A 124,107-nucleotide genomic window follows, 5' to 3' on the forward strand; every position below is an offset into this window, starting at 1 on the left:
CTCACTATGAAGGATCTAGGCATATAAAATTACAAAACAATTGTTTTTCACACCTACACATTAACAAAAATAAAAATATCCCCAAATCTTAGGCTAGTTAACCCAAACATAATTATGTTCCAAATCTCAGCACTTAGTATCGTCAAAAGTCATAGTAGAAACTCAAAAGTATCTGAAAAATATTTTTGAACTTTACTAGTCAACCAATGTTGCTTGTCTGAGGCCCATGATCATGACCCCCAAAACCAGTTAGCATTGCTGAAGAATGTCCATAGCAGCGCACCTGGTAGCTGTTTGTTGGGTGACTGCGTTCAACTCAGGTCATAATCCTAGAACCCCAGGATTGAGTCTCGCATCAGGCTCACTGCTCGGTGAGAAGTCTGCTTCTCCCGCTGACCTCCTTCCTTTCAGGCTCTCTCTCTCTCTCTCTCTCTCTCATTCTTTCTTTCTCTCAAATAAATAAATGAAATCTTCGAAAAAAAAGTTCATAACATTATGCATAACAGCCAAAAAAATAAATAAATAAAACAATCCCTCTCTTCTCTGCCTGTGCTCTCACTATCTCTCTCACTCTTTCAAATAAATAAACTCTTAAAAAAAATCTTTCAGTGACGTCCTATCATACTTAAAACACAGATTTTTAAAGATAGTCTACAAAGCACCCTGTATGATCTAGTTTACACTTGCATCTTCTATTATATAATCATATATTTGATTTTTTTTTTCTATTTCTTTGTTACCTCAGATCTTTGCACTTTCCCCTTTTACTTTTGTGCTACAACTGAAGACTTCTTAAATAAGTCTTAAGATTCTTTTGATCAAACCAATATTTTAGATAGCCTATCGGAGTTGTTTTCAAACCTTCATAAAAGTATGGCCAATTAAGGATGTATCCAAATTCTTTGGCCCAGATAATAAGCCATGTCTTCCATTGGGAGCTGTAGGGACTTCCTGGAACATGCAGCCTATAGAAATGTTTCATTTAGCCTCCTAAGATTCTGGGATTACTGCTTCAACCATCTAATGACAACATGAACATTGGTTCCCCCCAAATCCAAAATTGTTAACCCTAGATCCCCTGATAAATTTTAGGGACTCTGCAAGCCTCCAGGCTTGCTGCAATGGACAAATTCAAACTCTTAGTGTTTAGGCTGTTTACACAGTCTAAATAGTGCAAATATGGAAGGATCTCTACATAGTGCAGCTTAATGTGGCCTAACATTCCCCCTGCAGATTCAGTGTGGCCACTGCTGCCTTTCACTGACCAACCTTCAGAGCAGGAGTCCCCTGTTGCTTATTTCTTCCAATGTGTTTGCCAAGGTCTCCACTTTAGTAGGATCTCCAGCAGACTTTCCCATGCTGTGAGTCTTGTACTGTACTCTTAATGGGTCAACATGACTCAAACAGATGCTCTGTAGGGGCCTCTCCTGCTCTTCTGAGATGGTCTGGTGATGAGAGTAGCTGACTTTGATGGACAGCAATGGCACTGATGACTCCCCAGACTGTGGTATGGCCTTCTAGAGCTTGATAAAGAAAATAATAAAAATGTTATAGCTTTTAAATCCAAAATTAATTCTAAGGGTAACAGTGATGACAAGTAAATAATATAAATTTTTAATGACTGTCAATATAAGGAACTGTGCTGACCCGGGATCAATAAAACATGGTTCTTGACTTCTCCCTGCTTTACTATCTTGCACAATGATTCACAAATTTTGGAGTGCATTTAAAAATATGGGAAAGGTGGGAGTGACATCACCAAAATAATGATGTAGGAGACCTCCATCCCTTCACAAAGATCAATAATCAGAAAGCTATCCATGAACAAAAATGGCTCTGGAAGAGCTTAGGAGTCCTCTTAAGAAATCTTAGCAACACACAAACAAAAAAACTTGAGAATAATTGCACAAGAAAAGAAGAACTTTTCATTTTGCCTACATCATCTCACCCCTCAAGTGGGCACTACTCAGTGCCAAGAGTCCCCAGCCAGAAAGAGTTCCACTTACCAGAAGAGGAAAAGCAGAGTGAGGGACCAGCTTCTCCAGGCTTTCAGGATACTGCACAAAGGTTCCAATTCAGTTTTACTCCATCCAGAGACCAACAAAAGTGAGATATGCAGAGATGGCTAGGAACAACAAGAAACACAATAGCTACTAATAGCAGCCACAGAGCAGGACCCACTGCAGTGAAGAACAGGTTTTGTCAGTGAAGAAATCAATTGCCAACTTAGCCTCCATGGAAATAAGTTTCACTAAATTTCACTAAGGTGAAAACCTGCAGTTTTCATCAGCTTTCAGGTATTGGCATTTGCTGAGACCTATTGTCGGGGTCTCTTCCCTCTAATTCCCCTCTCTGGCTGCAAAAAGAGCCTGGAAACTGCACCAGCAGCCAGCCCAGGCCTCTGTTGTTGCACAAGTGTAAGATGCCAGTCCAGACCCTGAAGCTGACCCCACCACCATGTGTGGGGCTAGCCCAACTACCTGTGCACTTGCACGCTGCAAGCCTGGCAAGCCTGACAATTGTCACTGGCCTCTGCTAAAGTGTGTAGGCCTTGGAGTAAGATTGTGGAGGCATAGGGGAGCACACCAACAGCCAGGGATTCTGTAATTGCTTGTGGGCCTGGATTAGGCCCTGTATTCTGTCACTAGCCCCACCAGCTGTGCACCCACACATCCCAGGTTTGAATCCTATCAACAGTCTACTCTACTGTGCACCCATGGCAATACCCAACAGCCACAGTAGTGCATGCCAGTAAGCCTGTAGCTGGGCCTGTCCTTTGCTGCCTTCCATGACCCCACCACTGCATGATGTGCCCAACTGACACATGACATGACACAGGCAACTGAAGCTAGACTCTGCATCCAAGTATGCCACCACGAGCTCTGGCCACCACCACTACATGCCTGGTCCCTAGCCATTGTACCTGGAAGTGTCACTGAGGACCCCAACTACCCTTGAAGCCACTATGGACCCCTTGATGCTTACCAAGGACAACAGTGTTGTCCATGCTATGGACCCTAGTCGCCTTAGCCAAAGAGAACCATGCCACCCACACTCCACACTTGGTGCCCTGCATCAGCATGCCCCCACTCTGAGGTCAAAGTCTTATATTACCCAAGTCAGGCCATAAAGTTCAGGTGACTACTTCAAATGCACAGACCTACAAAAGGCTATTGGAATTACAAAGAATTAGGAAAACATGACTCCACCAAGGGAATAGAGTAAACCTCCAGTAACTGGCCCTAAAGAAATGGAGATCCAAGAATTGCTCAACAAATAATTCAAAACAGTGGTTCTAAAGATGTCCAGGAAACTATTAAAAAAACACATATAAACAACAAAGTCAGGAAGACAATACAGGAGAAAAATGAAAAGTTCAACCAAGAGAAAACATTTTTTAAAAACACCAAAGAGAGGAGTAGGAGTCAAGATGGCGGAGAAGTAGCAGCTGAGACTACTTCAGGTAGCAGGAGATAAGCTAAATAGCTTATCTAAATATTGCAAACACCTACAAATCCAACGGGAGATTGAAGAGAAGAAGAACAGCATTTCTAGAAACAGAAAATCAACCACTTTCTGAAAGGTAGTCTGGCGGAGAAGTGAATCCAAAGCGACTGGAAGATAGACCGGGGGGAGGGGCCGGCTCCCGGTGAGCGGCGGAGCAACAGAGCACAAAATCAGGACTTTTAAAAGCCTGTTCCGCTGAGGGACATCGCTCCAGAGGCTTAACTGGGGTGAAGCCCAGGCGGGGTCAGCGTGGCCTCAGGTCCCGCAGGGTCACAGAAGGATCGGGGGTGTCTGAGTGTCGCAGAGCTTACCGGTATTAGAACAGGGAAGCCAGCTACAGAGACAGAGCCAAGGAGTGACTCTCAGCTCGGGGTTACCTTGAACCGGTCGCAGGCTCGGTCAGCTCGGAGCGCGGCCGGAGGCCAGGGTGACGGGAGTCATTGGGCGCTGTTCTCTGAGGGCGCACTGAGAAGTGGGGCCCCGGGCTCTCGGCTCCTCCGGGCCGGAGACCGGAGGCCGCCATCTTCATTCCCACCCTCCGGAACTCTACGGAAAGCGCTCAGGGAACAAAAGCTCCCGAAAGCGAACCCGAGCGGATTACTCAGCCTGGCCCCGGGTAAGGGCGGTGCAACTCCGCCTGGGGCAAAGACACTTGAGAATCACTACAACAGGCCCCTCCCCCAGAAGATCAACGAGAAACCCAGCCAGGACCAAGTTCACCTACCAAGGAGTGCAGTTTCAATACCAAGGAGAGGGGCGGAATTCCAGAGGAGAAGAAAGCAAATCACGGAACTCATGGCTTTCTCCCTATGATTCTTTAGCCTTGCACTTAATTTAATTTTTTTTTCTTTTTCAATTTTTTTTCTCTTCTTCTGCTAAATTTTTTTAATTTTTACCGTTTTCTTTTTTAACGTTTTTTAAATAGTTTATCTAATATATATATATTTTTTTCCTTTTTATATTTTTTCTTTATCGGCTTTCTTTTTTTAATAGTTTCTTTTTTTTTTTTTTCTTTCTGAACCCCTTTTATCCCCTTTCTCCCCCCTCACGATTTGGGATCTCCTCTGATTTGACTAAAGCATATTTTCCTGGGGTTGTTGCCACCCTTTTAGTATTTTACTTGCTCCTTCATATACTCTTATCTGGACAAAATGACAAGGCAGAAAAATTCATAACAAAAAAAAGAACAAGAGGCAGTACCAAAGGCTAGGGACCTAATCAATACAGACATTGGTAATATGTCAGATCTAGAGTTCAGAATGACGATTCTCAAGGTTCTAGCCGGGCTTGAAAAAGGCATGGAAGATATTAAAGCAACCCTCTCGGGAGATATAAAAGCCCTTTCTGGAGAAATAAAAGAAACTAAAATCTAACCAATTTAAAATCAAAAAAGCTATTAATGAGGTGCAATCAAAAATGGAGGCTCTCACTGCTAGGATAAATGAGGCAGAAGAAAGAATTAGCAATATAGAAGACCAAATGGCAGAGAATAAAGAAGATGAGCGAAAGAGGGACAAACAGCTACTGGACCACGAGGGGAGAATTCGAGAGATAAGTGACACCATAAGACGAAACAACATTAGAATAATTGGGATTCCAGAAGAAGAAGACACAGAGAGGGGAGCAGAAGGTATATTGGAGAGAATTATTGGAGAGAATTTCCCCAATATGGCAAAGGGAAATAGCATCAAAATCCAGGAGGTTCAGAGAACCCCCCTCAAAATCAATGAGAATAGGTCCACACCCCGTCACCTAATAGTAAAATTGACAAGTCTTAGTGACAAAGAGAAGATCCTGAAAGCAGCCCGGGAAAAGAAGTCTGTAACGTACAATGGTAAAAATATTAGATTGGCAGCAGACTTATCCACAGAGACCTACAGGCCAGAAAGAGCTGGCATGATATATTCAGAGTACTAAACGAGAAAAACATGCAGCCAAGAATACTATATCCAGCTAGGCTATCATTGAAAATAGGAGGAGAGATTAAAAGCTTCCAGGACAAACAAAAACTGAAAGAATTTGCAAATACCAAAACAGCTCTACAGGAAATATTGAAAGGGGTCCTCTAAGCAAAGAGAGACCTTAAAAGTAGTAGATCAGAAAGAAACAGAGACAATATACAATAACAGTCACCTTACAGGCAATACAATGGCACTAAATTCATATCTCTCAATACTTACCCTGAATGTTAATGGGCTAAATGCCCCAATCAAAAGACACAGGGTATCAGAATGGATAAAAAAACAAAACCCATCTATATGTTGCCTACAAGAAACTCATCTTAAACCCAAAGACACCTCCAGATTTAAAGTGAGGGGGTGGAAAAGAATTTACCATGCTAATGGACATCAGAAGAAAGCAGGAGTGGCAATCCTTATATCAGATCAATTAGATTTTAAGCCAAAGACTATAATAAGAGATGAGGAAGGACACTATATCATACTCAAAGGAACTGTCCAACAAGAAGATCTAACAATTTTAAATATCTATGCCCCTAACGTGGGAGCAGCCAACTATATAAACCAATTAATAACAAAATCAAAGAAACACATCGACAAGAATACAATAATAGTAGGGGACTTTAACACTCCCCTCACTGAAATGGACAGATCATCCAAGCAAAAGATCAACAAGGAAATAAAGGCCTTAAATGACACACTGGACCAGATGGACATCACAGATATATTCAGAACATTTCATCCCAAAGCAACAGAATACACATTCTTCTCTAGTGCACATGGAACATTCTCCAGAATAGATCACATCCTCGGTCCTAAATCAGGTCTCAACCGGTATCAAAAGATTGGGATCATTCCCTGCATATTTTCAGACCACAATGCTCTGAAGCTAGAACTCAATCACAAGAGGAAATTTGGAAAGAACCCAAATACATGGAGACTAAACAGCATCCTTCTAAAGAATGAATGGGTCAACCAGGAAATTAAAGAAGAATTGAAAATATTTATGGAAACAAATGATAATGAAAACACAACAGTTCAGAATCTGTGGGACACAACAAAGGCAGTCCTGAGAGGAAAATATATAGCGGTACAGGCCTTTCTCAAAAAACAAGAAAGGTCTCAGTTACACAACCTAACCCTACACCTAAAGGAGCTGGAGAAAGAACAAGAAAGAAACCCTAAACCCAGCAGGAGAAGAGAAATCATAAATCAGAGCAGAAATCAATGAAATAGAAACCAAAAAAACAGTAGAACAAATCAACGAAACTAGGAGCTGGTTCTTTGAAAGAATTAATAAGATTGATAAACCCCTGGCCAGACTTATCAAAAAGAAAAGAGAAAGGACCCAAATAAAAAAAATAATGAGTGAAAGAGGAGAGATCACAATGAACACCAAAGAAATACAGACAATTATAAGAACATACTATGATCAACTATACGCCAACAAATTTGACAATCTGGAAGAAATGGATGCATTCCTAGAGACATATAAACTACCACAACTGAACCAGGAAGAAATAGAAAGCCTCAACAGACCATAAGCAGTAAGGAGATTGAAACAGTCATCAAAAATCTCCAAACAAACAAAAGCCCAGGGCCAGATGGCTTCCCGGGGGAATTCTACCAAACATTTAAAGAAGAACTCATTCCTATTCTCCTGAAACTGTTCCAAAAAATAGAAATGGAAGGAAAACTTCCAAACTCATTCTATGAGGCCAGCATCACCTTGATCCCAAAACCAGACAAAGATCCCATCAAAAAAGAGAACTACAGACCAATATCCTTGATGAACACAGATGCAAAAATTCTCGCCAAAATACTAGCCAATAGGATTCAACAGTACATTAAAAGGATTGTTCACCACGACCAAGTGGGATTTATTCCAGGGCTGCAACGTTGGTTCAACATCTGCAAATCAATCAATGTGACACAACACATTAATAAAAGAAAGAACAAGAACCATATGATACTCTCCATAGATGCTGAAAAAGCATTTGACAAAGTACAGCATCCCTTCCTGAAAAAACTCTTCAAAGTGTAGGGATAGACGGCACATACCTCAATATTATCAAAGCCATCTATGAAAAACCCACCGCAAATATCATTCTCAATGGAGAAAAACTCAAAGCTTTTCCGCTAAGGGCAGGAACACAGCAGGGATGTCCGTTATCACCACTGCTATTCAACATAGTACTAGAAATCCTAGCCTCAGCAATCAGACAACAAAAGGAAATTAAAGGCATCCAAATCAGCAAAGAAGAAGTCAAACTATCACTCTTCGCAGATGATATGATACTATATGTGGAAAACCCAAAAAACTCCACTGCAAAACTGCTAGAACTTGTACAGGAATTCAGTAAAGTGTCAGGATATAAAATCAATGCACAGAAATCAGTTGCATTTCTCTATACCAACAACAAGACAGAAGAAAGAGAAATTAAGGAGTCCATCCCATTTACAATTGCACCCAAAACTATAAGATACCTAGGTATAAACCTAACCAAAGAGACTAAGAATCTATACACAGAAAACTATAAGGTACTCATGAAAGAAATTGAGGAAGACACAAAGAAATGGAAAAATGTTCCATGCTCCTGGATTGGAAGAATAAATATTGTGAAAATGTCTATGCTACCTAAAGCAATCTACACATTTAATGCAATTCCTATCAAAGTACCATCCATTTTTTTCAAAGAAATGAAACAAATAATCCTAAAATTTATATGGAACCAGAAAAGACCTCGAATAGCCAAAGGAATATTGAAAAAGAAAGCCAAAGTTGGTGGCATCACAATTCCGGACTTCAAGCTCTATTACAAAGCTGTCATCATTAAGACAGCATGGTACTGGCACAAAAACAGACACATAGATCAATGGAACAGAATAGAGCGCCCAGAATTGGACCCTCAACTCTATGGTCAACTCATCTTCGACAAAGCAGGAAAGAATGTCCAATGGAAAAAAGACAGCCTCTTCAATAAATGGTGTTGGGAAAATTGGACAGCCACATGCAAAAAATGAAATTGGATCATTTCCTTACACCACACACGAAAATAAACTCAAAATGGATGAAGGATCTCAATGTGAGAAAGGAATCCATCAAAATCCTTGAGGAGAACACAGGGAGCAACCTCTTCGACCTCAGCCGCAGCAACATCTTCCTAGGAACATTGCCAAAGGCCAGGGAAGCAAGGGCAAAAATGAACTATTGGGATTTTATCAAGATCAAAAGCTTTTGCACAGCAAAGGAAACAGTTCACAAAACCAAAAGACGACTGACAGTATGGGAGAAGATATTTGCAAACGACATATCAGATAAAGGGCTAGTGTCCAAAATCTATAAAGAACTTAGCAAACTCAACACCCAAAGGACAAGTAATCCAATCAAGAAATGGGCAGAAGACATGAACAGACATTTCTGCAAAGAAGACATCCAGATGGCCAACAGACACATGAAAAAGTGCTCCATATCACTCAGCATCAGGGAAATACAAATCAAAACCACAATGAGATATCACCTCACACCAGTCAGAATGGCTAAAATTAACAAGTCAGGAAATGACAGATGCTGGCGAGGATGCGGAGGAAAGGGGAACCCTCCTACACTGTTGGTGGGAATGCAAGCTGGTGCAACCACTCTGGAAAACAGCATGGAGGTTCCTCAAAATGTTGAAAATAGAACTACCCTATGACCCAGCAATTGCACTGCTGGGTATTTACCCTAAAGATACAAACGTAGTGATCCGAAGGGGCACGTGCACCCGAATGTTTATAGCAGCAATGTCTACAATAGCCAAACTATGGAAAGAACCTAGATGTCCATCAACAGACGAATGGATAAAGAAGATGTGGTATATATACACAATGGAATACTATGCAGCCATCAAAAGAAATGAAATCTTGCCATTTGCGATGACGTGGATGGAAGTAGAGGGTATCATGCTTAGCGAAATAAGTCAATCGGAGAAAGACAACTATCATATGATCTCCCTGATATGAGGGAGAGGAGATGCAACATGGGGGGTTGAGGGGGTAGGAGAAGAGTAAATGAAGCAAGATGGGATTGGGGGGGAGACAAACCATAATTGACTCTTAATCTCACAAAACAAATTGAGGGTTGATGGGGGGAGGGGGTTTGGGAGGGGGGGTGGGGTTATGGACATTGGGGAGGGTATGTGCTATGGTGAGTGCTGTGAAGTGTGTAAACCTGGCGATTCACAGATCTGTACCCCTGGGGATAAAAATATATGTTTTAAAAAATAAAATTAATTAAAAAAATGTGATATGGCTCCCATCTGACTTTCTTCTTCTAGGAAGCCTAACCCTTAGATTCCAGCTATTGTGGGAAAGCCCAGGCTACCTAGTGAGTCTTCATGCAAATATGCCAGCTGAGACTGTCCTAGCTAACATCCTAGCCGAAAGCCAGCCTCAACAGCCAAACATGTGCATGAACAAGGTTTTAGATGATTCTAGTTCCCAGCTTCCAGTCATCCCAGGTGATGCCAAATGAAGAAGAAATGAGTTGGCCTTACTCAGCCCTGTCCAAAGATATGTGAACAAGATAAATGCTGTTTTGAGCCACTAGGTTTTGAGATGGTTTATTATACAGCAGTAAATAACTGGCACAGATACTGATATTAAAATGCGGTGCTGCCATTAGAAAAGAAAACCAAAAAACTAAAACTAAACCTTCTTTGAACCAGGAGGTGGGTGGAACCTGAAAGAAGAGTGAGAAGTAGAGAAGAGTAAGAATGAAAACCAAAAGGGCTTCCAAGAGACTGTTAGTGGAAACCTGATGGCCCTTGAAGAGGCTTACAGCAAAGGTTTCTAGACGAGTGAAGAAAATGACACTAGAGGGAAAAGGAACTCGTGCCACAAACCACATAAACCAAGTAAAACTGGTAGGAGAGATAAGCTAAAGAAAGACTATTCAATATGAAGGAACCAGGACTTACTGGGTTCATCTCTCTGTTCCTCATTTACAGCCTCTCTACATGCTGTATTGTCAAATAACGCTAAAATAAAGAAATGGCTTCTGGGTTAAAAGCAAATCCAGGAAGACATGGCCTATGGATGAAGCCAAAACTATAAACCCTTTATTAAGACTTGAGAAGGACTTAATGTGTGCTTCAAATTTCTTTAAGGATCTTAAGAGTGTGAGAATTTGAAAGGCATTGTCAAATGAGAGCTGCACAGGAAACCGAGGTGAAATCTTATCTCAAAAAGACCCAGGAGAATGGCTTTTCTAATGGCATGAAATCCAATCGTTTTCACGGGAAACTCAAAAAACTAAGAGAATTATAGTAGCAAAAACAGTTTGTGAGCTTCGACTAAAAGAGACCAAGATAGTACAAACTAAAAATAGGCCTTTGAGTCTTAGAAGTCCCACCAGGAGGAAGCAGGCTGAAAAAGCAGCTACAAACACAGGTCATTCCTTATGAAAAGGACAGAACCAAGAGCTCAAAGAGTAAAGCAAACAGCCATGGAGAAGCATTCCCATGGTTAGGACTAAGTCCTCACTGAAGAACTGACAGCATGCTTCAGAGTGTATTTCAAAACTGCTATGGACTAGTGTGCCTCCCATCTTCTTTCAATGGGAGAGTCCTTAGCAGGTTACCAGAGTGTTCCATTTTGAGTGGTAGAGAACTGTCTTCCTTCATTCCCAAGTGTTCAGATGGAGAGGACTTGCACTCAAAGGACCACACTTCAGGCACCTTATCCCTGCTGTACCTGATTAAGAAGGTAAGATCTTGGACTAAGCCCAAACCCAATGCCAGGAGAACTGAGATTTGTGGGAGGTATGGGGGGGAGGTGAGTGTATTTTTCATGTGGGAGGAATACAAAAAATTGTGGCCGGTGGGTAAATCATGCTGCTTTTTAAATGTGTCCATAGGTTTTTAAATATTCATTCCATTAAAAAAAAAAAAAAAGACCATGGGCCTACCTTCGTGACTTTCTCCTAACAGAAAATGGTGAATGTGATGCTCTGCGTATTCCAAGGCCAGGTTACAAAAGACAACAGAGCTTCTGCCTTGCTCTGCAGCTCAGGCAGCTTTTTTGGATTGGAATTTAGCCCCCCATCTTGTAAGAAAGTTCAGGCCACAAGGAGTCTAGTGTGCCAGTGTCAGTGTTTCGCTGCCTGCCCCAGCTATAGTCCTAGGCAATAGCCACATCAACACCACCAGATGTGAGTGAACAAATCTTCAAGCAGTTCCAGCCCCAAGCCTTTCAGCTGCCCCACCTGAAGCTAAGGGAAGAGAACAAGCTGTCCTGGCCAAACTTTTCCTAACAGTAGATTTGTGAACAAAATAAATGTTATTTATTTAAGCCACTAAGCTTTGGGGAGTTTGTTAAGAAAAAACAAACAGACAGAAAAATGGATGACAAAAAGAGTTAATAAGATACATAATTTATATAGTAGAAATTGGTCTCCATTAAAGTGGGAAGTAAAAAAGGTTAAGATTAATTTTTTTTAATTTTTAAAAATTTATTCATTTGGGAGAGATACAGGGAGACAGAGCACAAGCAGGCGGAGAGGCAGAGGAGAGGGAGAAGCAGACTCCCTGGTGAGCTGGGAGCCTGACATGGGACTCAAACCCAGGACCTGGAGATCATGACCTGAGCCGAAGGCAGACACTTAACAATCTGAGCCACCCAGGTGCCCCTAAGATTAATTTAATAATGACAAACAGTGCTAATGAGAAAGAAGCCCATAACTAGAAGCAAGACCTAAGAAGTTTTTCTTTATGTTTTCCCCCATTTAGGACGTCATTACCTGTGCATTTTTTATATATGACCTTTATTATGTTGAAGTATAGTCCTTCTAAACCTACTTTTTGAGGATTTTTATCATGAATGGATTTTTTACTCTTTTATCATGAATGGATGTTGCACTTTGTCAAATGCTTTTTTTTAAAAGATTTTATTTATTTATTTGACAGAGATCACAAGTAGACAGAGAGGCAGGCAGAGAGAGAGAGGGAGAAGCAGGCTCCCCGCCGAGCAGGAAGCTTGATGCAGGGCTAGATCCCAGGACGCCAGAATCATGACCTGAGCCGAAGGCAGAGGATTTAACCCACTGAGCCACCCAGATGCCCCTCAAATGCTTTTTCTACATCTTTTGAAATGATCAGATTCTTCTCCTTTTATTAATTTGGTGTATCACAATGATTGATTTGCAGATATTAAAACACCCCCATAACCTAGGAATAAATCCCATTTGATCGTGCTGATGATTTTTTTAATGTATTGTTGGATTCAGTTTGCGAGTATTTTGTGGAGGATTTTTGCATCCATGTTCACCAAAAATACTGGCTTAGAGTTCTTTTTGTGGCATCTTTGTCTCGTTTTGGTATCAGGGTAATACTGGCCTCATAGAATGAATTTGGAGTTTTTCCTTCCTTTTCTGTTTTTTGGAACAGTTTGAGAATAGGTACTAACTCTTCCTTTAAATGCTCAGTAGAATTTGCCTCTGGTCCTGGACTTGTGTTTGTTCATAGTTTTTGGATTAATGATTCCATTTCTTTGCTGGTTTTCAGTCTGTTCAAATTTTCTATTCTTGTTTCAGTTCTGGTAATTTATATGTTTCTAGGAATTTATCCATTTCTTCTACATCGTCCAAATTGTTGGCATATAGTTGTTCATAATATTCTTTTATAATTGTCTGCATTTCTGTGGTGTTGATTGTTACTTCTCCTCTCTCATCTATGATTTTATTTGGGTTCTTTTTCTCTTCTTTCTCATAACTCTGGCTAAAGCCTTATCGGTTTTATTAATTTTTTCAAAGAACCAGCTCCTGGTTTCATTGATCTCTCCTATTTTTGTCTTTTTAAAGTTTCTACAGTGTTTACTTCTGCTCTAATTTTTTAAAAAAACTTGAGAGAGAGAGAAAGTGGGGAGAGGGTCAAATGGAGAGGGAGTGAGAGAATCCTCAAGTAGACTCCCCGCTGAGCACAGAGCCAGAAGCAGGGCTCAATCCCAGGACTCTGAGATGACCTGAGCTGAAATCAAGAGTCTGCTGCTTAACCAACTGAGCTACCTACTACTACTACTGCTCTAATTTTTATTATCTCCTTCCTTCTGCTGACTTTAGGCTTCATTTGTTGTTCTTTTTCTAGCTTCTTTAGGTGAAGATTAGGTTGTTGTAGATTCTTCTTATTTCTTGAGGTAGGCCTGTATTGCTATATACTTCCCTCTTAGAACCATATTTACTGTATCTCAAAAGTTTGGGCAATTGTGTTTTCATTTTCATTTGCTTCCATGTATTTTTTTAAATTTATTCTTTTATTTCCTCATTGGTCCATTCATTGTTTAGTAGAATGTTACTTAACTAACATGTATTTGTGGTCTTTCAGATTGCTTCCTGTGGCTGACTTCTAATTTAATAGTATTGTGATCAGAAAAGGTGCATGGTATGACTTCAACTTTCTTGTATTTATGAAGACCGGTTCTGTGGGTATTATGGAGGGCACGTATTGCATGGAGCACTGGGTGTGGTGCATAAACAATGAATTTGGGAACACTGAAAAAAAATTAAATTAAATTTAAAAAAAAAGACTTGTTTTGTGGCCTAATATGTGATCTATTCTACAGAATGTTCCAGAATGTGTATTCTGTTAAGGATGGAATATTTTGAATATATCTCCTTAATCCATCTAGTCCAGTGCATCATATAAAGCCACTGTTTCTTTTTTGACTTTCTGATCTGTCCATTGATGTAAGTGGTGTGTTAAATTACCCAACCATTGATTATTTCTGTTCCTAAAATATCCGAATTGTACATTGTCTTCATGGATACTTTTGCAATTAGGCATAAAAGAAATTAATTTCATTTAAAACATATATAATAAAATTAAAGGACCCTAGTATTATTGTATTATTATCAATTAGTTCTTTTATGTTAGTCATTAATTGTTTTATGTACTTGGGTGATCCCATGTTGGGTGCATAAATATTTACAATAGATAGTTCTTCTTCCTGTCAGACTGTCTTCTTCATTATGATATAGTGCTCTCGTCTCTTACTACAGTCATTCTTTTAGACTCTAATTTGTCCAATATGAGTATTACTATTCTGGCTTTCTTTTTATATCCATTTGCAGGATACATGTTTTTTCCATCCCCTGACTTCCAATCTGCAGGTGTCCTTATGACAAAAATAAAACTCTTGCAAGTAGCTTATACATGGGTCTTGTTTTTTCTTCTTCTTTTTTTAAATCCACTCTGACATCCTATGTCTTTTGATTGGAGCACTTACCCCATTTACATCCAAAGTAATTATTGATAGATACGTATTTGTCATTTTACTACTTGCTTTGTGGTTGTTTCTGGAGATTTTCTCTGATCATTTTTTGTGTATTTGATGTTTTACTGGTTTTCGTTAGTGATATATTTGATTTCTTTCTTGAGTTTCTTGGATTTCCTTTGAGTGTTTATTTTCTTTCTGGATTTCTTTGAGTGTTTATCAGTGGTTTTGTTTTTCTTTTTGGAGAGGGCACAAGTGGAGTGTTATTTTCTTTCTTGGATTTCTTTGAGTGTTTTATCAGTGGTTTTTGTTTTCTTTTTGGAGAGGGCACAAGTGGAGTGAGGAGAGGGAAAGAGAATCTTAAGCAGACTCCATGGCCAGAATAGAGTGCAGTGCAGGGCTCAATCTCACAACCCTGCGATTATGACCTGAGCTGAAATCAAGTCAGATGTTTAACCAACTAAGCCACACAGGCACCACTATTAGTGGTTTTTGATATATTATTTGTATATAACCTCTCTGCATATAGCAATCTATATTAAGCTGCTGGTCTTAAGTTTTGATCCCATTCTTTTCTCTCTCCCCATGCTTTAGGTAAAGTATTATATTTATATCCTTTTTTTCTGAGTTCCTTAACTTATTTTTTATATAAATGTTCATTTCTGCTACTTTTGTGTTTCCTGCCTTTATACTGTCACATTTGGTCTCTTATTGTCCACTCAAAGAGTCCCTTTAATATTTCTTGTGGGGCTAGTTTATAGTCACAAACTCCTTTAGTTTTTATCTGGGCCACTCTCTCTCTCCTATTCTGAGTAATAGGCTTGCTGGATAGAGTATTCTTGGCTACAGATTTTTCCCATTCACCACGTTGAATAGATAATACCACTCCCTTCTGGCTTGCAAAGTTTTCTGCTGAAAAAGTTCCTGCTAGCCTTAAGGGGTTTCCCTGGAAGATACTGACTTGCTTCCTGCTTTTAAGATGTTTTCTTTATCAGTATATTTTGCAAATTCAATTACAATAGGTCTTGGTGTTGGCCTACTATTGTTGATTTTGATAGTTTTCTGTGTCTCCTGGATCTTGATGTCTCTTGCCTTCCCTAGATTAGGGACATTTTCTGCTATCATTTCTAGAAAAAAATTTTCTTACACCTTTTTTCTCTCTTCTTCTACTGGGACTCCTATAACATGAATGTTATTGTATTTGATGGAGTCACTGAGTTCCCTATGTCTGGTCTCATTTTGCATCATTCTTCTTCTCTCCCTTCTTGGCTTCATTGTTTTCCATTACTTTGACTTCTAAGTTGTTAATTTGTTCCTCTGTTTTTCCAGCCTGCTGTTCATTGCAATTTAGGTGTTTCTTAACTCATTTATTCCACTATTCATCTCTGATTCTTTTTTACTCTTTATCTCTGTTGTAAGGGTCTCGCCGATGTTGTCCATTCTTTTCTCAAGTCCAGTGAGTATCCCTATGATCACTGCTTTAAATCCTCCAACAGCCATGATATTTACATCTGTCTCACTTCAGTCTCTGGACCCGTGGCTTTATCCTGTTCTTTCATTTGAGATAAATTCCTCTGTTTTCTCATTTTATCTAAGTCTCTACCAGCTTCTCTGTGTTAGAAAAGCCAGTTATGTCATCTGCTCCTGAAAGTAATGGACTTATGAAAAAAGACGTCATGTAGCGCCCAGGGTCTCGTGCTTAAGTGAGTATCTCTAGTGTGTGCAGCATGCACTCTGCTGTTGTGTTCTGGCTACTCTATCCTTCAGGCCAGACATCTGCAGAGGCTCTCCCTCACTGCTGTGGGCATTGTTTGGTACCTGGCCTGAATGTAGCAACTTTTAACTAGGTGTAACCTGGTGTGCTGTGAAATGAGACCTGTCACCACCTCCACTGGAACTGAGGCCCTCCTGAATCTGGTCAGATGCTGTGTGGGCAGGGGCGTGTGCTGATGTAGGGGGGAAAGGCGTGCTGTGGTGGAACTGAGGCAAGAATGATTGAGCAGGAGCAACTCCACTGGAGTGCAAGGGGATGGTGCTCGGTGTAAGCAGATTAGGCAGCCAGTGTCCGAAGCTGCAACTGCCTCCCACAGATGGCTCTGTGCTTCTGCTGAGGGGCACTGAAATGGTACCAGCTGGTCCTTTGTTCCTAGAGAGGGGTCTCTGTGAACCACTGCCTCTCAGGGAAATGCTCTGAAAAGAGTGAGTAATTTCCCTACTGTATGCCCCAGACACTGTTCAGATCACTGTTTCCATGCTGTATGCTCCCAGGTGTGTTTGCCTGCCTTTTCTCCAAGAGCAGCACAGTGCACTGCAAGCTCTATCCAGCCAAGCCCAGTGACCTTAGAATTCCAGGTTTTAAGCCCCCCTAGTTACAAGAACTCATGAAATTAAGCTCCTTCTCACTTTCCAGTGTAGCCAGTGGCTACAGGGAAACGTTCTCTTTGCACAGTCCCGTGTCTCGCTCCTGCCCTTCTCCATGATCACGACTCCCTCTCCTCTGCAGCAGCCAGGATCTGTTTCTCTCCTAAACCACATCTCTGTACTTCCTACCTTCTTTGGTGTGGCCTCTTCTATTTAATAGTGGACTTTGGTTCTGTTAGTCTTCAGGGATTAGGTGAACCTAGGCTCCTCTTACTCTGCCACCATCTTCTTTTCTCTTAAGATATTTTTCTAAGTTTCCCTTCAATTACAAATTATTACAACTGGCAGGAACACCTTTTCAGATTCTCCCCTCAATTAGGGGAAAACGAAAACTCGCAAGCAGAGAGACAATATGATTTGACGTATAATAGCTGAAAAACTAGAAATGGTTCAATAAACCAAAATTTTTACCTTTTACTGATTTCCATTAACTGAAAATTCTAAAAGAAATAGCAGCTTTGAGTATTTTTAATCAATCTAATTACTCCATCTTATTCTGCTTTCATCAGTGAGGAAATACAGAGAGAACATTTATGGAATCATTTTTTTTAAGATTTTATTATTTATTTGTCATAGAGAGAGAAGCGAGAGTGAGCACAGGGCAGACAGAGTGGCAGGCAGAGGCAGATGGAGAAGCAGGCTCCCCTGCCAAGCAAGGAGCCCGATGTGGGACTTGATCGCAGGACGCCGGGATCATGACCTGAGCCGAAGGCAGCTGCTTAACCAACTGAGCCACCCAGGCGTCCCTATGGAATAATTTTTAACTCTTTTCAGTAGGAAAACCAAAGATACTGTCCTTTGGCATTATTTAAATTGAATATAACTTTTCCTTTATCTTACTCCAAGCTTCTTTATGTGGGGAGGTAAGTAAGACCATCTCGTCTTTATGTTGTGCCACCAAGCTTTCCCATATCATACAAACAGGCTTTGAAATTTTTTTTTGGTAATTCGAACTGATTATCTACTATTTGTCTCTGAGAACTCCATTAAATAAACCTGATAATTTACAGCTGTATTCTTGAAATAATGGAATAAATGTTTATTCCATTAATTTCGTGGTGAGCTATTAAAGTACATATCTTTCTATTTAAACTAAAAGAAAGACGGATAAAGACAACTGTGTTTTCTGGAATGTAGGATCTGTGCCAAGAACAGGATCAACACCCAGTGTATACACAAGAACCAGGTCAAAAGAGTATCTAATTGTGAGTTGCAATTTTGGATATTAGCAAGATTTCAAAACAGGAAAGCTAACTGGCCAGAGTTCATCTTTTTCCTTCCTAGATGGGAATCTATGGATGAGTTCTACACTTTAAACAAGTTCAAAAACATAATGAAGTAAATAGTAGACAGCAGATCCTCACACCAGATTTGATGGACATGGATATGCGAGGCAATGAGCGACAGAATAAAGACTACTGAATGGAGAAAGAAACAGGACTCTAACTTTTTGAGCCTAACTTCTCATCACTCATGGATCCTGGGTCAGCAAGGCATAAGTTGGTAAATGTCTCCTTTTTACGAAGCAAAAAATGTCTACAGGAGTAAAGTTAAGTCTATTACAGTGACTTATATTATTACACTAAGTGACATGGTAATTTGCAAGAGGACTAGGGAAGATGTCTCATAAAATTTGACTTGGACAGTGAACATAAGGACAGCCATATAGATATTGTATTAGAATTGACAATCTAAAAAGAAAAGGCTACATTATGGTTGAACTGATGTACAATTGAGGGTATAAAACAATTAATGGAATAAGAATGGTCTTTTTTACCTCAACTGAGACAGGAATCCATCAGAACCCTAGAGGAGAAACATAGGCAGTAACCTCTTTGATATCAGCCACAGCAACTTCTTTCAAGAATGTCTCCAAAGGCAAGGAAACAAAAGCGAAGATGACTTTTGGGATTTCATCAAGATCAAAAGCAAAGGAAACAGTCAACAAAACAAAGAGGCAACCCATGGGGTGGGAGAAGAATTTGCAAATGACAGTACAGACAAAAGGTTCATATCCCGAATCTATAAAGAATCCTCAACTCAACACACACAAAACAGACCATCATATAAAAAAAAATGGGCAGAAGATATGAACAGACACTTCTCCAATGAAGACATACAAATGGCTATCAGACACATGAAAAATGTTCATCATCACTAGCCATCAGGGAGATTCAAATTATAAACCACATTGAGATACCACCCTTACACCAGTTAGAATGGCCAAAATTAGCAAGACGGAAACAACATGTGTTGGAAAGGATGTTGGGAAAGGGGAACCCTCTTACACTGTTGGTGGGAATGAAGTTGGTGCAGCCACTTTGGAGAACAGTGTGGAGACTCCTCAAGAAATTAAAAAATAGAGCTTCCCTATGACCCTGCAATTGCACTACTGGGTATTTACCCCAAAGATACAGATGTAGTGAAAAGATAGGGCCATCTGTACCCCAATGTTTATAGCAGGCAATGGTCACATGTCGCCAACAGTGGAAAGAACCAACATGCCCTGCAACGGACGCATGGATAAGGAAGATGTGGTCCATATACACTATGGAGTATTATGCCTCGATCAGAAAGGATGAATACCCAACTTTTGTAGCAACATGGACGGGACTGGAAGAGATTATGCTGAGTGAAATAAGTCAAGCAGAGAGAGTCAATTATCATATGGTTTCCCTTATTTGTGGAGCATAACAAATAGCATGGAGGACAAGGGGAGTTAGAGAGGAGAAGGGATGTGGAGGGAAATTGGAAGGGGACGTGAACCACGAGAGGACTATGGACCCTAAAAAACAATCTGAGGGTTTTGAAGGGGCACGGGGTGGGAGGTTGGGGGAACCAGGTGGTGGGTAGTAGAGAGGGCACGGATTGCATGGACCACTGGGTGTGGTGCAAAAACAATGAATACTGTTACACTGAAAAAAATAAATAAAAAAAAATAGAGGTGAAAATTAAAAAAAAAAAAGAAACTCTATATACGTCTTGCAACTTTCCTGTATATCTGAATCTATTCTAAAATAAACATTTAAAAAGTAAAAAAAATTAAAAAAAAGAATAGTCTTTTTAACAAATGGTATTAGGACAAATGGATATCCACATGCAAAGTAATAAAATTAGCACTCTACCTCATAACATATATACAAAATGAACTCAAACCTAAGAGCTAAAACTATAAAACTCACAGAAAAAAACATAGGTGTATCATTTGTGACTGGATTTGGCAACAGTTTCTTAGATATGACACCAAAAGACAAAAAAAGATTAAGTATATTTCATCAAAATTAAAAACGTCTTTGCTTCAAACGTGACTATCAATAAAGTGAAAAGAAAACCTACTGAATAAGAGAAAAGATTTGAAAATCTTATATCTGATAAGGGATCTGTATTTAGGATACACAAATAACTCTTACAATAATGAAAAGACAATCCAATAAAGAAATGGGCAAAATAATTGATTCAGTCTCTAAGGAAGATATAGAAATGGATAATAACACTCAATATGCTCAACATAATTAAGTTTTTGTGGGTTTTTTTTTTACATTTTATTTGTTTATTTGACAGAGAGAACACAAGCAGGGGGAGCTGCAGAGGGAGAGGGATAAGCAGGCCCTGAGCAGAGAGCCTAATGCAGGGCTTGATGACGGAGGCATCACAATTCCAGACTTCAAGCTCTATCAATCTACACATTTAATGCAATTCCTATCAAAGTACCATCCATTTTTTTCAAAGAAATGAAACAAATAATCCTAAAATTTATATGGAACCAGAAAAGACCTCGAATAGCCAAAGGAATATTGAAAAAGAAAGCCAAAGTTGGTGGCATCACAATTCCGGACTTCAAGCTCTATTACAAAGCTGTCATCATTAAGACAGCATGGTACTGGCACAAAAACAGACACATAGATCAATGGAACAGAATAGAGCGCCCAGAATTGGACCCTCAACTCTATGGTCAACTCATCTTCGACAAAGCAGGAAAGAATGTCCAATGGAAAAAAGACAGCCTCTTCAATAAATGGTGTTGGGAAAATAGGACAGCCACATGCAAAAAATGAAATTGGATCATTTCCTTACACCACACACGAAAATAAACTCAAAATGGATGAAGGACTTCAATGTGAGAAAGGAATCCATCAAAATCCTTGAGGAGAACACAGGGAGCAACCTCTTCGACCTCAGCCGCAGCAACATCTTCCTAGGAACATCGCCAAAGGCCAGGGAAGCAAGGTCAAAAATGAACTATTGGGATTTTATCAAGATCAAAAGCTTTTGCACAGCAAAGGAAACAGTTAACAAAACCAAAAGACGACTGACAGAATGGGAGAAGATATTTGCAAACGACATATCAGATAAAGGGCTAGTGTCCAAAATCTATAAAGAACTTAGCAAACTCAACACCCAAAGGACAAGTAATCCAATCAAGAAATGGGCAGAAGACATGAACAGACATTTCTGCAAAGAAGACATCCAGATGGCCAACAGACACATGAAAAAGTGCTCCATATCACTCAGCATCAGGGAAATACAAATCAAAACCACAATGAGATATCACCTCACACCAGTCAGAATGGCTAAAATTAACAAGTCAGGAAGTGACAGATGCTGGCGAGGATGTGGAGAAAGGGGAACCCTCCTACACTGTTGGTGGGAATGCAAGCTGGTGCAACCACTCTGGAAAACAGCATGGAGGTTCCTCAAAATGTTGAAAATAGAACTACCCTATGACCCAGCAATTGCACTGCTGGGTATTTACCCTAAAGATACAAACGTAGTGATCCGAAGGGGCACGTGCACCCGAATGTTTATAGCAGCAATGTCTACAATAGACAAACTGGAAAGAATCTAGATGTCCATCAACAGACGAATGGATAAAGAAGATGTGGTATATATACAGAATGGAATACTATGCAGCCATCTAAAGAAATGAAATCTTGCCATTTGCGATGACGTGGATGGAACTACAGGGTATCATGCTTAGTGAATTAAGTCAATCAGAGAAAGACAACTATCATATGATCTCCCTGATATGAGGGAGAGGAGATGCAACATGGGGGGTTAAGGGGGTAGGAGAAGTGTAAATGAAACAAGATGGGATTGGGGGGGAGACAAACCATAAGTGACTCTCAATCTCACAAAACAAACTGAGGGTTGATGGCGGGAGGGTGGTTGGAAGGGGGGGTGGGGTGATGGACATTGGGGAGGGTATGTGCAATGGTGAGTGCTGTGAAGTGTGTAAACCTGGCGATTCACAGACCTGTACCCCTGGGGATAAAAATATATGTTTATAAAAAATAAAATTTAAAAAAAAATAGTTATCTCATGTTCCCTGCCTTGCTCAGTTTGAAGGTCTTGTGACTCTTGATCGCAAGGGTCATGAATTCAAGCCTCATGTTGGCTATAGAGATTACTAAAAACTAATAAAGTATAGTTATCTCACAAGACCTCGTCACCATGCTTAAATGAGGATCTATGCAAAGTTTTTTACATATTATTATTATAACTATTACTACTATTGTACAAAGACAACACTCCCATTAGGTAAAGTGATACAATTATGCCTACTTCTCAGATATGTTTTAAATATTCACCAGAATACTATATATCAATGATTCTAGGAGGCTCATTTTGTCACCTTTTAGTATCTCTGACATTGGAATGCGATTTATAATTCAAAATATCTTACAAGTATAATTGGCAGAATTTTTTAAGATTTCTTATTGGTATATAAAATGGTGGGGCCTCACACAATCAATGTGCCTTACGTTAAATGAAATAATGGTATATACATACAACAGCTCTACTGCAGTTCTAGTCACATGGTTGGCATTTAAATAAATTTTAGTTCTTGAAAGCATTATGGGAAAAGAGGACTAAAATAAGGAAGAATTATTTTTTTTTTAAGATTTTGTTTATTTATTTGACAGACAGAGATCACAAGTAGGCAGAGAGGCAGGCAGAGAGAGAGAGGAAGAACCAGGCTCCCCGCTGAGCAGAGAGCCCGATACCGGGCTCGATCCCAGGACCCTGGAATCATGACCTGAGCCGAAGGCAGAGGCTTTAACCCACTGAGCTACCCAGGTGCCCCAGGAAGAATTCTTTTTAAGTAATTCTTCACTGATTTTCAAGAAACTTTAAGCCGAAGGAAGCTCAGGATTCAAATAAACTGGAACAGTTTTATTTTTATACATTATGTATTTTATATATATTTTATATATTAAATAATATATATTTTATATATCTTATACATAAATATATCACATATTTATATATGATATATTTTCATATACATTATGTTAAAAAATAAATGAAATTATTTTTTTCATTTTATTAGATATTTAGATTTATAGATCATATGAAAATCAAGAATTATGAATTATCAATATTAGTATTTAATACCATTATAAATAAATAAATAGCAGATATTTCTTCACCACTTATGAATGATTCACCTTTTCCTACTAATATGAAATGTCACCATATTTGGGTGTTTGGCATTTTCTACTCTCCCCCATTCATTCATCTGTCCTTTCAGCTATTAGTAACTGTGTATGTGTAATTTGTGGAAATTTAAGGTATATTTTGATATCTAGAAGGGTAAATCTGTCTACTTATAAAAATTTAAGTTTTTATTTTAATTCCAGTTAACATGCAGTGTTATATTACTTTCAGGTTGACACTATAGTGATTCCAAAAATTTTCTTAATGTCATCACAATGATAAAAGAGAGGTGTAACACAAAATTCTTAAAACCATGATGATTTTATTTGCTTTATGGAATATTGATAAATACAGGAAGAGCACACATTTTGAGAAATACATCTTCCTAATCACGAACAGAACCATCTTCCCAATTCAAAATGTCCTTCGACAGCCAGTCAGTAAATAACATACATACAAAGTGGACACAGATATAAATTATATATTGATCTATTATGGGAATAGATCTTTTTTTATAACATTATCGTATAAAAAGATGTCCATTAAAAATAAAATACTGTGGGCGCCTGGGTGGCTCAGTCATTCAGCATCTGCCTTGGATTCAGGTCGTGATCTTAGGGTCCTAAGATCGAGCCCCACATCGGGCTTTCTGCTGGGGGTGGGGGGCTGCTTCCCCCCTCCCACTCCCTCTACTGTATTCCCTCTCTCTGTGTCTCTGTCAAATAATAAAATCTTAAAAAATAAAGTAAAATACTGTATATACTTCATTTCTTTTCTATCACTATTGAAATGTGGTTCAATCACGTCAAAGCTGTCTGTTAAGTGACCTATATGGGGACTTATGAGTGGGTCCAAAGGCAGCTGAGGATTTTGTTTTGTTGCTCAGATGGCCGGCCTGGGCGCTAGACCCCTTGCTGCCTGGCCTCAGGAGGGAAGACCGCCAAGCGCCCTCAGTGACAGGAGGGCTCAGCTCCACAGGCGGAGCCCGGGAAGGTGCGCATTTCTCCCGGTCCCCCCACTCCTCCCCGCCATCTGGCGCGGCCGGCTTCCAAGTCCCTATTACCATTTCATCTTGTCTCTTTTATTCAGGTCTTCCCCAAGCAGAAGCAACCGCTGCATTGTCGCTACATCCCCCACGATGGCAGCTCTGTGGATCTTTTTGAGATCTTTCATGCGGACGTTATACCTGCGCTGCGACTTGTTGACTCCTTAATTCTTGTCAACCCGGGCGAAGCCACTCATCAGCTCCATGAGAAAGGTCGGGGATGAACGCCCCTACCCAGTCCCGAAACCAAAAAACTTCTTCATTGCAAAGCCTAGAGGCTTCACCAACAATTCACCTTCTGCTGGGTTTTTCGCCACTTCTAGACACCAGCACTAGCGCTAGGGATAAGCCAAACCCACCGCACAACAATTTGGATTCTTGGAGCACCTAGCTACGGTAACCATGACGCCAAGCACAAAGGGCAGTGACTAAAGGTGCCCAAAGCGCATGTGCGAGGCCCAAGCCTCTCAGATCTCAGTGAGGCAGGGACTCTTCTGGGCTCACTGCTCTGGGGCGGCGGGGCCTCCGCTCGGCTCGCCACTCCGAGGCTATTAATCTGGATAATATTTTAAAGACTATGAAGACCTACAACAAACTAAGAAGTGTTTATTCATGAAAATTACTGAAGTTTAATTAGAGTTGTGTGAGTCTGTGCTGTGCTCTCACTGCCCATGCCAGAAACTTGTCACTTAGAGAAGGGACTTGCCTGACCTGAGGCAGAGTAAGTCCAAGAGGTAGCCTCTATGCTAAGCAGACAGAGTTCTTTAGCCTGAGGTTCCAATGCTGCAACCTGCAATGCTTGGAGGAAACAAGATAAGAGTAGCAAGCTATTTAACTGTAAGCTCTGAGAGGTCAGAGAGCCATCTGAATGTGATAAGCACTCCACATAAACTCCAGGTTTACCCCGGGCATGCAGTCGAAACTGAAGCAGGTTCAAGCCACCCACATACCCATGGTTGCCAAGCCATGCGCATACACTCAAAGAAGCAAAAAGCTTGTTAGAAAGCAGAAGCCAGGCAGCCTTGAAAGTGACCCAAATGTTGAATGGACTTAGAAGCCCACACAGATCCATCCGCAGAGGAGAAAGCATGAATAATGGGGTCTGCACACAACATCTGCCCAATCTTTGGCTAAATGTTAAAGGATGCAGGCACAGCAGCAACATGTCGGAAGCAAGACTTAAAAAATTTAAGAAATGAACAGAGACATCAATGGCTGCACACTGCAGGAGAGACAGACCTCAGAAATTTATTGGAGGCAAGTTATTAAGCAAAACAAGACAACTCCCTGGGGAGGAAATCAGAACCCCTAATTGCTACATTACCTGAAATTTAACAAGATTATAAAACAAAGAGACAAGAAAGGTGACCCTTACTACAAAAAGCATTAAGGAGAAACCACCTAAGTATTTCCAGATGGTATATTCAGCAAAGATTTAAAAGATTTAAAAGCAGCTACATGGACATGGTCAAAGACTAATGGAAATAGTGTTGAAAACCACGATGAAAATGACACAACACATGAAGAGTCTCAATAAAAAGATACAGGGGCGCCTGGGTGGCTCAGTCGGTTAAGCCTCTGCCTTCAGCTCAGGTCATGATCTCAGGGTCCTGGGATCAAGGCCCACATTGGGCCCTCTGCTCAGCAGGGAGCCTGCTTCCCCCTCTCTCTCTGCCTGTCTATATGCCTACTTATGATCTCTCTGTCAAATAAAAAAATCTTTAAAAAATAAAAAGAAAAATAAAAAAATAAAAAGATACAAAGTAAATTAAAGAATTGAATGGAAACGTACAGCTGAAAAATACAGTACCTGCAATGGAAAATTCAGCTGATTTGAGATGACAGAAGAATCAGTGAACTTGAAGAATCAACAGAAATTACTCAATCTCAAGCAGAGAGGGAGAAAAAAAAAATGAAGAAAATGAACAAAGCCTGAGACCAGATCAACGATAAGTGTACCAACACATATGGAAGGAGACCCCCAGAAGGAAGACAGAAAAGGATTAATAAATATATTTGAAGAAATAATTGCCAAAAATTGCTTAAATTTGATGAAAACCTAATCTGCAGATCCATGAAGCCCAGTAAATCCTAACTAGGAAATAGACAAGGACATCCACACCTAAACATGTCATCATGGGGTCAAACTGCTAAAAGTCAAGGATAAGCAAACAAAAACAAAACCTTGAAATCTGCAAGAGAAAAAAAAACCAAACCTATCACAAAAGGAGACCAAAATTATGATTAACAGCGGACTTCTTACAAAAAAATAATGGGAGCTAGGAGTCTATGGGATAACATAATCAAAATGATTAAAGATTTTAAAAAAGGCAACCATGTATTCATGTATTCTATATCCAGCAAAACCATTCTTAAAAAAACAAAGGCAAAAATAAATGGCATTCCCAGAGAAAGACTGTGGAAATAAGATTATATAACTCAACTATATTGTTAAGTTACTGTAACGTGCACAGATATAACATATGACACTAGGAGCACAGAGAAGAAAATGAGATATACTGAAACAAAGTTCCTACATCTGACCAGAATTAGAGTAGACTGATAAGATGCATACAGTCATACCTAGATCAATCACTAAGATGTAACTCTAAAAAGGAGGAAGAGAAGGATCTCTTGAGATATGCCAAAAACAGGAAAGAAGAAGCAAAATGGGAAGTGTACAAACAAGTATATCAAAACTAAATATGAATTAACTAAACACTCCACTCAACAGAGACTGTCAATTGGATTTAAAAAAAAAAGCAAGATTGATAAGGAACTTGTGTTCAGAATATATGATCTCTTACACCACATAATAAGATAACCCAAAAGGGACAGTGAGGGTGCTCTGAATGGATGTTTCTCCAAAGAAAATATACACATGGCCAATAAAACAGGAGAGGATATCACTAGTGTAGATAAACGTATGTTAATCCATGAGATATTATTTCATTCACACCAGAATGACTCTAAGAATGACTTGTTTATCAAAAAGACTCTAAGAATATGCTGTACAAGATACAGAGAATGATGCATTTCATCAGGTCTGTAAAAAGGTAAACAGAAACTTACTACATGACCCAGCAATTTCTACCCCAGAAGTCTATCTAGGAAAAATAAAAACATGCATCCACACAAAGACATGTATACACACAGGGAGAAGGAAGGAAGGAGAGAGGGACAGGGAAGGATGAAAGAGGAGAGAAAGGGGAAAGGGAAGTGGGCAATTAAAAAATGGTACAATGAATTTGGACCAAAGGTATATGGGGGTTCCTTGTATTATTCAAGTAACATTTCTGTAAGTTTGAAATTAGATCAAAATTTAAAGCTACCAAAAAAAGAAAAAAAAAGAGGCAAGATACTGTATAGCAAACTCCCTCTATCAACTTCTTCAATGAAGACCATATACAGCTTAAAAGTTATTAGAAAACTGTAGGTAATTTTAATAAAATCACTTCAAGAATATAATCTGGTTGGAAAGCCAATACAATGAGCTCTAAAATAATTCTCTATTCAGTTAAATAAAGTCATCTGTAAATCCCGTAACAACATGTTCATATTCACAAAATCTGAATGAAAAGCAAACATGACTTTCCATAACCAGGAGGGTAATTCAAAGTTCACTTTGAAAGGACTAAGATTTGGGGTTAATCTTTCTTTTAATACCAAGCATAATTATATAGTTACTCACATTTTGAAGTGACTCACTTTTTATTTAACAAAATATTTGCTGCTCTGAAATAAATTTCATTAGTAAGAATGATGATGTTTAAAAAAAAAAAAAAAAGACCATGAAAATGCAAGCTGCATTTCTAAAAAGTTGTAATCATTTAAATTCTGATTAAATCTGTACATTTACAATTCTCTCTTAGATAGACAAAAACAGAACTATTTTATATATGGACAATCAGGAGCACAATAATTAAGTGCATCTTAATGACGTTTCCACCGACCTATACAGAAATGTGCTTCACTGGGGCCAAATGGCAGCATTTCTTCATCAACGATAAATGGTACTATCGAAAAACAGAGACAATCCTTCGATAATTTTACGTTGCCAAGTAAAAGTACTTCCCAAGAGCTAAAGGCACAATTTTTATTCACATCTAGTAGTGGAACCAACCATAAAATCATTACTTATTTTCAACTGAATAACTGATTAACATTTCTCAAACAAGCTGTTTCCAATCCTAATAGTTTTTTTTTCTTTAACATATTTGCTATGGATTGATAATTTGCCATAGGTATCATCATGAGAATAACCAGATTTAGATTAAATGTGACAAAAGAGAGACAAAGTGTTTCACACTTTGTGAGTGATACCAAGGCAAGAATGGGAGAAAAGCATCGCAGAAGCAGACTACAGAAATGCTACTTATATATTCCTGCAGCGAAACCAGCAATGCATCCATTTTAAGAGTTATCATCTCACTTCCAATTTCTTTCCCTCAAGAACAATTTGCATCTCTTTGGCATCCAAAGTCTCATAGGTTAGTAAAGCTTCTGCTAGATTCTTACGCTCTTTTGCATGAGTCTTCAAGATACGTTTCGCTCGTTCATATGAGTCCTGAAATGAAAAAAAGGAGGTATCTAAGAGGCAGAAAACTTAGTAGAAGCTAAAATCATAAATAAGAAAAAAAAATGTGGGGCGCCTGGGTGGCTCAGTGGGTTGAGCCGCTGCCTTCGGCTCAGGTCATGATCTCAGGGTCCTGGGATCGAGTCCTGCATCGGGCTCTCTGCTCAGCAAGAAGCCAGCCCTCCTCTCTCTCTCTGCCTGCCTCTCTGTCTACTTGTGATCTCTCTCTGTCAAATAAATAAATAAAATCTTAAAAAAAAAAAAAAAGAAAAAGAAAAAAATGTATATCCCTTAAAAAATGTGAACTATATTCATTTCTATTTATAAAAGATAAAAGCATGAAGCTCTTTTTTAAAATTAACATAGAATGTATTATTTGCCCCGGGGTACAGGTCTGTGAATCATCAGGCTTACACATTTCACAGCACTCACCATAGCATATACCCTCCCCGATGTCCAGAACCCAGCCACCCCATCCCTCCCCCCACCTCCCCCTAGCAACCCTCAGTTTGTTTTGTGAGATTAAGAGTCTCTTAAGGCATGGAGCTTTTAAACACCCAGCATGGAGCCTACTTGATTGATTGATTGATAGATAAGGCAAGCTTGGTTCTCAAAGATTAGTTTCATACTTGCAAACATTCTATTTTTAACCTCAACATGTATCACATAGATAAGTGAGGACTACTTAGGCAGCTATACTTAAAGATATATAAGTATATACTATACTTATCTGCTTTTATAATAAGGTCTGCGAACAAAGAAATCTATTTCTCTATTCAATATACATGTTAAAAAGGAAAGGCAGGTTTGCTCCTTTTGCCTTGTGAGATTTCACCAATTTATTCACTTTATTTTTTTTTAAAGATTTTATTTATTTATTAGACAGAGATCACAAGGAGGCAGAGAGGCAGCAGAGAGAGAGGAGGAAGCAGGCTCCCTGCTGAGCAGAGAGCCCAATGTGGGGTTCGATCCCAGGACCCTGGGATCACAACACGAGCCGAAGGCAGAGGCTTTAACTCACTGAGTCACCCAGGCGCCCCCATTTTATTCACTTTAAAGGGGGAGAAAAGATCTACTTCTCTATTTTTATTTGGTAACAACTTACCTGTCAGTCAGTGACCACTATACCACTGTAAAATGAGTTTTACATTTTACATACGTCATATAAAAATAACACAATTTTTAAAAATAAACATCATTAGACATTCTGAACAAAACTGTTATGGTCAAGTGAAATATCAAATTAAAGAGAACATATAAAGTATTTTAAATATGTCATGGAATATTGAAACTAATAACCTAGGATGAATTAGTATTAACTTTCAAAACTCCATTGGAATGAAACCCTTACACTATAACATGTAAGACTATGCTAAGGTTTTTATATCTTTAAGTTTCGTATACATTTGAACCTAAAATGTATACTAGCAAAGCATCATTTTCCTTAATAACAATGTAAGTGCGCCATCTAGTGGAAAGAGTTCCTACCGCCCTCGCAAGCTTAACATTTCAGAAAAGTATTAAGAGCAAAGAGTATTTCCAATGCTCTAATACTAGAAGAGATAATTTAATCAAAATAACATAAATAGTAAAAAAGAATGAAGATTCAGGCAAGGGAGAGAGAATTCCTCTTCTGAAACACCTTCTAAACCTTTCCATCGTATAAACTTTTCATAAACTTAATGACTTTAAAGCTTTTACCTCCTTGAGTTAATCAGAACCTGGTCCTCCTGGGGACACTCCGAATCCCTCACTTGACAGCTACTGATTCACTCCTATCCCAGATATTTCAGAGTAAAGAGGTGAGCTCTTTGCTCCCCTCACCGCTGACAATTACTTTAAACCCTCTTCTATAAAGCATGATTCCTTTGAAGTTCACACCATCTGACTTCAACATGCTTCATTCTGCCATCTACAACCCTAATTCCAGTTCTCGCTCACTAGCTCAGTCTTTTCCATTCCAAGACCTACCTTCATGTACAACCAACTGGAATGCACATGTCCAACCTCTGCACTAAGCACCAGACCCACGTATCCCTCCCCACGTGAAGTCTTCACTAAACACCTCAAATTCAGGGGCGCCTGGGCAGCTCAGTTGGCTAAGTGTCTGCCTTCAGCTCAGGTCATGATCCCAGAGTCCAGGGAGCGAGCCCCACATCAGGCTCCCTGCTCAACAGGGATATCTGCTTCTCCCTCTGCCCCTCACCCACCCCACTTTATGCTCACGCTCTCTCGCTCTCTCTCAAATAAACAAGTAAAACCTTAAAAAAAGAAAACACTTCAAATTCAGTATGTATAAAACTCAGCTTACAATCTACACACTTCCCCACCTTTGGCCATCATCAGTGTTTTCTCAGTCAACGGCACACACAACTAGATGGCTGCACCAGGCAGAAATGGAGGACACAGCTTTGTTACTTCATTTAGCTGCTCTCTCACCCAAATATCAGAAAGGCATTCGATTCCGCTAGATCAGCATCTCTTGAATGCATTCATATTTCTCAATTTCCCCTCTCACTGCCCTAATCCAAGCATCTGCTCTGCCTTAAGGAGATTCCACAGAACCTACTCACTCATCTCACTGAATCGATGCTCACATATTCTGTACTGGACCCTGCAATCAAAAAGACTTGTTTTCAAAGACCTTTATGCTTCATTCTCAGCATATGTACACAGCGAGGCACAAAGCAACTAATATTTGTTGAATAAAATATATGTCAGAGTGAAAAACTAATAAAGACTCAAATAATCAAATATCCTCCCTATTCTAACAACATGATGGTTTTACAGATGAAGTAGAATATTTATAATTACTGATATTAACTGTTCCTAGCCTATGGCCAGAATAAAATAAAGATTCAGTCTATGACCAGAGGCTCCCAACTATATACTGGAATTATGGCTTCAATGGTGCACTCATTCTCTTGATTATATATAGCAACAGTTTTAAACAGGGGATAACCATTATCTTCTGGTAGCACCTAACTATTTAGGCACATTAATGACTAGACAGATGAATAAGCACAGAAAAACAGAATTATTACCCTTAGAAGGATTCTAATTTCTTGTTCAATAGCAGATTGAGTTTCTGGACTCAGTTTCCCAGTATCACTGTAGGTCATAACTCCAAGCTAAAACAAACGAAAAGAAAGAAATTGAACAGAAACACCCCAAACCACTAATAAATGTAAACAGAGGAAGTACTATCCTATACTTAAGGAAACCTCATCAAGGGCAAGGAAGAAATTCAGTAGAGAAATTTCATCATTCTTCTGAAAGTGTAAGACTAAAAAGTATGAACAAGAGAGAAACTTTAAAATCCCAAGTATGGTTCTGAGTACGTTCTTAGAAAACCTTTGTCACTATTCCAAATCCAGAAATCCACAATGTAGTGTATTGGAAGTGCCGTGTGAAGCCATAGTGATAACGTAGGAGAGTGAAATACGTGGGAAGAGCAAAGTAAGCAAGCTCGGCAAACAGAAGTTTTAGGTCATATGAACAGAAACAGAATATCTTATCATTTGCTTAACTCATGACATACTATTATTGTTCAAGCAGCCAGATTGGAAAATGAATACTATCCTTTAGCACTCAAAAAAAAAAAAAAAGTTTAGTTTAGAATGAGCTGTGACAAATCTACTCTGAATGAGACAGGGGGAAAGTAAATGTTACCAATTTGTAACGAGAACCCTCTCTCCTACGGTGCCTGGGGTAGCTCAGTGGGTTAAGAGACTCACATCAGCTCCGGTCATGGTGCCGGAGTCCTAGGATCAAGTCCTGCACTGGGCTCCCTGCTCAGGTGGGAGTCTGCTTCTCCCTCTGACCATGTCCCCTCTCATGCTCGCTCTCTCCAATAAAAAAATAAAGTCTTAAGAATAAAAAAAGAACCCTGTCTCATAAGGAGGCACTTGGCAAATCATCACTTGATACATGAGCGAGGGGTAAATTAGCTATTACCATTTCGCTCATTCCAAATTTGGTAACCATCCGCTTTGCAATTTTCGTTGCATTATCAAAATCACTGGAAGCACCTAAAATTTAAAAATATACATAGACTCAATATTTAAAAATACTTTTAAATCAGGAAGCACAATCTGAACTAAAGCCATTCTTTACAGCCAACCTGTTGTGATATGGTCAGTTCCAAAAATAAGCTCCTCAGCCACTCTTCCTCCCATGCTAACATCCATCTGCGCAAGCAGCTGAGCTCTAGTTTCGTTCCATCTGTCATTCTCAGGCAAGAGGGACACCTAGACAATTGGAAACAAAGAAAAACTCCAGACACAGTTGGAAATGCTTCTATTAATGATCAGAATTATCATCTGGCTCTTGCTATAGCACTTCATGTCATGATGCTGACAGCTCAAAGACATTTAGTAGAGATGGTCTCAGGCGACTAACGACAAAACTGGCATTATGCAAAGGAAGAAAAATTCTTTATAAGACAAAAGTTCATTTTATGTGTCATAGCTATATAACCCTGCAATAGAATAATGCTGCAATAGGATGGACTTGTACCTAGGTGCCAAAAAAGGCTTAAAATGTCTATCGTTAGAAAGATAAGAAGGGGCGCCTGGGTGGCTCAGTGGGTTAAATAAAGCCTCTGCCTTCGGCTCAGGTCATGATCCCAGGGTCCTGGGATCAAACCCCACATCGGGCTCTCCGCTCAGTGGGGAGCCTGCTTCCTCCTCTCTCTCTGCATGCTTCTCTGCCTACTTGTGATCTCCGTCTCTCAAATAAATAAATAAAATCTTTAAAAAAAAAAAAGAAAGATAAGAAAATGAAACTTGTACTCAGCGAGAAAAATCTTAGAAAGACTAGCAAACCACTAACCTAGTTTCTTTGTGGAGGGGAAAAAGCAATGACATATTTAAGAATGATACTTTGTTGTCATTCCAGACTTAAATTTCATCATGTAAATATATAATATTTGAACTATTAGTATTTATTAGCAGGTAAGTTTCACAAGTATCTCTGATCTCACAATGGTTCAGAACATTAAAGAAGAAAGTTATCAGCAAACTTAGAACTTAGTTGAATTTTCTTTTTAATTATTTTCCTCAACAGTTTCCTACATAAGCTTTTAGAGAGTGTTATTTGAAAGAAAAGAAAAAAAAACAAGATACTTACATGTCCAAGTGTTGGCCCTCTTGGCATGATTGTAGCTTTGTTGATAGGCATTGCGTCCTTAGTGTAATATGCAATAATAGCATGACCGGATTCATGATATGCTGTGATGGTTTTGTTTTTATTGTCAATTTACACACTTCTTCGTTCAGGCTCTAAGGATAAAAATTTATTGAATAAAATTATTCCATTAGGAAGGCATATTTAGATGAATGAAACCCACTTGCCTTTAAGTAATTCTTAGAGTGACATGACTTAATATCATTATTAAGTTATTTTAAACCAAAATAACTTGCCAACTGACAACAAAATTTTAAGAGCTGTCCTCTTACTCCTTACTATCAACCAGGAAAGTTTAATTCTATTTCCAGAAAATAAATTTAAGTAAGAAATGTCACAGCTAAATTGTTCTGAAGCCAATTCAAGATTTAAAATCAAATACTGAAAATTAGCAAAATTTTTGTTTTATCTGTACAATTATTCTTTTATCAGCAATACCAGATAAGAATAAAAACACAGGGTACCCCCTGCCCCAAAGAGTATAATCATATAAACTGTATTTGTTCTGTAAGAGGTCCAGTTGTGTGGCTAGTTTTGAGTAAATATTTTCTTGCTCCTGTACCTTTCTTTCTTGTAATATTTTTCTCAAAAAGAATTTATTCTCTAACATAATGAACAGTGTAAGACAGGGGAAAAAAAAAAAGAGAGAGAAAACCTACCCATTAGAATTTTATCTTTGGAAAACTCTGGTTCCTTCATGGTAACCATTTCCTTTCCATCAATAGCTGCCTTTAATGCAGCCTGGTTCACAAGATTCCCCAACTCTGCTCCAGAAAAGCCAACAGTACCTCGAGCTATAATTTCTGGGTCCACAGCTACATAGATAAACACAATATTAAAATTCCAAAACGACTCTTCACAAATGACTCACATTCTGAAAGAAAATAGAAAACAGCTATCCTGAACTAGAACTTAAAATACTTATATCACTGTAACAACAAAATAAACTTACTTTTTCTAAAGGAAAACCAAAACTGCCATTAAATAGATCATTAAAATCCCACTGGGACACATCACAAAAGTTCTTAAATTTAAATAACTTTGTTAAAAATTTAAAAATGCAGAGTTGCCAGACATGATTTATAAACCTTCAAATTATGGCCTAAACAGTTACTAGCCTAAGCACAGCTGAGAATGTATACGCATAGACAACATTTTGTTTTCTGAATTTCATCTTGAAATTCTTTATACATAAGTATTTAGTATTATATGTACATTAATAAAAGCTCCCCTTATTAGAGGAAATATCAGGTTTTTTTTTAATTTTAAAATTTTATTTATTTTTATTTGAGAGAGAGAGTGAGAGAAAGCATGAGAGGGAAGAAGGTCAGAGGGAGAAGACGACCCCCCATGGAGCGGGGAGCCCGATTTGAAACTCGATCCTGGGACTCCAGGATCGTGACCTACGCTGAAGGCAGTCTGAGTCAGCCACGCGCCCCAAAATATCAGGTTTTATAAATTGATTCACCTATCCTTGAAAATACTACAGCTTAATTTAATAGCTGCATTTATTACTCAAGTGGGTCCATAATATTTTCATATGTTTGTCTTATAGTTTGCCTCTTTTGGGCCCAAAGTGATGATATTTTATGTGCTTTTTCTACTATTTCATATTTTACATTCATCTAAAAACACTTATATTTATCTGCAAGTATTATCTGAAAACTCTCAAGAAAACATTCTTTTTTTAAAAAGAATTTTTTTAAATTTTAAAATTTTAAATTAATCAAATTCACTAAATTTATTATTTTAATTCTGTTTAATTATTTTATATCTAATTATTCATTTGTAATAATTTCATTTATAATTATTTATATCTAATCATTTTAAATTTATTATTTATTTAATATTAATTAGATTTATTTTTAAATTTTTAAATTTTTAAATTTTTTTGAGAGAGTGAGCACATGACCAGGAGCAGAGGGAGAGGGACAAAAAGACTCCCTTGCTGAGCAGGAAGCCTGATGGTGGGGCTTGATCCCAGGACCCTCACAACCTGAGCCAAAGGCAACCACTCAACCAACTAGGCCACCCAGGAGCCCCACAAAAACATCCTTTAGCATTGGGATTCAAACGACAGAATGTCCTACATATATAATTATCAAGAAATAAACTTTTTAAAAAGGAAATACAAATGGAGAGAAAAGAGAACATAGATAAAACTGGTCTTCTGAGACATTTATCAAGTAAGGACCACAAATAGGGTGGAATGAAATATTACCATTACATAGAGAAATTAATAAAGTTTGTTACTAGAATTAGACTTACACTGATCAAACTTTATTTTATTGAGATACCATTTCAAAATTTCTGTTCGACCTTTTACATCTGGTCTTGGGACTGTAACTTGCATGCCAAAACGACCAGGACGTATTAAGGCACTAAAGGGAGAAAATGAGAAGAAAATATAAATTAATAATCTGAGTACTGAAGGTCAAGTTAAATAGGACTGACACTCTGAAGACAAGAGGGAAAGATAATGGCAACCAGAAGTTGGATGGAGTTTTGTTTCTTATTTTAATTCCGGGACAGCCAACATACAGTGCTCTGTTAGTTTCAGGTGTACAGTACAGTGATTCGACAATTCCACACATCACCCACTGCTCATCACAAGTGCGCTCCTTAATCCCCATCACCTATTCCAGCCTAGACTGGAAACCTGAATATAAATATTCAGAGCACTCCTTATAAAACATGGCTCAAGTAACAGTTTCAATAACCAGAAGGCAGAACAAAGGTTGATCGAGATAAATAGTACACAACCCTCATCAACAAAAACATGCAAGCTAGTCAGTCACTCAAGGAATAATAATTCTACAGCAGTCTATTATGAGAGCTACACTGTGATAGCTTCCTATCACAACTGCTCTAAGTATAGAATGTTAAACCACAGACTTAGGCAAAGATTAAAAAAAAACTATTAGATCAAATTAAAATATGAATACCTTCTATGACAAAATCAAAAATTTAAAACTGTAATACATTTTATTTTAAAAATGTTCTCCACCACCCCCAAACTTTTGTGATATAAAGTTGTCAGAAGATTCTTTTAACAACTTTACTGAAATTTAATTTACACATCACAGATTTCAAAGTACATAATCCAGTGGTTTTTAATATAGACAGAGTTGTGCACTTACCAAAAATCTAACTTAAGAATATTTTTATTCCCCCACTCCAAAAAGAAACCCCATAGCCACCAACAGTCACTCTCCATTCTTCCCTCCTTCTAGCAGCCACTAATCTACTTTCTGTTGCCACCGATTTGCTTATTCTGGACATTTCACATAAACAGAATCATATGTGATGTTTGGTGATGGGCTTCCTTCTCTTTTAAAGTTCATCTACATTTCAGTACGTATTGGTACTTGTCAAAAAAAAAAGTCTTTTAATACATACTTATCTAATGCCTCTGGGAAGCTTGTGGCTCCTATTATGGTAACTCCTTCACTGGGTTTAAAGCTGGTAAAAAAGAAGAAAAGTAACATTTCACTCAAAATTAAAACAATACACATTTAAAAATGCTCTACACAAAACTATCATTAAATTTAGTAACAGTAAAGAAAAAGGGACTGATCCTTTTTATACTCAAAGTGATAAGACATCTCTCTCATTTTTTAAAAAGAACAAATGTTACTAAGCCAGTACACTTTAATAAAACAATACATCACAAAGTCATCTATGATTACATGCCTTCACGGTATTTGTTCTACTTAGGAAGACATGACCTGACAGAAAAGGTTAGGGAACCTGACTAATTTGTGAAAAATTATTCTCAAGCTAACCAATTCAAATTATTTGCTCCTAGACTTCCCATTTGGTTCCAAAAGGCCATACATGGTTTTAAGAAGTCCTTCCTTTTCTCAAAGCAACCCCACCTCTTGCTCTTTATATTTTAAAAACTGATGCAAACTTTTATCTTTTTTAGAGTTTTTTTTTTAAGATTTTATTTATTTATTTGACAGAGAGATCACAAGTAGGCCGAGAGGAGGGCAGAGAGAGAGGGGGAAGCAGGCTCCCTGCTGAGCAGAGAACCCAATGCAGGGCTCAATCCCAGGACCCTGAGATCATGACCTGAGCCCAAGGCAGAGACTTTAATCCACTGAGCCACCCAGGAGCCCCTGATGCAAACTTTTAATCTACCACAACATTAAAATCGAGTCACAAACTGTAGGAACCACCAAACACTCTTTACGTCTCCAGACTAGTATTCTCAATAGGAACCATCACTTTCCTGTCATGCTACAATCAATGAAAAAAGGTACAGAGATCACCAATTAAGAAGAGCTGATATCTCAGTCACCCCATTAGTAATGGAAAGAACACAATACAGAGAATCCAGCTTGTCTTGACTTCATGCACAGGGACTACTCTGTTGCCTACATGTTTTTCCTCTTTCTTTTTTTTTAAGAGTTTATTTTTAAGTAATCTATATACCCCACGTGGGGCTCAAATGTACAACTCCGAGAGGAAGAGCTGCATGCTCCACTGACTTAGCCAGATGCCCGGCTATTTCTCGAATGTTCCCAAATATGTTACCATATCCCAAAGACAGACGAAGATTCAATTACCCATCCATTTCAGCAAGAAGCTGGTTTATAGTCTGCCTGGAATATGGATGCATTGGAGACTCAATTTGCTTCCCACCAACAGAATCTAATTCATCAATAAATATAACACAGGGAGCATTTGCTTTTGCTTCGCCTAGGAAAAGAGAAGAGATACAAATAAGTTTAATGAAATCAATGTTTTCTGAACAAAATCATGTAAATATTTAAAACCTGTAAGACTGTCAAAGGCAACAAAAGACATTCATTAAGAACAAAGTACATAAAATGAGATCTCTTCTGGGGCGCCTGGGTGGCTCAGTGGGTTAAAGCCTCTGCCTTCAGCTCAGGTCATGATCCCAGGGTCCTGGGATTGAGCCCCACATCGGGCTCCCTGCTCAGCAGTGAGCCTGCTTCCCCCTCTCACTCTCTGCCTGCCTCTCTGCCTACTTGTGATCTCTGTCTGTCAAATAAATAAATAAAATCTTTAAAATGAGATCTCTTCTTTTAAAACTGATTTAATAACAGTAGCCTCAGGAAAAAAACTGTACCATACAAAATGATATATAATAAAAACAACTGAGTATTCATTCTTTTGACTATACAAGCTAGAGTCAGATCTGAGGTTTACTATTCCTTAATTACATATAACTGAATTAATGAATAAGATAAAAAGGACAACAACAACAGAAAACTCAGCTTTTCAACAGGCCCCAACCTCACCTAACACTTCTAGCTCCTCTACTGGGGGAAAGTACATTTCTGTTTTAGATGACACATTAAATTACCTAAAACCAAAACCCCACAATGGTGAGGTCAACTATCAGTCATAATTGAATAGGAAATAAAGGGTAAGAATCCCTCTTCCCCTAAAATTAACAAAATTTTGTATCGTATGAAAGATACATTAAAACGTACTAAATAGATTTCTGATACGGCTGGCTCCCACACCCACAAACATTTCATCAAATTCTGATCCAGAAGCATAATAAAAAGGAACATCAGCTTCTCCAGCCACAGCTCGAGCAAGAAGAGTCTTTCCTGTCCCTGGTGGTCCAACTAAAAGTATTCCTAAAAGAGAAAACAAATTCACTGATTCAACTTAAAAAATAAAAATAAAACCTGATGTGAGCCTATGAAACAAATAGTTATTAATTAATGCATACATAGTTTTGAGGTTGAAAGCACATGACTATTATTTTGAAACAAAGCAAAACATGTCTCTGGTAATGATTCACTTCGGGAACTTCTTCAAAACTAATTTCCCTCTACCGTGAGAGAATGGACCATAATAAACTTATTTGTCATTAAACAACTAAGATAAAATTCACATAAACACAGATTAAAAGATTAAGCAACCAAATGTGACACATGAACCCTTGACTTGATGTTCTTCCATAAAACACATATTTCAGAAACTCTGATGAAAATTTGATTTGGACATCTGAGGAAAATTTGAAAAAATTCCAGAGTACAAGATATTAAGGAAATAGTATTCAATTTTATTTGGTAATATAAATTATTCTCTTTAGGATAATGTCCTTAGTCTTAGGTGACACATAACAAAGTATATAGAGGTAAAGTAGTTCATTTCTACAGCTTTGTAACTTTTCCTACGTTCGAAAATCTTCTTAACAGCAGTACATTTTCTATAAGTTGGAATAACAGATTTCTCTTGTCTCCATGACTTTTCATTTTTCATTTTAAAAGGCAAAAAAAAATGCCCGGCTAGCTCAGTCGGTAGAGCATGAGACTCTTAAAAAGGCAAAAAAAAACCCTATATTAATTGCTATATTTTAACATAAAAAAACTCTTTTTAAAGGAAAGGTGTTGAAAAATACCCTTAAGACTACCCTTGTATCACCATGTTATTGTCATTCTTAACTGGTTTAAATGGCAGAATGTATTTTTGTAAATGAGAATTTTCCCACAATTTTATAAAATATCCCTTGTGATTAGAAAGCAAAGTGTTTAACTATTCTATGACTTTAAACTTTAAACTTTCTGATGTTATAGTACTGATTTTAATAAATGAATCCTAAATTAGCAGAGATTCATACCAACACTTTTATACACTGCTGAACATTGTCAGTAGAGATAGTGGGCGGTTTAGAAACAAACCTTAAATATGAGTGCCACCTTTAACTTACCAATTCCATTTCTAGAATTAGAACCCAGAATAATGAATAAATAAATGAGTAAATCTAGAATTTATTCTGAAGAGATAATTAAGGATGTAGGCAAAGCCTTGAGATAAGATGATCATCACAACTGCTGATTTTATTATTTTCATTAAAAATGTCTGAGTATAGTTGACACACAGTCACATTAGTTTCAGGTGTACAACATAGTGATTTGACAAGTTTAAACATTATGCTGTGCTCACAAGTGTAGCTACCCTCTGTCACCATACAACACTATTACAGTATCACTGACTGTATTTCCTATGCCTTTTACTCCTCTGACTTACTCATTCGACAACTGAAAGCATTTTTCTCTCTTTCCTCTTCATACATTTGGCCCAGCCCTCACACTGCTAATTTTAACCACAAAACACTGGAAACCACAAAACACTGGAAACTGTCAAAGTTTAAGGTAAGTGATTACAGTATAGCATGATCACATAGTCCAAGGACACCACAAAGTCATTACAATCTTGTACCCAATTCTAGCATATGGTTTTCCCTCACTCCAACAAACAATTCTCCAACACCAGTCGGGCACCCTAACATTCCAATCAATTCTGATGCTACCTACCTGGAGATAGCATCAAATACCCTAAGTTAAGGACTTCATCCCAAAAGACTGAAGAATACATACTAATTTGTGGAAAGTTCCGGCCCTCTTATCACATGGTTGATTCTCCTGGCAACCAGCTGCTAACCTTAGGTGTGCTCTAAAAGTCGGCTCATTAATGGACGAGAAATCTATTACTGTCATCAGTGTAACACTACAAGAAATGGGACTAAGACTAAATATATATTTCTACTTATAAATCACAACAGTCACTAAAAGAGAAAACATCAAAGACAAACAGGACTATTCCACAAATTAGTATGTTTTGAGGTCATCAAAGATCCACACCCACTCCCATGATAACAGAGTGAGGAGGGGAGCCTGGGTGGCTCAGCCAGTTAAACATGAGACTTCGGCTCACCTCACGACAGGGTCGTGAGACTGATCCCCGCATGGGGCTCTACACTGAGTGCACAGTCTGCTTCAGATTCTCTCCCTCTGCCCTCCCCTCACCGGCTCCTGCACTTGCATGTGTGCTCACTCACTCTCTCTCAAATAAATAAATAAGTAAATAAACGAATAGGCTAAACAACCTTTTCAGATGGAAGAAAAATCAAGGGGTGCCTGGGTGGCTCAGGCAGTTAGGCAGCAACTCTTGATTCTGGTTCAGGTCATGATCCGTCTGGCTGAAGATTCTCATTCTCTCTCTCCCTCCGTCCCTCCCCACCGCCTGCTCTCCCGCTCTCTCTCTCTCTCTCTAAAATAGTTAAAAAAAAAAAAAAGATTAAAGAAAAACCTAAATGTGTAAACCTGGATTGAGTCTTAAACCTGGATTTGGGGTGGGGCATGGGAGGACCTCACTACAAAAGGTATTAGTAAGAGAAATGCAGAAATTTGAATATAACTAAAATTTCATAATTAGTTCTGGAACCGTGTGAAATTTCCTGACTTTAATAACTATACTGGAGTTATGTAATAGAATATTCTTCTACTTTAGGAGATACATAACGAGGTATTTGAGGTTAAAGGAGCATGATATCTACGATTTACTCTTAAACAGTTTAAATATACATTTATTTAAGAAAGTGAGCAAATGAGACAAAGTCCTAAGAAACTATTGAGTTTGGTTAAGAGTACAGAGAGTTCTTGCACTATTCTCACAATTTAAAATCTGAAGTTATAATAAAATTCAAAATCCCCCTCCTCTCAAAAACAGGTTATACAATGGTATGTTCAGAATGAAGACTTATTTGTAAAATAGCCACGAAGAACTAAACTTTAAGCTTTTAAGTTGGTAAAAATTAAATTAGCAATGGAATATAGTATTTTTTTTTGAATGTCAAGTCATGGATAAAGGGAAGGGACCTTACCTTTTGGAAGTTTACCTCCAAGCAGAGTAAATTTTTGTGGATTTTTCAAGCATTCAAGAAACTCCTATAATTCCTGTTTAGCTTCCTCTACCTAAAATGACACAATTTATCAAATGATTATAAATAATGATTAGATTATCACAGCCTCCTCTTTGAAAATAATAAATTGAACTGGAAATTAACTAGAAGACTCCCTTACAAATGCACACACAAAAGGGTTTTCACCCAACTCCTTTTGCCAATTAAACGGTCTCCTTAAATATCTGAACAAAAAAATATTCTTAACTTCTTAAATTTTTGAGAAATAGTGTTTCCCCAGTTAACAAGGACTTACATTCACAGCTCCAGTTAAATGTGTCAGCAGCATCTGACATAAACAGAAAGACTCACAAGTTTCAAATCCAGAACTTTTGATCTGGTTTTATAAGCTTCAGGGCAAATTATGTGGGCTTAATACATATCAATGAAAAGGGAGTCTGTGTGTTTAAGTTATAACATTACTTTGTGATTAACTATTAGATTATTTTCATTATAAGGAATTACGACTAGATCATAAATGACTTAGTTCCTTAAAATGTCAAAGGATGGAGACTATAATTAAACTAAAATTAAGCTATAGTGTATGGATATTGTTTTGCAAATGGTTGTAGCAAAAAAAAAAGTTAAACGATTTAATCCCGGGGTGCCTGGGTGGCTCGTTCCTTAAGCGTCTGCCTTTGGCTCAGGTCATGATCCCAGCATCTTGGGATCGAGCCCTGCATGGGGCCCAGCAGGAAGCCTGCTTCTCCCTCTCCCACTCCCCCTGCTTGTGTTTACTCTCTCGCTGTGTATCTCTCTTTCAAATAACTAATATCTTAAAAAAAAAAAAAAAAGATTTAATACCCCCAATACAGAAATCACGTAGAATTAAGATCTCTCGCAAGAATAAAGCCCAATTTGGTCAACAAAGATGGCATGCAGAATATTAGCTCAACTTTAAAAACTCTGATTTAAGATTAAGAAAGCTGCCTATCAGGGCCGCCCAGGTGGCTCAGTCAGTTAAGCGTCTGCCTTCGGCCCAGGTCATGATTTCAGGATCCCAGGACTGACTCCCACATCGGGCTCCTGCTCAGTGCGGAGGTCTGCTCCTCTCCCAGCTTAGCTGTCTTTTGCTCACTTTCTCTCAAATAAATAAAATCTTAAAAGGAAAAAGAAGCTGCCTATCAGAAATTAGTTAGCATACAACAAGAAGTAACAAATACAAATATGTAGAGCCAGAACGGTATCAAAGATGAGTGCAGAAGACCAGATATTAAATACTAGTGGTGGCAGTATGCTGAACTGGAAAGCAAAGACCCTTAGAGAGGAGAAACCGCCATGACTTGGCTCTACCACAGAATATAGACCTTGTGTTCCAGACTTAAATTTTTGAAGGAAAACAAAACAAAACCAGACATCATTAAAAATGTTAGCTATCAATTTAAATTAAAAGCACATTTAGGTGTGTACTTTCATGTATTTATTTTAAATTACGCTGGTGTAATAATAGGTTTGCAGCGAATTTGCAACACTATATTAGACAACTTTAAATAGTTCTCAGTGGGGAAAAAAGAACTCAAGTACATTGGTCACGGTTAAAAAGAAACTACCTAGACAAACCGTAAGTGACTCTTAATCTCACAAAACAAACTGAGGGTTGCTGGGGGGAGGGGGTTTGGGAGAGGGGGGTGGGGCTGTGGACATCGGGGAGGGTATGTGCTATGGTGAGTGCTGTGAAGTGTGTAAACCTGGCGATTCACAGACCTGTACCCCAGGGATAAAAATACATAATATGTTTATTAAAAATAAATAAATAAATAAATAAATAATTTAAATTAAAAAAAAAAAAAAAAAAAGAAAGAAAAAGAAACTACCTGACAAGAAGTGTACCAAAACATGAAACATCTCTGGGCTGAAGGGCATTATGAAAATCCAGAATTAAACTCATGACTCTCTTAGATTCCTAGATCATTTTCTAGGACTTTCTCTAGGAAGTATACAATCGTTATTAAAGAGTAAATGAGTTTTTTAATTAGGCTTAAAATGGTCTTTGAAAGATACTGATTCAATTATTAAAACTTAATAAAATGTTTGTAAAGTTAACATTTCTAAGTAAAGTTCTGTCCACCCCTAAGGAGAAATGCATACATATGTTCACCAAGAAACATTAAAAAATATTCACAAGACCACTCTTTAGGCCAAAACTAGAAACAACCCAATGTCTACCTAATGGAGAATACACACTATTGTGACTCATAGAATACTATGCAATGGGGATGAATGAGGTAAAACTTCACGTAAAAACATGATGGATCTCATAAACATCATGTTGAATGAAAGAAGCCATATACACTACATGTATTATGTTTATGTAAAGTTCAAACACAGGCCAATTAATACATGTTATGAGACAGAACAACAATATGCTTGCAGTAGGAAGAAAGGGACACTAGGAAGTTTCTGGTAATATTTTATTTCTTGAGCTGGGTGCCAATAATATACTGAGTTCACTGTGTGAAAACTTACTAAGGTACAGATTTGTGATTTGTACAGTTTTGTGTGAATGCTAAGCTTCAAAATTTATGTTTATAAAGAGATCTGGGGGGGCGTCTGGGTGGCTCAGTCAGTAAAGGGGCTACCTTCAGCTCAGGTCATGATCTCGGGATCCTGGGATCAAGCCCTACATCAGGCTCTCTGCTCAGCGGGGAGCCTGCTCCTCCCTCTCCCTCAGCCACTCCCTCTGCTTGTACTCTCTCACACACTCTCTCTCAAATAAATAAATAAATAAAATCTTGGGGCGCCTGGGTGGCTCAGTGGGTTAAAGCCTCTGCCTTCGGCTCGGGTCATGATCCTGGGGTCCTGGGATCAAGCCCCGCATTGGGCTCTCTGCCTGCTTCCTCCTCTCTCTCTGCTTGCCTCTCTGCCTACCTGTGATCTCTGTCAAATAAATAAATAAAATCTTTAAAATAATAATAATAATAAATAAATAAAATCTTTAAAAAAAAAGTCCTCTCCAAAAAATAGAAAAAAATTATGCATATAAAAAGATATCTGGCCCTTTATCTATTAAAAATACATTTTCTAAATATTCAAAGATATCAATATACTAAAAGAAGGCCAAAAGGACATCTGGTCAATGTAAAAACTAAACTTACATTCTCTGCCCAAGCTTTGTGTCAAGAAAATTCCCAACTGAGGTATATAAAATCTATATAGAAGAATATAGTTTAGGGATCAAGGCAATGAATGAAGGTATAAAAGCCCTCTATTATGTATTTTTTGGCAACTATTATATATAAAAATTACTCCTCTATAACCAGAAATTCTAGGTAGGAAATGAAATTCCTATACTAGCTCTTAAGAGTCGGTAAAAACTGATCACAGGTACCACCTACTGACCCACCTATTTTGGTAAATGTTATAAATTACATTGGTCTATATAAATTTAGATTCTATAGGGATGATAGCAATATAAAATTTAAACAGTAATTATAATATATGTTTAGATTAGCACAGAAAACTGTGATAATCTATAAACTTTGTGATGAGCCCTTTCTAGCATTATCAATACGTCTTCTTTAGCTTCATAATCAGACTCATTCCAAAAGAAGTGTAGTCCATTGAGTACTGAAGTATATACACTGCAGGGAGAAAGGAAGAACGCCTCGCGGACCATAATCTCAGCACAGGTTCAATGGAGAGCAGGCTGACTGCGCATCTTAAAATGGGCAGGACCCTCTGCACTAATCAGTTTTCAAATACTCACCGCACCAACCTCTTCCTCAATTATTCTCTTTTCCCAATTCCGACACGGCTCACAGCTGTTTAAATTGTCAATGGAAGGGAAGGACTACTTGGTATAAAATTATCACAGTGACTCCTGGTACTTTATTCCCTGATAGTTGAGGTTGTGAAAAATATTTATGCATAGATAGGGAACAGAGTGTGGAAGAGTAGCTGCTCTCATTCTACTCCACATGAAAGTGGGCTTTTGCCTGTCAAACAAGTCAGGCACGTGAATTCTCAGGATCTTTGCTCTCTCTCTTCCTCTGGCTAGAAGTGTCCTTTGCTCAAATACATACATGGTTTAGGCACAGCTGGCTGGCTCATTCAGTAGAGCATGTGATTCTTGATCTCAGGGTTAAGTCTGAGCCCCATGTTGGGTGTAGAGATTACTTAAAAATAAAATCTTAAAAAAAAAATACATGCATGGTTTACACCACCATCTTCAAATCTTCACTCAAATGTCACCTTCTCAGTCAATAAGACACTGAATATCCCCATTTAAAACTGTGATCTTTCTCTCAAAACTCCCAATCTTCTTCATGCCACTCCATATTTTTCCCATAAGACTTCATCACATTTGAGCATTCTCTATTATTTCCTTATATGCGATATCATGGTTTAGTTTCTGTTAGAAATGACAGCAGAGATTTATTTCTTCTGTCCTAATACCTAAAAGAGGGCTGGAGAATACACAGTGAAGCTAAAACTTCCAAGGTTCTAATCATGGCTTTGTTTCTTCTAGTGTCCAGCCCCACCCAGGAGCCCACCAGAGTGGCCTCGTACAAATGACAGTGCCATCACCCACAAAATTCCTAAGTATTTAGAAGCCCTGTGTCAGACATCAGCATCAAAGACCATACTGCAGAAGCAAAGATGCACTTAGTACTCTTGTCATTTAGGGAATTACAAGAGTTTTAGCGCCTCAAATTGGAGGCAGAGACTAATAAATATATTTTCTATTTTATACCTTTAAAATCAAATATTGGCCTTATATAATTATATAATATTTGAAGACTAAAGGGTAAACTTTTTAACTTAATCCTTTAACATGTTCAAAGTTGACATTTTTCACCTGGACGGGATCTACTGCAGAGTCAAGCCCCGATGTTGTCCGGAAGTGGACTAAAGAGAAAAAAAACAATTGTTTATATACTTGAGGGTTTCATAAATACCTTCATAAAATACCTTATTATTCAGACGTAAGAAAGTACAGAAAATTATATCTAAGTTTACATACATTAATTCATAGTGAAGTAAAAAAACTACATCTTCCAGATTTCTAGACCATGTTCAAGGAATAAATGACTCACATTAAAATGACATCTTAATTTTTTTTTTTAAGATTTAATTTATTTATTTGACAGAGAGAGATATGGTGAAAGAAAGAACACAAGCAGGGGGAATGGGAGAGGAGGAACAGGCTTCCCGCAGAGCAGGGCATCTGATACTGGCTCGATCCCAGGACTCTGGGATCATGACCATAGCTAAAGGCAGACACTTAACGACTGAGCCACCCAGGTGGCCCTAAAATGACATCTTTACACCTTCCAATTAAAATGAAAAATTATTTCCCTCTTCTCCTATAATATCTAACAAGAGAAATTTAAACCATTCTTAAACTCACCTCTGCATAAAAATCACTTGAGAAATGTATTAATGCACATTCCCAGGCCACGGCCCAGAACTTCTGGTTTGTAGATTTAGAAAAAGGCCCAGGACAGTTTGCATTTTTAACTATCACCCTAAATTATCCTGATACAACTGGTCAGGGATGCATACCATGAGATACACTGCCTTAAACCTAGCATAAAAACAGCACTAGCATTTTATTTAAAAAGGGTAAACCTTAAAAGAGATTATTTCACTTTTCATGCAGCCTCCTCCTCTAGCAACTGTTATTACTTGCCCTCAGATGATATGTATCAGTAATGACATCATTAATAACAGTGAAAGCTTGGAAAGACAGTAAAATACTTCAGATCAACTACAGGGAACTATTACAAAACTTTCTTAAAACCTCTCCCCTTTGGTTAAACTTCCCTACTGAACAGATGTAAGTGAGTAAATAGAGCAATTTCTAATTTCCTCAGAAAAAGACAAAAATACTGTCTGTAAGACAGAAATTTAGATGCCAAAAAAAAAAAAAAAGATCAGTAAGCAAAAACAGAGTTTTGTTGAAAACACTTAACATAGCAAGAATACACAAGTTGGCAGAGCAAATGTAATATAGTAATTCTACACTGGACACTAACAGTTTTAGCCCACTACATTGTTTATTTAAGGATCTACACAGAGGGACTTTATAAATTATGCAAATTAAATTTATAGCCAAACCACCTGAACCTTATAAGAAATTATAAGGCAATGCACTTCACATTTTGATATATATTTTTGTTTAATATAAGAAATTAAGAAACATAAAATAATAGCCCGAACTAACCCCACCCCTCCAATATCGATCATATGGTGTCCCTACACTGGTTGTGTTTTGAAAATAAGGAGACAAAAGAAGGTGACTCTAGCTATAAAAAGAATATTCCATATACATCAGACCAAACCAGAATCTGTAACAGTGTCTAAAAATCAGATCTTATGGATATTTTTAAAAAGAATGTTCATTTCTCCAGAGACGGATCATCCACGTCATCGTCATTCTCGTTTCGCATCACCAATGACTCCCCAAACATCAAAGACAAATTCATCTGGGAACGCAAAGTCTCTAAGAGTTTCGTCAAGTGCCACAGCAAATTCATCTGGATTACCTTTGTCCTTACCAGCTTCAAACATTGTGGTAGCTAAATCGATATCTTGAATTCCCATGTACAATTCAAGAAGATCATCAATCTTTTCAATTGCTTTTGTCTTGGTTTCGGAGGGCATGTCTTCCATGGAGGCAGGACCCTTTGATCTCAGGCGAAGTGTCTCTCTTCCAGCACCAATTTTTTCTGCTGATGATTGTCCAGCTTTTGACCTTGGCTCTACTTCAAATGCCTTCTTAGGTTCCATTAACTTCAAGGTAAAGGATTCACCTTTTTTAAATTCCTTTAATTTTTCTGCAACATCATAATGACGCCACCCAGTGATATTTTCTCCATTTATGGATTCAATATGATCCCCCACACAGATGGTTTTAACTGCATCAATTAGGCTACCATCTTTAATTCTCTTTATAAAAGCATAGCCAGTTCCATTTTCTGTAATGGTGAGACCAAGTGAGTCCTCAGACTTATATACATTCACTTCTTTTTGGTTCCCTTTCACATGGGCAAATATGAAATCTTCAAGACCTACATGCGATCCTAAGAGATTTTCCATATCAACTTTAGGTGTGTTTTAATACCGCCTGGATGGCTCAGTCGGTTAAGCATCTGCCTTCCGCTCAGGTCATGACCTCAGGGTCCTGAAACTGAGCCCCACATCCCGCTCCCTGCTCAACGGGGAGCCTGCTTCTCCCTGTGCCTGCTGCTCCCCATGTTTGCACTCACTCCCTGTCAAATAAATAAAATCTTAAGAAAAAAAAGACTATTCCTGGATGTTAAAATCTCATCTAAGGTTTGATGCCACAAAAAACTTAAAATATCTGGGGTAACAGGCAAGTTCGGGGATGAAGTCCTGATCCAGACCAACTGTTATTCTTTAATTGTTATCAGTTTTTTCTCTCAAGGCAACCAGTCAGAAAGAACAGAAAACACGAGTAAAAACTGAATAGCTGAGAAAGCGACAGGAACTACTTAGGATGGGCATTATTACTTCCTTTTAGACTGGTAAACTGAGAACTACGAGAATCGCTTCAGGCAATTCTTTTTTTTTTTTTTTTTTTAAAGATTTTTATTTATTTGACAGAGAGAAATCACAAGTGGGCAGACAGGCAAGCAGAGAGAGAGAGAGGAGGAAGCAGGCTCCCTGCAGAGCAGAGAGCCTGATGTGGGACTCGATCCCAGGACCCTGAGATCATGACCTGAGCTGAAGGCAGAGGCTTAACCACTGAGCCACCCAGGTGCCCCACTTGAGGCAATTCTTAATTGTATACTAAATTTATGTGTGCGTGCGTGTGTGTGCGTGCGTGTGTGTGTGTGTATATATATATATTTTTTTTACATTTTATTTATTTGAGAGGGGGAGAGAGAAAGCACACACGTGGGGGAAGGTACAGACGCTTTGATCCCAGGACCCCGAGATCATGACCTGAACTGAAGGCAGATGCTTAACCAACTGAGCCACCCGGGAACCCCAAATTTTTATATATTTATGTATTATATATAAACTTTTCATAACTTTATTAGTGTGTCTTTGAAATAGGGGACTATTTCACTTTGTATTGCTATTGTAAAATTATTCTACATGTTTTTTCAATTTTATGATTGGACAGGTGTAATTTTCTAGAAGTCTGGAAAACCAACCATTAACAGAAGCTAAGCTAACATTTTTGCTCTAACCTAATCCCTGGAACATTAACAAAATATTGTTTTGTCAAAATATAACTTGACATTCGTACAGTCTCTGAAGGAACTTTTCTTGTAACCCACAAAGCAATGTAAATATAATGAGGCGTGATAATGCAGTTGGCATGTAACCATAACAGATTAAAACTTTTCTACCGCAATGCAAAAAACCACCTCAAATTGACCCAATCTGTGAAGTGTTGACTTAGGAAAGAAAGGCCTAGACACCAGAACAGTAAATGCTGGGGTGCCTGGGTGGCTCAGTGAATTAAGCCTTTGCCTTCAGCTCAAGTCATGGTCTCAGGGTCCTGGGATCCAGCCCCACATCACGCTCTCCGCTAAGCAGGGAGCCTGCTTTCCCCTCTCTCTCTGCCTGCCTCTCTGCCTACTTGTGATCTCTCTGTGTGTCAAATAAATAAATAAAATCTTTAAAAAACAAAAACAAAACAGGAAATGCTACTTCTCTCCTGTCTAAGGCAGACTATGAAAAAAAGTCGAGTATTTAAAAGATTAAAAAAAAAAAGATAAACAAAAAGAGCCTTTACCAGATAAAAGCAAGAATTAGGTTATTGATGGTAATCATATTCCATCAAATGCCATTTTGGAACCTGACATTCTTTTGTAGAGTTGCCATGATTTCCTTTCAGCACCCTATTATCAAAAACCTCATGAAGGCCCTCACGCTTCTGTCCTTGACTCTGGTTCTCATTTGAGAAAAGGGAGAGTGTCAACAGGTATTTCCATTTTGACACAGCTTAAGTTACAAATATAATGGGATATAACCAATGGAAAGGTGCATATGTGTTAGAAAAAATATGTGTAACCACTTAAAGGTAGGACTATGACTTCCTTTTAGATATTCTTCCCAAATATGGATGGTGTCTAATCAACTTACCATTGGTTTTTTGCGCTAGGGCTTGAGCTTTCAGAAAACCCTCTGCAAAACAGTTTTAAATGCATCTTGGTGAGCTTCAGGTATATTTTTGGTTTTCATGAGTTTGTCCAAACTCTCAACATCTGATCCCCTGTCCCGCAACAGGAACCCCTAAATACACAAACAAGGCATTACTATATAGATAACACTGCCCAATAATAAAATGATCACTTACAAAAAAAAATCCTTTCAAAAATTCTAGAATTTCTAGTTTTTGTTGACCATCAGAAGAATTACACTAAGACTCAAAAATAAATTACTTAATCAATGGCAAGGAAACTAACCCTGGAACTTACACTTCCATCAGTCGATTAAGAAAGAAACTCTCTGTAAGAACACTATACTGAAAACAGTAGGTCGCCTGTGGACTCAGGGTTCTGATGGTTTGATGTTCACACTCCTTTATCTCTACTAGAGGAAAAACCTCATTAATTTATTAAATGTTTATTGAGTACCTTTTACAAACTTGGACTCGTATAGGTTGTGAAAATGTAAAGATAAATAACCAATGATCAGAAAGAATGTCCTCAGTCTACTGGGGAGAGATAAACAAATAACTAATTTTTTGAAATCATTTTCATATTATGTTAGAAGGTCTGGGAGCACCGGGGTGGCTCTGTCGGTTAAGCATTCGACTTTCGGTTGTAGGTCGGGGCATCATCTCGGAGTCACGGATCAAGCCCAACATCAGGCTCGAGCTCAGCAAGGAGTCTGCCGAAGATTCTCTCCCCTCTCTTTCCCTCCCCCACCTTGCTCCTCCTCTAGTCGCATGCATTCCCTCTCTCAAGTAAAGAAGATCTTAAAAAGAAAAAAAAAAGAGGTTCTAGGTCTGGTGGTAAAATAAATGCTACCTCAGAAGTCAAGAGAGGCGTCACAGAGAATAGGATTTCTAAACCACAGGGAACACAAAGCATAAACAATCTGACAGAGCCATGAAATAACAGGCCTTAGCAGTCGGGAACGGCAAGCGATCTCGTATGACAGGACTTTAAATGCCAAGAAACAAGCGCAGCAGAGGTTCAGAGGGGGCCATATTTAAAGATGAGAACAGAAAAATGGTTGGCAGAGGCCAAATGGATGCTACAGCAGGAAACTGACAAGAAAGCAGGGGAATACAATTACTACATTAAAACATTTTAGACAGATGGTGGGTTGGTGGCAGTGTGGAGGCTGGACTAAAGGTAACCAGGAGACTAAGGGGTGCCTGGGAGGCTTAGTCAGTTAACCATCCAACTCGACCTCCACTCGGGTCATGACAGCAAGGTCATGAGATCAAGCCTCACCACTGAGCTCCACGTTCAGTCAGGCTCCACACTCAGCAGAGTCTGCCTGAGATTCTCTCTCTTCGTACCCCTACCCCTCCCACCTGCATGCGTTCCCATGCACTCGCTCTCAATAAATTCTTTAAAAAAAATAAATAAGGCAAGAGACTAAATGAACGATTACTAGAGTCCTTTAGGCAAGAAACTGTTACAGTCTATCTCTGCAGTGGAACTGGGGATGAAAAGAGACTGATCTAAGAAATATTTAAGAGGCTAGATCGATAGGACCTTAGTGATTAATATATGTAAGAGGAGAGAAAAGATGAACAAATCAAAGGTGACCACCAGGTTTCTAGCTTGGGCAGATGCTACTCATTAGCACAGAGAACACACAGGTAGGTGTGTAGGGACAAAAAACAAAAGGAGATGTCTAACGGGCCAAAGGAGAGACATGACTGGGACACTCACGAGAGTTGGAAGTGTAATGATTACATAGGTTATTAATCCTTCAGAAAATCAACTGACCAGTAAAAGAAGTCAGATATTGAATGTTCTCATTTTAATAATTTTAAAATGACTGCTTTTTCAAACAACAAAATAATGTCTAATTACCTTCACAAATGATGGTGCTATATGCTGTGTCTCCGCCAATCATTCAGAGGTGGGCTGTAAACGTCGAGTTCTTGATTTCAAAGTTTTAAAACCCCGAGACTGTATGAAAACTGAACGGAACAGTATCAGATTTACTTCTAATTGCAAATGCTTATAAGAAAAATACCTAGGATTCAAAACTGACACCAAGCCCATCATCCTAAGTTTATCATCTTACTTTTTAACATAGTTCTTTGACACTTCACTACCCTGGTAAAGTCATTAAAATGGATTGAATCTATAAAATAACTTTATATTCTCTTGGTAATTTTAAAATGTGAAAAGAAAAAAACACCCACTGATGAATATCAAATAAAAGTCAGGGTCTAATTCCTCAAACCCCAATCCCACTTCCCAGAAGTGCCCACTGTTAATTTCATGACTGGGGCACCTGGGTGGCTCAGTCGGTTAAGCATCCGACTCTTGATTTCAGCTCAAGTCTTCATCTCAAGGTTCTGAGTTCAAGATTGCACTGCGCTCCACACTGGGCATAGAGCCTAATTCAAAAAAAAAAGAAAAAGAAAAGAATAAAAGCTTTGAAAAATAATTTCATGACTAAATTTCTATGTATTTAAACACATGCTCTTTCTACAAAAATAATACATAATTTTTTGCAATTATCTTCTTGCACTAAACAATCAATATATCATGGACATTTTTTAGAACAGATCAGACTACATTCAATTTAATGGCTGTTAATATTTTCCCAATTTATCAGATTTGAATATTCAACCACTTTCCTACTATGGATATTAGTTGTTTCCTGTTTTCTTATTGCTAAGAATGCTTCAGTTAAAATTCTTATACATATCACCTTTCAGCACATGTAGACTAAATTCTTAAAAGTGAAACATGAGGTCTGAATTATTTAACACTAAGAAACTGCCCTCTAAAAGGCTGTTACTGATTTATACACCACCAATGAAAAGGAGTATCCTTTTCTCCACCTCCTTTCCAATACAGATTAATAAAAATTTTTAATTAAAAACATTTGTTTAAATATTTTATTTGTCAAAGGGTACAAGCAGGGGAGCGACAGGCAGAAGGGGAAGCTGGCTCCCCACTGAGCAAAGAGTGCAATGCGGAACTCAATCCCAGGACCCTGGGTTCACAACCTGAGCTTAACCAACTGAGCCACCCAGGCATCCCTCTAAATTTTTTAAATTTGTACAAATCTCATAGACAAAAAGCAATGTCTTGTTTTAATTTGCATTTCAAATTAGAAACGGGGGAAATTTTTGAAAAACTTCTACTTTTATTCAATATCTTCTTTAGTTAATTCATCACTCATAACCTTTCCCATTTTCATGTATAAAAAGGAAGCATATTATGTATACTAACTTTAAGTCACATATACCTGAAATATTTAATGTCTTTGTCTTTTGATACAGCAACTTATAAGGTTAAAATAGTCCTATCTTTTAATCTTTAGTGTTTTCTGCACTGTACTGACTAGAGAGCCTCACCCCCAAACTGTGATTTTAAGAGAAGTCCCCCGGGTGGCTCAGTCAGTTAAGTTGTCCAACTGTTAGTTTTGGCTCAGGTCCTGGTCTTGGGGTTATGGGATAGAGCCCTGCATCAGGCTCCACACTGGGCTTGAGGTCTGCTTGGGATTCTTCCTCTCCTTTTCCCTCTGCCCCTCCTCTCTCTCTCTCTCCCTCTCCAAACAAAACAATCTTTAAAAAAAAACAAAACAAAAAACAGAGTCTACTGACTTTTAACTTTGTTCAGACCTTTACCTATTTGGAACTTATTTAAGATTAAATTAAGATACAATTAAATTAAATTAATTTAATTAAGAGTCTCTTATGTCCAAGTTTATTTTTTATTTTATTTTTTATTTTTAAATAATCTCTACACCCAACTTGGGGCTTGAACTCACTACCCCAGATCAAGAGATGGATGTTTTACTAAGCCAACCAAGTGCCCCATTTTACTGTCAAGTTTAAAATCAGCTTCTTGGTTTTCCTAGCAAGTGTTTAGGGTTTTGAACAGGGTTGGAGTGAATTAATAAATTTGGGCATAAATTAAAACTATCATAGTACTGAGTCCTTTCAAAGAGGATTATGGTATTCTCTCATTTTAATTTACCCAGCTCTTTTATTTTGTTCCGTGAAGTTTCACAGGTGCATACACACACACACACACACACACACACATACATATACACATGTATATATATTATACATTACATTCAATACAATATTTGTATTGAATATTAACAATATTCAACATAATGTATATACATGTATGTGTGTGTACACATATGTATACATATATGTGTGTATACACATACATACATGTATATACATTATGTTGAATATTTCTTAGTGAGGATAAAAGATTAAATGGGTTTGGAAGAAATTATAAATAAAACCTATTGCTAGAATATAAGAAGATATTGATTTTTATTCATTTATCTTATATGATACTAGAGTAGCCTTTCAGTTGATTTTTTTTTTTTTTTAAAGATTTTATTTATTTATTTGACAGAGAGAGATCACAAGCAGGCAGAGAGGCAGGCAGAGAGACAGGAGAAGCAGGCTCCCTGCTGAGCAGAGAGCCCGATGCGGGACTCGATCCCAGGACTCCGAGATCATGACCTGAGCCGAAGGCAGCGGCTCAACCCACTGAGCCACCCAGGCGCCCCTCAGTTGATTTTTTTTTAAGTTTTCTGGAAACATATTACCTGGTAAGCAAAGAACAATCATAATTTTGTCCCTTCCTTAAACTTCTAGAACTCCTTTTTAATTATATTGTTTAAAACTTCCAAGTTACTCAACAAAAACAGGCTACTACTATCTTATTTCCTATATTAATAAGATCCTAATAGATTTCCTTAATAAATTTTAAAACTTCCTATTCTAGTTTTTGACAACTTTGTAGGAAGTGTGACAATTAAAATCTATTACATGCCTTTTTCATACATTGAAATAGTATTATTCTTTCCTAATCTACCTAATCTATGACCTAATGAACATAATTAACATAATAACATAATTAACATAAATTAACATACATTAACATACTGCCTAATATTAAATCACTCATATTCCTTATTCATATTTTCAAGCACATTTCTATACTTCCTTTTTCGGATTTTATTTACGATTTCTGTATTTACATTTATTATATCCTTTTCTAAGATAACATTTTAGTATCAGTAATCTCGTGGAATAAACAGCAAAGCCTATTCTACCTTTTTCTTGATTTTGGTCCTGGAAAACAGAACATAAACCATAAAAACCATCTGAGCTGAAGTGCCTCTGGGACACTATTATATTTCAAATTTTATAGTTATTGTCTTATCTCTTGAGTCGGTGTTGTTCATTTATAACTTGGATTACTGTTTCAACACATTTTTATTTATACACACTCTTCAAAGTTTTAAATCTTCCCTATATGTGGCTGTTATCACTTTTTTTACTTCTAACACTTCTAACATTTTCTCAGTGTTTTTCATTAGACTCTTCTATTTTCTTGTTTTCTTAAATCTGTTCTTCATTTAACTAAGTAAAACTCTCCTGTATTCATTTGTTTTATACATATTAATTTCTCTAATTTATTCAGAGTATTCTCAAAATGAATGTGTAATCCATTTATTTTCTTTCTTACTTCCTAATAAATTACACAATGCCCTCAGCATCAGTTGGCCCTCAACTCAAAGATTTTGATGTTGATTTTCACTGTGGTTCATTACTAATTGTCTGCAATTTGTTTCTCTTTCCTTCAGCCACAAGACACTTACAAAAGTATCTTTAAATGTCCATAGAATTGAGAATTTTTTAAGTTATCCTTTCTGTTATTTGATTTCAATATTATATGATCAGAGAACCTGACCCCGGGTTATAACTTTCTAAAAATGAAGATTCTCCTTATTCCCTAATGAATGCTCAGTTTTTATAAGTCTTCCATGAATATTTAAAAATATATCATCCTTCTTTAAGAATTCTTCTGTCTTCTGCATTAACCATTTCTTCAGGGCATTACTGGTCTCTGTGCCCTACGTGGCACCTCTCTTTCACGCTACAAGTTTTCCTCAACGTGTAAAGATCTTGCTGTTCCAGTTGTAATTGCAAAGAGAATACAGTAATCAATACTGACTGTAGATAGGTTTCCTCGAAACTAGCTAGGTGGTCAATACATTTATACTACAAAATACGGACTTACAATGAGTGAGTAGGGTACAATTAGTGTATGATTCAAACCCATTATTTCTCTCCTTGGCCTCAATGCTCACACACAGTCTTCAGAGACAGACTTCTCTACACACACACCCTTTATTACAACAAGTCTTTTGCCAGTTGTGGCATAAAAGTTACAAGCGCTATCTATTCTGGGACTGGCCCACTTTTGGCAATCTTCCAGTTCAACTGTTCACGAATCATCCACTGTTACTGACTTGGAAATGGGTTTTTCCCCTAACTTCTACTGGAAATAATAGCACACACCTCTTTTGTGTCACTAAGTTCCATGAAGGTAGGTAACATATGTCTTTTTCATCTACAATTATCACTGTTACCTAACAGACTTCACTAGCATCTGGAATTAAATAAATGTAAATGCATGCATATTTGATTTTGCTATCAATGTGATGTCACCTATTTCTTACCTTATAGAAAGTCCTCTAATTTCTGGTCCACTGATGAAACCCCTCTGCTGTTGCCCTGACTTTTCCTACACTTTAAATTTTTTTTCTGTCATTGCAATTGATTGGGACAATTTCAAAAACGAAATTTTAAGAATATGGGGAAGTAAACAAACGTGCTTAGTTAATTATGTTGAAGGTGTAGATAAATTCCCTAAAGTTTGATTTACTGTGGCACTTATCACTCACATTCAAAATTCAGCTACTATATATATATTTCCCCAACTAAAAATCAGACATACCCAAACTAATTGACTCCAAATAATCTATCAGTTCTAATGTGAGCTATGAGCTATAAATGATTGTTTATAAACATTAATATGATTAAGAAAGATAAATAAGAATCTGTTAAAGAAATCTTTTTTTTTCCCCCCAAAATAAATGCAGTTGTTGTTTCGTACCTGGCCAGCACTGAAGATCTGAACAAATACTTTTAAGAGTTCTTGAATGTTGTCTGTATAAGCAAGAGGAACATAAAGTACTAAACATATCTAAGTAACCTGGAAGAGAATTGAAAAAAGTATATTTTCTATTTACCAAGCTAAAAAAAAGTCACAAAATATAATAATTATATCAAATATTAGAAAGCAAAAATATGAGCTTAGCCTTTTATTTGTTCATATGACTCTGCTTGTAGTTTTTAAAAATACTGCTAATCTGATTACAGTTCTTCATCGCATTACCACGATCTACCAGTTATCCAACAGATTATCTTTTTTATCTGATATATGACTACAGCTGCCAAAGAAATTAAATTCAAACCACAAGGTAAAAGACACATGTGTTTACCTAAAGTAACTTTTAGTAAAGAGCACAAAGAGATAAAAAACTGCTACTTCCTAGGGACCATTTCAAAAATGCTAATAAATAATGTGATTTAACACTGTAAACCAGAAGCAGTCATCTTTCTCTCTCAAAGCTTCCGGTCACTGGGGTCAAAGACAGTTCCTCCCATAGCCGGAAGCCATCATCTTTGGTGGTCCTTCGAATTCCCACGATAGACTAATGGGTCCCATCCTACTTTACATTCGTGATCCTCGGGAGGAAGTAAATGGGACCAACAGAAACTGGTTTTCCTCCATCCTAATACCCCAGACAGAATGCAGGGATTTTCCTAGGAATCAACACACCCCGTCCTAATACCTCTGCCTGCCTAAGCCAAGAAAACAGCTGGCAAGGAACCTTAAAAGGAAATGTAAATATGCCGACCAGTAGACCAACAGTAATACTACTAAACTACCCAGCAATGAGAGTAACAAAAATTTTACTCTACTGAACACTTACTATGAGCCAAATAGCAGAGTATGGGCTAAATAAACTATTTAGATTATTTCATTTGATCCTGCAAAGTGAGATAAGGAGTTTTTCCTCACGCTTCACATGAGAAAACAGCAGTTTGGGGGATTAAAGTAAATGCCACAGTCACTCAGTGGCAGGAATGAGTTTGATCCTAGTCTACTCCTCACCCTTAACCACGCAGCCTGAGGACTTCTCTCAGGAAGGAGGTAGTGTAACATTAAAATAGAAGCAGATTTTTAGTCCAAGCCCCCAAGTTCAAAAACTTCATTTTTCTCATTCTTGAATTCTTTACTTATACTACAACCCATATACGAAATAAAAGCAATAGAATAATTAGTAAATGAATTAAGTTTATACCAAGTATGACTTCAATCAAAACTTTATCACAAAATGAATTAAACTTGCATGTTCCTGGGCTATTATAGCTTACACTGATTATTTAAATATGTTCTTCCATCAATTAAAAAAAAAAAGTTCTAACATTTATTGTTTAAGCATCATCCAAAAAGAAACTCATGAAGTGAAACCCCGTCTACAAACCACGAACTTATTTTAACACCAGATTGTTACAAGACTGAAATAAGAAAATATACATTCTTTCAAAAAAAAGGACTATGATTATTACTTCAATGTATTCTCAGAAACTAGCATGGTTCTTGGAATCCAATAAAAGTTTGTCACCTAAAATAAAAACAATACTCCACTATTCCACAATCTATGTAATGTGCTATAGTAGATCTTGGGACAAATAAAGAAGCCTAGTGTGGAAAAACCAGTAATTTAGGAAGATGAAATTTCATTTGGTCTAAATATAGTCTATAGTTTACTTAAACGTACTGTACCAATATTATTTTCTTAGTTTTGACAAATGCACCATGGTTAAGCAGGCAGTTAACATCAGAGGAAGCCAGGTGAAGGACATACAGGAACTCAGTACTATCTCTGCAACTTTCCTGTAAATCCGAAATTATTCCAATATGAAAGGTAATTAAGAAAAGGAAAAGAAGGAAAAAAAAGAAAAAGGAAAAGCGCCTGGGTGGCTCAGTGGGTTAAAGCCTCTGCTTTTCGGCTTGGGTCATGATCCCAGGGTCCTGGGATAGAGCCCCACATCAGGCTCTCTGCTCAGCGGGGAACCTGCTTCCTCCTCTCTCTCTGCCTGTCTCTCTGCCTACTTGTGATTTCTGTCTGTCAAATAAATAAATAAAATAAAATAAAATAAAAAAGAAAAGGAAAAGAAAGGAAAGAGGGAAAGAAAGAGAAAAGGAAAAAGGAAAGGAATGGAACAGAACTCAGGAAAGAAGCTAACACACAGTAAGCATAAATAAATGCTATCTGTTAAATTTTTAGTAACTACAACAGCTTACTTAAATTGGAACAAAAAATACACCAACTTACCATATTTATTTTCAAAGAAGGACTGTGCAGAGATATGAGATGTATGCCAATGGGAAGAAACACGCTTGCCTTTACAAAATCCAGGAAGTAGACTGTCTACTAGTTGATCAATCTGTCCAAGTTTTAATTCAGATAATCCAAGGTCTCTTAAATTAAGTACAGGCTGTAAAAGAGTGAGTCAACCAAGTTAGCAATTAATACCAAGATATTTAACTTAAAGAGTTCTTTTTACTTGAAAAATTATGGATTCAAAAAATCTAACAAAGGTATTGTCTTTTTTTTTCTAGTATTTAAAAATTAAATTGGAAAAAAAAACAAATTGGTGTGAATATTTATTTTTTAAAAGACATTATTTATTTATTTATTTGCCAGAGAAGACAGAGCAAAAGCAGGGGGAGCAGCAGGCAGAGGGAGAAGCAAGATCCCAAGACTCTGGGATCGTGACCCAAGCTGAAGGCAGACACTTAACCAACTAAGCTACCCAGGCATTCCTGGTGCAATATATTTATAGTTCTGGTTCTATGGAGGTTACTCATATGAGGTTTGACAAAGGTTAAAAATATATTCACAATAGTGCCTCTAAGTTATGGACTTTTAAAGCTTCCTTCAGTCTCTAATGCCCATAAACAAAAGCACATTTGATTTAAAAAAAAAAAAAAGGTTGGGGTGGGGATATGCTGTTACCAAAGGACATCTCACTCCTCTGGTCTCATTGCTGAGATCCTACTTTGAACTGAGAGGTTCTATAATTACCCATACCTACCTTCTAAGAAAGAGGAAAACTGAACAAAGTAAAAAATGTGTGGGGGCACCTGGGTGGTTCAGTGGGTTAAAGCCTCTGCCTTCGGCTCAAGTCATGATCCCAGGGGTCCTGGGATCTGCTCTCTGCTCAGCAGGGAGCCTGCTTCCCTTCCCCTCTCTCTGCCTGCCTCTCTGCCTACTTGTGACCTCTCTCTGTCAAATAAATAAAAATTTTTCAAAAAAATGTGTGAAAACCAAGGAAGAAAATACACTCACATTAAAATAGTTCTAAACTAACTACAAATAGGATAGAAGTGAGTTATTTTCTTGTCCACAGGAGCTGTCAGGCAGACATGAAAGACAAACAAAAATTAGCCCCAAACAGCCAGAAGTTCTAGCACGGGAAGCAAAAATAAACAGAACAAGTAAAGTATCAGCTTCTGATGACTGATGTGAAACTAGATTCATAAAAATTTCACACACGCAAAAATAAATGAATGAAGTTAGATCCATGGATTATATAGTTCTGGACTGATGTCCAGGGGTTTCTCAGCTACTGGCTTTAGGACAAGTCATTCATATTCTCAGAATCAACTGCCTCTTAGTACAATGCCTATGAGACATGCCCTGCCAACTTCACAAGGTGGTATGGATCAATGGAAAAGATCACGTGTTACTCATCTGACATCCAAACACCAAGGCAAGCATAGTTAAAGGTATGATGAAACAAAATACTTAAAAGTCCTCTTTATTAAAAACTACACAATATAAAGCGTATCATTACAATGAAAACAGCACTGTAATACTCAAAAGCTACTTTTCAAAAGTTATCCTTTATTATTATTTTTTTAAGTAGGCTTCACGCCCAGCATGGAGTCTGACATGGAGCCCAGTGCAGGGCTTGAACTCATGACCCTAAAATCAGAACCTGAGCTGAGATCAAGAGTTGGACACTTAACCAAAGGGGCCACCCAGGTGCCCTTCAAAAGCTATCTTTTAGAATGGGAAGCCAAAATGTCTATTTATAATGCAAAGACTTCAAAAGGGAAATGCAGATTCTTAACTAAAAATTACTTCCCTTACTTACTGGCTGTCAGGTCCTTGAAACGTAAGAAGAAATAAGGTACATTTAAGTGCAGCAATTATCATACAACATAATAACTGCTATTATAGAGATATTTAAAACAAAAAGTGGTAAGAGAGGGCGCCTGGGTGGCTCAGTAGGTTGGGCCTCTGCCTTCGGCTCAGGTCATGATCTCGGGCTCAGCAGGGAGCCTGCTTCCCCCCGTCCCCGCCGCCTGCCTCTCTGCCTACTTGTGATCTCTCTCTGTCAAATAAATAAATAAAATCTTAAAAAAAGAGAGAACAGAGAGCAACTAATTTCCAAAGTCAGATACAGCTTCACTGAGGTAACACCTTATTTCCAAAATGATGGGAAACCTTGGGGTAAGGGACAAACAAAATATCATCAAAGCACCTGGAATGTTTCAGAAGTAGTCCAAAGATCAGTGATGATAGAATGAACTAGATAGGCTAAGGTCAAATTGTAAAGAGCCTTGTCTGAATTTAATTCTATAGCTAATTTGATTAGTTTTGTTTTATAGCTAGAAAATAGAAGACAAAGATAATAAACTGGATGAAAAAAGGCTGACGGAACAAGAGAAAAAATGGTATGAGCCTGAACCAAGCCCGAGCGAAAGACAGAAATAACAAATCACGGACAACAGACATTTGGAAAAATCAACAGAGAGCTGAGAGGAAGAAGGGTTCTGGGTGGACACTCTAGTTATCAATTTATTATCTCGTAGCTCCTCTTCATCCTTTTTGTTGGCTCCATGAACAATGATCTGGGCTCTTTAAATATTTTTCCCTTGCCAGCTGGGACAATGTAAACTTTGTCAGTAAAGAGCACGGGAGACACTGTAAGAGGAAAGTGTTTTTGTGTCTGGTTCCGGTGTGCTCGTTCAGCAGGCTCCTACGTGTAGCACCCATGGTGTTTCTAGCATCTGCCACCTGGACAGCTTCTCCAAAACATGGCTTCCACAGTAAACAGCGGCTTCTAGAGTGAACAAGTAGCAGCTTTTCCAGTAAGAGACATTCCCATGAACAGCATTCCCTGCTACCCTGCATGACAGATTTCCATCAAGTGCAGCTAGCAGGACACACCAGCGTAGCCAGTCGATGAGCCAAGGCCATGCCCTCTTCCAATAAGGTCAGGACCTCAGCCGTGGGTGAAGAACTCTTCCTGCCATTGCGCCATCTCAGTCCTAAGAGTATTAGCTACTCCTTAAATCTGCTAGTACTCTGTGTTTTAGAGTTTACTTATTACTAGCCAATTCCTAGCTATTCCAATCCCTTAAAAAAACAGGGTTTTAAAAAAGTTAAACTAAAAAAATACACTAATTTTTAGCATTATAACTATGTGGTTTCTCTCTCCTGGTTGGAACCAGACTGATAGAAAGGGCCAATCCCACTGCAAGTTCAAATACACGTAATGTGAGAATAGCCAAGTTTGGACATCTTAATTTTGAGGTCCCTGAAATTCTCTTCAGAGGGTTTTTTTTTTTAAACATTTTTCTCAAGATACTTTTTTTTTTTGAGATTTTTATTTATTTGACAGAGATCACAAGTACGCAGAGAGGCAGGCAGAGAGAGAGGAAGGGAAGCAGGCTCCCTGCTGAGCAGAGAGCCAGATGTGGGGCTTGATCCCAGGACCCTGGGATCATGACCTGAGCGGAAGGCAGAGGCTTTAATCCACTGAGCCACCCAGGACCCACGTGCCCCTTCAGAGGGGTATTTTAACAAGGCACTAATAAGTGACTTCAAAGATTTAAAGTAAATTTAGGGTTGGGGATATATTTGGGAGTCATCAGCATATTATACACACACACACACACACAAACACACACATTTACATACATACATACACACATACATACGTGAAAATGGGTAACATGACCTGGGAGAATGTGCATTAACAAAAATCAGATCAAGGGGAAGGAGTCAAGATGGCGGAGAAGTAGCAGGCTGAGACTACTTCAGGTAGCGGGAGATCAGCTAGATAGCTTATCTAAAGATTACAAACACCTACAAATCCAACGGGAGATCGAAGAGAAGAAGAACAGCAACTCTAGAAACAGAAAATCAACCACTTTCTGCAAGGTAGGACTGGCGGAGAAGTGAATTCAAAGCGACGGGAAGATAGACCGCGGGGGGAGGGGCTGGCTCGCGGCGAGCGGCGGAGCAACGGAGCACAACATCAGGACTTTTAAAAGTCTGTTCCACTGAGGGACATCGCTCCAGAGGCTTAACCAGGGTGAAGCCCACACGGGGTCAGCGTGGCCTCAGGTCCCGCAGGGTCACAGAAGGATCGGGGGTGTCTGAGTGTCGCAGAGCTCACAGGTATTAGAGCGGGGAAGCCGGCTACAGAGACAGAGCCGAGGAGTGAGCTCTAAGCTCGGGGTTACCTTGAACCGGTCGCAGGCTTGGTCAGCTCGGAGCCAGCCAGAGTCCAGGGTGACGGGAGTAATTGGGCACTGTTCTCTGGGGGCGCACTGAGGAGTGGGGCCCCGGGCTCTCGGCTCCTCCAGGCCAGAAACTGGGAGGCCGCCATCTTCCTGTCCCCGGGAACTCTACGGAAAGCGCTCAGGGAACAAGAGTTCCCGAAAGCAAACCTGAGCGGATTACTCAGCCCGGCTCCGGGTAAGGGCGGTGCAACTCCGCCTGGGGCAAAGATGCTTGAGAATCACTACAACAGGCCCCTCCCCCAGAAGATCAACGAGAAACCCAGCCAGGACCAAGTTCACCTACCAAGGAGTGTAGTTTCAATACCAAGGAGAGCGGCGGAATTCCAGAGGAGGAGAAAGCAAATCACGGAACTCATGGCTTTCTCCCCATGATTCTTTAGCTTTGCAGTTAAATTAATTTTTTTTTCTTTTCTTTCTCAATTTTTTTTCTTCTTCTGCTAAATTTTTTTAACTTTTACCCTATTCTTTTTTAACATTTTTAACTAGTTTATCTAATATATATATATATTTTTTACTTTTTATACATTCTCTTTATTGGTTTTATTTTTTTAATTTTTTTTTCTTTCTTTCTGAACCTCTTTTTATCCCCTTTCTCCCCCCCCACGATTTGGGATCTCTTCTGATTTGGCTAAAGCATATTTTCCTGGGGTTGTTGCCACCCTTTTAGTATTTTACTTGCTCCTTCATATACTCTTATCTGGACAAAATGACAAGGCGGAAAAATTCACCACAAAAAAAAAGAACAAGAGGCAGTACCAAAGGCTAGGGACCTAATCAATACAGACATTGGTAATATGTCAGATCCAGAGTTCAGAATGACGATTCTCAAGGTTCTAGCCGGGCTCGAAAAAGGCATGGAAGATATTAGAGAAACCCTCTCGGGAGATATAAAAGCCCTTTCTGGAGAAATAAAAGAACTAAAATCTAACCAAGTTGAAATCAAAAAAGCTATTAATGAGGTGCAAACAAAAATGGAGGCTCTGACGGCTAGGATAAATGAGGCAGAAGAAAGAATTAGCGATATAGAAGACCAAATGACAGAGAATAAAGAAGCTGAGCAAAAGAGGGACAAACAGCTACTGGATCACGAGGGGAAAATTCAAGAGATAAGTGACACCATAAGATGAAACAACATTAGAATAATTGGGATTCCAGAAGAAGAGGAAACAGAGAGGGGAGCAAAAGGTATATTGGAGAGAATTATTGGAGAGAATTTCCCCAATATGGCAAAGGGAACAAGCATCAAAATCCAGGAGGTTCAGAGAACCCCCCTCAAGATCAATAAGAATAGGTCCACACCCCGTCACCTAATAGTAAAATTGACAAGTCTTAGTGACAAAGAGAAGATCCTGAAAGCAGCCCAGGAAAAGAAGTCTGTAACGTACAATGGTAAAAATATTAGATTGGCAGCAGACTTATCCACAGAGACCTGGCAGGCCAGAAAGAGCTGGCATGATATATTCAGAGTACTAAATGAGAAAAACATGCAGCCAAGAATACTATATCCAGCTAGGCTATCATTGAAAATAGAAGGAGAGATTAAAAGCTTCCAGGACAAACAAAAACTGAAAGAATTTGCAAATACCAAACCAGCTCTACAGGAAATATTGGAAGGGGTCCTCTAAGCAAAGAGAGACCCTAAAAGTAGTAGATCAGAAAGAAACAGAGACAATATACAATAACAGTCACCTTACAGGCAATACAATGGCACTAAATTCATATCTCTCAATACTTACCCTGAATGTTAATGGGCTAAATGCCCCAATCAAAAGACACAGGGTATCAGAATGGATAAAAAAACAAAACCCATCTATATGTTGCCTACAAGAAACTCATCTTAAACCTGAAGACACCTCCAGATTTAAAGTGAGGGGGTGGAAAAGAATTTACCATGCTAATGGACATCAGAAGAAAGCAGGAGTGGCAATCCTTATATCAGATCAATTAGATTTTAAGTCAAAGACTACAATAAGAGATGAGGAAGGACACTATATCATACTCAAAGGAACTATCCAACAAGAAGATCTAACAATTTTAAATATCTATGCCCCTAACGTGGGAGCAGCCAACTATATAAACCAATTAATAACAAAATCAAAGAAACACATCAACAATAATACAATAATAGTAGGGGACTTTAACACTCCCCTCACTGAAATGGACAGATCATCCAAGCAAAAGATCAACAAGGAAATGAAGGCCTTAAATGAACACTGGACCAGATGGACATCACAGATATATTCAGAACATTTCATCCCAAAGCAACAGAATACACATTCTTCTCTAGTGCACATGGAACATTCTCCAGAATAGATCACATCTTCAGTCCTAAATCAGGTCCAACCGGTATCAAAAGATTGGGATCATTCCCTGCATATTTTCAGACCACAACGCTCTGAAGCTAGAACTCAATCACAAGAGGAAATTTGGAAAGAACCCACATACATGGAGACTAAACAGCATCCTTCTAAAGAATGAATGGGTCAACCAGGAAATTAAAGAAGAATTGAAAAATTTCATGGAAACAAATGATAATGAAAACACAGCGGTTCAAAATCTGTGGGACACAACAAAGGCAGTCCTGAGAGGAAAATATATAGTGGTACAAGCCTTTCTCAAGAAACAAGAAAGGTCTCAGGTACACAACCTAACCCTACACCTAAAGGAGCTGGAGAAAGAACAGGAAAGAAAGCCTAAACCCAGCAGGAGAAGAGAAATCATAAAGATCAGAGCAAAAATCAATGAAATAGAAACCAAAAAAAACAACAGAACAAATCAACGAAACGAGGAGCTGGTTCTTTGAAAGAATTAATAAGATTGATAAACCCCTGGCCAGACTTATCAAAAAGAAAAGAGAGAGGACCCAAATAAATAAAATCATGAATGAAAGAGGAGAGATCACAACGAACACCAAAGAAATACAGACAATTATAAGAACATACTATGAGCAACTCTACGCCAACAAATTTGACAATCTGGAAGAAATGGATGCATTCCTAGAGACATATAAACTACCACAACTGAACCAGGAAGAAATAGAAAGCCTCAACAGACCCATAAGCAGTAAGGAGATTGAAACAGTCATCAAAAATCTCCAAACAAACAAAAGCCCAGGGCCAGACGGCTTCCCGGGGGAATTCTACCAAACATTTAAAGAAGAACTAATTCCTATTCTCCTGAAACTGTTCCAAAAAATAGCAATAGAAGGAAAACTTCCAAACTCATTTTATGAGGCCAGCATCACCTTGATCCCAAAACCAGACAAGGATCCCAACAAAAAAGAGAACTACAGACCAATATCCTTGATGAACACAGATGCAAAAATTCTCGCCAAAATACTAGCCAATAGGATTCAACAGTACGTTAAAAGGATTATTCACCACGACCAAGTGGGATTTATTCCAGGGCTGCAAGGCTGGTTCAACATCCGCAAATCAATCAATGTGATACAACACATTAATAAAAGAAAGAACAAGAACCATATGATACTCTCCATAGATGCTGAAAAAGCATTTGACAAAGTACAGCATCCCTTCCTGATCAAAACTCTTCAAAGTGTAGGGATAGACGGCACATACCTCAATATTATCAAAGCCATCTATGAAAAACCACCGCAAATATCATTCTCAATGGAGAAAAACTGAAAGCTTTTCCGCTAAGGTCAGGAACACGGCAGGGATGTCCATTATCACCACTGCTATTCAACATAGTACTAGAAGTCCTAGCCTCAGCAATCAGACAACAAAAGGAAATTAAAGGCATCCAAATCGGCAAAGAAGAAGTCAAACTATCACTCTTCGCAGATGATATGATACTCTATGTGGAAAACCCAAAAGACTCCACTCCAAAACTGCTAGAACTTGTACAGGAATTCAGTAAAGTGTCAGGATATAAAATCAATGCACAGAAATCAGTTGCATTTCTCTACACCAACAACAAGACAGAAGAAAGAGAAATTAAGGAGTCCATCCCATTTACAATTGCACCCAAAACTATAAGAGACCTAGGAATAAACCTAACCAAAGAGACTAAGAATCTATACTCAGAAAACTATAAAGTACTCATGAAAGAAATTGAGGAAGACACAAAGAAATGGAAAAATGTTCCATGCTCCTGGATTGGAAGAATAAATATTGTGAAAATGTCTATGCTACCTAAAGCAATCTACACATTTAATGCAATTCCTATCAAAGTACCACCCATTTTTTTCAAAGAAATGGAACAAATAATCCTAAAATTTATATGGAACCAGAAAAGACCTCGAATAGCCAAAGGAATATTGAAAAAGAAAGCCAAAGTTGGTGGCATCACAATTCCGGACTTCAAGCTCTATTACAAAGCTGTCATCATCAAGACAGCATGGTACTGGCACAAAAACAGACACATAGATCAATGGAACAGAATAGAGAGCCCAGAAATAGACCCTCAACTCTATGGTCAACTCATCTTCGACAAAGCAGGAAAGAATGTCCAATGGAACAAAGACAGCCTCTTCAATAAATGGTGTTGGGAAAATTGGACAGCCACATGCAGAAAAATGAAATTGGATCATTTCCTTACACCACACACGAAAATAGACTCAAAATGGATGAAGGATCTCAATGTGAGAAAGGAATCCAGCAAAATCCTCGAGGAGAACACAGGCAGCAACCTCTTCGACCTCAGCCGCAGCAACATCTTCCTAGGAACATCACCAAAGGCAAGGGAAGCAAGGGCAAAAATGAACTTTTGGGATTTTATCAAGATCAAAAGCTTTTGCACAGCAAAGGAAACAGTTCACAAAACCAAAAGACAACTGACAGAATGGGAGAAGATATTTGCAAATGACATATCGGATAAAGGGCTAGTGTCCAAAATCTATAAAGAACTTAGCAAACTCAACACCCAAAGAACAAATAATCCAATCAAGAAATGGGCAGAGGACATGAACAGACATTTCTGCAAAGAAGACATCCAGATGGCCAACAGACACATGAAAAAGTGCTCCATATCACTCGGCATCAGGGAAATACAAATCAAAACCACCATGAGATATCACCTCACACCAGTCAGAATGGCTAAAATTAACAAGTCAGGAAATGACAGATGCTGGCGAGGATGCAGAGAAAGGGGAACCCTCCTACACTGTTGGTGGGAATGCAAGCTGGTGCAACCACTCTGGAAAACAGCATGGAGGTTCCTCAAAATGTTGAAAATAGAACTACCCTATGACCCTGCAATTGCACTGCTGGGTATTTACCCTAAAGATACAAACGTAGTGATCCGAAGGGGCACATGCACCCGAATGTTTATGGCAGCAATGTCTACAATAGCCAAACTATGGAAAGAACCTAGATGTCCATCAACAGACGAATGGATAAAGAAGATGTGGTATATATACAGAATGGAATACTATGCAGCCATCAAAAGAAATGAAATCTTGCCATTTGCGACGACGTGGATGGAACTAGAGGGTATCATGCTTAGCGAAATAAGTCAATCGGAGAAAGACAACTATCATATGATCTCCCTGATATGAGGGAGAGGAGATGCAACATGGGGGGTTGAGGGGGTAGGAGAAGAGTAAATGAAACAAGATGGGATTGGGAGGGAGACAAACCATAAGTGACTCTTAATCTCACAAAACAAACTGAGGGTTGATGGGGGGAGGGGGTTGGGAGAGGGGGTGGGGTTATGGATATTGGGGAGGGTATGTGCTATGGTGAGTGTTGTGAAGTGTGTAAATCTGGCGATTCGCAGACCTGTACCCCTGGGGATAAAAATATATGTTTATAAAGCTGTAAAAAAAAAAAAAAAAAAAAAAAAAAAAAGAAAGGATGAATACCCAAGTTTTGTAGCAACATGGACGGGACTGGAAGAGATTATGCTGAGTGGAATAAGTCAAGCAGAGAGAGTTAATTATCATATGGTTTCACTTATTTGTGGAGTATAATAAATAGCATGGAGGACAAGGGGAGATGGAGAGGAGAGGGGAGTTGAGGGAAATTGGAAGGGGAGGTGAACCATGAGAGACTATGGACTCTGAAAAACGATCTGGGAATTTTGAAGGGGTGGGGGGTGGGAGGTTGGGGGCACTAGGTGGTGGGTATTGTGGAGGGCACAGATTGCATGGAGCACTGGGTGTGGTGCAAAAATAATGAATACTGTTATGCTGAAAAAATAAAAAAATAGAAAGAAAAAAAATATATATAAATGTGATTAAGCCTGGTAAGGAAAGCATGTCGAAAGCCAAGATAGCCTGAAAGATAAGCCTCTTGACTTTGCCAAGTTGTACATGCAAAAGAAAAGTTCTTGAAGTAAATTCAATGTACCATTATAGTGAACACACAAATGATAAAAAAGCAAAATGAGGCCTTCTTGCTGAAAGTTTTCGTAGTCTGGATAGAAGAGCAAACCAACCACAACATTCCCCTAAGCCAAAGCTTCATTGAGAGCAACGGCCTAACTGTATTAAATCTATGAAGGCTGAGAGAGGTGAAGAAGCTGCAGAAGAACATTCTGAAGCTAGCAGAGGTAGGTTCATGAGGTTTAAGAAGCCCTCTCGGTAACGTAAACGCACAAGGTAAAGCAGCAAATACAGAAGCTGCCGCAAATTATCCAGATCTAGATGACATAGATAACTAATGAATAACTACACTAAACAGATTTTCAGTGTACAAGAAACAGCCTTCTAGTCTAAGATGCCATCTAGAACTTTCATAACTAGAGAGGAGAAGTCAATGCCTGGCTTCAAAGCTTCAAAAGACAGGCTGACTCTCTCATTAGGGACTATTTTAGCTGATTTTAAGTTGAAACCAATACTTATTTACCATTCCGAAAATCCTAGGCCCTTAAGAATAGTATTAAATCGGGACGCCTGGGTGGCTCAGTTGGTTAAGCTGCTGCCTTGGGCTCAGATCTTGATCCCAGGGTCCTGGGATCGAGTCCCACATGGGGCTCCTTGCTCAGCAGGGAGCCTGCTTCTCTCGCTGTCTCTGACTGCCTCTCTGCCTGCTTGTGTGTACTCTCTCTCTCTCTCTGGCAAATAAATAAAATCTTAAAAAAAAAAGGTCACTTTCTCTCTTTAAAAAAAAAAAAAGGAATAGTATTAAATCTATGCTGCCTCTGCTCTATAAATGGAAAAACAAAGCCTGGTTGATAGCACATTTATTTAGAATATGATTTAGTCAATACTCTAGGCCCCCTGTTACCAGACCTGCTGCTCATAAAAAAATGATTCCTTCCAAAATATTACTGCTCTTTGCCAATGTCCTTGATTACCCAAAGCTCCACTGGATGTGTACAACCAGATTAATGTTGCTTTCCCGTCTGCTAACACAACATTCATTCTACAGCCCATGGGTCAGAAGCAATTTATACTCTCAAGTCTTATTATTTAAGAAATACATTTTGGGGTGCCTGGGTGGCTCAGTGGGTTAAGCCTCTGCCTTCCACTCGGGTCATGATCCCGGGGTCCTAGGATCGCGCCCCGCATCGGGCTCTCTGCTCGGTGGGGAGCCTGCTTCCCCCTCTCTCTCTGCCTGCCTCTCTGCCTGCTTGTGATCTCTGTCTGTCAAATAAATAAATAAAATCTTTAAAAAAAAATACATTTTTATAAAGACTACAGCTGCCATAGAGTGTGATTCTTCTGACGGATCTGGGCAAAGTAAACTGAAAACCTTCTGGAAAAGAATTCACCATTTCAGATGGCATTAAGAACATTTTCACAGGGATGCCTGGGTGGCTCAGTGGGTTAAGCCTCTGCCTTCAGCTCAGGTCATGATCTCAGTGTCCTGGGATCAAGTCCCGCATTGGGCTCTCTGCTCAGCAGGGAGCCTGCTTCCTCCTCTCTCTCTCTCTGCCTCCTTCTCTGCCTACTTGTGATCTCTGTCTGTCAAATAAATAAATAAAATCTTTAAAAAAAAATACATTTTTATAAAGACTACAGCTGCCATAGAGTGTGATTCTTCTGACGGATCTGGGCAAAGTAAACTGAAAACCTTCTGGAAAAGAATTCACCATTTCAGATGGCATTAAGAACATTTTCACAGGGATGCCTGGGTGGCTCAGTGGGTTAAGCCTCTGCCTTCAGCTCAGGTCATGATCTCAGTGTCCTGGGATCAAGTCCCGCATTGGGCTCTCTGCTCAGCAGGGAGCCTGCTTCCTCCTCTCTCTCTCTCTGCCTCCTTCTCTGCCTACTTGTGATCTCTCTCTGTCCATGAATAAATAAAAAAAATCTTTAAAAAAAAAAAAAAAAAGAACATTCTCACAGGAAGAGGTAAAAATATCAACATTAACCGGGGTTTGGAAGAAACGGATTCCAAACCTTATGGGTTGACTTTGAGGGGGTCAAGACTTCACTGGAAAAAGTAACTGTAAATGTGGTGGAAATAGCAAGAACTAGAAGCAGACCCTGAAGATGTGAGGGAAGCGCTGCAATTCCATGATCGCACTAAGACGGATGAGTTGCTTCTTATGGATGAGCCAAGAAAGTGGGTTCTTTTTAAGATTTTATTTATTTGAGAGAGAGTGTGTGTGAGCGAGTGTGTGATTGAGAGAGAGCACACAAGGCACAAGCCACAAGCCGGGAGGAGAGACAGGACAGGGAGAAGCAGGCTCCCCACTGAGCAGGAAGCCCAATGCGGGGCTCGATCCCAGGACCCTGGGGTCATGACCTGAACCGAAGGCAGATGCTTAACCAACTGAGCCACCCAGGTGCCCCAAGAAAGTGGTTTCTGGAGGTGAAATGTACTCTTGGTGAAGCTGCTGTGAGGCTACTGAAATGACAAAAAATTTGGATTATTACATAAACTGAGTTGATAAGGAAGCGCAGGGTTTGAGATGATTCAGTTCAATAATGAAAGAAGTTCTACTGTGGGTCAAATGCTATCAAATAGCATCAATCTGACAGAAAATTCATTCATGAAAGGAAGAGTCCATCGATATTGCAAACTTCAGTGTTGTCTTATTTTAAGAAATTGCCACAGCCACCTCCCACCTTCAGCAGTCACTACCATGATCAAAAAGATTATGAAAGCACAGGCGACAGGCGAGCCTGGATGGCTCAGTCGGTTAAGTGTCCAACTCTTGATTTCTGTTTGGGTCAGGATCTCAGGGTCGAGAGATGGGAGCCCAGTATGGGGTTCTGCACCCAGCAGGGAGTCTGCTTGAGATTCTCTCCCTTTTCATCTCCCTCTGCTCCCATGTGTGTGTGTGTGTGTGTGTGTGTGTGTGTGTGTACACTCTATCTCTAAAAATACATCTTTAAAGGAAAAAAAAAAGGCACAGGATGCCTGGGTGGCTCATTCGGTTAAGTGTCTGCCTTCCGCTCAGGTCATGATCCCACATCCAGCTCCTTGCTCAGCAAGGAGCCTGCCTCTACCGGGGCTTATGCTCTCTCTCCCTCTCTCTCTGACAAATAAACTAAATCTTAAAAAAAAAAAAAAAAAAAAGCACAGGGACAGGGGTGCCGGGGTGGCTCAGTCATTAAGCGTCTGGGGGTCCTAGGATCGAACCCTGCATTGGGCTCCCTGCTTGGCGGGAAGCCTGCTTCTCCTTCTTCCACTCCCCCTGCTTGTGTTCCCTCTCTCTCTGTGTGTCTCTGTCAAATAAATAAATCTTTAAAAAAAAAAAAAAGCATAGATGATGGTTAGCATTTTTCAACAACGAAGTATTTTTTAATTAAAGTATTACATTGTTTTTTAGATCATAGTATAGTGCAAACATAACTTTTAGATGCACTAGGAAATCCAAAAATTCATTTGACTTTTGTTATTGTAATACTTGCTTTACTGTGGTAGTCTTGAACCAAACCCACAGTATCTTCAGGGCATGCTTGTCTGCCAGGTTTTGTACTATGCGCTTCATTTATATCTCATTTAATCCTTAAAACAGGCATAAACAATACTTTTTACTTCTCATTTAATTGACAAAGACAGCAAGAATTTAGACAGGTTTAGGGGCACGTTCAAAGTCACACTCAACAAGTCAAGTGTATGAACAAAGATTGTAACCAAGATACTCTGACTCCAGATTCCAGTTAGACTTTTACTGAAATTTCCAGAAATAAATTCACAATATGTTGTAAAATTTTTAAAAATTGTTAAATGTAGGGGCGCCTGGGTGGCTCAGTGAGTTAGGCCTCTGCCTTCAGCTCAGGTCGTGATCTCAGGGTCCTGGGATCCAGCCCTGCATCAGGCTCTCTGCTCAGCAGAGAGACTGCTTCCCCCTCTCTCTCTGCCTGCCTTTCTGCCTACTTGTGATCTCTCTCTGTCAAATAAATAAAATCTTTTAAAAAATTGTTAAATGTAAAACTACATCTTTTTTTTTTTAAAGTATGCATACACATATTTATATAGAGGTAAGAAGAATGAAGGAATATATTCTAAAATACAATGTCTGCACAATGAAAACTGTGGAGTTTTTAAATTTTTATTTATTTATTTGACAGAGAGAGAGCACAAGCAGGCAGAGTAGCAGGCAGAGGGAGAAGCCAGCTCCCCGCTGAGCAAGAAGCCCAATGTGGGGCTTGATGCCAGACCCTGGGATCATGACCTGAGCCAAAGGCAGTCACCCAACCAAGTCACCCAGGTGCTCCGGATTTTTATTTTCTCATCTGTATTTCTCTTTCCAGCATTTTTGGCAGTGAGCATGTATTATTTTTAGGGTGAGAAAGAAACAATAAGCTCTCTTAAAACTACAGAAATAAAATTATTTTAAGATACGTATTTTCTGCCTATTTCTTTGAAAAGCTTTATTTCAATTAGTTATAGCTCTTCTCATTCAAAAATGGATTTAAATTACTAAAAGAAGGTTTGATCTCTTCTCAATGAAAAAGTCCACTTTTTGTATCTTTGCTAACTTCACAGTTTAAATTTAGGCATATTCCATTGGCTAAGCAGCCAGGAATTACAAATGTTTACCATCTTTCACAGCATAAAATGTGTAAGGGTTCTGTGAGCCCAGTTAAGCCTGCCTACGGTACACAAAATACTTTCACCATCTCTACCAACATCAGGTAGCACTAACTCTCCATCCAGCTGATGATAAATCTCCTAAAATTGAATCTTCTTGATACAAACTTCTTGAACTTCAGTTTTAAAGGATTTAATACTGTTTCCAACAGGCCAAGTCAGACTTCTTTTTCAAACAACCGGTAGGATTCCTCCAGATGTAAGCTAGGATGCAATAGGAAGTTACCCAAGTAAGAGGGTGGAAAGCTATCAGAAGAGAGGAAGGAAAGGGACAAAGGCAGGGAAGGAGTAGCTTTTGTTTTATAGAACCGACAATTCCAGCCAAGGAGACATGATGTTTCCCCTGGGAGCCCCTTGCCAGGTGTGTCTCCCTGAAGCCCCTCTGAGCTGTCCTGAAGTTACCTTTAGCACATGATAATGCCAAGATCCCCTAGAGGCTGAGTTTCCCACCATTTTTTTGAACATACAATGTGTGCACTAGCATGCTGACACGCTGGGCCTGAGCGACTGACTTGAAGTGCTCCCTGCCCCGCCCCCTAACACACCGAATAAAAGCTTCCCTCTACTAACCCCACAGAGAGCCATCTGTCCCCTTACTTGTGAGAAGTAATAAAGTCCTTTGTTTTCAACAGTTCCTTGAGTTGTGTTCAACTTGATGCATCTCAAGTGGCAAACCCCCTGAGTTTGGTTACACGGACACTGTCATATTGGTAAATACAATTTCCATGCATCTGGCTGGTCAAACCAGAAACATTTCTTTCCATCATCCATCATATCCAATCTCTCATTAAATTCTACTCCCTGTACAAAACAAAACAAACCAAAAAAACCCCTAACTTGTGGGGCGCCTGGGTGGCTCAGTTGGTGAAGCGACTGCCTTTAGTTCAGGTCATGAACCCAGGGTCCTGGGATGGAGCCCCACATCTGGCTCCTTGCTCAGCAGGAAGCCTGCTTCTCTCTCTCCTTCTACCTGCTACTCCACCTGCTTCTGCTCTCTCTGTCAAATAAATTAAAATTCTTTAAAAAATAAATAAATAAACTGGGGCGCCTGGGTGGCTCAGTGGGTTAAGCCGCTGCCTTCGGCTCAGGTCATGATCCCAGGTCCTGGGTTCGAGCCCCACATCGGGCTTTCTGCTCAGCAGGGAGCCTGCTTCCTCCTCTCTCTCTGCCTGCCTCTCTGCCTACTTGGGATTTCTCTCTGTCAAATAAATAAATAAAATCTTTAAAAATAAATAAATAAATAAATAAATAAATAAATGAAACCTAACTCATCCCCTTCTTTCCGTAACCATTGCCCCCACTTTAGTAGTGCATTATCCCTCTCCAGGATTACTGCAATAACATCCTTTACTGAAAACACCTCCGCTCTTGCCCTTCTAATTCTCCACAGAAGCCAGAGTGATCTACTGAAAAGGTAAATCTGATCATGGCATTCTGTGCTTAAAAACATCCAATGGTTCCCAATACATTTAAAATGAAATCCAAAGTCCCATCTTATTAGGGGTGCTTGGGTGGCTCAGTTGGATAGGCAGACAGTTAAGCATCTGCCTTCAGCTCAGGTCATGATCCCAGGGTCTTGGGATGGAGCCCTGGATTGGATCAAGCCCTGCCTCCAATGGCCGGGCTCCCTACTCAACTCCCTGCTTAGGGGGGGTGTCTGCTTCTCTTTCTTCCTCTGTCCCTCCCCCCCCCACTCTTTCTCAAATAAATATATAAAATCTTAAAAAAAAAAAAGGTAAGTTACCTTATTATAACTTCCTCTATGATTTGCCTCACTGCTTCTCCCTCACCTCATTTCTGTCATCACACCATTTCATCACTACACACTAATCACCAATTAATCACTAGCCACACTGGCCTTATTTTTGTTCCTCCAATCAGCTAAGCTCTTCCTTATATCAGGACCTGCAGATATCCTTGCAGACACTTGGGATAACTGTTTACTTCCATTCACTCTTTACCTGGCTAACTCCCATTCCATTTTTCTTCATATGTCCATCAAGATTCCACATTTGTTTTCTCCACCCGACCGGCACATTACTGATGCTCAATAAATAACTAATCACTTCACTTTCAATTATCCAGCCAGTACTAGCAAAAAACAAAACAAACAAACAAAAAAACCAAGAGAGTGGGGTTACACAAAGGAACATAATTATACGTTCCTGAAACAAGAGTGTTAAAATTACTTTAAAATCTAAATATGTCCAAAACCTGTTTATTTGCAAAACTGAGAACTCCAAAAAAAGACAAAAAACAAAAACAAAAAAACTATCAAAATGTTGCCATCCAAAAGAGATGATTAAATGAACCAAGGACAAAACATTGTCACAAGTGATTACTCCTGAAAGAAGATAATTAAGAGCCCTGGGAATTTTTTTTTTCTGCCCTATCTTTTGCTTTATGAAAAAAATGGGACAGGGGCTAAACAAAAATAGTAACGCAAGCAGTCAATAACTTAAAAATGTGTTTATTAGTCTTTTCTGTCCGAAAGAAAGAAAAAAAAAAAGCAAGCAAGCAAGGAAGTATTCGTGGTACTCAAATTATTACAACACGTTTGAGTTAAATTCCATTTAAAAAGGAAAGAAAGAATTGGGTATCGCGGTTGTTACAGTAAATCTCCGGAGAGGTGATAAGATAGAAAACATTACTTGCTCCCTTTACATCTAAGGCAAAGGCGTTTCCATCCTCACTCCGCACCCCCCACCCCAGAATGTCCGGCGCTGAACAATGCCTAATGGATTCTCTAGTAAAAATTTCACGCTATCAACTCGATCAACCAAGGTCTCCATCATATCGATCTCTGCTACAGCGTCCGCCTTCTACTCTCAGCGTAGCCGCTGATCCCGTCTCAATCCTAAGACTCGCTTTGGGTAGATCGCTTCCCTCCTAGGATCCCAAACGAGAAACAGCTTCTACAGAAGCAAACGCCAAACAGCCGCGGGCAAGAAGGGAGGAAAAAAGGACCGATGCCGGACTCACCTGGGGCTGCACCGCACTCCACAGGGAAAACATCTCCTCCGGGCTCTCAGCTACCTCGCCAGCCTGCCGAAAGTGCCCCTCTGTCCACGGCTCGGCGGGGAGGTGCTGAGCCCTTCTTTCCTTTTCTTTCCCCGTCTCCCCTTAGCCCTTACTCTCCCTAGAAACAGAAAACAGCTTCTCCTTCTCACAGCTGCTGCAACGACAATCTGCCCCGGAAGCTAAGGTTCCAACGCACCAGTACTTCCGGGGCAGGTGGGCATTGCTCGGGGGTGGGGGGTGTATATCTGCCGCCTCCCTTTTCCCGGACTGACGTATCTCCAGCCGCAGCTGAGGTACCCTGGCCCCTGAACTAGCTGATGTCCACGTTGAATGATACAAGTGCGGGATCCCCAAGCTCTCTGGCCGTATTTCTTCCTTAAGGGGCGACGGCATCGAACCTCTTAAATCTTTCTTTGTAAACCGAATTTATCAAACCTTCCAATATATTCTCCTTTTCCGACGGGGCCCTAAGGTACGATAAACTCTTTTGCTACAATTTGGTGCTTTTTATCTTCCCCACAATATATCGAAAATTCTTCCTGTTGGTTCTAATCCGCTTCAGTCCGGCAAGTTACATCGTGTTTGTATGTCGGATGACAGGGCCAGCCACCGGCTTCCTGCTCATCCAGTTTCTCCACATTCTCTGATTTGCACTAGCCAGACCGAACTGGCTGACATTTCCCGCCAGGGTGCGAGGCGCGAAGGAGTAAAAACCAAACAAAGCAAAAGTGAGACGAGGGAAGGGTCCCGTCACCCTCGATTGGAGGTCGGGAGAAACCTCAGTTCTGCGATCGAGATTCCAGTCCGAGTAGCCCCTCTCTCTTGTAGGCCAAAGACTGTCTGTTCCTCCCCCATTATTACAAATGAAGTGATTGTGCCACGGTCCCCGCCCTCGAAGAGTCTGTGGTTGGTTGGGGAATTTCCCAAGGTCCCCTGCCGCGCCTACAAAGCAGAGATGACAGGGGCGGGGCTCTGCTGGGGGCGGGGCTGCGCTGGGCTCCGCGCGGCGAGCGCCACAACGCGATGGCGTCACTGACGGCCGAGTGCGTGGGCGGGGTCTTACTTTGAACTCAGTTGGCGGGAGTTGTGGCTCCGAAAGGGGCCTTGGCTGATGCTGCAGGCTTCTATCCGGACTGGTTTACGATGGAGCCCACTGCGGGAAGCGAGAAGGAGAGTGACGGAGACGCGCTTACAGGGGAGTGCGGGAATAGGATCCCAGTGCCACGACCTCCCTCCACTGAGGAATTCACCATAGTGAAGCCCATTCGCCGTGGCGCCTTTGGGAAGGTGTATCTCGGGCAGAAAGGCGGCAAGTTGTACGCAGTGAAGGTAAGAAGTGGGGGAGAAAAGAAAGGGAGAGAGTCCGGACCTTCGGCCCTCTTTCCTGCCTCCGGGTTGGGCAGGCCCCAGGGCCTCAGGAGCCTATAGAGCGCTGTGACATGACTTCTTACTTGGGGCGACTTGAGCGCCGGCAGGCTGGGTGTCTCGCCTCTGCCCCGCCCTTCCTTTCACTCCGCCGATGGCTTAGGAGAAGCCAGGATTTCTGAATCATGTTTACCATCCTGATCTTTAAGTAGGGATTAAGTAGGAAACATTAAATTTGAAATAATTATTTAAAGACTGAAACATGTTAGAACATCTCACTCCTTGGGACGCCTGGGTGGCTCAGTTGGTTGGACGACTGCCTTTGGCTCAGGTCATGATCCTGGAGTCCCGAGATCGAGTCCCGCATCGGGCTCCCAGCTCCACGGGGAGTCTGCTTCTCTCTCTGACCTTCTCCTAGCTCATGCTCTCTCTCACTGTCTCTCTCTCAAATAAATAAATAAAATCTTTAAAAAAAAAAAAAAAAGAACATCTCACTCCTTTATCCTTGCAGCAGCATATATCATTAAGAAAGCACGCAAGAGTTTTCAGTGTATTTGAGCCTCTCCTGGCCTCCCTTGGTCCTCACCCACTCCATAGTTTCGGATTACTCTCAATTTCAGCACTGAGGGAACATGAGAAAGGAAAGAAACCAGCAGTCTGAGTGCTGATGCATTTTCACCTTCTTGCTATGTGAATATCTATCAGGTATCTTGGAATTGTCCTTGCCTGACTTTGAACAGTCCTCTCCGCCTAAGGGCTTCAACACTGAATCTTCTGTATTTCCTCTCTCCGTTTAATAAAATCACCTTCATCGCTGTCCTTCAGGCTAGAAACTTGAGTCATTTTAACTTGCTTCTACTTCATTTGTATAACCAGTGTCTCAGCTAGTCCTGTCAATTCTATCTCATATTCCTTCTTACCATCCCTTCCATTCCATTCCGAAGACTACCCAAATACAGGACTTCATTTTTTCTTTGTTTTTGTCTTCCTCCCTCCCACTTTCCCTCCCTCTTTCCTTCTTAAAAGTACAAGTCAATTTTTGGTAAATTACACTTTGGGTAACTATCACCGCTATCCGATTTTAGAATATATCCATCACTCTAAAAAGATCTACTGCCTGTCTTCAGTACCTCCCCCTTAACACCCCTGGCCCCAGGATACCAGCAATCTACTTTCTATTTCTACAGATTTGCCTTTTCTCTACATTGCATGTAAATGGAATCTTACAACATATAGTCTTTTGCCTCTGGGTTTTTTGTTTTTGTTTTTACCAGTGTTTTTGAGATTCATCAGACCTTCATTTACATACCTAGTCTTTTGGAGTAAACCCCTAAGTAGAATCGCTACTTTTTTCATCCACTCCTTAGGCTGTGGCTTGCAAGCTAAAGTCCAAACTTCTTAGAAAAGGAATCATAGGGCGTCTAAGTGTCTCAGTCAGTTGAGCGCTCAGGTCTTGATCCCGGAGTCCTGGGAGTCCCGGGATGGAGCCGCATATCCCTTTGCTCCTCTTCAAGCCTTACCTGACCTTTCAGACCCACTCCATTGAAATTAATTCTTCCTTGCCTCATATTTTCCACCAATTTTTTGCTTTTCTTTCTACTCTGTTTTCTAATCAGTCATTATCAGTTGTCGAAATAAAAATACCAATTCATTTTTTCGATGAATATTTGTTGAGTATCCCCTTTGTGTGTAGGGTCTAGGGTCCAGTGTTGCACAAAAACAAACATGCCTTCACAGAGTTTCCAATCTAGTGGAATGACAGGTAAAATCACATTACAGACTGGCTTTGTCAATTTCCCTCAGTTTTCTTATGGAAAGTATATAAGGCTGGAATTTATAGTGTATTAATTATACACATTAATAGTGATTTTATTACTCTTAATGAGTCCCTGGAAGAAATATGTCTTTTAATCTTTCTGACAACTGATCTCAATGTTACTGACTGTTCAGTTTAGTGCTCCAATCATAATATAGATTATATTACAGTTTTGCTTCTGTACCAGTTACTTGGCAACTTGAAAAGAGTAGTTTGTTATTTTCTGTAAGACTGCATTTGAGATTAACTTTCAGTAGTTTTAACTATTAAGGTTTTTTTCCTGGGCGAACAAACTTCCAGTATTCTTCCTCTTTCTGATTCAATTCCCATCCATCAAAGAATCAGAAGTTAAAGAAAATTTATTAGCTCCTAATTATCTGTGCCTAGGTTCCTGATTATCTGGGGGCTTATTAGGAACATTACTACCTTTGAATTTGTTATAAGACTAGTAGGATGGAACTATTTTTCTACAAATATGTAGGGCACTAGGGGAGCATGTGTTTACTTCTTTTTCCTTCTCAAAAGGGATGCGATGCCACTTGAAGCTAAAATAAGCCGTTCTCTGAAGAAATGTTAGTTCTGTTTACTATATTAGCTCTTTTTCTGACCGGTTCCTGAAGGCAATGACGAGAACATCTATGTTCTTTCTATCTCTGGTTGTTTTCACAAAGGCAACTCTGAAACCTGAGAACACTCTTGTAATAAAAAAATAAAATGAATATATTGTTATGTTGTCTACCATAGGTTGTCAAAAAAGCAGATATGATCAACAAAAATATGACTCATCAGGTACAAGCTGAGAGGGATGCCTTAGCCCTAAGCAAAAGTCCTTTCATTGTCCATTTGTACTATTCACTACAGTCAGCAAACAATGTCTACATGGTAAGTAATTAATTTTACATTGTTTTCGCCATTTAGCAATCACCAAATTCATTGAATTAAGAATACAGTTGAGGTGGTAGGGGTGGCACTTGGCTGGCTCAGCCAGTAGAGCATCCAACCCTTGATCTCAGGGTTGTGAATTCAAGCCCCTCATTGGGTGTAGAGAGTACTTAAAAATAATTTTTTAAAGATTATTTATTTACTTATTTCACAGAGAGAGAGAGATCACAAATAGGCAGAGAGACAGGCAGAGAGAGAGGAGGAAGCAGGCTCCCCGCTGAGCAGAGAGCCTGTGCGGGGCTCCATCCCAGGACCCTGAGATCACGACCTGAGCTAAAAGCAGACGCTCAACCCCCTGAGCCACCCAGGCACCCCCAAAATAAATTTTTAAGGCGTGCATCGGTGGCTCAGTGGATTAAGCGTCTGCCTTCGGCTCACGTCATGATCCCAGGGTCCTTGGTTCAAGCCCTGCATCATACTCCCTGCTCAGTAGAGAACCTGCTTCTCTTTCTCCCTATGCCTGCTGCTCCCCCTGCTTGTGCACTTTCTCTCCCTCTTTCTCTATGTCAAATAAATAAATAAATCTTTAAAAATATATATTAAAAAAAAAAGAATACAGTCTCTGTGTTTAGAGCACTTGGGTTTGAATTACAACTTTTGCACTTACTAGCTTTATGACTTTGGCCAAGTTCCCGTAACTTCGTATGGACCAGTGTTCTGTGGAGAAAAAGAACTAATAGAGTGTGTGTGTGTGTGTGTGTGTGTGTGTGTGTGTGTGTAGGGTGGAGATTTAAGGAATTGTTCTATGGGATTGTCATGGTTGGCAAGTCTGTAATCTTGCAGTATAAGCCAGCAGACTGTAGACCCAGGGAATAGTTGATGTTGTAACTCAGGACTGAAAGCAGTGTAGAAGCAGAATTCCTTCTACTTGGGGTGGGGTGGGGATACGGGGTATGGAGGACAACACCTTGATCTTTTTTTCTTTTAATGCTTTCAACTGACTGGATGGGGCCCACCTAGATTATGGAGGGTCATCAGCTTTTACTTAAAGTATACCTAAATGTGGGGTGCCTGGGTGGCTCAGTGGGTTAAAGCATCTGCCTTCAGCTCAGGTCATGATCCCAGGGTCCTGGGATAGGGCTCTCTGCTCGGCGGGGAACCTGCTTCTCCTGCCTCCCCTCTCTCTGCCTGCCTCTCTGCCTACTTGTGATCTCTGTCTGTCAAATAAATAAATAAAATCTTTAAAAAAAGAAAAAAGTATACCTAAATCTTAATCTCATCTAAAACACAACTTCAGAGCAACAATTAGGTTCGTGTTTCACCAAGTCTCTGAGTACTATGGATTAGCCAAATGGGTACATAAAATTAAATATCCCATGTTAGTTTACTCATCTGCGAAATGGAGATAATAATAGCACCTACCTCAAAGGTTGTTATGAAATTTTAATAGGTAAATATAAAGCATGTAGAATAGTATCTGACACATAGTGCTAAAAATATTTGGTAAATAAAGGACATATGCTAGGAATACTATAAAGTTTGCTGTATAATAAGGCAAGTATTGGGAAGTGGTGGGTTTTGAGCATGCGGACTTTAAGAGTTGCTTGTTTGTCATTTCTAATGAAGAATTTGCGGGAGCGAGAGAATTGGTGAGGATATTTTAACTACAAATTGTAGAGATCTGACTCCTGAGGTAGTCTGTGGATTAAATGTTTAGCGTCTCCAATAGCTTCTGTTCAGTATGCACAAATGGATTTCTACGGATGGTTGGGCCTTAGGATGTAGTTTTTTGGCCCTGAATTTGTAATTTGTGAACAGAATGTCATTGCATCATAATTGATTTGCCTTCAGGAGTGGAATACCTTTATTCTTGATATGCTAAAGCTCTCTGTAAGTCTGTGGAACATAACTGTGGGACACTTCAACTTTTTGCTGTATCAAAAGCTTGAAACTGAACAGAACATCATATCCAGCTTCAAGCTGTACACCTGAAAATTCAGGATAGATTATAAAAATAGAGTCTAAAACTCTTTTGGTACCTGATGGTTAAATCCATTTTTAGTCTTCAGTAAATCTGTGAGTATATTTAGACTGACATTAAATGTGGCTTCAAAGATTTAATGAGAAGACTAGAAAATTTTGGAGAATAAGAAGTTTTTCTAGGACAGTGGTGAGCATTTTTTTTTTTTTTCATTTGGACTAATTCAGGATCAAAGTTTTTTACACAGTTTAAGTACATGAACTATGATCATATTATACTATTGTTCTATACTGGTGACCTCATCCTTTCTAATGGCTACACAGAATTACATGGATTTATTAAGGAATTCCATAATTTTTATAACAAATGCCCTATTAATGAGTTGGTTTGGGTTCTTTGGCTATTCTAAACAACACTCAAAAAATAAAATAAAATAAACAACACTCCAACAAATAGTTTAGTATGAATGGTAGTAGCTGGTTGTATGACCTTCTCTGTAATCGACAAGAGCTGGCAATACTATGGGGAAGGATATTGGAGCAAAGATACAAATTTGTATTGAGGGAATTCACCCTCAGGACAACATAAAGGGCAGCCCTTCAGGAGACCCCCTAGGTTCTAAGAAACCCAGAAATGTGGGTCTACTTTTTATAGGACGATTCACTGTCTGAGAGTGTTAAAAAAAATGGAGTAGCAGTAAGAAGGTTAAAACCAAATACTATAAGAATAATTGACTTTCCATTTTTTTAAGCCAAACCTAGCCCACTGTTTCTGCACAACCTGTGAACTGAGAATAGTTTTGGCATTTTTTAAATGTTGAAAAAATCAAAGGAAGAATAATACTTTGTGATAAGTGAAAACTATATGAAATTTGAATTTCAGTGACTAAATACGTCTTATTGGAAGACAGCCACATTCTTTGTTTACCTATTGTCTATGGCTGCTCTTGGGCTACAACAGAAGATTGAGGTAGTTGCCGCACAGACCGTATGGCTTGCAAAGCCTAAAATATTTACTATCTGGCTCTTCACAGAAAAAGAAGGAAACACTGACATATTCCATTCCCAAAGAAGGTAGGGGACTATTTAATCACACACGGCATACAGAACAGTATGTAGTAAAGGCATTAGAGAGCACCAGGAAGACTTAAAGGATTAAAACAATATCCTGTTAGTTTCAGGTGTAAATCATAGTGATTCCATATTTTTATACATTATGAAATGAGCCCCACAATAAGCCTAGTTACCATCTGTCACCAAAGTTATTGCAGTGTCATTGGCTCTATTTCCTGTGCTGTACTTTTTTCATCCCTGTAACTTAAGTATTTTATAACTTTTTTTTTTAGAGGGGACAGGGGCAGAGGGAGAGAGAGAATCTTAATCAGACTCCATTCCCAGCACAGAGCCCAACACCAAACTCGATTTCACGACCCTGAGATCATGACCTGAGCTGAAACCGAGAGTCAGCCACATAACTGACTGAGCCACCCAGGCACCCCATCACATCTTTATAGAAAGAAAAAATATAACATAAGTTCATGCTGAAATTTCTTTTTTCTTTATGCTGAAATTTCCAATTCAGTGGGAAATCATAGAATTTTACCCAGCATCTTTTAAAAAAATATATAACATATAAAAATATTTTGAAACAATGAATTCTTTTACCCTGACAATCTGGCTTCCTAAAAACATTAACGTAATTACTCGTTTGCTTTTTTTAAAATATTTTATTTATTTATTTGACAGAGATCACAAGTAGGCAGAGAGGCAGGAAGAGAGAGAGGAGGAAGCAGGCTCCCTGCAGAGCAGAGAGCCCGATGTGGGGCTCGATCCCAGGACCCTGGGATCATGACCTGAGCCGAAGGCAGAGGCTTTAACCCACTGAGCTGCCCAGGTGCCCCTCACTTGCTTTAACTTATTATATATTTAATATTTTCAAAATAACAATATCAATATTGTTTTACTAACACTAAAACAACTAGAGTCAATTTAGGAGTTTTTTTCCTGTTCTTTTTGTCCTTGGGATATAGTATCAAAATTCTGAATTTTGAAGTCACTTGAAATCATTTCTGCTTGGTTATGAAACTTGAGATGGTGCTAGGGTCATTTGTTCCCCTTTTGTATCATAGATTTCTACTTAAAAAAAAAGGAATCCATCAAAGTACTAGAGGAAGGAGAGGCGCCTGGGTGGGTCAGTGGGTTAAGCCTCTGTCTTCAGCTCAGGTCATGATCCCAGGTTCCTAGGATCAAGCCCCACATCAGGCTCTCTGCTCAGCAGAGGGCCTGCTTCCCCCTCTCTCTCTGCCTGCCTCTCTGCCTACTTGTGATCTCTCTCTCTCTCTCAAGTAAATAAATAAAATCTTAAAAAAAAAAAAAGTACCAGAAGAAGGGGCACCTGGATGGCTCAGTCAGTTAAGCGTCTACCTTCCACTCAGGTCATGATCCCAAGGTCCTGGGATTGAGCCCCATCTGGCTCCTTGCTCAGTGAGGAGTCTGCTTCTCCCTCTCCCCCTACCCCTGTTTATACTCTCTCTCTCTCATGTGCTCTCGCCAATAAATAATATAAAATCTTTCCCAAAAAAAGTACTAGAAGGAAACTGATGTGAATGTTTTTATAATCATAAATTGATATAGGTCTTACTAAGTACAAAATAAAACATTTTGATACAAAATACCATTTACATAGTCAAATAACAAGTCTGGAGAAAATATTGTTCAGAAAAATACAGAAAAGTCTAATTTTACTACTATGTAAACAGATTTTATACATCAATAAGAAAGAATTAAATACCCAAGTAGAAAAATGGGCAAAGAATAGAAGTGATTCACAAAAGACACATGAAAGACCAAAAATAGCAGCACCTGGCTGGCGCAGTCAGTGGAACATGTGATTCTTGATCTAGGGGTTGTGGGGTCAAGCCCCACACTGGGTGTAGGGATTACTTAAAAATAAAATCTTTTTTTTTTTTAAAGATTTTATTTATTTGACAGAGAGAAATCACAAGTAGGCAGAGAGGCAGGCAGAGAGAGAGAGAGGAGGAAGCAGGCTCCCTGCGGAGCAGAGAGCCCGATGTGGGGCTCGATCCCAGGACCCTGAGATCATGATCTGAGCCGAAGGCAGAGGCTTTAACCCACTGAGCCACCCAGGCGCCCTAAAAATAAAATCTTAAAAAAAAAAAGTGTAAAGATCCAAAATCTCCCTACAAGTGAATAAACATCTAAACAAGTCCTTTTGTTCTTAGATTGACAAAGAGAAAAAGGATCCGTAATTATTGTTGACGAGGACATAAGAAACATTCTCATGAGCTCAAGTGCAGTATGTTTACTTATTTACCTACTACTGAATTATAAACTCTTTCAGTGAAGAGACATTTTATTCTTGCTTATATTTCCAGTGCTAGCACTGTGTGTAGCACAGACTTGGGGCTTAGTAAATGTTTTAATGATTGATGTCATCAACAAAAACTGACTAATCTCTATATACCAGGGAAACTACTGACCTAAAGAGGAAAGAAAGGACTTTGTTTTATGAAGGTCTTACTAGGCAGTATTTTATATCTTAAAACCATACAGATTTTTAAGAATAATGACAGTGCATGTAAAAGGAATAGTAGAGCTTTGCAACCACCCAGCAATATTGGAGTCAGACAAGAATCATCTGCGGTCACATGATGCTAAGATCAGTGCTTGAAATTTGTTGGAAAACAGGTTATTTACATACACTCAACATATTTGCTCCATTACTTATTAATTACCGGGGGTTAAAAAAAAGGACTTCATTGGAGAAATCTGGAAGTCACCACCTGAACTAAGTGATCAAAGTTAACATCCCCAGTAATGGAACATGCTGACAGTAGTTGTCTCATCTGGTGGGAGTGTCTCTAAGAACGAGTCGACATTACTTACCTAGAATTCCTGCCAAAAATGCAAACCTGAATTGAATAGTGAGGAAATAATCAGATGTCAGGAAAGACTGCCCCCCTCAACAAGGCAGAAATCTGTCCCAGTTTAAAGGAGGCTAAAGAGATGTGATAACTAAATGCCATGGAGGTCCTGGCTAGGGCAGGCTGGTAAGAAGTCTAATCAAGGACATTTGTTGAGATACTCAGAGAAATTTGAATACAGACTATCAATTAGATAAGAGTATTAGTATTAAATTCCTTGAATTTTATTATGCTATAGTTAGGTAAGAATATTCTTGTCAAGAGATACATGACGCAGAATTTTGTGGCGACAGGTCATGATCTCTTCAACTTTATTCTCCGGTTATTTAGCAAAAACTTTAAAGCTATAAACATCATTTGTTAATGTTGCCACACTTTGAAATTCTTTAGTCTGAATAAAAATCATGCATTTAAGATATTTTTGCTAATAATCATGTTCCTTTGTTTATTATGTAATATAATTATGTTATTAACAAACACTTATTTTATATTCATACATGTGGAGAGGAAGAAAGCAAATGAGCAAAATGCTCACAGTGGTGAATCTAGATGAAGAGTACATGGGACTGTTCTTATGCCTTTCTGTGAGTCTGAATTTTTATTCAGATTAAGCAGTTCAAATTCAATTTAAAAAAAGATATGGCAACATGAGCAAACTTGGTATTAATGTGTACTGAGTAAGATCAAGAGAATGTGTCTGTTCCAGAGCCATGCTAAAAATAGATAACTATAGTACCCAAAAATGTTTTTAAGGTAATCAAATCATATTGTTTTTATTTTATAACATTTGTATTCCTTTTTGATAGGTAATGGAATATCTGATTGGTAGTGATGTGAAGTCTCTCCTACATGTATATGGTTATTTTGATGAAGAGATGGCCGTGAAATATATTTCTGAAGTAGCCTTGCCTCTAGACTATCTTCACAGACATGGAATCATCCACAGGTAAAGACAGACTTCTCTACAAACTATTCGTTATGTATAAATCTTTTGCCTTTTACAAACTATTAGTTAAAACCGCAGATAATCGAATTATGTATTAAATATTTGAGTTTGAAATATTTGCAAAAGCATTTGCCCATGTAAAGTTTGGTAGTAACTAGTGTGAGTTTAAAAATTCCATCAACTTGAGGCGCCTTTGTGACTCAGTGGGGTAAGCATCTGCCTTCAGCTCAGGTCATGATCCCAGGGTCCTGGAAATGAGCCCCACGTTAGGCTCCCAGCTCAGTGGGGAGTCTCCTTCTCCCTCTCCCTCTGCCCCTCCTCCTGCTCATGCTCTCTCTCTCTTTCTCTCATAAATAAATAATTTTTTTTAAGATTTTATTTATTTATGTATTTGACAGAGAGAGAGATCACAAGTAGGCAGAGAGGCAGGCAGAGAGAGAGAGGAGGGAGCAGGCTCCCTGCTGAGCAGAGAGCCCGATGTGGGGCTCGATCCCAGGACCCTGAGATCATGACCTGAGCTGAAGGCAGCGGCTTAACCCACTGAGCCACCCAGGCGCCCAAATAAAATCTTTTTTAAAGAGTAAATAAAAGCACTAAGTTTTTAAAAAATGTATAAATTCCATCAATTCTTGTTTTCATCTCCCCTCCCTGTGCTTTGAATATGTTGCTTTGAACATGGGGACACCATTTTGTTGTGAAGAATATTGAATCTTTTTTCCACCCCCTTACCATCATACAGAAGAGTCATATTTTGGGGTGCCTAGGTGGCTCAGTTGTTAAGCGTCTGCCTTTGGCTCAGGTCGTGATATCTGTATTCTGGGATCGAGCCCCTCATCGGGCTCCCTGCTCAGTGAGCCTGCTTCTCTCTCTGCCTCTGCCTGTTGCTCCCCTGCTGTTCTCTCTCTCTCTCTTTCCTTCAAATAAATAAAATCGTAAAAAATAAATCTATTTATTTAAATAAAAAGTGCTATATTTTATAATGCCAACTGATTTGCGGTGTTTTACTCTGTGCAAAGGAAGTCATATTCTAAGTGGCTCTTCTCTATTAAGGTTTTATCATACCCTCCATGAAAGAGGTAAATATGATTTTGGTGTAGCCTGAGGTTTTTTTTAATCTAATGAGGTTTATTTGTTATAATGGACTATCTACTGAATAATGCCAAAGATAATCTAGTATTAAACCGATTAACTTTCTCATTGGTTCAAATATACAGAAGATAATTTACTTTTGAGAGTTGTTTTTTGTACTCTCAAAGCCAATAGTAAGTGCCTTGTTTTAGTGAAAATAGAGTTTGTGTCTTCTGAAATTTCTGGGTTTTCCCCTGCTAATTCTACGTCAACACTAGCTCTTTTTTAATTGTCTACTATTTGTTTTCTGTTTGTGCAGGGATTTGAAACCAGACAATATGCTTATTTCTAATGAAGGTCATATTAAACTAACAGATTTTGGCCTTTCCAAAGTTACTTTGAATAGAGGTAAGAAAAATAGCAGGTAAGTACGTTTTTAAAAACCCAACAACTACTTGCTATTAATTTACATGATTTTGTTCGTTTATAACGCTAAAATTTGATGATTATTTGTTCCCCAAAAGACTAGAAAGGTATAATGGTATTTCCTTTCAATTGAAGATGAAAAATGAAAAGAAAGGGGCACGTGGGTGGCTCAGTGGGTTAAGCTTCTGCCTTTGGCTCGGGTCTTGATCTCAGGGTCCTAGGATTGGGCCCGTGTCAGGCTCTTTGCTTGGTGGGGAGCCTGCTTCCCCCTCTCTCTCTCTGCCTGCCTCTCTGCCTACTTGTGATCTCTGCCTGTCAATAAATAAATAAAATCTTTAAAAAAAAAGAAAAATGGGGGGGAAAAGGATGAGAAATGGAAATAATCATTCCTAAATCATCAAGGACATTCAAAGTTCTTTGGATCTTTAAAGAGGAACTCAAAATTTCTGTACTTCTGACTTTGTGTCTACTGAAACTGGTTTGACCAATTAAACATCAGTAAAGTGACTAAAATAACTATAAAATGATAAACAGTGATACCTACAGAACTTATTCAAACTGACAGAACCAACACCAAGACCTTGATAAACAAGGGCAAAGAAAATGAACACAATTCACACACACACGTATATGGGAGTATATTAATTTCACTCTCGGTAATGAAAGAAATGCTAATTTAAAAATAATAAATGAGTCATTTCACTGTTAAACTAGACAAAAAAAGAAAAGAAAAGAGAGAGAGAGGGAGAGAGAACTGAAGATCTAAAATTAATGAGACTGCAAAACCACAGTTTTTCCAGAAGCATTGTAAATTAGCACAGTGCTTTCCAAAGGTTATCTACCAATGTGTTTTAAGAAACAAAAGAGTTTAGGATGCCTGGGTGGCTCAGTTGGTTAAGCGACTGCCTTCAGCTTGGGTCATGGTCCTAGAATCCTGGGATAGAGTCCGTTGTTGGGCTCCCCGCTCAGCAGGGAGTCTCTTTCTCCCTCTGACCATCCCCCTGTCATACTCTCTCTCTCGCTCTTGCTCTCGCTCTCAAATAAATAAATAAAATTAAAAATTTAAGAAAAGAAACAAAAGAGTTTAATTCTTTTTGAGCTAGTTAGTCTATCTTAGAATTTTTCTAAGGAAATGGTTCAAGAGAACAAAATATATGAATAAAACTTTGTAGCAGCATTGTTTCTAATAGGGAGAAACTAGAAATTACTTAAGTTTATCATAGAAACATGGAGATGTTTCTATGAGAGCTTACCAACTTGGTAGCATATTAAATTATCTATTAAAATGGTAGCAGATAGAAATAAATGAACAGGAGAGTACAAAATTGGGCTTATAAATTATAAACCACAGGATTATAATTATTTGAAAATAAATACACACTTACAATTCTTTATTTACAAGTACACATTTCAAAAGTTTTGAATACCTAAGGATTTTCATATAGTTTGATAAAATTTGACCTGAGCTGATGGGGGCTATTTATGGTTTTTATTAGTCCCATTTCATGTAACTACTCAGATTCTTCACAGCAGTAATAATAATATTTGAGTATAGGTGGCTAGATGAGATGCCACTACAGATGTTCCTTACTATACAGTATACTGGATATTTACCCAAAGAAAACAAAAGTACTAATTTGAAAAGATAAGGTGCATCCTTATGTTGATTACAGCAGTATTTCCAATAGCCAAGATAGGGAAGAAATCCAAGCGTCCATCAAAAGATGAATTGATAAAGAAGATGTGGTGAGCAGACACACACACTAGGATATTACTCAGCCATAAAAAAGAATGAGGCCTTGTCGTTTGTGACAACACGGGCAGACCTAGAGGGTATTATGCTAAGTGAAAGAAGTCATACAGAAAGACAAGTACCCTATGATTTCACTTATATCATGGAACCTAAAAACCAAAACAGACAAACAAAAAAAGTAGAGACAGACCCATTAATACAGTGAACAGACTGACAATTGTGGGAGAGAAAAGGCAAAAGGGCAAAATGGGTGAAAGGGAGTAGGAGACATAGGCTTCCATTATGGAATTATTCGTTATGGATATATATTCCACATTATTCCAGTTATGGAGTAAGTCATGAGGATGAAATGTACAGGATAGTGAATATAGACAATAATATTGTAATAGTATTGTATGGTGACAGACAAAAGCTACACTTGTGGCAAACATGGCATAATATATAGAGTTGTTGAATCACTAGGTTGTGTACCAGAAACTAAGGTAAAATTGTGTGTCATATCTCAATAAAAAAAAAACTAAAAAGATCACTATATATTCATCACCTTACCTTTCTAAAATCTAAACATTTTTAAATTGTGAGGCAAATCTAACCCCCTGGGTTTCAGATAAGATACTGTAAAAGTCATAAATCCGATAAATTTTGTGTTATGGTGATAGAACAGTTTAATATTTTTTATTTTATTTTTTTCCTATCTGATAATTTATTTAAAATTTGGCTCCCATAGGGAACCTTGTTGGCTCAGTTGGTAGAGCACGCAACTCTTGATCTTGGGGTCATGAGTTCAGTCCCCACACTGAGTAGTAGATGAAAAATAAAAATAATGAAAATTAAAATAAAATTTGCCTCCCAAATAATTCTCTATTTGTATTAATATAAATAGTAAAATGACAAATGTCTTAATTATACAGATTCCGAATTTGGTTTTTGTCTTTTTTTTTTGATAGTGTTAAGAAATCCATAAAATAAAATTTACCATTTTTAAAAAAGTATACAGTTCAGTAGTATTAACTATATTTACACTGTTGTGCAACAGGTCTCTAGAATTTTTTCATCTTGCAAAACTGAAATGCTCTATCCTAAATTCCCCTCCCCCCAGCCCCAGCAACCACAATTCTTTTTTCTGTATCTGAGTTTGTTTACTTTAGGTACCTCATATAAGTAGAATTATAGACTATTTGTCATTTTGTGACTGACTTATATCACTTAGCATAAAGTCCTCAAGTTTCATCCACATCACAGCATGTAACAGTATTTCCTTCTTTTTAAAGGCTGAATAACATTCCCTTATATGTATATATGCCACTTTTTTAATCTATTTTTGTGTCAGTGGACGTTTGGGTTGCTTCTCCTGAGATTCTACTGTGAATTATGCAATGAACATGAGCGTATAAATCTCTCTTATAGACCCTGCTCTCAGTTCTTACCTATATATAGTTGGTAGTGGAATTCCTGGGTCATATAGTGATTCTATTTTTAATTTTTTGAGGAGCCTCTATTGTGTTTTTCATAGTGGCTCCATACAGTGGAGGATACTGATAACGGGATTGTGAGTTCAATCCCCACATTGAGTGTAGAGATTAGTTAAAAATAAAATCTTTAGAGATGCCTGGGTGGCTCAGTCGTTAGCCATCTGCCTTCAGCTCAGGTCATGGTTCCAAGGTCCCGGGATAGAGCCCTGCATCAGTCTCCCTGCTCAACAGGGGGCCTACTTCTCCCTCTCCCATTCCCCCTGCTTGTGTTCCCTCTCTCTCTTTCTCTGTCAAAAAAATAAATAAAATCTTTAAAAATAATAATAAAATAAAATCCTTTTAACAAAAAGTCTGACACCACATAGAATATCACACTTTTCCTACCGTTTGTGGGGGTGGGGTGGGGTGATTATTTTTTTAATTATTTTTTAAGGAGTGCCTGGGTGGCTCAGTCAGTTGGGCATTTGCCTTCAGCTCAGGTCATGATCCCAGGGTCCTGGGTTTGAGCCTCGAATAAGGCTCCCTGCTCACCACTCCTTCTGCCTGCCACTCCCCCTGCTTGTGCATTCTCTCTCTCTTTCTCTCTCTCTCTCTGTCAAGTAAATTTAAAAAATCTTGAAGTAAATAAATAATTATATATATATAAAGTTTTAATGTAATCTCTATACCCAGGTAGGGCTCTAATTCATGACCCAGAGATCAGGAGTCACATGCTCTACTGCCTGAGCCAGCCATCACCCAACATTTTTGATATCTAAAGAAAACAGTACCTTATGTGTGAATGTTGAATTATTTTACAAAGTTATGTACTGAAACGGATAAAAATTCTGTATCAGTTTCTATCTTGACCTATACTCGCACATGTTAGTTCGCAGGGGAGCCCATAATTTGTACTAATTCCTTAAATAGATTGTGATGTTGGAATTTAATTTATATTCCTAATATTCCTTCTTAATTTTTCTTACCACATCCTCTTCTAGTATTTGATTTATCAAGAATTATTTTGTTGCCAGTTAGATAATACTCTTGTTTAGTGACTGAGTACTCCCTAATTTAGGTCATTACACTGTGTTCTATTCATTCCAGAGCAAGACTCTGTTCTATCAAAGTTTCATGATTTCAATCAGTTGCTTTTTTTAAATAGGGAAAAATGTATCTTTTCTTTTTTTTTTGACCCCTTTCATCCATTTCTCCTATCCCCACCTCTTGCTTCTGGCATCCACCAGTCTGTTCTCTGTACCTGTAAGCTTAGTTTTGTTTTGTTTTTTAAGATTCCATATATAATAGAGATCATACATTATTTGTCTTTCTCTTTCTGCTTGGTTGTGTATTTTTATACTGTGGCATGGTGGCTTCTCTGGATATGTTCCATCTTACATAAGCCAGTATTATAGATATTGTGGGGGACAAAGTTCAGAACAGATGATTTTTGACTAGTAAGTCAATGACATTGAAGGGTTTTTTTTGTTTGTTTTTTTTGTTTTTTGTTTTTTTGACATTGAAGTTTTTGAAGAATTTCATATATTTTTCTTTCCATACACAGACATCAATATGACGGATATCCTTACAACACCATCAATGGCTAAACCTAGACAAGATTACTCAAGAACCCCAGGACAAGTATTATCTCTCATCAGCTTTTGGGATTTGTAAGTACTTGATTAGAAAAAAAGTCACATTACATGCCCTTTCATGATTGCCGTTTAAAATTTAATCCTTTTTTAAAATAAATGTTCAAAATAAATTGAAGTATCAAGCATGTTGAGTTACTTTAACATTATCTACTTAGGTGGTATAACAGTTTATGTATTTAGGTGGTTTTTTTTGTTTGTTTTTTTTGTGGTTTTTTTTTTTATTTATTTGACAGAGAGAGATCACAAGTAGACAGAGAGGCAGGCAGAGAGAGAGAGAGGGAAGCAGGCTCCCTGCTGAGCAGAGAGCCCGATGCAGGACTCGATCCCAGGACCCTGAGATCATGACCTGAGCCAAAGGCAGCGGCTTAACCCACTGAGCCACCCAGGCGCCCATTTAGGTGGTATTTTTGTAGAGGTAAATCTTAGCATTTGTTTTTGTTTTTCTCTCTTTAATAGTACACACCAGTTGCAGAAAAAAACAAAGAGTCTGCAAATATTCTTTCAACCCATGTATCTGAAACATCGCAGCTTTCTCAAGGACTAGTTTGTCCTATGTCTGTAAATCACAGGGATGCTACTCCTTACTCTAGCAAACTACTAAATTCATGTGAGTATAAAAGAAAAAGTAGTTTATTCCATTAAATGTGTCTTTTGAGGGAAAAAAAAGTGTTTTTTAATTTTTAAATTTCTAGTATAGGTATGAAATACAAATACTTGAACAATCTGTGGCATTCCTGTATTTCCTCATGTAAATGCCTTTTTTTTTTAAAGATTTTATTTATTTATTTATTTGACAGACAGAGATCACAAGCAGGCAGAGAGGCAGGCAGAGAGAGAGGAGGAAGCAGGCTCCCCGCTGAGCAGAGAGCCCGATGTGGGGCTCGATCCCAGGACCCTGAGATCATGACCTGAGCCGAAGGCAGCGGCTTAACCCACTGAGCCACCCAGGCGCCCCTGTAAATGCCATTTTTGACACAGATTGTTACAGATCTTTTTTTTTTTTTTTTAATAAAGATTTTATTTTTATTTTAAGTAATCTCTATACCTAACATGGGCCTGGAATTTACAACCCCAAGATCAAGAGTCACATGCTCAACTGACTGAGCCAGCCTGGTGCTTAAAGACTTAAAGACTTAGATCTTTAAGTCAATAGATTAAAATCCCTTGCTAATGAGAGATCCTTCCGTTAGCTTGATATTAGAATAATCACGGGGCGCCTGGGTGGCTCAGTGGGTTGAAGCCTCTGCCTTCGGCTCAGGTCATGATCCCAGGGTTCTGGGATCGAGCCCCGCGTCGGGCTTTCTGCTCAGCAGGGAGCCTGCTTCCCCCTCTCTCTCTCTCTCTGCCTGCCTCTCTGCCTACTTGTGATCTCTGTCTGTCAAATAAATAAATAAAATCTTTAAAAAAAAAAAAAAGAATAATCATTGGGTAAGTTTCATTGTACTGGGTCTATGGAAATCTTTATGTAGAGAATATATATATATAATATTTTGTGTCTGTCTTTATAAAATTATTTCCAAAAGACTTTGAAATAAAATAGTTGAAGTAAAGATACAATTTTTCATTAGGACACAATAAAAAAAAGAAGTTAAGTAATAGAGGAAGAGAATGGGACATCTGGAGAGCACTTAACTTTACCTTTCATAACTTAGCAATGGTGGATGATTTAGTTCCCTGCACTTGATGTTCTTTATCTTGGGAATGTGAATAATGATGCTTTGAGGAGCAATTAGTGTTACATGTTTTCATAGATGTTACCTCATTTTCAGTTTTGTCCTCAAATCCACACATATCCAGGATATCTCCCTTATAAATGAGAAAATTAATGTTTGAAAATGTTTAGTTATACACTAGTAAGTGAGTAAGCCAAGTCCTGATTGCAACTACAATTTTCTGTCCACTGACCCTTTCTTCCAAAGTCATTGAGTCTTAATTCTTCTGTCAAAATCACTTCTGTGGAAATCAAAATGGCTGAAAAACATATATATCTTTGATAAATACAAAACTACTAAAACACAGAATGTGCAGGTATTACTATAGCCTTACTCTTTTTTTTTTTTATAGCCTTACTCTTAAGTGAAAATAATTGAATCTCCCTTAGTCATTTTTTTTTTAAATCTAGTCAGAAGTCAACCAGGGCAAGGCACTGTGCTGGTCACCCAGTGGATATCAAGATGAGTAAGAGAGGTCCTTGCCTCAGAAGAACTTGTAATTCTGTGTTGATTACATGTGTAAAGGAATAACAATAGCAAGCCTCTACAATAAAATCATAAGAAGGATACTGTGATACAACACAGAAAGTGTTAAATGCTAACTGGGAAAATCAGGAATGGTTCTCAGTAAAGATATAGCAGTAGCTCCAAGTGTATTGGAAAAGGGCATTTAGGTAGAGGCGTGAGCAAAGGCACTGACACTTGGAAGTATTCCATCTTCAGACAATGGGGACTAAATGTGTAATGTGAGAATGGGAAGCATGTGCAATGGGAAAGGAAGCTTAGCTAGTAGATGGGCAAGGATCAAGTGTCATTACAGGGAATCTAGAAACTGTAGGGAATCATCAAAAGTTCCAAAGACGGGCGACTGTGTTGCTCAGATGGTTAAGTATCTGCCTTTGGCTCAGGTCATGATCCCAGGGTCCTGGGATTGAGTTCCGCCTTGGGCTCCCTGCTCAGCAAGGAGCAGCTTCTCCCACTCCCTCTGCCCCTGCTTATGATCTCTACCTGTCAAATAAATAAATAAAATCTTAAAACACACACACACACACAATTTCCAAAGGAAGGAATGGCCTGATCATATCACTGATCCAGGAAGAACTCTTTAGCCAATATACAGTATGCACATGGCATTGGGGTAGAAACAAATTTCCATATTACTAGAGGGAGGCAAGCTGAGCAGTTTAGTCAAATATCAAGGTCAGTGTCCAATGAGTTTCAGGAATTTCATTGAGAGGGTTTATGTACCAAAAAAACGTTGTTCTGGATGGCCACTGAAATTCTATTTCTAGTTTTAAAGTTCCAAGATTCATTAAATCAAAAAACTGTAGGAATTTACTTGAAATTAAAGTCATGTGTTCACCCTCTTAAGGAAAGAAAAAACAAGATAAACATATTTTTATATACATAGAAAATCTATATATGCACATATTCTTATCTTTCGTAAAAGCATCATTGCCTGTTTTGTCTCATAAGTTCAGGAACAACAGTTGTTAGCATCATTACGTATCATACACACGTATCGTATGGGTGCTGCTGCTTTCTTGTCCTGGCTTGCTGTTAGCAATTCACTGTTACGTGTCTTACCCAGTAGTATAAAACATCCCTTATGGATGTGGATAATTCATACTTGTGAGCACATAATCCTCAATATTAGAATAAAGCTATGTTTTTTATTTGAGAGAGAGAGAGAGAGTGCACACAGGCAGGAGGGGCAGAGAGAGGGAGAGAGCGTCTCAAGAAGACTCCATGCTAAGCGTGGAGCCCGACACGAGGCTCGATCTCACAATCCTGAGACCAGGAGCTGAGCAGAAAGCAAGAGTCACACCCTTAACTGATTGCACCGCCCAGGTGCCCCTAACGCAATGGTTTTAATTAAATACAAATTGAACTGAGTAAATTTAGTCACATTCCAATCTTATATCATAGCTGGATATAGCATATCAATAATGTTCTCTTATCAAGAAGAGTTTCTAAGTGGATAATGGATTTCTTCCTAATTACAACTTAGTTCTTTTTTGTCCTCATTTTCACTTGTGAATATTAAGATTTTTTTTTTCCCTAAACATCCATGAAAGTACTTGTATGTATGAATGTTGATCTGAGCCGTCCTTCCGGATTGGATAATATTTGCACAGACAGAACTCTGATGTACAAGACTTAAGACTTTGCCTAATTATCTGGAAAGATTCAGGCTCAGTGAGGAACTCCGAAAAATGTGACATTGCTCCAATATTTTTTCTTCCCTGCAGGTCTTGAAACAGTTGCCTCCAATCCCGGGATGCCCGTTAAGTGCCTAACGTCTAATCTCCTGCAGTCCAGGAGAAGGCTGGCTACATCCAGTGCCAGCAGCCAGTCGCATACCTTCGTATCCGGTGTGGAGTCCGAGAGCCACAGCAGTCCCAGATGGGAGAAGGACTGCCAGGTGAGAGTTTCGTATGTCACATTTACAATTGGAGATGCTTTACACTTTTCCATGTAAATTCTGCAAGGAAATGAAACTGTTACATGAATGGCAGTCAAGGTAGTCTTTATTTGCCTGTATATTCTGTCAAATTATTTTTAAATATTTCACATTCAAATGCAGAATTATTCGTAATTAATATATAGTGAGCTTGCAGAAAATTGATAGAAAACGTTTCGTTCAGGGCATCTAGATGGTCTTTTTTTTTTTTTTTTAATTCCCTACCATGACATAAACACTAGCTTATTGTGCTTTTTTTTTTTTTAAGTATTATTTTAAAACTTGTACTACCTCCTTCTATATGGTATTCTTCCAGTTTCTCATTTAATGGAATGATAACTCTTTCAGATCAGAAATAACTTTTAGAACACAAGGTAATGTATGTGTGCCTTTAAAAGTATTTATTTTAAGGATATTTGCTTGCTAAGTGAATGGAGTTACTTAAAGTTATTTACTTAAGTATATATTCTGCTTTTGCCTTTTTTAAGCTATTAAAACTGCTAAGTATTACAGGTGAGAGGAACAGAAGTTTTATTTTATTATTATTTTTTAAGAATTTATTTATTTATTTGACAGAGAGAGAGATCACAAGTAGGCAGAGAGGCCCACAGAGAGAGAGGAGGAAGCAGGCTCCCTGCTGAGTAGAGAGCCCAATGTGGAGCTTGATCCCAGAATCCTGAGATCATGACCTGAGCCAAAGGCAGAGGCTTAACCCACTGAGCCACCCAGAAATTAAGTTTCCTTCGTAGAGTGCAGATAAAATAATGTTAGGTTAGAATAATGGTAATACACAAAGAATCAACCTTCCGTTCAAGTAAATAATTTGGATTGTATTTACTCTGTATTCTCAGTAATATGATTTTCTTCATTGTTGGATATTTGTGTTCTTGAAGTAAGGTCAGATTATTTTTTAGTCAAGGCAGTGTTTCTCGATCTTTTCTCCTTCCCTTATAGGCTGCTCTACAGGTAATGCACGCTACATGATAAACAGATTTCCTTTCCTAATACTGTTATTTCACCTCCTTCCTGTTCAAGAAAGCATATTGTATAATATTTCAAACCACACACACCCTTACCTTCTCCCTACTACTTCTGTATCCAGGCGGAATGCAATGATTGGATTATAGTGGTGCCTCTCAAGTTATGATGAGGGAGTGAGAATGGACCCGACCCTCTAAACCCTGGGTGATCTCTGTCTGCAGATCTAGGAGTTGTAATTTAGGGATTGTTGTCATTGTTATTCATGATGAAGCATTCCTTATTATTACTCAGTAAGTTAATAAGTTTGATTTTTCACATACCAAAAACAGGGAGGGTTAGAGTTTATTGAAGACACAGTCTTACTGAGTAATGTTGTAAAAACCCTGATAACCGTGCACCAATTTTTGATACTCTGTACAAAGCTCTGATCACAGAAAAGCACCTGCAGATAGTTGGAATTCAAACAGATTTTGAGAAAAGTGTTTTGGGGGCGCCTGGGTGGCTCAGTCGTTAAGCGTCTGCCTTCGGCTCAGGTCATAATCCCAGCGTCCTGGGATCCAACCCCATATCGGGCTCCCTGCTCAGCGGGGGAAGCCTGCTTTCCCTCTCCTAGTCCCCCTGCTTGTGTTCCCTCTCTCACTGTGTCCCTTTCTGTCAAATAAATAAATAAATCTTAAAAAAAAAAAAAAAAAGATAAGTATTTTGTCATTAATGCATCATCATTTCATCTTGTTGACAGTGGATTTTAATTCTTGTTATTTTGGAGTTTTAACTATAAATTATGATTAATTCAGCTTCATCTTTATCGGTTTGGTTTTATTATACTTATACAAGGTGATACCTGTTTATATTAACAAAATTTTTGTCTATAATTTTCCTTTAACTATATTTTAAGTCCTGTGCATTTTGTAATTCAAAACAGAATCATCTATACCCCTATTGCAAAGCAGAGATATGCATAATATAGCCTTACCCTTGGTTTTGCCTGAAAATGTTGCCTGTTAATTTGTCCTATTTAAAGAATGTGTATCAAATATGTATTCTAGGATATCAAACACATATTATACAAATACATATTAAATAATGAAAAGACGTATTAAAGACTAGTTTATTTGAATTCTAGACTAGTGTTTCACTTAAAATATATATAAAAGCATGCTTTAATTGTTTATACTGCTCTTTAATTCTCTGTTATTGTTCTTTTGTTCCAGGGGAAAGTGGGACTAGGTAGCATAGTAGTTTATGGGGTCATTTATTCCACCTAAGTCAACAGAGGTTTTAAAAGTTCAAGAATCTGTGTTATACACTAAAAAAGTGTTTTTTCCTCCCTCTCAGGAAAGTGACAATGCACTGGGCTCTACAGTGATGAGTTGGAATATAATAGAAAAGCCTTCATGTACAAAATCAACCAATGCCATCAAGACCCAAGGTTTCAATAAAAAGGATCTTGAGTTAGCCCTTTCTCCCATTCATAACAGCAGTACCATTGCTGAGACTGGAAGCTCTTGTGTAAACCTGGCTAAAAAATGCCTCCCCAAGGAAGTTTCTTGGCAAGCAGGAGAACTGGATATAGATAATATTCATGTGGCCACTGACAAGCAGAAATTGCAGATGCAAAGTGGATTTACTGTACTTCTTTTCTCATTTTACTTTGAGAAACTCTCATGTTCCACCAATTTAGAAACACATGCAGGGGGGAAAAAATGGGACGATTTCTGGGCTGTTGAAGAGCTATTACTGTAAAGTTAATAAGTTGGTTCCATTTGCTTGGTTCCGAATGCCCCAAGCCCCAATTGTGCTCAGGGAAATGTCCCGTGGATAAGGGGGAGTGTTGGAAATAATTTCAGAGTCTGAGTCCATGTGGAAAAGTCAGTAGGAGCTACAATAAGGTGCATGGAGAATAACTCAGCAAAGGACATGGGAAAAACCAATGCCAAATGCCAATTATTATTATTATTATTATCTTTAGGCTGGTCCAGTACTCAAAAGTAAATGAGATTCTCCTTCCCACCCCAGCCCTCTCTCTCCTTCTCTCTCTTTTCACTTCAGTCTTTGTTCTTTGACATCAACTCAACCAATGCTGATATGGATGGAGTCAGTGGTTGTTCCCTCACCCAGGACTATAAAAACATATTTGTACAACAAAGCTCGGGAATTCCAATCCATCAATCAATTTATGTATGAAGCTGGGCACACATTTCACGGGTAAGCTGAGAGTTGGGTTGCCTGAACATCTCTCTCACAGAGCACCCCTTCACAAGTCACTGTTTCTCCGGCTTTTATGCTCATTTTCCACCCAGTGACTAAGCCAGAGCAGGTCTGCTTTTCTGCACTGTTGCCTCTTTCTGAGCTAGAATTTTGCAACTGGAAAAAAAACTAAAGGACTGGAAGAGCACGGCGCATTTCTGTCCTTCTTTGAACTTGAATCTGAAGAAGGTTCAAAGGGGAGTCCAGGGGAATGAGATGCCCTTTGCGGGTTTCAGTGAATTCTTCGGGGGTCGACACAAGTCGTTGGTCACAGAGATTTGTGGGGCCCTCAGGTGGGTGCATGGCTCTGATGTTAGCAGTCGTCAGAACAACCATACACTTCAAGAATGCTTTGTACGTGCCTGACACTGTCCTAGGCACCTCACCTTTATCACCTCATTGAATGTTTGCAAAATTGTTTTCAGTAGATACTATGAATCTCCCCATTTTACAGAAGAGAATGCTGAAGCACATAAAGATCAATAACTTGCCCAAGAGCCTGCAGCCAGCAAGTGACAAAAGGTGGGATTTTGGGGGGCTCACATTGGTTCCAATGGCTGGACCACATTCTCCACCACTATGCTCTGGAGTTTGTAGTGGGGAGTTGTTCGTTCTTTCCTTCTTTCTTTCTTTCTTTCTTTTTTTTTTTAAGATTTTATTTGTTTATTTGACAAAGAGAGCATGAGCAGGGTAGCAACAGAGGGGAAGGAAAAGCAGCACCAACCCCCCTTTTCCCCTCCCCCTGCTGAGCAGGGAGGCTGACACGGGGCTCCATCCCAGGACCCTGGGATCATGACCTGAGCAGAAGGCAGACACTTAACCAACTGAGACCCCCAGGCACCCAGGCACATCAAATGGTTCTTTTAATACCTATTTTTTGAGAACTGGGTCAGGTACTGGGGATACAAGTAGTAAATCAAAACAAATACAAATATTGTGGAATGTCAGAGTTTCTCAAAGATGACTAGAATTAACTGAATGCCAGTGTTGTAGGTATCCCTGAATGATGGCCCCGGCCAGCCAGCCCTCCTGTTAACCAAGACCTTGTGGATTCCCCTCCCACACTGAATGTGGGTTGGTCCTCTGAAACTCCACCAGTCCCAGGCCTGACACATAAAAAGGCCTGAAAGTTTCTATTTGTGCATCTTGTGGAGGCCTAACCCCCTATGTAAGGACTTCCTGCTCTGCTGGAAGCAGCATATGGAGAATAAACCCTGAGACTAGGTGGAGACAAAGGGACCCAGCTGCTCCAGGGCCCCAGCTGAAGCAGCTTTCCGGTCATCCCAGCACAGGGACCGGGAATCATCATGGAGGTTTTAGACCCACCTGCCATCTAATTGCAGCAGTATGAAAGACCTCAAGACCAGCAGAAGAACTGCCCGGCTGAGCCCAACTATAGAATCAGGAAAGATAATGAAAGGTCTGCTCAGCGGGGAGTCCACTCCTCCCTCTCCCTCTGTGCTCTCTCACTGTCTCTCAAATAAATAAAATTAAAATAATAATAATAATAAATAAAATTTCTGAATAATTCCTGACCATCAGCTGTCAGGAGCCCTAGTTCCTGTTGAATCTCCATGAAGTCCCATGATTGCCAAGACTTCTTCCTGCTTCCGTTGCCATACGTCATGCCTAGTCTACTTGTGAGCCCTGGATCGCTGCGCTGTCTGTGGTGGGCTACCTCTGATTTCCGTTCTTAACACCAACAGCCCACGCAGTCCCACTCCGGCTCACCAGAGCTCACACTTCACTTCCTGTGAACTAACAGCTTTGCTGCACCACATTGAAACAAGTCTTCTTATAACTGTGTAAGCCAAAGACATTTGTCGATGCCATTTGCAGCAGCTTGACAGTTGTGAGTTTAGTGGGAAGGGAACAATAAGAGTAATCATTTGATTTTAATCAGAACGGTGGTTAGAAGCCACAGAGTCACCATCTGGTCACTTAGGTCCTTGAGGTGACTTCCCGGCAAGAGGGGGGCGAGAACGACTGTAATGTATCCTAGAGAACGCGGAAAGGGAGGAAGTACGGAGAGCTGGAAAAGACAGATCTTCTAGGGAATTTCTGTTTAAAATGAAACAAAGACATGAAGCAGGAGCTTGGGCAGGTGGTGGGAAGAAGGAAGCGCTTTCAGGATTTGTTTGTAAAAGCTGGATCCTGGGGTGCCTGGGCGGCTCAGTGGGTTAAAGCCTCTGCCTTCAGCTCAGGTCATGATCTCAGGGTCCTGGGATCCAGCCCCATCGGGACTCTCTGTGGGGGGCCTGCTTCCCCCTCTCTCTCTCTGCCTGCCTCTCTGCCTACTTGTGATCTCTCTCTGTCAAATAAATAAATAAAATATTTAAAAAAAAAACCATCCAGATCCTTAGGAGGAAGAGACACTTAGAGATGAAGGGGAAAGGTTGCCCAGAGCTATGGACAGTTTATCCACTGTCGTCAGAGAGAAGGCAGGATTATGGGCAGAGACCCAGACAGACTGGAACATGTAATGATAAGAAGTGGATGTTCTTTTTCGATTGCATCCATCATCTCAGGCAAATGGGAAACAGGAACCAGCTGAGAGTGAGAAAGAAGACTTGGGGAAGTCCTCTGGGAGCAGGAGTGAAGTGGCCAGGGTCGGCGGACAAAGCCAAGTTCCTCAAGAAGTCTGGCTTCCTGAGTTCACAACCACACAGCCAGCGTGCTTGTGGTTTTCTCCAACTACATTCAGCTCCTCGGTGTGAGAGGGGAACAGCAGAGAAGGGTGTTGACTCCACATGGAGGCTTTGCCGGGTGAGTGCAATGAAGGGAAAGGGGGCAAGAGACTGTGTAATACACACACGAGAGTTACAATGATGGGCCATGCGGTCTAATCTGAGGAAGAAGAGTGAGCAGTGAGGGACAGAAAATGGGGGGAAATGGGATAAAAAAGTAAAGTGATTAGATTAGAAATCTCATATTGGGATTTCACAGATTACATAGGGAATATTAAGATTGCATCCTTCTTTGGCATGAGAGTATAATGTCAAAGAAATTTCTTCTTCCCCTCCATCTCCCCCTACCCCTACCCCTCCCCCTCTTCCTTCTCTAACTCCTCCTCCTCCTTCTGCTTCTCCTTCTTTTAGCAATTTCCTATAAGCTAAAAAGTGCTCTTTGAATAGACACTTTACTGATGAAAAACACGAATTGAAAACCTCTCATAGAGAAGGCATAAATACCAGTACATAGAATGTGAAAGAGACATAAACACCCACAGCACGAGTGTGAAAAACTCCTAATTGGGTTATTTCTGAAATAAAGTATTTTAAAGAGGGAGGTATACACTGAGATTATATTAGGCCTATTGGTTTCTGCAATTTTCAGCAAAAGGGAAGTTTCACTCAGGCAGGAAGATCCCTGTGAAGTAGGTTCATTTCCATCTCCCCATGGGCACAGCCTGAGTCACAGCTCGCTCCTAAGCTGGGTCCTTAGAAAAGCAAATTAACTATTTCAAGTCAGCAGGGAAATCATGCTTACAGCAATAGTAATTGTAGAAGTTTTGAAATTATGTAATAGCACTGACAAAAAGCCCTCTAAGGTGACTTTGTCATGATGCAGAATAGGGCCTAGTGGCCCACAGAGCCCTGTGACATCAACAGCATCTCTAAGGATATTTGAGCAAAGCAGAACAAAGTGAGAATCTGGGTTTTCCCAGATATGACCTAATTTTACACATGGTAATGAGTGGCTTAGATAGGCTCATACGTAAGTTCTAAATCTGATCTAGGAGAACTTTGTTAATTTTCCTTTTTTATCTTTTATGACCATCTTCTGTGTTTTCCTCAGCTACATTCCCAGGAGAGCAGGAATTAGATCAGGGACATCTGTGGAAGGAACCAAGTACGTTCTAGGCTGGTGTTCGAAACTATGCATTGCATAATCATTACAATTGTGGCATCCCCGGGGCCTGGACATGTTACAAAAATCCCCCTTGGAGAGATTCCAGGTTCTGAAGTCTCATCTTTGTCTGAATTTGATGGCCTTGAACCACTGGGTCCAAGACTTCTACTCCTCTCCCATGATATTAGCTGCCCGGCCAAGGTCCAGAAATTTCTCACCCATGCCTGATGAATAGTAGGGATGGGCATTATTATATCTTCATCTGACAGAAAAGGAAACTAGGTTTAAGAAATTAAGTAAGTAACTGAGCTGGGATTCAGACTCAGACTTAGAAATCCAGATCTAACTGATTAAAAACCTCTTGTTCCAGATGGGATCGGGAGGGAGACAAACCATAAGAGACTCTTTTTTTTTTTTTTTTTAAGATTTTTTATTTATTTATTTGACAGAGAGAAATCACAAGTAGGCAGAGAGGCAGGCAGAGAGAGAGGAGGAAGCAGGCTCCCTGCTGAGCAGAAAGCCCGATGCGGGGCTCGAACCCAGGACCTGGGATCATGACCTGAGCTGAAGGCAGCGGCTTAACCCACTGAGCCACCCAGGCGCCCCCCATAAGAGACTCTTAATCTCACAAAACAAACTGAGGGTTGCTGGGGGTGGAGTAGGGAGAGGGTGGTTGGGTTATGGACATTGGGGAGGGTATGTGCTATGGTGAATGCTGTAAAGTGTGTAAACCTGGAGATTCACATACCTGTACCCCTGGGGCTAATAATATATTACATGTTAAAAAAATAAATAATAAATAAATAAATAACCTCTTGTCCCGACTTCCTTTTAAAAGCTGGTGCCTCCTTGACTCCTTACTTCTTTCATTTTAAAGCTTCCTGACCCCATGGGGCTAACTCTACTTGCATAAAAGCCCCCTTCCCAGCATCCTATGACCTTAAAGCTCTCAGGTGGGAACAAAGGCTTTCGGGGCCAGGAGATTAAAGGCAGCTTCCAGTCCTTACCATATCATTTCGGGGGTGACCCTGCTCTCAGGTAAAAGCCTCAGTTTCATCCAGGGGAAAAACTGAAAGATATCACTATTACCCGGGCACCTGGGTAGCTCCGTCAGTTTCGTGACCTGGCTCTTGGTTTCGCCTCAGGACATGATCTCGAGGTTGTGTGTTCAAGTCCCACGTGGAGCTCCAGGATTAGCGAGGCATCCGCTTCAGATTCTTTCTCCCTCTAACCCCTCCAGTGTCCCTCCCAGCTTGCACGCTCTCTCTCTTTCTTTCTCTCAAATGAATAAATAAAATCTTTTTTTAAAAAAATCCACTATGGGGTGCCTGGGCGGCTGCCTTCGGCTGGGGTCATGATCCCAGGGTCCTAGGATAGAGCACCACATTGGGCTCCCAGCTCAGTGGGGAGCCTGCTTCTCCCTCTCCCTCTGCCTGCCTCTCTGCCTACTTGTGCTCTCTCTCTCCATCTCTCTGTCAAATAAATAAAATATTTAAAAAACACTTAAAAGACCCCCAAAACAAACAAAGAAAAAGAACCACTATTGCCTTTTCCACAGGGTTATTATACAAAAATAACAAATGCAAAGGATTTCATAGTGCCTAAAAATGGTTACTGTGTGTATTATAATTTTTAAAACCAGCTACCTAGATTAGACTGTCAAGTTATCTCTGGTGACATCTGTTCGTCACTTTTTTTTAATCTTCAATCCACTTTCATCTCTCTAACTTGTTTAAAAGCCGTTAAAGTCTTGGAACGTATTATATTTTTTTGTATCCTCTACACATAGCACGGGGCTTTACACAGAGAAGGTTCTCCAAAGATATTTGTTGAGCTGATTTCATTCCATAAAGTATTCTCTTTAAATAGCAACAGGAAGGACAATTCAAGATACACTGTGGATTTTGAGAATGTTTCTTTTTTTCCACTGAGTGGCTCTTTGTTTCGCTTTTTCCCTTCTGCGCCCCTCTTTTGAAATGCCACTTGGGGGCAGCATTGAGTCAGCTTGCACTTCGCCAGTCGGGAGCAGAAGAAAACACAAAACTCCAAAGGTAGGAGCTGACAGATAGGAAGTGAATAATTCTCAAAATACGTCACTGCCTTTAAAATGACTACGCACTTTGCTACAGAAATCTATTTAAAAGCAGCACACCCTTCTTCATGCCTCATGGGAGCTTTTGAGGATAAATGATTTGTTTCCCTTCTCACCCTGGGGGGGCAAGGCAAACTGCAAGACGTTTAACCATTTAGTCACACAGCAAAACAGCCAATGTGCCTGCCACACCATAAAGGAAGATGCACTTAGTATACATTTATGAAGTGGAAAAGGCACATCCACTGCTCCCATTAAATACTATCTTAGTAATTGCAGTAATTAAATCAGTTCAATGAAACTGACATACAATGTTCCATCAGTCGGATTCTCGCCCTGCAACACTAAAGAGAAAAAGTTAAAGGCAGTGGCACGAGTTAGGAGAGGGTTTTTTTTTAGCTAAGCAGCCTTCTAAAACACTCTATGCCTAGTGCAGAGTCGATCCAATCTCCCACAGTTATATTTATGTCACTGCAAATACACTAGAAGCTCTAACGATGACCGGAACTTTTGCCCCTGGATAGTACAAGATCCTTACGAGACAAAACCAATGTGTTCATTGTTTGATAAAACAAAGATTTAGACATTTCAGATTTTTTTTTTAGGGACAAAAAGAAAGCTCGTAAAGGAACACCTCTGCCCAGCAACTTGGCTCCGTCTGTACTCCTCGCCAGAATCTGAGGAAAAACCATATACTTTTATACCAATAAGGTTTCCATGAAAATCAAAGAGAAAAGTGCAATAGGAAACACCAGTTTCTCCACAGGCTCACAACCTAATTTCCGTGATATCTATTCCGTGATTTATTACAGAGGCATTGATCCTTCCTGTACTCGTTCAACAAACACTCACAGAACATCAGGTATGTGTCCAGTACTAGCAATATGAGGATGAAAGGCAAATCTGTGTTTTAAAGAAGTTCATGGTCTAGGGAGGAGAAGAGGGGAAGGAACACATACAAACCCACGTGCATGCCCACCCTCGCACACCTGTGAATAATAGCAATCATACAGGTTTCTTTTAGGCTTGGAATCTATGATTCTTCTTGCCACGAAACAAAATTACACTTCAGATGGTAGTTCCAGAGAGCACAGACCTCATTGGATAGATGAGGAGAGTGAGCCCGGGGATGTTAAAAGTTGTCAGTGGGTATTTGTGTCTTCCTGAAACGGCCATTTTGAAATTCTAACTCCAGAGGTGATGGTTTTAGGAGGTGGGACCTGTCAATGGAAAGAAAGCCAACTTCAAAGTAGGCTAGTAAATACCTTACTCCTTGTTTTACCACAGACTATACACCCTGGGAGACGGTCTCTCAGATTGTTCTAGAGAACTGCTCCAAAGCTTGTTAGTTAAGGGGAATTACAGATATATACAAAGGGGGGAAAGGGATACATCTGCTGGTAAGCAGCTCTCCAAATACTTGCCCTTAACAGGGTATAATTTGTTAAGGTTGTAAATATCAGGTTTGCTGATGTCCACACAGACACAATAAAGACCCTCAGGTCACTTTAATACATTATGTTTCTATATCTGATCAAAAACACTGCATGCATACCTCAGCCTACTTGATCTTCCATTTCTCCTTGTTTTTTATTTTTCCTTGCGGTCACTTGAGATGGTCACAAAGGGCTGACATCAGCTGCCTATATTATGCAGTATGGTTTGAGGGCACAGGACTTGGGAAAAGCATTAGGTCATGAGGCTGGAGCCCTCAGGAAAGGGACCCAGGAGAACCTGTTCTCTTTCTCTGTCAGGTGAGTACCTGGTAAGAGGGCAGCCATCCGCGAATCAGCAGAACATTCTCAGCAGAACCAAATCTACGGGCATCTTGACCAAGGACTTCCCAGACTCCAGAACAGCCAGAAATAAATCTTTGTTATTCGAGCCACCCCAGTCTGTGGTAAATTGTTATAGCAACCCACCCAGAGTAAGACAATGGGGACTTACTGGAAATCCATTTTTGTGTTTCTGTGACTTTACGGATGTAAAAAAGGATTTCAAGTCATGTAGAAAAAGGAAAGAATTGACACTCAGATACTCATTCTGATGAAAATTATGCAACTAGGATGCCCATCCTGTCAGTGGGAAAGCCACAGTCCCCAGAGCTGGGTTGAGGTATTTATCCAAAAAAGGAAAATAACCTTTATATATTTCCTTTCCTGACTCCTCCCATGTTCCTAACTGCTTTGGGGTAGTTTTTTCCTTACCGTGTCATCTAGCTGGGGACATACCGGCCTGTTTTCAGTCCCTTTCCTTCAGTGTTCCTTTACTATGGGCCGTTTTTGAGTATCCTGGTTTCATGTGTAGTAGTAATCCCAAACAGGCTAATTTTCTCCCTAATTGGAGCCAACCATAAGTGCGCTGTGATCAAAGCTATGTAATGACTCATGTTTGGTTTCTGTTATTTTTTTTTAAGACTTTATTTATTTATTTGGGAGAGAGACGAAGAGCACAAGCAGGGGGAGGGGTAGAAGGAGAGGGACAAGCAGACTCCCTCTGAGCGGGGAGCCTGACTCCACTTGGGATGGATCCTAGGACCCTGAAATCATGATCCGAGCCGAAGTCAAAGGCTTAACTGACTGAGCCACCCAGGCATCCCTGGTTTCCAGTATAAAGTTATAAAAATCTACCTTTACATTACATCTCTAAACAGATATGCCTGTTTTTTTTCATTGTCCTTATATTTTTCACTCTACTTTTGGAATTCAGATTATAAAGTGTGTGTGTTGTCAAAATACGTGTTAATATATTTTATCCCAATATTGGGCTTCATGCTTTTAACCCTCAATAGCATACATTAACAATCCTACCTATTCTGAAGGAACGTGGGAAGGGGTGGCTTTTCTCTCCCCGTCGTGTGTGGATGCTCCCCCACTTGCCAGCTAAACCAGAGAACACCCAGGTTGTAGAGACTGTTCTACACACTTCAGCTTATAAGTGGATACTTCAGGCACGAGACCAGAAAACCTGAAAGAAGGGAGGGAGATTATATGGAAGAAATCCTCTCTTCCACCCAATGCCCTCCAATTGTTGTGGGGACAGGAGACAGGAGGCAAAGTGCTCAACCAGTTGAAGAAACTAGTGAGAGAGATAGCGTCTCTTCAGCTCCTTCTCTGAGAGCTGGCATCTTACACAGATGTTGGTGAGGGGATTGGGGGGCAATGTTGTGTCCACTGACAACTTTGAGTTTCCCACAGGCTCCAAGGCGAGGTCAGGGCAGAGCCTCAGACGGAACGATCACCATCTAAAATGGATGACACGTGACTAGGGACAGTCCCTCTGCACTGATACAAAAAGTTCTCATGGACCCAGATGTCTCCCTCTCTCCACCCTCTGTAAACAGGTGGGATGGGAGCAGGACTTCCACCTGTGTGTGAGAATTGCACAATTAAACGATGGATGGGAACATAGAACAGTGAATGAAATAAGATGTAGAGAGGGAGGGACAGAAAAATGCTTTCAATAGAAGAAACATCTCAGAGATGGCTAGATTACATTTCCTACTGAGAACAGAACTGGACACGGAGAACCAAAATTCAAACTGGGACATAGAGATTTTTTTTAAGCAGTATTTCCAGATACCTGGAATCTTGTCAATGATCATGACCATAAAAATGTATGTCTGGCATGCAAATACTCCATTATAAATATAAATTAGTTATTTAACATTGTGTCATCCCCAAATCTTGCCCCCACTATCCTACAGCCTCGGATGAATGGGGCCAATTGAATCTTGAATTGTTTTTATCACTTAAAGTCCAGAGGTGTTGGTGCTGTTTACACAGACTTAATTGTTCTGTTAATATCACCTCTGATGTTTACAGTAGATTTTTACAGTAGATGCGTGTTTGTCCTGAGTCTAAAAGTAGAAAAGAAGCATTTACCGAAATATATTCATCTTTAGCTGTGAGAGAGGTTAACAAGGCATTTTATATTATAATAATATTATTATATTATATATATATATTATATTATTATGCCCCAATAATGGGTCCGTGATTAAAGGAGAGAGAATGATATAAAGCGAAGGTCAAGCAAAGCTTTATTTCACGCCAAGCATCAAGAATCTAACCGAACATTAGGGTGACCCTTCTCTGTTTCACAAACTAGCTTTTAAGGGCAAAGGCCATGAGGTCGGGCCTGGCCACAGCCAATGAGATTGTAACACACACAGGAAACTCCACAGTGATGCTAGTTGACCAATTGAGTTACAGTTTACCCTAGTAGACATTTGATTTAGCCTATCACACCTTGATTAGGATTGGCGACCAAAAGGCTCCCAAAGGGCGGGGCCCATACCCCTTGGTAACCAGGGAGACAGTATGCATTCCCCCACTGAAAGGATGTCTCCACCGGGCTGACCCACCCTTGTATCTGGGCTTTGTTACCTGGAGCTGGTTTCTGGGACTTGTCTCCAAGTAAATCCCCTGGGGGAAGAGGAGCAAGGACAGTTTCTAAATAGGTCCTTACAATATTATAGAATATATATATATATATTATATTATTATTAGAAAATATGCATTTAAATTTCTTACCCATTAGGAATTCTCAGATGTCCATACAGATTGTCTTCTGAAGTAGATAAAAGCTCCCAGGGAGGAGGTTGGATGCAAGTCGGTGAGCCTAAGTGATACTAGGGAGTCTGAGGGGTCCCGCTGGTTCCAGAAGGTTCTGGATGCACATGTCTCCTTTTAGAGGTCTTATATTTCCTGAGTTCCAAAGAGAAGGAAGAGGAGAACAATGGCAGGGTGGGGATAAAATTAAAGGGGGGGGGGGAGAATTCCATTTGCTATATCATGGTGGGTTTTTTAAAAAAGTAGACCTGTCTGCTTCAATATTCCTGCTCCTTTCGGCAAGGGTGGGACGATACACCCAGATGAAGCTAAATCATCCCCAAGTAGCCTCTTAGGGAACAAAGTCATGAGACAAGAAAGGCACAAGACTCTTTGTTTTTCAGATCTTCCGATACTCTCCCCAAATTGGGCACATCAACCGTATGCCTAAATTTGAGATATTTGCTACTTACAAATAATTTAAGACAACGTTAAAAATATTTCTGGTTTGAAAATCTTTGTCCCGCTTGTCTATAGCCTATAGAATATCTATATCCTATAGATATTCTATTTTAGGGTTCAAGCATTCAAAATTGTATGGCCACTCCATTCACCCTAAATAACACATGCCCAACTCGCCTTTCTGTTTAAGCGGAGTGTCACCTGCCCTTCGTTGCCTAATAAAACATCCACGCTTTTTTTTTTTTTTAATTTTTTATTTGCATTCCAAAAGCTCTGCCCCCAGCCCTACCATTTCGGTATCCATTTACTTACATCCCAACTAAATCATAATTATTACCAACTAACCCCCTTCGCTCACCTTTCTTTTATAAAGGGTGAAGCCAAGGACAGTCAGGAATGACAGATCCTCCCCCTAAAATAGGACAAAATTCCATCTCTCCGGTCCCATCTTCTCCCCCCCCCCGCCCCCCACCCCCCCAGAAGGAAAGTCACCGTGGGCTTGGAAAGAGCATCACGCACTGTGGGAACACCGCCCCCTCCCCTCCGCAGACCTCCCCACTGTGCCCCTCAAAGTGCTGTCTGTAACCAATTGTTCCTGCTGAATAACAATGCGAGCTGCAGGGCCTTTCCGCCTGCCTGCAAATAGATTAGGCTGCGCGCTTTTCTGTGCACCACGACAGCACCCGCGAGCCCCCAGGAGCCCATTATCAGCCGCCAACAGATGGAGCCTATCAGCGCGCTGTCAGTCATCCGCACCTGTGGATTGCGCGCCCCGGCCAAAAAATTAATTGCTTAGAAATATATAATCGGTAGTCTTAGATCGAAAAGGATTAAGAAAAAAAAAAGTAGTTAAGCAACGGAACGAGGAAAAACCATACTCCGCTAGGGAACTTTATCAACGTCCGCATATCTAAATGTGGGACGCATTCAGCATTTGATTTGGTTTTCAAGCACCAGAGGAACAGCGGGATTAGAACCAAAATGTCTGAAAAGTTAAAAAAAAAAAAAAAAAGGCAACTTGAAAGAAGGCATAATGCCCATTGCTTCAAATTAGGTCATCCGCATGCCTTCTGAAGAAAACAACACCCCCCCCAAAACCCCCCCCCCCCCAATTTCTCATCTTCTATCTTTGTATTTTGCCTGTGAATTTCACATTTAACCTGATGGTTTCTTCGTTCTTCTTATTTCTCCTTTGCCATGTTTTTCAGTTTTTCATATTTTACTGCTTCTAAGATTTCAGTCCCAGCAGGGAGATGTTTTCTGTTTTCTTTTGTTTTCCACAAAGGTTTCATGGGCCTAATTTTATAACTCATATTTTTCTAGCTTCCCTTATAGAGTTTTTTTAATAGAAAAAAGTAGTCTTGATTCCATTCCAAAAATCTTCCTCGTTCTGTGGCCTTTGGTTCTTTATCTTTTTTGATCGCAGTTACCTGTAAAATTAAGCTTGGGGACGCCTGGGTGGCTCAGTGGGTTAAGCCTCTGCCTTGGGCTCAGTTCACTATCTCAGGGTCCTGGGATGGAGCCCCGCATCGGGCCCTCTGCTCAGCAGGGAGCCTGCTTCCCCGCCCCCCCTCTGCCCACCTCTCTGCCTACTTGTGATCTCTCCCTCTGTCAGATAAATAAATAAAATCTTAAAAAAGTAAAATAAAATAAAATGAAGCTTGATTGCAAAGATCCCTTGCAGCCCTGAAATCTAGTAGAACTGCATAAAATCTGTCTCCTCCGCCGTTTAGAAAAAGCTTAGACAAAATATGGGGAATGGAAATAAGGGATATGGGGGCAGGGGAAACGACCCTAGGAGGAGTGCATGTTACATTGCCCAGCCCAGCACTTTTCTTCGAAAATCTCTCCAATGAAACAACAGATCATTATTATCAGGGTCATAGTGAGGAAGTATGGTTCAGTAATTATGGTGCAGTAGTTGGCGTCACCGTAATTGAAAAATTAAATACAGTTTTTACCTGTCGACATTTTGCCTTATTTTAGTTTTAAAATAAACGTTGTCTTTGATCCCGGTACAGCAAAGCCGTGTATAGTCCAATTTTGAATTGAAATACTTTTTTTTTTTTTAACTCTGCGAATAGACTTTTAGGGGCAATTAAATTCAATTAACTATAAATTCAATAAACTTTTTTCATTTATCACGCGTCCACTTCTAGCGTATGCGGGAAATAAAATATAGGGCCTTTCCTCAAGGAATTTGAAATCTAGAAGTCTGAATAAAAATAAGGGCACAAGTTAAAATGATAGAAATAATACTAGCCATCACTTCTTGAGCATTTATGATGTGTATTTAGTCACTTAACACATGTCTGCTGCATCTAGTCTTGACAATGCTGCAAAATGTCATCGTTATCCTGTATTTTCTTTTTAAGACTCCAGTTTTTAGAGCAGTTTTAGATTCACAACAAAACTAAAAGAAGGTACAGAGATTTCCCATATGTCCCCTAACCCCCTCACGTACACAGCCTCTTCTATTACACCCCTTATCAGAGCACTACATTTATTACAATCGATCGACCTACATGGACACATCATCAACATCACAGGCACCCAAGTCCATGGTTTATGTAAGGGTTCACTCTTGGTATTGTACATTCTATAGGTTTGGACAAATCTATAATGACGTGTATACATCATTAGAGTATTGTATAGACTAGTGTTATTGCCCTAAATATTGTCTTCTACTATTCTTCTAAATATTGTCACCTACCCCTACCCCATCCCTGACATCCCTGGTCTTTTTTTTTTGATATCTCTATAGTTTTGCATTTTCTAGAATGGCATATATTTGCAATCATACAGTATGTAACCTTTTCAGAGTACACACTTAATAATACATAGTTAAGGCTCCTCCATGTCTTTTCATGGCTTGTTAGCTCATTTCTTCTTAGCACGGAGCAATATTTCATTTTCTGGATTCCGTGGGTCATAGTTTATTAATCCAGTCACCAACCGAGGAACATTTTGGTTGCTTCCAAGTTTTGTCAATTGTGAATAAGGCTGCTATAAATATTCATGGGCAGTTTTTTGTGTAGACATAAATATTTGACTCCTGGGGGTCAAAACCAAGGACAGTGATTGCTGAGTCATAAAAGAAGAATATGTTTAGTTTTGTTAAGAGACTACCAAACAATCGTCCAAAGTAGCTGTACAATTTTGCATTCCTACCAGCAGTGAGTGAGATTTCCTGTTGCTCCACATCCTTGCCAGTGTTGGATGTTGTCAGTGTTCTAGATTTTGGCCATTCTAAGAAGTGTGTCCTAGTATCTCATTATTGCTCTCATTTGCATTTCCCTGATGACATGGTGTGGAGAATCTTTCCATAGGCTTATTTGCATTGTGTATATAGTCTTCGGTGAGGTGTCCATGAGAGTCTTTGGCCCATTTTTTAATCGGTTTGTTTGTTTTCTTATGGTTTAGTTTTAAGTATCGTTTGTATATTTTGTCTAACAGTCCTTCATCAGATGTATCTTTTGCAAATGTTTTTCCCCCAGTCTGTGGCTTGTCTTCTTAATTTTCTCAACATTGTCTTTTGCAGACCACAAGTTTTTTAATTTTAATGAACTTCAGCTTATCAATTGTTTCTTCAATGGATCATGCCTTTGACTATATCTAGTCACTAACTTACCCAGGGTCATTGAAGGGTTTTATGAATCATATAGTTTTGCAATTCATATTTAGGTCTGTGATCCATTTTGAGTTAATTTTTGTGAAGGGTTTAAGGTCTGCATCTAGATTCATTTTTTCACATGTGGTTATCCACTTGTTCCTGCACCGTTTATTGAAGAGACTGTCTTTGACCCATTGCACTGTCTTTCCTCCTTTGTCAAAGATCAGCTGACTTTATTTATTTGGCTCCATTTCTGGGCTCTCTATTCTGTTCCATTGGTCTGCTTACTTATTCTTCATCAATACCACATGGTCTTGAGTATGGTAGCTTTTTTTTTTTTTTTAAGATTTTATTTATTTATCTGTCAGACAGAAAGGGACAGAGAGAGAATACAAGCACAGACAGCAGCAGGCAGGGGACGAAGCAGGCTCTCCACTGAGCAAGGAGCCTAATGTAGGACTCGATCCAAGGACCCTGGGATCATGACCTGAGCCAAAGGCAAACACTTAACTCACTGAGCCACCCAGGCGTGCTGAGTACCGTAGCTTTATAGTAATTCTCAAGTTGGGTAATGTCAGCCCTCCAGCTTTGCTCTTTTCCTTCATTAGGTCTGTTGTCTTTCCATAGAAACTTTTGGTTTTGTTTCAAATACCTGCAAAATAACTTGCTGGGATTTTTATTGGGGTTGAATGCATAGATCAAGTTGGGAAGAACTGACATTTTGACATTATTGAGTTTTCTTATCCAGGAGCATGGAATATATCTGCATTTATGTGGTTTTTATTTTATTCAATAAAGATTTATAGCTTTCTTCATAGAGATCTTGTGCATATTTTGTTAAATTTATGCCTAAATATTTTATTTGGCGAGAGCTAATGTAAATAATAGTGTTGTTTTTTTTATTTCAAATTCCACTTGTTAATTGTTAATAGATAGGAAAACGGCTGACTTTTGTTTAATATATCATGCAACTTTGCTATAATCACCTATTGGTTCCAGGAGATCCTTTGTCTTTTTCTTTCTTTCTTTCTTTCTTTCTTTCTTTCTTTCTTTCTTTTTTTTTTAATTTTCTACATGAACAGTCATGTCATGTATGAAGAAAGACAGTTTTCTTTCTTTCTTCCTGATCTTTTATTTCCTCCTCTTGTCTTATTGCATTAGCTAGGACTTCCAATAAGATGTTGAAAAGCAGTGGTAAGAGGGGACATCCTTGCCTTGTTCCCACCTTAGTGGGAAAGCTTCTCATTTCTCACCATTAAGTATAATGTTAGTTGTTGGGTTTTGTAGATATCCTTTATCACATTAAGAAAGTTCTCCTCTATTCCTAGTTCATGAAAGTTTTTATCATGAATGGCTTTTGGATTTTCTGAATTGCTTTTTCTGTATCTGTTGGTAATGGTCATGTGATTTTTTTCCTTTTCAGCCTGATGGGATGGATTACCTTAGTTGATTTTTAAATGTTGAACCAGCCCTGTATACCAAGGATAAATTCTACTCAGCCACAGTGTATATTTATTTTTATACATTGTTGGATTTGATTTTCTAATATTTTCTTGAAGATTTTTGCATCTATGTTAATGAGAGATTTGTCTGTACATTGCTTTTTCTTGTTATGTCTTTGTCTCATTTTGGTATTAGGATAATGCTGGCCTCACTAATGAATTGGAAAATATTCCCTCTGTGTCCATGCTCTGAGAGAGATTGTAGACAGCTAGTATAATTTTTCCCTTAAGTGTTTGGACCTGATACTTTCTGTTTTGGAAGGTTATTAGTTATTGACTTCGTTTCTTCAATAGATATAGCTCTGCTTAGATGTCTAATTCTTCTTGTTTGAGTCTTGGCAAATTACATCTTTCAAGAAATTGGTCCATGTCCTCTAGGATATTAAATTTGTGGGCATAGCATTGAGAATTATTCACAGTATTCCTTCAATGTCCATAGAATCTGTAGTGATGTCCCCTCTCTTATTTCTGTTATTAGCAGTCAGTATTCCATGTTTGCAAATGAAAAACACTGAGTTCAGTAAGATTCGGTGCCTTATGCAGAGACAAACCACCTGGCAAGTGTGGGAGCTATACTCTGGGTTCAAATGTCTTCGTAAACCACACCCTGCTCATAATATCAGGTAGCATATTATTTCACAAGAGTGATACAAAATGGGTTTAGAAGTGGGATACTGATCAGTGCTGAGAACACACTATGAAAGAATATAGCTGATTTTAAGAAGGAATGTAGCTGAGTTTTACTTCTAAGCAGCCCTGAGATAAGCCAGATCCCATGGCCATCACTCTTACTGCACACTGTACTTCAGGTTTTCTGCTGCTCATTACACTTCTAATAATGTTATGTTATACATTATTCTATATGTTTTGGCCATACTACAAATTCCTTTCCCACTAGAGTATAAGTCTTGCAAGCATAGAAATCACTAAAGTGCTAGTAAATGTTAAACAGCCAGCCCTCAGAGTTGGCCCATCTCTGTGGTCAAATACTCACAAGCTACGGACGTGCTGGCTACCAGCTTGTGAGGTTCCTACAAATGTAACAGACCAGCCACAGCACATCCCTGATGGGAACCAGCCATATTGCTTATCGGTATATCCCCAGTGCTGGCCCTTGGTAGGCTGTTGATATTTCTGTTGAATGAACGGGATTCCTTCCAAGCTGAAGTTTCTAAAAGGCCATATTTCTCTTGTGATCATGTGTTTGGTTAGGAGATCATAATCCCTATCTGCCCCGTGCTAACAGTCTGGACCTGGGGAAAGCTGTGATGACTTTCCAGGAGTCGTAACCACAACATTCCAAGCACATTCACGCAACGGTTGCTGCAGGACTCACAGGACTCAGGTTAGTCTGTGCACCCAACACTCTGCAAGCTTATGTCTGAGACACCAATTTTGAGGCAAAGGAAGCTTTATTGTCGGAAGAGCAGCCCAATGAGAAAGCATTCCAAAATGCTTTCCAAAACTGCCTTTCCCTGTTAAGCCCAGGGACAACTTATATATGTTTAGAGAAGAAGGTGATTAGATGAGAGGAAACTAAGGGGTTTCTTGAAACCTTGAGGTGAGGAGCTTGAAACAATCTGGAGGCATGTATTCTTCCAGAAAATGAGGTGGCATCTGGGACCTGGTACAATCAGGTTCATCAGATAATTTCAAGACAAATGTTACTATCCAGTCCCCATTAGGCTTCTCCAATCAGTGGGTAAACAGGGAGTAGGGGTGAAAAAGGCGACGTTAATGATTGACTAAGCATGGGGTTAAGAGGTGCACAAAACGTAATTAAGTAGGGAACAAAACAGAACATGGAGCTAAGTTAATAATGCAACTAATCTAACTACGGTTCTGCATTATGCTTTCAAAACAAGTCCAGGAACCCAGGGTCCAGCCTCAGACCTCTTAGGTCTGGTTGGATGGGAGGGGATGAGAAAAACATAGCTACTATCTATGATCTTCAGGAAAAAACGCATGTGTTGGATTTATGAGGGTTTAGTCACAGCCACTGTAAATGGTGATATTTAGACTTACTACTCTTAAATTTCATGGGTCTGGCCAGTGCGGTTCCGGATAACTTAGCTGGTGCCTTTGTTGGAGGCATTGCCATTCTCACTCAATCTTTAAAATGCATTGGATTAGAAACAACAACATAAAGCACCCAAGAAAGGCCTTGCTCTTCAAGCATTGTATCCTCTTGATTTTAACGGCGGCTACTGCTGTCCTTGTTATCACCAGAGGCATATGTGAACATCTCCTCCATGGAATTATGAAGCCCTGGAGAAGAAACATGTGTTCCTTTATGTCTTTCCCATGTGGTTTCCTCAAGGAGCTCTCAAATTAAATGCACCTTCCTATAGTGACTTAACTATGTTAATCTTATTAAGGCATATGGCCTCACAGCGCCCAGGAAATGGCTAACAAAACCTACATTTTGGAATCTGTTTTAAGTGCATTTCACTGTTTGTACCTCTAGGCTTCTAGATAAAAAGAGAGATCGAGGCTTATATTCAGGGCTTTACTCTTAAAATTCTCAGCTACTCCTTTTCTCCCTCATTTCATAAGTTACATTTCTCCCCGTTGTTATTAAGAGCTTGGACTGGGATGCCTAGGTGGCTCAGTCGGTTGGGCATCTGGCCCTTGGTTTTGGAGGCTCAGCTTGTGATCTCAGGGTCCTGGGATCCATTCCTGATCCTCATGTCTACTTATCCCTCTCTCTTCCCTTGTCCTCCTCTCTCTCTCTCTCTGTCTTTCAAAAAAAAAAAAAAAAAAAAAAAAAAAGAACATGGGCTACAGAGCCAAACTATCTTGGTTAATATCCTACATCTGCCTTGGTCTACCTAACATGAATTCTCTATGCCTCAGTTTCCTTATCTGTAAAGTGTGGGAAATAATTGTGCCCTCCTCATTGGGCTATTGTGAAGATTTAATGTCATGATGTGTGTAAAGTGTTAACAGAGTGAATACGCTCAGTAAATGCTAGCTAGTTCTATACATATTTTATTCCCATATCTGCCTCCCCCCTTAAAAATATTTCTAGATTTTTTTTTTTTTGATATGTGCTTGATTTACTACCTGGATGTGTCTGACCTTTTATGTGTATTTATGATCTCTCACATGAGGCTATAAAAAATCCCATTTAAGCAACATTGGGTATCTGTAAAAAGCCTGTGGCTTTTTGCTAGAAAAAGTCACTACCCTTCTATAAAATAGATCAGAACTCTGATGGCACGGGTCATGCTGGAAAATGGTGATCTTTAAGTTCATTAGAATTAACTCTAAAGGGTGTTTTATAATGCCCAAAGTGAAAATGACCTATCAAAGTAGATAAAAATACATTGTACAGAAAGACGGCATTTTTAGAGGACGTGTTATTTACCATACCTGTCACCCAGGCTCATTCGCTATGGTGGTGGGGACATCCCCTGACTACATACATAAATGAAACAGATCAAATGAGACATTTCTCGCTGCAAACCAGTGTGTTGTCATGCAATGAGAGTGGACCAGAAGTGAGAAGGTCAGAACTCTCATGTTGATTGCTATTAAGTCGTGGTGTGATCTCGTACAAGACTCTTCACCTCAGCAGAGTGTGTTTTTTCGTCTATAAGAGATGATGATTGGGGGAGACAGGTCGTGAAGTCT

The 124,107-nt window shown here is 39.2% G+C and overlaps 2 protein-coding genes and 1 pseudogene across 4 annotated transcripts; 1 reads left to right on the forward strand and 2 right to left on the reverse strand.

The window, feature by feature from the left end:
• Positions 1-17,834: 17,834 nt before the first annotated feature.
• Positions 17,835-50,183, reverse strand: LOC125107142 (PDZ domain-containing protein GIPC2-like). Of its 3 annotated transcripts, none has more exons than XR_007129469.1 (2): positions 49,407-50,183; positions 17,835-17,878 (listed from the first exon to the last, which is right to left on the reverse strand). XR_007129469.1 is itself a non-coding variant. In XM_047741914.1 (1 exon), the coding sequence occupies exon 1, from the start codon at positions 50,148-50,150 to the stop codon at positions 49,485-49,487; it is 666 nt and encodes a 221-aa protein (XP_047597870.1). In that variant the 5' UTR covers positions 50,151-50,183; the 3' UTR covers positions 49,313-49,484. The 3 variants fall into 3 exon arrangements, 1 of the variants encoding a protein (XP_047597870.1); XR_007129470.1 differs by lacking the exon at positions 17,835-17,878 and adding an exon at positions 38,479-38,499; XM_047741914.1 differs by lacking the exon at positions 17,835-17,878 and having other exon boundaries at positions 49,313-50,183.
• LOC125107143 (ATP-dependent zinc metalloprotease YME1L1-like) lies at positions 28,035-79,898 on the reverse strand (annotated as a pseudogene).
• A 59-nt stretch (positions 79,899-79,957) lies between these two features.
• LOC125107141 (serine/threonine-protein kinase greatwall-like) lies at positions 79,958-104,796 on the forward strand. The gene is given in 9 exon segments (XM_047741913.1): positions 79,958-81,036; positions 83,633-83,770; positions 90,501-90,640; positions 92,028-92,116; positions 96,903-96,995; positions 96,998-97,008; positions 97,450-97,600; positions 100,958-101,130; positions 103,486-104,796. Coding segments are annotated over 9 exon segments (1,389 nt in total). The 5' UTR covers positions 79,958-80,850; the 3' UTR covers positions 103,894-104,796.
• Positions 104,797-124,107: the final 19,311 nt, after the last annotated feature.

This window comes from Lutra lutra, chromosome 8 (assembly GCF_902655055.1).
Source record: "Lutra lutra chromosome 8, mLutLut1.2, whole genome shotgun sequence".
In the NCBI taxonomy this organism is placed as follows: Eukaryota; Metazoa; Chordata; class Mammalia; order Carnivora; family Mustelidae; genus Lutra; species Lutra lutra.

Excerpts from the sequence above, each read along its gene's own strand:
- LOC125107142 (XM_047741914.1), bottom strand. The coding sequence starts at position 50,150 with ATGGAAAATCTCTTAGGATCGCATGTAGGTCTTGAAGATTTCATATTT.